At 47.4% G+C, this 137,430-nt stretch overlaps 10 protein-coding genes across 14 annotated transcripts; 5 read left to right on the top strand and 5 right to left on the bottom strand.

The window, feature by feature from the left end:
* Positions 1 to 30,229: 30,229 nt before the first annotated feature.
* On the top strand, positions 30,230 to 37,374 carry MAT2A (methionine adenosyltransferase 2A). The gene is made up of 9 exons (XM_032880663.1): positions 30,230 to 30,466; positions 32,800 to 32,877; positions 32,979 to 33,101; positions 33,603 to 33,715; positions 33,800 to 33,943; positions 34,112 to 34,330; positions 34,603 to 34,785; positions 34,938 to 35,071; positions 35,735 to 37,374. Exons 1-9 carry the CDS (start codon positions 30,376 to 30,378, stop codon positions 35,835 to 35,837), a joined length of 1,188 nt encoding a protein of 395 aa, XP_032736554.1. The 5' UTR covers positions 30,230 to 30,375; the 3' UTR covers positions 35,838 to 37,374.
* A 2,186-nt stretch (positions 37,375 to 39,560) lies between these two features.
* On the bottom strand, positions 39,561 to 50,473 carry GGCX (gamma-glutamyl carboxylase). Of its 4 annotated transcripts, XM_032880659.1 has the most exons (15): positions 50,355 to 50,473; positions 49,781 to 49,951; positions 48,246 to 48,404; positions 47,495 to 47,660; positions 45,913 to 45,991; positions 45,361 to 45,467; positions 44,410 to 44,573; positions 43,822 to 44,087; positions 43,542 to 43,673; positions 43,010 to 43,161; positions 42,408 to 42,577; positions 42,062 to 42,192; positions 41,621 to 41,768; positions 41,266 to 41,461; positions 39,561 to 40,824 (listed from the first exon to the last, which is right to left on the bottom strand). In XM_032880659.1, the coding sequence occupies exons 1-15, from the start codon at positions 50,395 to 50,397 to the stop codon at positions 40,632 to 40,634; spliced, it is 2,277 nt and encodes a 758-aa protein (XP_032736550.1). In that variant the 5' UTR covers positions 50,398 to 50,473; the 3' UTR covers positions 39,561 to 40,631. The 4 variants fall into 4 exon arrangements, with proteins under 4 accessions (XP_032736550.1, XP_032736553.1, XP_032736552.1 ...); XM_032880662.1 differs by lacking the exons at positions 49,781 to 49,951; positions 50,355 to 50,473 and having other exon boundaries at positions 47,495 to 47,728; positions 48,246 to 48,335; XM_032880661.1 differs by lacking the exons at positions 48,246 to 48,404; positions 49,781 to 49,951; positions 50,355 to 50,473 and adding an exon at positions 47,010 to 47,241 and having other exon boundaries at positions 47,495 to 47,615.
* An 8,638-nt stretch (positions 50,474 to 59,111) lies between these two features.
* Positions 59,112 to 60,360, bottom strand: LOC116881113 (S-methyl-5'-thioadenosine phosphorylase). Its single transcript, XM_032880657.1, has one exon. It carries the CDS (start codon positions 60,294 to 60,296, stop codon positions 59,445 to 59,447), a length of 852 nt encoding a protein of 283 aa, XP_032736548.1. The 5' UTR covers positions 60,297 to 60,360; the 3' UTR covers positions 59,112 to 59,444.
* A 907-nt stretch (positions 60,361 to 61,267) lies between these two features.
* Positions 61,268 to 64,656, top strand: VAMP8 (vesicle associated membrane protein 8). The gene is made up of 3 exons (XM_032880656.1): positions 61,268 to 61,424; positions 62,767 to 62,925; positions 64,214 to 64,656. The coding sequence occupies exons 1-3, from the start codon at positions 61,422 to 61,424 to the stop codon at positions 64,355 to 64,357; spliced, it is 306 nt and encodes a 101-aa protein (XP_032736547.1). The 5' UTR covers positions 61,268 to 61,421; the 3' UTR covers positions 64,358 to 64,656.
* A 1,968-nt stretch (positions 64,657 to 66,624) lies between these two features.
* VAMP5 (vesicle associated membrane protein 5) lies at positions 66,625 to 74,007 on the top strand. The gene is made up of 3 exons (XM_032880655.1): positions 66,625 to 66,675; positions 72,977 to 73,114; positions 73,576 to 74,007. Exons 1-3 carry the CDS (start codon positions 66,673 to 66,675, stop codon positions 73,783 to 73,785), a joined length of 351 nt encoding a protein of 116 aa, XP_032736546.1. The 5' UTR covers positions 66,625 to 66,672; the 3' UTR covers positions 73,786 to 74,007.
* A 2,492-nt stretch (positions 74,008 to 76,499) lies between these two features.
* On the top strand, positions 76,500 to 78,374 carry RNF181 (ring finger protein 181). Its single transcript, XM_032880654.1, has 5 exons — positions 76,500 to 76,637; positions 77,278 to 77,408; positions 77,588 to 77,697; positions 77,880 to 77,954; positions 78,232 to 78,374. Exons 1-5 carry the CDS (start codon positions 76,552 to 76,554, stop codon positions 78,289 to 78,291), a joined length of 462 nt encoding a protein of 153 aa, XP_032736545.1. The 5' UTR covers positions 76,500 to 76,551; the 3' UTR covers positions 78,292 to 78,374.
* Positions 78,375 to 79,025: 651 nt separating this feature from the next.
* TMEM150A (transmembrane protein 150A) lies at positions 79,026 to 83,235 on the bottom strand. 2 transcript variants are annotated; one of them, XM_032880652.1, is made up of 8 exons: positions 83,181 to 83,235; positions 82,502 to 82,682; positions 81,999 to 82,046; positions 81,570 to 81,656; positions 80,918 to 80,985; positions 80,467 to 80,594; positions 80,083 to 80,260; positions 79,026 to 79,805 (listed from the first exon to the last, which is right to left on the bottom strand). In XM_032880652.1, exons 2-8 carry the CDS (start codon positions 82,564 to 82,566, stop codon positions 79,564 to 79,566), a joined length of 816 nt encoding a protein of 271 aa, XP_032736543.1. In that variant the 5' UTR covers positions 82,567 to 82,682; positions 83,181 to 83,235; the 3' UTR covers positions 79,026 to 79,563. The 2 variants fall into 2 exon arrangements, with proteins under 2 accessions (XP_032736543.1, XP_032736544.1); XM_032880653.1 differs by lacking the exons at positions 80,918 to 80,985; positions 83,181 to 83,235 and having other exon boundaries at positions 81,858 to 82,046; positions 82,502 to 82,578.
* A 5,561-nt stretch (positions 83,236 to 88,796) lies between these two features.
* CUNH2orf68 (chromosome unknown C2orf68 homolog) lies at positions 88,797 to 90,833 on the bottom strand. Its single transcript, XM_032880651.1, has 4 exons — positions 90,644 to 90,833; positions 90,450 to 90,568; positions 89,404 to 89,555; positions 88,797 to 89,037 (listed from the first exon to the last, which is right to left on the bottom strand). The coding sequence occupies exons 1-4, from the start codon at positions 90,748 to 90,750 to the stop codon at positions 88,915 to 88,917; spliced, it is 501 nt and encodes a 166-aa protein (XP_032736542.1). The 5' UTR covers positions 90,751 to 90,833; the 3' UTR covers positions 88,797 to 88,914.
* Positions 90,834 to 92,487: 1,654 nt separating this feature from the next.
* USP39 (ubiquitin specific peptidase 39) lies at positions 92,488 to 120,313 on the top strand. The gene is made up of 13 exons (XM_032880650.1): positions 92,488 to 92,790; positions 94,726 to 94,795; positions 96,246 to 96,340; positions 97,727 to 97,863; positions 99,062 to 99,214; positions 103,871 to 104,096; positions 105,587 to 105,664; positions 106,827 to 106,894; positions 107,414 to 107,602; positions 112,892 to 113,034; positions 117,151 to 117,286; positions 118,451 to 118,537; positions 119,795 to 120,313. Exons 1-13 carry the CDS (start codon positions 92,523 to 92,525, stop codon positions 119,840 to 119,842), a joined length of 1,698 nt encoding a protein of 565 aa, XP_032736541.1. The 5' UTR covers positions 92,488 to 92,522; the 3' UTR covers positions 119,843 to 120,313.
* An 8,262-nt stretch (positions 120,314 to 128,575) lies between these two features.
* On the bottom strand, positions 128,576 to 136,454 carry SFTPB (surfactant protein B). The gene is made up of 11 exons (XM_032880649.1): positions 136,376 to 136,454; positions 135,911 to 136,038; positions 135,544 to 135,615; positions 135,053 to 135,178; positions 134,359 to 134,487; positions 134,002 to 134,091; positions 132,471 to 132,648; positions 132,116 to 132,276; positions 131,240 to 131,320; positions 130,658 to 130,738; positions 128,576 to 129,661 (listed from the first exon to the last, which is right to left on the bottom strand). Exons 1-10 carry the CDS (start codon positions 136,437 to 136,439, stop codon positions 130,676 to 130,678), a joined length of 1,092 nt encoding a protein of 363 aa, XP_032736540.1. The 5' UTR covers positions 136,440 to 136,454; the 3' UTR covers positions 128,576 to 129,661; positions 130,658 to 130,675.
* Positions 136,455 to 137,430: the final 976 nt, after the last annotated feature.

Below are 137,430 nucleotides of genomic sequence, written 5' to 3'. Positions count from 1 at the left end.
CTGCATTTGTCTCTAATACCATTCAGGGCTTTGTTCTCTCCCCTCTAAAGTTCCCTTGCCTAGAAGGTCCTTGTCCTTCTTTTTCATCGGCACCATGGCTCAGTGGTCATTCCCATCCCCAGACTTCTGAACCAATCATCTCGCACTGTCCTTGTCCAGCGACCTTGGCTGTGGTTCTTCTCTGTGGGTGTGTGTGCTATCTTCTCCACCAGATGAGCCCCAGGGGCAGCTGGTTGCTTGAATTTAAACCCTGACTCTGCCTCACTAGCTTAGTTTACACTTATTCATTGGAACAAAAAATTACATAGTAGCGTGTGCTTCTTGGAGAAAAAAGAATAAGGACATGCATAAGGGAAAAAGAGCCTCTTCCTCTTGCTTGCTTCCTTCCACTCCCAGGGCCGGGGGTGGGGGGCAGGGCTAACCGCAGTGGCTGCTTGTCAGGTGTCCTTCCAGATCTTTTCGTACACATATACATGTGCAAGCTTCTTTTAATTTTTCTATTTGTTATAAAGATAAGACCATATCCTACCTATGTCCTAGAACAGGCAGGATCTTCCCACCTTTGTGAGGTGGTATCTTGTGCCTTGAACTGGGTGACTTGGGACAAAACCAATTCACTCTAACTCCGGCTTCTTCCCACTAATATCCCAGGTTGCCTCCCACGAGCACATGTGAGTTCATGTGCACACACATGAACGCCTGCACCCCACACTTACAATAGATTCAGTGTCTCTGCAGGGAACATTCATTCCTTGTCAATCTTAGTATTCGCCGCAGGAGATAAAGTGCCTGGCAGCTAGGAATTAATAAGAGATTGTGAAATTGACTTGATCTGGACTCTGGAACCGGATTGTCCTGGGGGAGAGAGAGAAGGCACATGGATGAAGATCCCGGCCAGAGCCAGAGTTCAAGACCAGACTGACTGAACTCTGACAATAGTCTGGCCCACCATCCAGGCTCTGCCCACACCCTCTCAGAGCAGAAGGGCCGGGTCACCGGGAGAAGCTGAGATTCCCCAGGGGAAATGGATCTGCCCACCTGGCTCTGCCCCAGGACATGTAACAGTTCCTTCTGGGGGGTGGGAGCCCCTGCAGGCAAGAGCAACAGTGTAAACAACAGTGCTGTAAACAACAGTGCTCATTGCCTACCTGCTTCAGCTGCCCACCCAGGACCCGGCATCCATGGTGATGCCTGCGAAACCAGTCTGAGCAGAGGCCTCATGCATGTGGGCACAGAGAGCTGGCAGGGAGCATAGGACATTAGGAATTAGAATGAAATGGATCACCATTAGGACATCACTGTTTTGCCAGGCACTGCTGTATAAATGTACTTGCTTCTACTCTTCGCACAGCCATGCACAGTACTGCTGGCCTTGGACTCAGCCCTTTGCTCTTGCTTCAGCTATGAACTTGCTCCCCTGTGACATTTTGCAGATTCTACGTACTAGATTAATTTGGCTTAACTTTGCATCTGTGCTCTCTCTCTTGACCATGAAATGGGAGGCCACATTGCCCTCTCAGCCTGAAGGACTCCTGGAGCAGGGGCATGGGGGTGGGCCCAGCACAGGTGGCCCAGGCTGCTGCCCACACCACAGCTATGTGCTTTCAAGAATCCTGTTGGCTGCCCTATTCTGCCTTCTGCCCACAGAAGTCTCAGCACCCTTGAGAATCAACAGGAAAAGGCAGGATCATGAATTCAACAATGAGCAGTGTGTGGGAAGAAAAAAAGCCAAAGGCCTCCCACGGTGCACTCTGAGACCTCGCACAGCCTCTACCCCTCGGATCTCTCAGGGTTCGTTTCCTCTTGCTCTCGTCTCACATCACTCTTCACTGTTCCTACAACATGCCAGGGTCACTCCTGCCACAGGACCTTTGCACCACTTTTCACCCAGATAGTCTAGTGCTCCCTCCTGCTTTCTGCTCAGGCCATTGTTTCAATGTCACTTTCTCCCCGAGACCTTCCCTGACCACACTCTCTACCACTGTAAACCCCTATCACATTCCATTCCCCACCCCTCTGCTTTTTCCTTGGCACTTCTTACTGCCCACCTTGCTTATCTCAATGATTGGTCCCCTGCCTCAGCAGTTTTGTCTGTATCTCCAGCAGTGAAAATGTGCCAGACATTGATTCCTACGTGAATGAAGCTAGACTGTGAGCTACTGTTGGGCAGTATGTGGTTCAGGTCAGTCCCCCTCCCTCCCAGCCTGACTGCATTCATTTGGCTGATGACGTGGCGAGGGGACACGTGCTTCTGTGCAAGCTGCCTTCCCGTGGTAATAATTGATGAGTCCAGACAATATCCTCTTACCACCCCAGAAGGCCCAAAGCGAAGTCACCCAGGGAAGGGCGACAGGAAGCAGCTGCCAGGATGACTAACTAGGATCTCAAGTGGCAATCCTTCCAGGCCTCAGCGAGGCTCCGGACGGCTAGCTGTTGAGGCTCACATGGCGTCCTGGCCTGACCTGGCCCTAAATGACCAGGAGGCAGACTTGAAAAAATAGGCCTATCTGAGGGAGTTGACACTGAGGCCTGCAAAAGGAAGAGAGATTTGTTGAACTCTGTACAGAAATTTTGCCAAAGTAAACTTGGTTCAGTCCTTATGAGGACTCCTTCTGTGCTGGGCACTGTTCTAGGCAAGAATGGAGCAGAGAACCAGAGGGGCAAGCCCTGGCTTGCCCTGGGTGTTTACTTGTGAGTTCTGGTATGTCATCCTTTCCCAAGGCCTGGGCCCTTCTTCCCTTCGACCTTCTGCCCTCTAGTACCGTAACTCTCCCCTGATCTACCGGCTACGTCTAGATGGATAGATTTTCTTCACCTCCAGAACAGAACATCGGTGACAACACACAGCACCTAGCCCCCGCTGGGCCAATGGGACTACAGTGCTGGTCTCACCATGTCCCCTCCTCATCCCAGTCATATCAGCTTTATACTTCTGTCCAGCTTTCGGGGGAACTCCAAATCCCTCTCTCATGACCACCTGCCTATGTGCGGTGGCACCATTCCCTCACACATCCGCCTTCTACAGTTGTTGGGCTAAGTGCCTCAGCATCTCCCAAATGGATTATATGGCCCCATGTTCAACACATTCATGTCCTCCTCCAGTTTTCCCCAACGGAACCGCCTCTTCCCTCCCTTCCTTCTGTCTCTGTTGCTCATCATGGATAAATCAACTCTCTCATCTTCAAGGAGAGGCGGACTTCCCCCTGATCAACTCCCTACTGCCTAGAATGCCTGCTTACCATTTGTGCATCACCACTGGCCTCACACAATTTCCCATTAATCAGGACTCTCCGAGGGGCACGTGGGTGGCTCAGTGGGTTAAAGCCTTTGCCTTCGGCTCAGGTCATGATCCCAGGGTCCTGGGATCGAGCCCCGCATCGGGCTCTCTGCTCAGCGGGGAGCCTGCTTCCCCCTCTCTCTCTGCCTATTTGTGATCTCTGTCTGTCAAATAAATAAATAAACTCATAAAAAAATCAGGACTCTCCAAGAGTGTTCGATGAATGTGTGTACCATCTCTCCCAAAGGATGGAAACTCCTGGAGGGCAGACACAACTTTTATCTTTCTGTAGCCTCTATAGCCCAGCACCCACTCACTGGGCACTTAATCCATGGTAGATTTGACGCAGATTTATGGATATTTTTTAAAAAGATACATCTGGAGAAATGTGTGATTTCTTTATAGATGTTACAAGGAAAACATAGAATCCAAGGTTGTATTATGGTCCAGATACTACAGTTTAAACTATGTAATCAAATGGGTAAACCTGAAAGGTAATTGGTAAAAATTTAAAAAAGAATTGTGTGTTAGGGTTGTTAGGTCATGAGTGATTTGTTCAAATAGTCTGTGAATGTTGTTAGTGCATGGTTTATGCATTTGAAAAGATTTTAAAAATATATAGGGGGCTTTAAGTGTCCCTGAAACATTTCACTCTTGGGTACAAACTCATTAAGTCTTTCTTAGGAAACAAGTGGGAAGGGGACTGGGGTAGGCAGGATTGGTCGTCCTTTGGAGACTTTGCTCAAGTCATATTTATACACGAATAGCTGAGCAAAGGCAAGTACATTTTTGCCTGCAAATGTTCATTCCCTGGGGATGGGACAGAAAAATAAACAGTTTAAAATAACCCAATGAAATCACGTGAGCTATAAAGATTTTTTTCCTTCTCTCAACAAGAATGGAAAGGTCATGCATTCCTCTTGAGTTTCCTGACGTTTTGGGCCCTGAAGCTCTAGCAGTGGGGGAAGGCATTGGGAGAGGGCCCGTACACCTGTCCTTCCAGGCGAGGACTGCTCTGGGCACCAGCTTTCTCTGCGTCTTTAAGTTTTCTCATATGTTTATTTTCTCCATCTCAGACCATGTGCTCTCAGAGATGCAGACTGAAGTCTTCCTGCCAAAGGAGTGGCCCTGCAGCACACCTAAATATCTAAGAGGAACCTGAGGAATCAGTGTTCCAACCTCTTCATCAGACCCAGGAGAACCAGGTCAGAGAATGAGACATGTGCCGAGGCCACACAGCCAACGGTTTACTGGGGGACTCTTTCTAGAGAGCTCTGGAGCACCTCAAGCCCAGCCCCTATAGGGTCGCTCCTCAGCTTGGGTAACTAGAACTTTCCTCTGCTAAGTGTGTGTTGAGAACATATTCTCTAGGCCAGGAAGCTGGCAAAAGGCCAAGAACAAACAAACTGTGCTCCCTAACCTTGAGGAGCTCTGCTCCAGATTTAGCGAGAGAGATGGGGCGAGTTCCCAGATGACCAGAAAGTAAAGTGGAAAGGAGGAAGAATCAAAAGGAAGGAGCCCTCTGATGAAGTGGGCTAAGGGAGGCACCCTGGGCATCAAGCTGGCTTGAAGGGGTTGGCCTTGCAAATGAACTCAGAGGCACTGAATTTGTTGCATCCATTTAACAAATACTGATCTCTGGGATGCCGGGGTGGCTCAATTGGTTAAGCATCTGCCTTCTGCATGGGTCATGATCCCAGAGTCCTGGGATCGAGTTCCGCATCAGGCTCCTTGCTCAGCTCCCTCTGCCTGCCACTCTCCCTCTCTCTCTGGCAAATAAGTAAATCTTAAAAAAAAACAAAAACAAAAACAAAAAAAAACGGACCGCCAACTACCACATGCCAAGCAAGGTTCTGGGCACTTGGGAAGCAAGTCTCTCCCCTCGTGGAGCTTACGTTCAAGTAAGAGTAGGGACAGACACTACACAAGATATGTAAGTGCAAGTAGGTGAGGCGGGTTGGTGAGGGTGTGATATTGTGCAGCCACTGCAGCAAACAGTATACGGTGGGTTCTCAGGAAATGAAATAGAGCATTACCATTGGATTCAGCAATTCCACTTCGGGGTATATACTCACCCCAGGCTGAAATCTAGAGTAATCCAAACAGAGGGATTAGCAAGTACAAAAGGCCCAAGGCAGAAACAGCAAGGAGATTGCAGAGCCATTGCCATGAGATTCCATTGGTTTAACTCTGTGCCTTTTTGGTCAATTGCAATGGTACCAGGGAAACTGCTTAATAGAGGAGCTGGGAAAGACCTCCCCTGGGGAGGTGGGCAGTGTATGTGCGCGTGTGTGTACGTGTGTGTGGTGGAGGGGATACACAGTGCATAAGGTCTAATTTGGATGAGGAGTTGGGGGAGTGACTTGGCTGTATAGACTCTGAGCAAAGTCACTATAGACGCAGCTGTTACCTTTCGTGGGGGAATGTGATCACTCAGGGCATAAGAGTTGCATGTGACCACAACTTCATTTCTCTGGAAACTATTCTGCTAGGACAGGAACTGAAAATTCTTTCTCTATGGCCTCTTGGTGTTCTAGGAAAACACTGGTTTGCATTTCTCATTACACTGTTCTCACAGCTCCCGGGAGTGGAAGAGGCCATGGTCAGACTCTTTCATGACTTTCACTCCCAACCAGCCAAGGACAAAGGTGAATAAAGAGCTCACCCAAGTGAGCAGAACACTCTCAATGCCCAGGATGATTCCTTTTCATAAAACCCAAAGTTTCACGCCAGGGGCATTACATAAAAATAAAGCCACAGTAGCCAAGTGCAAATTATATCATTATAGACAATGCTGTGAAATGAAGTCTTTCTCTCAAGATATTTTAATTGTCAGATGCAAAAGATAGTAGGATCTTCTCTTATTGAAACTTCACCATCCTTGCGGCTAATGCCCACTGCAGCTGCATTAAAGACCCTGGGACATCACTAGCAAGAGGTGAAGGCCAAGAACCAGTGATGACTTCAGAATGAGCTCTCTGCACCTGCCAGGCCCACCAGCTTGACCTGGTCTGCGTACCAGCTGCGTGACTCAATCTCATTCACAGCTCCCATTGGACTGGTAGTCTGTCCTCATGTAGAGGCTAATACTCACATATAAGGTTTTAGAGAACTAGCTTGAAGCATAATGATGAGAGATGCTGTGGGCCTAAGGGTGGTCTCTGGAGGGATCTTCTCTGGAATTCTCTGCCAGATCCCAGTGTGTAGAGGCCACAGCATTATGGAAAGTGCATAGGAGGAACAGGAGACGGGAAGTCTGAGGGTTAGCCACTGTTCACCAGTGTGCTGGTTATCTTTTGTTTGCTTAATCCACCCTGGAGGCACTCCCTGCTCTTCTCCGCCCACTCTTATGCTCCAGGAGGCTGGCCTCCGCAGACTTAGACAGGCTCCCTTGCCCTCTGGCTTTATGGCGCAGCCAATGAGGGGCTCCCAGCAGGAGAGACAGGTTGGGTGTTAGTTCCCCTGACTTCTCCCTAGGTCTCTGCAGCCTGGGGCCCGCTCCCCCTACCCTGGGTCTCCCTCCTGCTTCTGCTAACAGTGCCATCCTCTCTCCTCAGCACCAGGTAGCTCCCCCAAACACTGGGCTGTCCCTTGCGGCTTCCCTACGCTCTGCCCCCACTTTTGTAAGGAGTCCTGAATTCTGCTGAAATCACCCAGTTAGAGTGTATCCTTGGTTTCCTGCCAGGACCCTGACTGCTGCAGCCACTAATGAGCTGGGCAACCCTGGTCACAACCACTTAGGCACTCTGGCTTTGGTTTCCTCGTCTTTTTTTTTTTTTTTTTTTTTTAAGATTTTATTTATTTGAGAAAGAGAGAGCAAGAGAGCGAGCATACGCGGGGGTGGGGGGAGAGCTGGGGAAAGGAGGTCAGAGGGAGAAGCAGACTCCCCACTGAACAGGGAGCCATGTGGGGCTGGATCCCAGGACCCTGGGATCATGACCTGAGCCGAAGGCAGAGGTTTTAACCCACTGAGCCACCCAGGCGCCCCCAAAATGCCAATTCTTATACACTTGTTCCACAGAGTAGTCCTGGGGTTTAAAATGAATACAAAGCGCGAAATAAACATGTCTTCAAAATAAATACGCTTTCTGAATTTCACAATTCCAGGAATGCTTGAAAGTCACTTGCTGTCTTTTCTATGGCATGATAGTGCTACCAATAAGCAGGCACTTGAAATAGTCTTTGTAAACTGTACATGGGTTTTTGTTGAGTACCCAAAGGCTAAGTGGATTTCACTGGGATGCACCCCAACACGCTAGGTGGCTAATAATTCTTTAATCCTAAAATCAATCTCAAATTCAGGAAGACCGATACAGCAAAACCATTTTTAATATTTTGCGCCCATCAGGGTAGTAATGATTAGCATTTTACTAGAACAACGTCTAAGCATAAATATTAACATAGTTTTCATTTTGGATAAATAAAACTAGCTTTGTTATCACTATTGGCTGTGAGGCAACGTGATGTAGGAAAAAGGATATTGCCAGACTTAAGAGATGGGTCCTAAGTGCCAGTTCTGACATACCCTTTACGCAAAGCCTTTAGCCCTGTAACGTTTTTATCAGATCTGTAAACCAGAGGGTGAGAGCTGCCTCCCTTACTTATAAATGAGATAACAGTCAAAGTCCTTCGTAAATGAAGCTGGGCTATTTGCGATTGCTCCCCCCGGGCTTCCTCAAATACGTCATCTCTCCCATTATTCTCATCTGATTAAGATAAGTGGGGACAACGGAAGGCTGCTCTGATTTAAGACTTGGGGAGATGGCGTAGATCTTGGGGAAGACAGCGGGGGACAAAGCAAAAAGAGGGCCAGATGTCCTGATTAGCCCAACAATGAAGAGATTTTAGCCACCCAAGACTGGCTGCAGTCCAGATTCAGAAATGAGTTCAGCGGCAAATAAGACCAGTCCTTGCCCACGAGGACTTTATCCTTTAGCCAGAGAGCTAAGTGTAACCCACACAAAATCGTTTAACAGCGGGTTATAATTGCCCAAGTGTGCGGCTCACAGGATGCTCCAAGCTCACGGGACACTGGAGTACCTCTGTCAGGCTGGGAGGAAGAGTGGGCCTCCAGGGGAGTCTGGGGACAGGGGTGGGGCATGGGCATCAGGCACCCAGTAGTGGGGAGGCTGGCTGTGGGGAGGGGAAGCGACCTTAGGAAGGTAAAAAGGGCCTGGATTTCTAGGGCCTCTAGGGCCGCAGAGCCAGCCTTGATAACATTTATATTGTACACATGAGGAAACAGAAAACCACTGCACATTTTTGAGCAGAGAGTCCTGAGGTGAGGCTGGAGTTTTAGGAAGATGGGTTTGGGGGCGCTTGGGTGGCTCAGTCCTTAAGCTTATCTGCCTTCTGCTTTGGTCATGATCCTGGGATTGAGCCCCGGCATTGGGCTCCTTGCTCAACAGGGAGTGTTTCTCCCTCTTCCTCTGCCAGCTGCTCTGCCTACTTGTGCTCTCTCTGTCAAATAAATAAGTTAAAAAAAAAAAAAAAAAAAAGGAAGATGGGTTTTGTAGAGATGAGCCGGATAAAGTGATGGAAAGACCACAGGAAAAAAGACATTTTTTTTTTCTCTTTTAAAGAAACCTAAGTATTTGCACTATAACCTGTGAATTAGGATAGGTGGTTCTGCTTCCTGCCAAAGACAAGGCTTTCAGAGGATATTTGTTTTCTGTTTTATTTTTTTTTCCTAAGTAGGGTCTGGGCCCAGTGTGGGGCTCACACCCCAGAGAGCCAGAGTCGCCTGCCCTGTGGACTGGGCCAGCCAAGGTTTCCTGTTTTCCCTTTACAGAAGTTTCTTTACCTTTCAAAACAAGAAGTTTACTCTACTTTGAGGGGACTGGCATGGCCCTGCAGGTCCTAAGTCAGTTGGGGTCTCTCTGCTCAAGGCTTTGCAGATTTACAAACACAGATTGGTCATGATGGTGTGTGGGCATTAAAAAAAAAATGGGGGTCTTCACAATATTAACCTATTGGTATTTCAGAGATGACCACTGAGGGTCCACTCAGCACCTTTTATTTTTGGTAATCAGCTTTCCTTTATTATCAGTCTTGGCCCAGCAGCTGTGGGGCCCAGGTTGGCTCTCAGAAGCACCTGGTTTGCCTCCCTCAGCGGCCAATGACCTTTTGTCTCAGGTCCAAGTTGTTTATTTATCTTTCCTGGGCTATTTGGGTCATTAAAAGAAATGTATTAGTTTGCTTTTTCAATTCTCTATTCCCTAGAATTTTACTTCCTTATTTTACATATGACAGGACAAAGGAGTCAGGCCCAGCATTTTCTTTTGTCGTCTTTTTTTTTTTAAAGCAGATTTTGAGGAAGGAGGAAGCCGGTGGGCCTACTATGACATAGATAAAGAGGGAATTACTCTTTCATTTGTTTTTTTTAGATTTAATTTTCTCCCTCTCACTATCACAATCACCATCATGTTGTAAAATGCAATGTATGTTGGCACAGAACATATAGGAGGCCCTGCCCTACACGAACGTCAAGGTTCCTGTCCTCTGGGGTCTATAATTCAGGTGGACAGTTTATCTGGAATAAGCTATACATCCTGAGTCAGGAAGGCAAGCTGGAGGAGGGCAAGGTTTAAAGGTTAAGGGAGGCAGGGAAGGGATAGAGGAGGTGAAAACTCTGCTGGGGGCATGTGGGCCCAGGGGAGTGCCAAGCAATGCTGCTCAGGAGGTCAATGCAGGCCGGTGGCACCTGAAGGAGTGGCTGGTGGCGGCGCACCAGAGAAGAGGTGTGGGTATTGTGAGGGGGGGGTGATAATTCTGAGAAGCCAGGCCCATGTCCCAGGGCCGGGGCCTGGAACTCCCCCTCTGTGGCTGGCTTCAGGGGTCCTGAGTCCTGAAAACAGGGCTGACAACGGGGGGAGCTTGTGCTGGCTTCTGCTGAGATGGCCACGGAGGTCCGAGGAGCTGGGGGAGAGCTCGGCATGCCGTGCCTTGGTTCTGGATTTTATTCTGCGGAAGCCATTGAGTTTGGGGGCCAGAAAGAGGGGTATGGTGGGGCAAACAGTCCTGCGTCAGGGTCTTTGTGGTTGCTGCTGTTTGGTTTTTACGGTTTAAAGATTAATCCAGCAGCGATGGGTTAGAATGAGGAGAAACTCAAGCAGGGAGATGCTTTCAGGCCCTTGTGGCTCAGGCAGCTAGTGAAAAAGGCCCAAACACGATGATGGGATGGGCAGGAGAAATATTATAAAAGATGAATTAGCAAGCGTTGGAGATTGTGTGTGATGGGCGAAGGAAATATAGCCGTGCGTCAAAGTGACTGGGGCCTCAGCCAGGCCCAGCGGTAACTAGGTTTATGCACAGCCCTGGCTTATGTCTATAACTTATTGCTTTTAGCAGCAGACTTTGCTTACAGACTGTCCCACTTACAGTTGCAGGAGGAGCATTTTCTTTTTTTTTTTAATTTTTAAATTTTGTTTTATTAACATATAATGTATTATTAACCCCAGGGGTACAGGTCTGTGAATCACTAGGTTTACACACTTCACAGCACTCACCATAGCACATACCCTCCCCAATGCCCATAACCCCACCACCCTCTCCCTACCCCCTCCTCCCGGCAAACCTCAGAGAGGAGCATTTTCTTGAAGCATCAGTGGGTCTTCTCAAAAGGGTGTATGAGTGACCAAGAAGCTTTGGGCTCCTTCATAGCCTGAGAAGCTGGTTCAGGAGACCCTATTGAGCTGACGGTGAGCAAATATGTAAGGGTTTCCAGAAGGAAGTCACAACAGGCCTTAGGGATCCATTAGGTTTCCCTGGTCCAGTTTTCTTTTAAATTATTTTTATATGAGCAACATAAAACCATAGAAGAGAACAGAGAAAACAGGAGAAAGGATTTCCATTTTTGGCTCTGGCCTATAGATCCTTGAGTAATCCTACTAAATGCCCAAAAACAAAAGTCAGTATTTATTGAAAGCCTACTACAATCAAGGCTCTTTGGGATTTAAATACAATGAGTGCAAGGGCAAGGTATTTACAACAAGGAAATGAATGTTTTTTTAATATCACTTTCACTGAGTTGAAGAAATAGTAAAACTTTTATTATCTTGAAAAGAAAAGAAATGGGTCAGAATGCTGTTTCCAGATATCTGTTTGATTTTCACTGGGCTTCTGGCTTTGGGTCAACAGAGTTCTCTCCTGGCTGGGGCCGCAGTGGTGCACGTGAGCTGGAGAGAAGCCACTTGGGCCACAAGGGAGATGGTCTAAATCTCCCAGGCCATGCTGTTGCCTCTTGTGTCCAAAGTGGGAGGCAGGGCACTGTGAACGTACTGGTTTCTCTATGGTCCTGCCTCAAAGCCTCTTTCCAACAGGTCTGATAGAAGCAGAAGAAGAACGTCATGGGGATGAGGCTTGGGACCAGGTGGGAAGCTGGGAACCCTTGGGGAATACAAGTCAGTGTTATCTAGAGTCACCTGCAGGAATGTTCCCAGTGGCACTGTCCACAAGAGCAAAAAATGCCAAAGAACCCAAACATCTGTTGAGAGGAGAATGGAGAAGAAAATGGCAGAGTAGTCACATATAGGAGGTAATACAGCTGCATGCCACAGCAAGGACAAATGTCACCAACAGCACGTTGAGTGGCGAGAAAAGCAGATCAAAGCATACATACTGTATGATTTACTTCATATAAAGTTCAAAAGCATGCAAACCCAGCATGTTGTTCAGGGAAGGGTATTTTTTTAGGGTAAAATGATGAAGAAAGGTATAGAAACAATCAACATGAATTTAGGAGGGTGCCGGGAGGGGGCTGGTGCAGAGGAGAGGTACACAGTGGGGCTTTGGTGGCGTGGGCTGTAGCCTCTGTCTAAGCCAGGCTATAGGTAGTCGGATGTTTGTTTTTTATATTCTGCTCATGTGATTTATTCTTTTGTATGCATTTAATATTTAGTTCGATTTTGAAAACCTAGATGGGGCGGAAGTCTCCTGCCAAAGATGTGATTACAAAGCCTAATCCTTATAATCCTGGAACTCGAAACTCATCAATCCTGTCTTTGTTTAACCATCACACAAATACAACGAAAAGGCCAAGTATATATATGGAGCAAATGTAGATGGCAGAGCATGACCCAAGGGCCCTGAGTTTCTCGCCCTTTCTGGGTCGCATTTGCCTTTGACATTTCTTCTTTTTTCTATCTCATTCATGATTACACTCAAAAACTTTTTTTGAGTAACTCCTGAGTGAGGCATGCTCTATGCTGTGAGGAAGGGACAGTGGAGAGCAAGACAGACATAGGTTCCTGCCCTCATGCAGAAGACAGAAAATTAAGCATTACAGATACGTGAGGACAGGTGATGCCCAGAAGGACAGGTAGCCGGGGGGAGCACAGGGTGGCCGCTGACCCCCGAGCCACTGACCACCAGCGTACTTTAGAGTAACAAGAGATGCTTATTGCGTGTCAGGCCATGTCCTAAGTGCTTTACGTATTCTGTACATGATATAGTAATGCGCTGAATCCTCACAACAACCCTAACGAGACAGGTGCTATCATTATCCCCCTTTTACAGCTGAGGAAACTGAAGCCCAGGGGAGCTGAGTGACTGGCCCAAGTTCACACAGCTAGGAGGTGCTGAGCCAGGATTTCAAACTGGGCACACTGGTGTTCTTAAGCACCGTGCTCTCCTGCCCCTCCTGCTTCCCTAAGAAAGTGGCATTCTGGCTGAGACCAGAGAGATGAAGAGCAGTCAGGCCAGTAGAGAGGAGGACAATGGGAGTTCCAGGCAGAGGGCCCGTGTATGTATCGCTTGAAGGTGTTACAAGGAGCTAAAATAAATATTTAACCACAAAAAAATGTGAAAGAGCCATCCAGCTGAGAACAGTTTTCCTTTTCTCTTCTCTTCTCTTCTCTTCTCTTCTCTGTCTCTCTTTCTCTTTCTCTTTCTCTTTCTCTTTCTCTTTCTCTTTCTCTTTCCAGACTTGGCCTAGAAGCAATGCAGGGATGAGGTGTGGTCCGGGGGAGGTGGTTCGAGCTCTGGGCAAGACGCAGACCCTGGTGCCAGGGCTCCGAGGGTTTCTAAAGGCCCATGGCAACAACTGCCAGGGCTCCTGGGAAAATCCCCAGGCATCCAGGATCCTGTGGCTTTGGCAGTCCCTCTGTCCCCTCTTGGCCTCGTTTCCCAAATGGACCCAACATCAATCAAGGACAAGAACCTAAGGCACGACCTAGCAAACAGCTGGCAAACTATTTTTAAAATCCAATTTAAAGTTGTGTATGTGTAAGCCCCAGTGTGTTTCTCTGGGGGATTCTATCTTTCAAGTGGAAATTTTTTTTTTAAAGTCAAATAAGGTAATCTCTATTTTGATTCCCATCAAGCCCTCACGCAGGGCCCCGCAAGCCTACGGTAAGTGCTAATCCACTTTAAGCACAGGCAAGGCAGAGCTTGGGAGTCAGGGCGACTCCAGGACCCACAGACAAAGGTCAGGACTGCTGATATTTATCGTGTTAACACTGTTAGTGTGTGTTGGGCTTTGTCCAGCAGAAGACAAGAAAGAGAGGACATTAACTGTGGCTGCGGGAGGGTGGGGAGGGCGAGGCTTCTGGGATCTGCCCCTCTGCTGGCCAGCTTCCTAAATCTAGGACTCCCTCTGACGCTTCCAGAACAAAAAAATATTAAAGCCCTGAGAAGAAACAAGAGTGAGGTGACAGCAGGGATTGAGGCAGGGAATGGAGCCGAGAAAGTGAGAGGGAGGGCTGACCTGGGTGGGGACACAGTCCGCCAGCACTTCACAACGCCTGCTTGTCTCACTCAAGCTAGTGTTTTTCTGGTGGTTCTGCAGCCGCCAGGCCTTGGCTTCAGGCGCCAGTGGCAAGATAAAGCATCTTGTCCCAGGGCCAGCAGCACAGCGTAGCCTGTGAGGACGACAGCATTTTGCTCCTTCTAACAAATGCCTTTTGCATTCAGCAACCCAGATTTATTTGTCTGGGCTTTTCTTCTTTCTGAGGCCTACACTGGATAGATACATCTAGGGAAGGATTTCTCCAGCTTTCCCTCCCCCCCCACCCCCCACCAGGCACTTGCTAACTTTCCCATTTTTTTCCTCAAACAAACTCTAGGATAACCCAAAGGACCCTTGGCTCCCTGAAGAGTCAAGCCTGCAGTGGCCACAAACTCAGTCAGAGTCCCCGTCCAACATCCTTGAAGGTGAATTTTTTTTAGTCACGGGAAGGAGAGGACAGGGCTGGATAGACATCTTGGGGTAGGGAAGAGAGGGTCCTAGCCAGGAGAGAAAGGACCCCCGGGCAGAAGGAAGCTCCTGGCAGAAACACTTTATACCTTGCTTACTGTGATGGGACCCAGGGAGGCGCTGAAGGGGCCTGCTCTCGGGCAGGAAGGCAGTTCTATCAGAAGGGGAGCCGGACAGGGAGCCAAGTCAGAGGAAGGCTTTTGAGACAAACCATGAGCCACTTCCCAGGGCTTGTAGTCACCAGTCTCTGCAGCCGTGAAGGGATTGATCACAGTTTCACCAGGCAGCTCATATTCAAGCCTCAATCATTAAAAAGTCACTCTTGTATTGAATTAATGTACAGCAAGCCCTAAGCGGCACGTCAGGGGCTGGTGTGTGGCTAAGTGCTCTCTAAATATGAGCCAATATCATCAGTATTATCGAGCAGAAAGCTGCCTCCCCCAAATAGTGACCCATTGGCCCAGTGCTCTCTTCTAAAGCAATCTGGCCCGTGTCTGATCCCCTCTGTTTTCATTTCTGTAATAAACATCTTTAGTGTTTTTCAGTCCTGCACAGCTTCCAGACACAGGACCATTGTTGCCCTCTATAGATAATTCAAGTTATCAATCGCCCTTTTGGAACATTTTAATCACGGGACCCAGGATTGAATCTAAGATTGCAGGTATCATCAAATCATCTAAGAATACAGTGGAAAAGCACTCCTTGAGTTCTCTCACCTATTGATGCACAAACCATTATGCAGACAGGTGGGAAAGGCTGGAGATAGGAAGATGAATACAGCATAGTGGCTGCTATTTATAATCCGTCATATCTGGATGGGTCAGTGCATCGCGGTCCGTTCGCACCATGGACTATTATAGGGCAATGGAAATGCACCAGGACTACACACGACAATGTGGGTGACTCACAAACATGATGTCAATGAAAAGCCAGACACAGAAGAGTACACACCGTATGGGGCTTTTTTTTTTTTTTAATTTATAAAAACAGCCAAAACTAATCAAATGCTTTTGAAAGACTCCATAGTGGTTGCCTTGGGGAGGGGAAATAGAGGGTGTAAGAGAGCACGAGGAGGGCCCTGGGGGCGCTGTAAAGCTTGGTTTCTTCCTCTGGGTGCTGACTGCATGACTCTGTTTAGTTGGTGAAAATTCTGCGAGTTACACATCTACAACAGGTGCCTTTATCTGCTTGGATGTCGTATTATCAATAAGAAGTTAAGGGGGGGATATGCGTAGGATCAAGGTAATTGGAGGAGACACGGAGATAACTTCAGTGCAGATGCCATGAAGAGGAAGATAGAATGTGTGATACAGTGATACAGACGGAAGAAGGACCAATAGCTAAGGCTCGGGGATGGGGGGCGGTCAGTGAGGCTTCCTTGAGGGGCCCTAACACTAAACGGGAGCTGAACCTCATCCTTGGAGGCTGAATACTTGCGAAAGAAGGTGAATGTTGTTTTAGATATATTTACAGAGAGAAAGCTGAGATGTTCCAGGCACTCATTCTGAGGGCCTTGCTTGTTCCTTGAAGTAAGAAGACAAAAAAGGGTCACAAAGATGAGTGAAAGTAAGATGTGAGAAGTGAACATGATGCTGATTTAGAATAACAGGGATGAGAGCCAGAGCCAACCCAGGGTAAGTAAAAATAAATCGATGGGTGGCAGAGAGAAAGCCGAACAGAGGTATAAACCATGAACTTGGAGTGGGGCCATTCTCACTGGGTAGGTGGCCCTTTTCCAGAGTGAAACCAGAAAATCCAGGGTTGGGATTTTACTGGGCAGGTGTGGCAAAAGAAGGGCAATTTTCACTGGTGACAGAGTAGCTTAAAACATCAGCCAGTGTCCTGCCAGGAGCAGGGAATGGTCATCTGTGACCCCAGTCCCTCCTGTTCCCCTCACAGCTCTGATCACTCCCTCCTCAGCCTCACTCTAGGTCTTCTTCTCTACTCAACACTCAAAAATGGGTATCTGTAGAGTGCCACCTTGAACTGGGCCCTTTTTTTTTTCTTATCACACAACTTCCTTATACCCCATTTCCATTCCCACCTGATCTCATGTGTTCTGCCTCCAACTCAGAATCTGCTGAGCTCCAGACTTCTACGTCTGTTCACCATACTCAGGTTTGATGTTTTCCTCAACTCAGTGCGCTCAGAACTGAACTCATTATTTTCTTCCCCATCCTCTTCTGGTCTCTAACCTTCTCCTTCCTTCCTTCGCCACCCACTCAGCTGCCCAAGGCAGATGGCTGGGCCTCCTCATCCAATCAGGCACCATGGCTGTCAGTTGTCCTTTTTAATAACTCTCCTAGCTGAGGCATTCTCTACCCCCACTATCACCAACTAAAATTGAGCCCCACTCTGTTGCAAAGACCTCTGATCAGTTGCCCCGACTTTATTCTCACATCTCCTCTCGATCCTCTAGGCTGCTGCCCTGGTGGTCTTCCCAAAACCCTAATGATCTGGTCACAATGCTTTTATTAATGCAGCTATAATAAGCTGGTCCTGTGTCAGGACAAACCATAGTTTCCCGCCAAAGAGATCCTTCTTCTTACTCTTTCTTTACTCTTTCTTATCCCTCCATGTTTCTTACCTGCTTTTAAAACATTTATTTTATTTATTTATTTTTTAAAGATTTTATCCATTTATTGGAGAGATACAGAGAGAGAGAGAGCTAGAGAGCACAAGTCGGGGAGAAGAAGAAGCAGGCTCCCCACAGAGCAGGGAGCCCAATGCAGGGCTTGAGCCCAGGACCCTGGGATCACGACCCCAGCCAAAGGCAGAAGCCCAATGAACTGCCCCACCCAGGCGCCCCTAAAATATTTATTTTAAGAAAAATCTTACATTCACATGGTATAAATAAATCAGATATTATATAAAAGCATCAAATAAAAAGCCAAAATCATTTTTTCGTCCCTCCAGCCCCCCAGAGCCATTCTCCAAAGGTTACCAATACTTCTTATGTATCCTTCCTGAAAAAAAAGTCTGCAGCTACCTGTATATATTTTAAAACTTAACACGAATGAGATAGTATTGCTATGCACATTGTTGTTATTGTTGTTGTTGTTGTTTTTTAAGAACACATTTAGAGGATCTTTCCATGTTCTACCTCATGTTTTAATGATTGCATACTTTTATATTACATGGCTGTATTTAACTGGTCCCCTGCTGTTGGATGTCTAAGTGCTCTACAGGTTTTTGTTATTACAAGCTATGTTGCAGTGAACGTGATTTTGCCCATGATTTTGGCATAATTTTGCCAGTCTATCCCTAGGGCAAATTCCTAGTGGTAGAATTGCTGTGTCAATGAGAACAAGCATTCAGAATGTTGACAGACATTGCTAAATTGCCCTCCAGAAGAGTTAAATCTGTTTACACTCCCAGGAATGGTATATGAGGGTGCCTATTGTCCCATAATCTTGTGAACACTGGACATTACCAAACTTTAATATGTTTGCTGAGTTTATTGATGACAAATGGAATCTCAATGTTTTGTGATGCATTTTTCTTGAGCTATGAGAGAGATCAAACACTTTTCATATATCTATTAGCTATTCGTGTTTCTTGTAGACTGTTCATATCCTCTGCCTGCTTGGTAGTTAAGTTTATGAGTCTGGGTATTTGAACCATTGTTTAGTCTTCCAGGGAAGTTAATAGATTGGTAGAACTCCATGAATTTTACCTTTGCCCATGTATGAGCCTCAAGCAATCAGAGGATTGAGTGGCGCCTGAAAGTTCATATAAGGGCTTTTTCTGGAGCTTTCTGTCTACTGATGGTTGGCCCAACCAGCTGACCACTCCCTACTTCTTGTGCAACCATTGCACCCAAAAGAAACCCCATACTCATTAGCAATCACTCTCTATTCCCTTTTCTTCTCAGTTCCTGGCCACTGCTAATCTCATTTCTGGCTGTAGATTTGTCTACTCCAGACACTTCATGTAAATGGATATCCTAATTCCTTGTGACTGGGTTCTTTCACTTATCATAGTACTTTCAATGTTCATCCATGTTGTCGTATATATCTGTACTTCGTTCCTTTAAAAAAATATATTTTATTTATTTATTTGACAGAGAGATCACAAGTAGGCAGAGCACCAGGCAGAGAGAGAGGAGGAAGCAGGCTCCCTGATGAGCAGAGAGCCCAATCCAGGGCTCAATCCCAGGACCCTGGGATCATGACCTGAGCCAAAGACAGAGGCTTAACCCACTGAGCCACCCAGGTGCCCCTGGACTTCATTCTTTTTTATGGCCAAATAATATTCCATTGTGTGGCCGTGCCACATTATTGTTTATCTAATCATCTGTTGATTGACATTCAGTTTGTTTTCACCTTTTGACTATCACGAAAAAACTGCTATGAACATTTGTGTACAAGTTTTTGTGTGAATATGTTTCAGCTCTCTCGGACGTATACCTAGGAGTAGAATTGCGGGGTCATATGGTAACTGTTTAACTTTACGAGAAACTACCAAACAGTTTTCCATTTTCCATTTCCAGCAGCAATGCATCAGTGTTCTAATTTCTCCATATCTTTGCCAATACTTTTTATTATCTTTTTTATTATGGCCATGCTAGCAGCTATGAGGTGATATCTTATTGTGAGTTTGATGCATTTCTCTAATGACTAATGATATGAGCATCTTTTCATGTGCTTATTGGACATTTGTGTATCTTCTTTGGAGAAATGTCTATTCAAATCCTTTGCCCATTTAAAAGTTATATTTCTTATCTCCTTATTGTTGAGTTGTAAGAGTTTTTTTATACATTCTAGATACTAGACCCTTACCAGATATATGATTTGTAAATATTTTCTCCATTCTGTGGGTCACCTTTCATTTTGTTGATAGTTTTCTTTAATACAGAAAAGTCTTTAATTTTGAGAAAGTCCAATTTATTTATTTTTACTTTGGTTGCTTATACTTTTGGTGTCATACCCAAGAAACCATTTTCTAGTTCAAGATCATAAAGAAATACTCCTACATTTTCTTCTAGTTGTATAGTTTTAGCTCTTACATTTCAATTTTTATCTATTCTAATTTTTGTATATGGTGTGAAGTAAGGACCTAGTTTCATTCTTTTGCATGTGGCCATCCAGTTGTTCCAACACCATTTGTGGAAAAGACTATTCTTTCCCCCACTCAATGGTCTTGACACCTTGGGTATATTTCTGGACTCTCAATCCAATTCCATCAAACTTTCTTTAATATGCTTTCATTCATATATACATATATATATATTTTAATAAATTTAAAGAAATAACTGTAAGAAGGAAGGGATATCTGTATTCATTGTCTAGTTCCCAAGAAGAAAACCTACATGGAATCCATTTATTATTAAAAATTATCTTTGGTGATGTGATTGCTTAGAATAAGAGCAAAAAATTGAGTGTGCTGCAAGAGTTTTCAACACTCACTCTCTTCACTTCAAGTGCTTCCAAGTGTATCTGAGGGAACTTTAGGATGGAAGCACGGCAGGAGGCCAAGGGAAGAGGGTTAGAGTCTGTCAGTGTCACTGGTGGCAGCTGGTGGCCTGGGCATGGGCAAGAGTCCAAGAGAACAGATTCTGTACATATCAAACCACACCTACAAGGGCTATCCATAGGGTAGTTTGTGAAAGATGGTTCTCAGGGCCCAGCCAGAGTTCAGACACCACGAATGTGGTCCAGTCTCCAAGTAAAATTCTCATTCCAAAGGAATGACTAAGGCAGTATCTCTGGAATAGATAGATACCACCACTGAGCCACAGGGAGATGGCACTTCTCTGTGGCTCTGGACCACCAGTAGTGAATTTACAGGTCTTGAGCAATTTTTCTAAAATAGGTACTTGTCCAGCAAGGGCCAGGTCACACTTACTGTTCAAGTCCAAGACCCCTTGCAAGGAGAGCAGATAGTGGCATTTACTAGTATGTTTTGCCCCTAGAGGAGTAAAAGTGAGGCACCACGTGTGCATCTGTGTGGTGCCTCACTTCTATCCCAGGGCTCAGTATGTGTGGTCGCTGGTGTTCTTTGTTCCCAGATTGGGAGGCATCTCCACACTGCCTCTAGTTTCCCTCCAGGCAGTGAGGGCAGTTGCCAGCCTCTGTCTACTTCACAACTCCTCTTTGCCCATGTTGCTCCCACATCCAATGTCCATAAGCCCTGCCAAGTGAGACTATTCCTTGTCAGAGCCAGAGACTCAACTCTGTAGCAGTCCACAGAGAGGGCCTTAGACTCAGTGGGGCTGTGGGCTTCATTAAGTATGACTTTTAGGGACTTATAGTTTCATCCCAATCCCCAAAGGGAATGAAGGCGAGGCTGACTTCCAGACATGGTACAAATAAGTTGGACCCTAATTTTTGAACTCCAGCATTAACAGCAAACCTTCAATGTTTCCAATAGCTCACTGGTTCTTAAATGGGGAGCCCATTATCAGTTGTCACAGCTTGGGGGGTAGGTAGATGCTACTGGCATCCAATGGGTAGAGGCCAGGGATGCAGCTACCTATCCTATAATGCATGGATAGCTCTCCATAACACAGAATTATCCAGTACAAAATGTCAGTACTGCGAATGTTGGAGAAACCCCGCAAAATATCTGATTAATATAACATCTGTGTACTATTTTGGACTACGGAGTGATCACACTTTTACTAATATTTCTGTGTGCTACTGGGATCTGGCTCCCAAGAAGTTTCTGCCTGGACCATCCTGAGTTGTTTCTTTTATAATCTCTTCAACATAAGCTCTAATTGATTTGAGGCTCAATTTTTGGACTATTCTCTCCTCTCAAATGGGTCTAGGTAGATAGTCTTTCAATTTTTGTGGCTTTTTAACTCCAAAGTAATGTTTAAGAAGTATATGCTACCAGCATTTTTTTTTTTTACAAGATTGATGTTATTTATTTATTTATTTAAGGGAGGAAAAGGTAGAAGGGGAGGGAGAATGACAAACAGACTCTGCAGTGCTGGGCTCGGCTTGATCCCAGGACACTGAGATCATGCCCTAAGCCAAAACCAAGATTCAGATGCTCAGCTCACTGAGCCTCCCAGACCCTCCTACTACCAGCATATTTTTAAGTAGATATCTGAAGTTTTTCATCACAAGTACATTTGAAAAGTTGTAACTTTCAGCATATTATAAATATTGACATTTAAAACACAATAAACCACTACTCTTAAATATGCCCAATGGAATCTAAATACCATAGAGTTAATACTCACCATCATTCATTTTTAAAAATACATGAACAAAAGGTAATCATAAGTAAAAACTAAAATACATGAGCAAATTCCTCTTTAATAGGGAAAAATTCTGTATTGTTCCTTTTTTCTCTGTGAACTCCTATCTATTTCCCCCTACAGAATTTTTTACTTATGTAATATATTTTATATTTTATCTTGAAAGTCTTTTATTGATCGCCCTATCACCTACTCTGTTCCAAAATATCCATATAAATTGAAATATATTAGAAAATGTTCATTATAAGTTTTTGAGAATTAGCCAAATTTCCTGTGGCTTGACTTAGCAATATAATAATAGGTACACAATTCATCAAAATCATAAATGTATTATAATCTTTTATAATTATCAATCAAAAAAGGAAAAGTATATAAGCATGTGCATGTGTGTGTGTGTGTGTGATGAAGTGGATGGGTTTTTTCTCCCTTAATTAGTTTAAATTCCATGGAAGAATATTACATATTGCTAGAAAGAGACAGGGTTCATTATTGATTTTAATCCTATTTTTCATTTTTACAGGTATAAACACTAAGGACTTTGTTCATATAAATAGTTTTGTTAGAGCAATTTTACCAAATGTTTTTGATTTTTTCTAAATGCCAAAAAAAACCCCAAACAAAACCATATAATGATCTGTTATCCAAAATTATATGTAATGGCCTGTTAGCTAATAATGTCATTAAGTTATCCAGTGGTATAGAAAACAAAATATTAAATAAGACTTAATTTGCAAAAAGATTTGTTGGTTATCAGAATCATTCATTTTCTTAATACCTCCATCAGTATCTTAGTAGTGTGTTCCCTTGTTTAGCACTCCAGCATGGGACTTGGTTGGGTGAGAGGTCTTCTTTTCTTTAATGCACCTAAGAAAGAGGCCTTTGCGAAAGGGGACATGGGAGATGGGAACCCAGTCTTTCGTCTCAGGTCTACTCTCTGGCAGATCAGGGACACCAGAGTGGCTCAGATGGTAAGCATCAGATTCTTGGTTTCCACTCCAGTCATGATCTCTCAGTCACGATCTCTTAGTCATGAGTTTGGGCTCTGAGCTCAGCTCGGAGTCTGCTTCAGATTCTTTCGCCCTCTTCCTCTCCCTCTATCACTCCCTGCTTGTGTGCTCTCTCTCTTTAAAATAAACACACACACACACACACACACACACACACACACACACCAAAAAACCTTATTATCTGGCAGATCAGTCTTAGAAAATAGTTCATATGGAAGTTGGGGATCTGGAAATTGATCAATTAAAACTATCAATGTCTAGATAGACCTTGGAAAGTTTCATGTAATCTCAGGAGTACCCTATCTCAGTTGCAGACTGCCAGTCTGGATTCTTGTTACTCATTGTGCTTCATAATCCAGCAGGATCAGCATCCCCTGGAAGCTTGTTAGAAATGCAGAACCTTGGGTACTTGGATGGCTCATTTGTTGGGTGTCCACCTTCAGCTCAGGTCATGATCCCAGGGTCCCAGGATCATGCCCCACATCCGGCTCCCTGCTCAGCTGGGAACCTGCTTCTCCTTCTCCCTCTGCCTCCTGCTCCCCTTACTTGTGTGCTGGCTCTCTCTCTCTCTCTCTCTCTCTGTCAAATAAATAAATAAACTCTTAAAAAAATAAATGCAGAATCTTGCTAAAAGTTGTATTTTAGCAGGGGATATGTATGCACATTTAAGTCTGAGAACTCACTGCTTCTTCCCACAAAGTCGTCTGTGGTCCTGAAGAATAACATTTTCATTATATATATAATATGGATCCTGCAGGCCTCTTGAAGATGTAAGGTTATTATCATTGATGCAACCAACAATTGGCTAGTCCAATAATTGTCAACCGTGGTTGTTCATTAGAATCACCTTTTGCTTTAAAAACCTACCTGTTCCCTGTCCCAAGCCCAGAGATTCTGATTTAATAATCTAAGGGTCTAGGCATCTCTTGATTTAAAGTGCTCCAGTTTAGTCTAATGCATAGCCAGGGCTGAAATGGCAACACTGTTTCTTTGAATTATCTATTTGAGAAAGGTCGCCCATGACTCTGAATCCCAGCTGTTGCAGTTGCCAAAGGACTCCAAAACCAGATCTGCTAGTTCTAATCTGCATATAACCTAATCCATGACAGTTGGGTTGATGTCTTCCAGCTGGAAGCCTGGAAGAAAGGTACTAAGAACCTTTACAGAGGAAAGCATCATTCCAGCAGAACACACTGGATGATCACTCTGCCAGACCATCTTCCTTGTAATAAGGGCCATGAACCTTCTGAGACTGTAGGTAAAGGGTAACATCACTCCAGACTGTGTTTGGGGACCAAGATCAAAACTCTGCTCCCCAGCATCTGAGAAGATCTCAACCTCACAGATCCTGACCATGGCCTGGTTTGTACTCCCTGCCACTGCCAGGCTTTAATCACAGAATAGAGTTTAACCAAAGTCGCATTACATTTCTCCTTTGTGAATTGCCTTTTTCAGTTAACTGGGATTTGTAAGAACATCAACTATTCAGGCTTCCTAGAGAACTGGGTACCCTGGAAGGCAGAAAATTTATCAAAGTATGGCAAAAACCTCAGCAAGCGTGTAAGGTCTCTGTGAATTGTGAAGGCAACACCACTGAAGACAGGGCTGAGTGCTCCCAGTTACCTCATCATACCAGCATTCTCTGTCCCAGGGGCAGTTGTGTCCTCCCACAGTGCAGAGTTGGGCACAAAGGATACAAGAGTTCCTTCCTACCTCTACCTCAATATCCTTAGTTCTCCAAGGGAATGGGGCAGGTCCTTCCTTTGGGTGCCTGTGGAGGCAGTTCACAAGGGAAGGACCCTGAGGCCATCAGTTAGTGGAAGGTCAAGCCAAAAACACTATGCCCCCCATAAAAAACGTGGGGGGAAAAGAGATGAAAAGGCAAGTCAAGGAAGCCCAGGTACCAAGCAAACAAAGCTGGAAGCAAAAGCAAGTAGGTTATGAATAGGGCAAAGTTGCCATTCATCCAGGGGCCCATTTGGCCCTGAATTCAAGGCAAGTCTAAACTAGGACCAGTCTCAAGAGATGGGTATGTGCCCTCCTGAAGTGTGGGGTAAGGTCCAAAGAGGTAAATCCCTAAGTGATACCCTGTCTGTGGGAAACGGCATTAGCTTTCAGAGAAAAGCTGAGGATGGCCAGTGGTATATCTACACGATAGCGAAAACATCTCAGTCTGCCCCAATAAAGATACTGATGAGTCAAGCGGACATCACTGTAGACAAGAGGCCAGTGGCTGGGCTAAGCTGCAACAGAAATGGTGAGAATAAATCCTTACAGGAGTCCCAGATTGATGAGCTATAGCCTTTGGCAGCAGGTAGACTTGGCTCAATCCTGAGAACCCCATCCATATTTGGGTGGGAGAGAGATTTGAATCCTAGTGCTTGGACCCTGTACACTCCCATGAATGGCACCATTCTGGAAAGCATCATCAGAATCATGAAATCTTCACCAGGGGTCAAAATAATAGGGGAGCTAAAGACTGAACATCCAATCATTTAGATTCCGCCTGATCTTCCCTCCTCCGTGTGCCTTGTTTTTCTCAAACTCACCATACAAATCAATTAATTCATTTACCTATCAGTGAGGTTGAGAATCTTTTCACATTTATTCACAATTTGCATTTCCTCCTTGATAAATTACATTCTTTTTTATAGGTTTCATGGGGCTGTTGTCATTTTCTTATCATTTGGTACTAACCCTTTGTCATACATATTGCAAATGTTTTCTCCTATTGTCTTTGTATTTTACTGATAGTAACTTTTCATTCTTAATGTAGTTAAGTCTTTCAACCTTGTCCTTTGTGGCTTTGGGATATTCTACCTTTCTTGCAAAAGTCTCCAAAGGGTATTAAAATATTCTCCACATTTTTCCTTTGTCATACTGAAAAAATTAAAAAGAGTGATAACACTCAGCATTGGCGGGAGACATGGGAAATGATATTGTCATTGAATTGACTTGACATTCAATTGAATTGACATTCATTGACTGCTGGTAGGAATATGAGTTTTGACAGCCATTGGAAAGTAATCCAGCTCTAACTAAAAACATGTAAAAATGCACATTTCCTTTGTTTCAGCAATCCCACTTTTGGACATCTTTTCCACAAAAATGAAAACATTGGTTCACAAAAGTGTATGTAAAAATATGTTCAGTTCATCAGCATTGCGTATGGGGCAAAAATGAGAAACAACTCGAATGCCAACCAGTGAGGGAACAGCTGCATGAATTGGATGGCAGAGTCAAACTATAGTATATTTTACTGTTAAGAGAATGCCACAGACTGTACACTTAAAAATGGTTAAATTATAAATATTATGTTTATTTTACTACAGTAGGAAAAAGAAAAAATAGAATTATTTACCTCGAGTGTCCTGGAGAAATGGCCATAAAAGTTTTTAAGAGAAAAATCCATGTTTCACGTAAAATGCGTGTGGGCATGCGTGTTAATAGAAAAATGTATGAAAGGATACAAACTAATTTTTTTTGGTAAAAATTTTATTATTTTAAAGTAATCTCTATACCCAAAATGGGGCTCAAATTCACAATCCTGAGATCAAGGTTCACATTTTCCACCGACAGAGCCAGCCAGGTGCCCTGGATACAAACTAAATATCATTAGTGATCTCAGGGAGCATGAAGTATTTATTCTTTGACTAATAACAGGGAACATGAATTTAGAGCTCAGACCTAGGCTCAAGTTCCAGCTCCACTACTGAATTGATGTGTGAGCTGGATGACTTATGTGATAGCGCCTTCATTTGTAAAACAGGAAGAGAACTAGTAACTTCTCTGTTAGAAGTGTCAGGAGGCATAGATATGAGAACAGTGACTGCCACAATAAATTATATTGTCATCATTATTGTCTCTTTTAGTGTCTTCATTATACCCTATCCATTCTTCCATCCCTCCTGACTTTTATTGGAACAGTCAAAAGATTTGATTAAGAATCAGGAGAGAAAAAGAGAAACAAAAACAAATTTCAAGAGCCTAGAAATGAGGGGATTTACACTGTATTTGTTTTAGACCCCACTAGAGCTAGCTTGAGTCTGAGGCCATCTGAGATGTCTGAGCTTTGGCCCTAAAGGACTGGAACCAATTTTGGAGACATGTCTAGATTTCCTTCTTTTTGGCCTATTATCATATCACATCACATCACATTACATCACATCACACCACATTTAAGGTACTCTTAAGATTCACAGACTAGCAGCTTTCTTCTCAACAACTCCACAACTTCTCTATTGCTCTTTGACATACCTACTGTTATCTTCCTCTTTTCTCCTGCCCAATCAACAACTTCTTGCATGGTAAATGTTTTCTCTTAGTTACTGGAACTCTCTTCTTCACTGGCAAACCGATAAGGCCTGGAGTTGTTATATTTGCTATGTGAGTCACAAACACTAGTTTATCCAATCCCAACCTTGCCACTTTCACAGACTACTAACATTAATATTCTTTGTGTTGAGAAATCTGGAGCCTTTAGGCAGCGATTAGACTTTTTTTCTTGTGCTTTACAGTATTTCACATTCAACAAATCTCATTAAGATGTGAAATAAACCAATAACTTCTCCTGGTTTATTTTACCTTTAATGTATGGAAACAGAAATCTCTTCTCAGACCAGGATGGCATTGAACTTCTCTGGTAGTAAAGGGCCCTCAATTTTATTATAATGCTTGCAACTAAAACAAAACTGTAGCTCTTTTCATTGATCCCCAGGATTTCTTATTTCCCTATTTCCTTCTGCTAGCTTTTATATTTAATCCTTCTTTATGTTTCCTTCCTTTTCTCCTGCTCTTCTCTCTCCCTCTCCTCAGACATTCCTAATCAGCTTGTGTGTGTCAGACACATGGTAACAAAGCTTGATCAAAACAGACCACCTTCTCATTGTCAGAGAACTTACAAATTACACCAATAAATGCTGCAATTTCAAAGAGCACCTAGTAGGAAACACAGGACCCTGTGAGAAATCAGTGTAGGTGAAAGCTTCATCCAGGAAGTGGCAGCTGAGCTGGGGTGGAAGGATGAGGAGGAGTTAGCTAGGCATCTCCTCCCATTTAGAGCTGGGGAGTAGGGGGTTGAGCAGAGACCAGGACTGTCATAGCACCAGTCCCCAGGGCTGGTTGCCAGAAGTGCTCATAAATATTTGTGGGAGTAAGGGACAATGAGAGAAATATAAAATCAATGAAAATGTGTCCACTTTGTTTTGAAATAAATTAAGAACGTAACTGTTACTAATTCAAAGATATCCGAAATTTAAAAAAAAAACATGAGAAAGTGGCACAAGATGAACAGTCAAATCATATTCGGATATGGAGGGATTTTATTCTCTATCTGAACAGCCATTAGAAGCCACGGAAGGGTTATTTTTTACAGCTGATGTTTAAAAAAATGCCTATTATGTTCTAAAGCTAAAAACTACTTGCATGATTTCATTTAATCCTTGAAACAACCCTATGATAGTAGTATTAGTATGCCAATTTTACAGACTGAGGACACTGAAATGTAGAGGCTGTTTGCTCAACACTGTTAATAAGTGGCAGAGGCTTGACTCCAAAACCCCTTATTCTTAACCACTATATTACACATACTATGAGCAAGAAAGAGAAGTAGGTAAGCAAGTATGAACAGCTGATGCTAATCTCCTTGGCAGGAACAGCCCCACTGTGGAGTTTGGTAGCATAGGGGTATCCGGGTTTAATGAGCTAATCATTAAATTTAACTAATCCCCTTGTTCTGACTCCATATTAACCAAATAACCTTCTAATTATATTCTGGCTTCCCATATAGATTTTTCTGCTGGGAGATAATGCACTGACCAGCCTACACACGCAATTTGTTCCAGCTGGCAATTTTATTACTCATTGTGAGTTAATAAATCGGCATTCTGCTTTAAAAAAAAATGAAATACACTAAAACAAGAAAAATTATGAAATAGTCTTATACAGTTGTTTTTCTGTGGTTAGTTTTAAAAATAAAAACATACATGTTGTCTCTTCCGTGATTTAACCTTGCTGCATGCTTTGAGCCACCATGGATGTGGTCAGAAAAGTCTAAGAGATCATGAGTCCTTCCCTAACCTCCTTTGTTAAAGCTTCTAGCACAGCCCAAGGGCTTTCATTGTTTCCCAATGGCAAACTCCCACCTTTCTCCAGTGCTGACAGGACTGTTCTTCAGAATTTAGCTGATTCTCTGAGCGTTAAAGCAGCTGGAGGCTGTTCCAAGGGGTCTCCTCCATCTTCCCAGGGAAACGTGCATCCTATCCTAGGAGCAGGCCTTTCCCTAAAAACATCACTAAACCCGATGTTAATGCATGCGGGACAACCAGGACCACAGCCCCCGCCAGACCCCCACGGCGTCTCAGCCCCCCCGGACGATAGGAAGTGACACCTGCCCTCCTTTCCACTTGTGGGCTTCTTCCAAACGCGGACTCCATGAAATCCGTTCCCGACTTCCTACTCCTTGTTGGCTCAAGTTTTGTTTTGTTCTTTTCTTCTTCTCTCCCTGTATTCCCTTCATGGGCAAAACTGGGACAAACGCAGGTGGATCTTTTAAAGTGAAAGCTTCATGAAATGGACCACTTCATCTTACTAAGAGATCTGCTTAATCACATACAAAGGCTAAAACAGGGCTTTCCCCCCCAAGAAAAATATTCAACAGTCTCTTGAACAGAGGACTGAAAAGACACTCTGAACAGTGATTATTTTCCCGTCAGAGACATAGGAAAGTCAGCAAGTGCCAGGTCAGCCTTGTGAGGGGCCTCCTTTCTTGGACGGAGAAAAGGTCTGAGCCGAAGAAGGGGCTGGAGTACGGCCCTCACTGCAGGAGCAACAAAGGGAAAGGGCCTCCCTCAGAAACTTTAGAGCTGTGGTGGAAGTAAGACGGCAATCGATGACAGAACTCCCGTTATTCTGCTTTTCGGCCATTTTCTCCACCGAGGCATTAACCAAGAAATTACTAGCAACCCCCAGGATTTCCAGCCCCCAGCTGCGCGCCGGGTGGGGATGAATAAGGCCGTGCGAAGAACAGTGCGCTGACCAGCCAAGATGGCCACTTTCACATGGCCGAGGGCCACTGGCTCCCCGTCCCCAGGGTATCTAAAGGCGGGGCCGGCCGGAAAGACCCTCCGGCAGAGCCTGAGGACAAAACCTCGGCCGATTCTCTTCGTCACCGCTGGGGGACGCGACCTCGCGGACAGACAGCTCGGTCAACGGTCGGAAGGGAAGTGCCATGTCACAGCAAGGGGAAGACGCCCATAAAGTCTTCGTCGCTTTTCCTTTCACTTCGAGCACGGAAGGGTGCAAGGACCGCAAATGCTCGCACTTCCACTTGGCCCTTGTTAGAAGTGATTAATATAACTAAATATTCGCAGGAAGGGCGCGTTAGCTCCGCTCGCTCCCCCTACCCCGCGGAGTGGTTCAGCCCGGGCTCCCCTTCCGCGCACCTCCCCTTCGGCCTACCCCCGCGCGAGTGGCGCATTGGCGCGCGGTGCCGAGGGGCGGGGCCCGTATCGGGCGCGCGCGGGCGCTGTGTATAAATACTGGGCCGCATCGCCCGCCGCCTCGTTCGCTCCGCGCCGCCAGCCCGAGCTGAGTAGAACGCAGTCTTCTTCTTGTGCATTTCGCAGTTGTCGCCTCGCCGCTCCCTTTTCCCTCAACGCCACTTACACTTACCGCTACGAACACCAACATGAACGGGCAGCTCAACGGCTTTCACGAGGCGTTCATCGAGGAGGGCACGTTCCTCTTCACCTCGGAGTCTGTGGGGGAAGGCCACCCAGGTGAGGTGACGGGCCCTGGAGCGAAGTGAGGGGCGGGGCGTGGGCAGGGCCGGCAGAGACCCGCCAGCGGCGGTGCCCACGCTGGTTGCCTTCGCCGGGCGGGGGGTAAGAAGAGCGGCGGCCGCGCGCCTTCCTCGTGGCGCCGCCGGTGCCGAGCGCGTGGCCGCCACTCCCCTCCCCCTTCCTCTCCTCTCCTCTCCTCCCATCCGGCCGCGCGCTTTGGCATGCGGAAGATTCCAGAAAACGAGAAGGGCGGGGGCCGGGGCAGCTGTGCTCCACTCGGGGAGGGCACTATTTCCTCATCTCCGCCCCGCCGTCTGAAAGCCCTCGAGTGGGCGACCGGCCCTGAGTGCTCGCGGCCGGTCCTCGGGAGCGCGCGCCCCGCATTGCAGCCGCAACCACGTGTTTGCCGCATGTGGCATCTGGGCGAGGGGGAGCCGTCTGGCTCCCGGCGCGCTCGGCTGTGCGGAGTGGGGGGCCCGGACTTCGGGACGTGTGCCGTCTCTGTTAATTCCTTGCCTTGGGCTGTTACGGCCCCCAGAAGACGACGGACGTGCCCTTCGGCAATATATGGCCTTGCCTTCAAGGTGACAGTCTCCAACTAAATATAGCGCAGGTTGGGGGAGGCCTTCCTTATCTGGACCACGTTTGAAAAGGATAGGAAACACGAATTAAGTGTAAGCTGCAATTGCGTTGGATTTCCCTTTAAAGTCTTGGGTGCTTTACCGTTAGGTAAGGTTTTGCCGAACATTTCCTTTTCTGGGCTTTGTCCACTAGTCCGCCATTATGGAGATCAATTTACACGTGAACGAATGAAGCTGTATCAAGGAACTTTCAATCTCAGCCTGAAAACATCACCTAGTGGACATAACTGTTTCTTGGGATGACCACAGTGACATAGTTATCTAAAGTCTTAATGGTCTTAATCCATTTCTGTTTAGTAAGTCCGCTGTGCCTCTGATGAAATCCACAAGCAACCTGCTGGTGTGGGAGAGGACAGACGCCAAGATCCTGATGAGGGAAGGTCATGTGTTCTGGTGTGGGTTACCCACCTTCCCTCAAGTGTTGAGAATTTCATATGTATTTGATTCATCTTTTATTAATTTAGTCACTTAAGGTATAGGCGCATATAGCAGGTTGTAAATTAAGTCTTGAGCTTCTGACTTGACTGCCATACACATTCTGCTTTAATAGTTCCGGATAATTGTAGAAAATTCAATTCCCCTGGAATCTCTAGGGGAGGTATTTCTGTTTTCCCACTTAATAGATGGCAATGAAGTGGGGAAGAAACAAGGATTTGGAATACATTTGGACATTTTCCAGCCTGTTCAGCTCATTTTCCTGGATTACACTTTGGCAGATTCAGATATTTTATTCTTTCTGTTCATGAGCGTGATTTTACTAACTCTTTGATATTTTCTGTTGCTCTGATTAGTGTTCCTTATGATCAGGGAGAAATTGATAACAAGGGAAGAAAACAGTTCACTTTTCTCATTGGTTAGATTTATAATGAAGACTTTAAATTTGGGGGATAAAATGTCAGTATAATTGTCCTTGGGAAATAATACGGTAAAGCAAAATGTTTCCCAGCTTTGCCTTTCAGTTTGAAGATAAACTTTCTGCCTTGATTAATTCCAATTATCTGGCTCTTCTGTTTAACAGTGGAAATTGTTTTGCCTGGGAACTTAATTTTTCAAAATGTCTGAAATACTTCAGAGATGGGATGAAATCCTTCTAAGGTGTAAATTGCATGTATCACAGTGAATTTAAATGTATTAAATGTGCTGGGCATTCTGCTGGCTGATCTGAATTGGGGAGCTTGTGGTGCAGCTATATTAAGACTGGTGTCGTTTTCAAGTAATATGCAGCATTATATCCATCATTTGGCAAATGGTTTCTGGTAAAGCAGTACTTATAATTAGACAGCAATTAAGATCTCCATATTTGAAATTCCACTGAATTCCATGCTTGTAAATGGTTAAATGGTAAGTTTTATGTTCTGTAGGTTTTACCACAATTTTTATTATTGTTACTACTTTTTAAAGACTTTACTTATTTGACAAAGAGAGACACAAGTGGCAGGGGAGTGGGAGAGGGAGAAGCAGGCTTCCCAGTGAGCAGGGAGTCTGATGTGGGGCTCTGTCCCAGGATCCTGGGGCTACAACCCTCGCCGGAGGCAGCTGCTTAACGACTGAGCCATTCAGGTGCCCATTCACCAGATTTTAAAAGAAAGGTCTCCCAAAGATCTGTATAGCAGTACTTATAAGGAGGAACAACATAATTCCATTGACCATAAGAGAAAGAGATTGAGCCGGGATTCTTTTTTCCCGCAGATAAGATTTGTGACCAGATCAGCGATGCTGTGCTTGATGCCCACCTTCAGCAGGACCCTGATGCCAAAGTGGCTTGTGGTAGGTTCTAAACATTGCTTGCTTACCAACTGATGAAAAGGTAACACTGTGAAAATTACTTCATAAGAGTGACATTTGAGTGTGAATTTATCTTTTATTAGAAACTGTTGCAAAAACTGGAATGATCCTTCTTGCTGGGGAAATTACATCCAGAGCTGCTGTTGACTACCAGAAAGTGGTTCGTGAAACCATTAAACACATTGGATATGATGATTCTTCCAAAGGTGTGTTTTAATGAGTTGGCATTTCTAAGCTCATTTTTCCACGTTTTCAGCTCTCTAGTTCTGTCTTTAGAGTGTTCTTGCTAAACCATTAATCCCAGTTGTACAGTTTTACTATCTGTGTTGTTCCAGCCCTGTTTAATTCTCTTAAAGTTCCAAGTTTTAGGTATACAAGTTTCCCCCTGCTATCCAAAAATGGGACATTCCTGTGCAACCTGGAAGCCAAAATGAGGCAAAGGCTTCATTTTTACAGTAGACCTACATTAGTACGTAGCTTTTTTGGTAAAAGCAGAAATTCTCTGCAGATTTTTTTCAGTCAATGAAAACAAGTACTGGTATAGGTCTTTGTTAAAGGTGTGAAACACTTCAGAAAAGGGGGGGGGGATACCTGTATTTGATATAGCAGTATTTAAAATTCCAGATACTTGTTGTAAATAGAAGGCATTGGTATTTCTTTGTGCCCCCCCCCCTTTTTTTTTCCTTAAGGCATTGTTTTGTTTGTAGGGTTTGACTACAAGACTTGTAATGTGCTGGTAGCCTTGGAGCAACAGTCACCAGATATTGCTCAAGGTGTTCATCTTGACCGGAACGAGGAAGACATTGGTGCAGGGGACCAGGTACCTTGGTGTAGACTATCTGCATCTCTTCTAACATTAAATTCCAAAGCTTGGATTGATGACATTGACTTTTTCCTTTTTTAGGGTTTGATGTTTGGTTATGCCACTGATGAAACTGAGGAATGTATGCCTTTAACTATTGTCTTAGCACACAAGCTCAATGCAAAACTGGCTGAACTACGCCGCAATGGCACTTTGCCTTGGTTACGTCCAGATTCTAAAACTCAAGTAAGTGATGATTATAAAGCTGGATTACACATACTTCACAGAACATCAGTAAACTTGTTTAAAGCTAACTGGAAAAAGACTAGTATTTATCCTTTGTATTATAATTTAGGTTTGTCTTGGCTCTGTATCTAGTAAACTGATGCTCTGATCATCTGCTTTGTCTTCAAGGTGACTGTGCAGTACATGCAGGATCGAGGTGCTGTACTTCCCATCAGAGTCCACACAATTGTTATATCTGTTCAGCACGATGAAGAGGTTTGCCTTGATGAGATGAGGGATGCCCTAAAGGAGAAAGTCATCAAAGCAGTTGTACCTGCAAAATATCTTGATGAGGATACAATCTATCATCTACAGCCAAGTGGCAGATTTGTTATTGGTGGGCCTCAGGTAAGGCCTTATATACAATTCAACTTTTTTGAATTTTCTGTTATGTTGACTTGCAAATTTGACTATTGTCACCTTTTTTGGGGGGGGGTGGTTAGAAAACAGCCAGATGCTTTCACATTTTATTAGCTACAGTATAGTTTTTGGTTTTTTTTGCATTTGATTCTTCTGAGGATATTTGCTGAGTGATACAGAATAGGTGTTTAACAAACCTGATACAGAACCGTTTATTGGAAAGCACTAAGTATAAAGTGACTTAAATCCTGTAATTTCAGGGTGATGCTGGTTTGACTGGCCGTAAGATCATTGTGGACACTTATGGCGGTTGGGGAGCTCATGGAGGAGGTGCCTTTTCAGGAAAAGATTATACCAAGGTGGACCGTTCAGCTGCTTATGCTGCTCGTTGGGTGGCAAAATCCCTTGTTAAAGGAGGTCTGTGCAGAAGGGTTCTTGTTCAGGTATATATTTTTTTGTGTAACTGGAGTGATTAGAAGGCATGCAAGTGGGAGGGCATTTAGCATAGTATTTGTCTTTTTTTAAAATACCAGCGTATTACATAAGTGTGTGGGTCTTTTAAACACTGACTCTTATGACATTTGAATCCTTTTAGGTCTCTTATGCTATTGGAGTTTCTCATCCATTGTCTATCTCCATTTTCCATTATGGCACCTCTCAGAAGAGTGAGAGAGAGCTATTAGAGATTGTGAAGAAGAATTTTGACCTCCGCCCTGGGGTCATTGTCAGGTAAAGATGGTAAAGCCTATTGCTAGTTAAAAATGAGGGTGTGGGTGTATGTACATATATTTGAGATATATTCAAATCAAGGTGAAGGTCTGAAGATTCCTCAAGTGGGGAAATGTTTTAAGTCCTAGAACTGTTGATGTTATCTTTAAATTGCCTTTAGTAAAGGCTTATGTTAAGAACAATCTAAAACTACAGTGCTCCATGGCTTAGACTAACCATCCTAGAAAGTCTTCCACATTTGATAATGGGGATTTGTGCTTGTGTTATCTAAGGATGTTTATTTTACTTAAAAGAAATTAGTACAAATAAGTGGGATATTCAAGGCTGCTATAAAGGAAATAAACAGGGTGTGGGCATGGGACCTTGGTAAGTATGCCATGATCTCAGAAGAGCTTTTGATACTTGCAATTTCTCAGAATAATGACAAGTTTTCATATTTGTTGAGCCAAGGATGGAAAAACAAGAACTGTAGTTACTAATAAGGACTGTGCGAGGAGTTTGGACACCAGAGAAGTAACAAACACTTCTGCCACAAACTTTTTTCCTAGCAAACCCCAGAGAACTGAACTCATTTGCCAGAACTCTTGAAAATGAGTCTTGCTGATTGTTTTGCTTTATTTTAATTGAATGCTACATATTAAGTTACGGACTTGTATATTCCAGGGATCTGGATCTGAAGAAGCCAATTTATCAGAGGACTGCAGCCTATGGCCACTTTGGTAGGGACAGCTTCCCATGGGAAGTGCCCAAAAAGCTTAAATATTGAAAGTGTTAGCCTTTTTTCCCCAGACTTGTTGGCGTAGGCTACAGAGAAGCCTTCAAGCTCTGAGGGAAAGGGCCCTTCTTCCTAAATTTTCCTGTCCTCTTTCAGCTCCTGATCAGTTGCAGTCACTCCTAGTCAATGACATGAATTTTAGCTTGTGTGGGGGACTGTAAGTTGGGCTTGCTATTCTGTCCCTAGGTGTTTTGTTCACCATTATAATGAATTTAGTGAGCATAGGTGATCCATGTAACTGCCTAGAAAAAAACCAACAACACTGTAGTAAATAATGCTTTTTGAAATTGAACCTTTGTGCCCTATCACCCAACCTTCTAAAATCCTAATTGCATTGACTTTCCCACCAAATGCTGAAAATGTCCTGTAATGTGCACGTAAAGTACTTGTAGTTCCATTATAGCCTCTGTCTGGCAATGCCATAGCCCTGTCAGCATGAATTTGTAATGTCTTGAGCTCTATTATGAATGTGAAGCCTTCCCTTATCTTCCTATAACTTGATCCATTTCTAATTATGTAGCTCTTTGTCAGGGAGTGTTCCCTATCCAATCACTCTTGCATGTAACGCAAGTTCCAGTTGGAGCTCTAGCCTGACAAAAAAAAAAAAAAAAAAGGCAGTTACCATTAAACCATCTCCCTGGTGCTTATGCTCTTAATTGCCATCTCTTAAATAGCACCAAATCAAAATCTCTCCACTTTTCAGCTGTCTTTTGGAGGACGTACGTAATAAGGTTTTTATTTAGTAAACCAACCCTATGCATGGTTTCAGCACTAGCCAAACCACCAACTCCTAGCTCTAGAAAAACAGGCACTTGGCACCCTTGTGATGTCATACAGAGAAGTCACAGGGCAGTACCTGAGGGTCTGTAGGTTGCACACTTTGGTACCAGATAACTTTTTTTTTTCTTTATAAGAAAGACTGAGTACTCCACACTGCACAATAATTCCTCCCAGGGTTTTAACTTTGTTTTATTTTCAAAACCAGGTCCAATGAGCTTTCTGAACAGCTGGTGTAGCTACAGAGAAACCAGCTTCCTTCAGAGAGCAGTGCTTTTGGCGGGGAGGAGGAAATCCCTTCATACTTGAACATTTTCTAATTGCTTATTTATTGTATTCTGGGGTATGGCGTAAGTACAGAGAAGCCATCACCTCAGATGGCAGCTTTTAAAAGATTTTTTTTTTTTTTTTTTTTTTTTTTTCCTCAACACCATGATTCCTTTAACAACATGTTTCCAGCATTCCCAGGTAGGCCAAGGTGTCCTACAGAAAAACCTTGGGTTAGACCTACAGGGGGTCTGGCTGGTGTTAACAGAAGGGAGGGCAGAGCTGGTGCGGCTGGCCATGGAGAAAGCGGACTTGGCTGGTGTGGTACAGAGAAGCCAGCTTGTTTACATGCTTATTCCATGACTGCTTGCCCTAAGCAGAAAGTGCCTTTCAGGATCTATTTTTGGAGGTTTATTACGTATGTCTGGTTCTCAATTCCAACAGTTTAATGAAGATCTAAATAAAATGCTAGGTTCTACCTTAACTGTGTCCATTATTCTTTAAAAGTGTTTTGGTATGAATATGATCTGAGAATATATTCTTTATCCCTGAATAATTGTAAACCTTCTCATGGTTCAGGGAAATCACCTCACACCTCTTCAACCATGACTGCAAGCATTTCAATAGGTTTGTAAAGCCGATCCCTAGCATGAAGAAAAATACTCAAGATTTGATCTGTTTGTCCAGCACTACCTTTTTGGCTGATACAATGGCCAAGATCCATGTGTCCTTACTGTAGCAGCCACTCAACCACCAGGAATGTTTTAAAATTGTCCAAGATCAAGGACAAAACATGGAATGGTAATGTTTACTCTTAAGCTTAAACCCATTATTTAGCTTTCTACTGTGAAAGAGTCTTAAATATGCTTTAAGTATTAATCCCTTTATTATAAACAGATGTTAAAGGCTGCAAGTTATGTTCAGTACATGACACAGTTGGCCAAATTTTTGAACAGTGGTGAGGGGGCCAGGTTCTAATTCATTTTATAAGCTAGCTAAAGTGAAAATTTTAACAATTATAGTGAAGATGCTGTAAGTTTCTAAAACTATTCTGAGTTTGTGTACAGAGTGGTCTACACAAGAACTACAACCATCCCTTTTTAAGCCTAGGAGCTAAAAGTACAGACAGCTACTTGGCATGTTTACACGAGCATGTATGAAAATCAAATGGTTCAACTTTTTACTGCTGACCTATAAATGTAAGTGAGACCCAAGAAATGCTTAATTATACCTCTTTGGAGGCTTAAAAATTTATGTTAGGAGGGGAGCCAAAGTTAAATCTGTTTAAAAAGTTTCAAAAAGCTTTTTTAAGAGAATGAACAACACATTGCTGTCAAAACAACTATGCTGGTCCGATAAGGGGAATGATTCGGGAAGAGTTGGGTGCCTATAGGCTGGTGGGACAGCGCCAGGGAAATTAAGGTTAGGTTCAGTACTTGCTAAGAAGATAAACTGGACCTTAAGGAGCTTGGGGAAGGATATTTGTAAAGGACCTGTCTTCTGCCTAATGGGGAAAAAGTTTCTAAAGGTGAAGAAAAATAAGCAGCCCAGGGAGAAGAGAACCAAAGATGTCAACTGGGGTGATAATGCAGGCCATGTATGGAAGGAAAGGTCAAATGTGTGGGTTAGAAGGAAATCGACTTTCTACAAAGTTTTGAAGGGATGACCTGGGGGTCAAGGGACAAAAGATCCAAATGCTGGGAGTAGAATAAAATGGAATACTTTTAAAGCCTGGCTAAAAGGACATTGACAGCCCATTCCTATAACGGCTGCACAGGGCCTGATTTCCTCCTGAAATCTGAACTGAAGATTTATTCCATTGAACAGCTTTCCTCATAAACAGTATTAAGATGACTACCGTTCCACTCCGTCCCACCCCAACATTTTCACTGGGAAAAAGGTGGTATACTAACAGTTTCAGGATAGCATCCTTGCCTATATTAAAACTACTCTTTAAGAGTCCCTTCCCCAAAAGAACTATTCTTACCCATCAAATAATAGGCATGGGGAGGACGGGCAGGTAGTGCAGGGGAACAAGATAGCAAAGGACATTGCCACAGTATACTGTGTCATTGAGATCTGCAAAACTATTGAAAACCAGTGTTTCCCCACACTATTCTTACCAGAGTGATCAAGATACCCTGTGGAACAGCTACTGCTAGCTTAACGCACACAATATCTTGTAGGAATCAGGCTTCAGTGGGATGCCCTTAATTCAGGCCCAACCTGCACAACTGCACCTACTCTAGTCTAAGGGTGAAAGAATATAGGAAGTACTAGAGATGAACAGACTGAAGAAGAGGTAGAACTGATACAACTTAGAATTTGAGAAATGAGAAAAAAGGAAGACTCAGGATTTAGATGGCTTGGCCAAAAAAAAAAAAAAAAAAAAACAACTGCCACTCATAAAGGAGAAGCAGGTCTGAGCTGGGGATGAATGTAAAGTTATGTTTAGGACAGAGTTTGAAAGCTTTGTTGGATACCCAGGTGGAGTGAATTAGATGTATAGGTGAAGAGCACAGGAAAAAAAGCTAATAAGCAGCATCACTGGAAACCATGAGGTGGACACAATCATCCCAAGTGTGTACAGTGAGAAGGCAGCTGCAGAGGAAAGAACCACTGACTGAGGAGGCGGGGGTGGGGTGGGGCATGGGAAGAGAAGCCTGAAAATAGAGATGTCATCCTTTATTGAAGTTGCTGGGACTGCTAATTCACTGCTGGTCTTTGCTATGAGACCAAGAGCATCCAGAGCAGGCGCTTGCTTTCCCCCACCTTTTTTCTCTGTGCATTCTTACTTCCTAGCCCAGTGCCAGGTTTTTGAGTTTTTAAGGAATTGAGGTGCTTCCTCAATCACCCTGTACATCCAGATCTACAGAATAACTGCAAACATACCCTAATCCATAACCAAGTTTGGTTAATTCCTACTTTACATCACTCTCTTTTCACTAAAGGCTAGAATAATGCTAAATACACTGAGCTCAAGGGACCTACTACCAATCTTCTAAATTTCCTTATTAGTTTGACTTTGTCCTATTCTAACTATTCTCATAGCTGCTAGGGAAAAAACTACTGGCTGTATACATAATAGTAACAATGAAGAAATCACAACTGTAGAGAAGAAAAAATTACCCTGCGCATTTAGAACTTGATCACTATCCTAATCTTGCCTGTAACTAAGAAGACAAATTTGAAGCTGCATTATTTCATTATTATTGTCAGTGATTCTAGAAATTACAAGAGGCAGGGTATGGGACCTTAAGTAAAATAGATGAGAGTAAAACCATCTATACATCTCTTACTAAGTGTTGTCTTTGAGCAAATTAATACTGTCTCTGAGCCTCACTTTCTCCAACTGTAAAATAGGGCTAATGGCTAGTGAGAACTAAATATAGTAACACAGGCACAATACTTCACACAGCGCCTAGCATATATATAACAAGTACTTGAAAAAAGGTCATCATGGTACATTAAATCTTTTTCCCCAAGAAGCCAGTCGTTAAACCTTTTACCCCTTTATCCTAGAAGGGCATTTTCACATTGCTTTTAAACCCCTCTTAGCCCCTTAACCTTGATATGATAAAGTTTATCCTTGATTCACTCCCTTGGTTCCTCTAAGGTATCCTCTCTGAATTTAAAAGAACTACAGACAAAGGAAAAAATGTGTAAAATATCAATTTCTTCACATTCCCACTACACAGGTTAATGGTCCTATGACTGGTTGTTCCCACATCTGTACCCAAGTCAGAACTCTGAGTGGACATGGTCAGAATTTGGCTCAGGAGGATTAGAATTTGAAGAATCTGTGTTTGAATGACTCAACTCTCCCACTGGCTCAAAGGGTCGCAAGTTTGCGTAAGTCACCTCTTGGGCCAGCTGCTCCAGGGAAGGGCGGCCTAGTACCAGATTTCGAAGCGAGATACAAGTCATCAGGAAGCTGAAAAAGAGGAAAAAGTTCACCCAGTCTAAAGTGTTTCTACATAGGAATTCCTGCCAAAGCCCTTAGGGCGAGCTGGTCCTACCTTCTCTCATTCAGGCATAAGTGAAAATACCCCCCAGTGACCCACCCATCCCAGCTGGAAGGGCACCCCACTCTTTATATGGTCTGGTAAAGGATTCCAGAATCTGGTAGGAATAACCCACAAGAGTCTGGTGATAAGTTGAGGCAGAACAAGACAGCAGGCCACCAGACACAGGTCACTGACTCTTCCATTAAGTCAGGGAAAGAATGGAGAAAGAAAAAGATACTTAGCACTAGACTGTCCTTTCCTGGGAAAGTACCACCCTCCACAAACACCCTGCCATTACCTTCCCCAGAGAAGTTACCCAACTCACAACCATCTGATGACATTGACCAGTACTGTTGTGGAAAACTCACCTGCGGCGAAAGATATAGAGCTTCCGCAGCAAGAAGCGGAAGAACCGCTCGTGGAAAGGGGTATTTCTCCGGCGTTCAAGTTCTTGGAGCCTTCGCTGGCGTCTAAGAAAGGTCTGAACCAGTGGTGTTGGCTCAGGGCCCCCTTGTACTTCCCCTTCTAGCAGAGGCTGCAGCTCTGGAGGCAGAGGCCCCGTTTCTGCCGAGAAGATGGCAAAAAGAGAAATCACTGAGATTATTCCTTTAGAACTCTCACCAGTCAGAAGCTTCAAGTTCATTCTTTAATGGCTATATCCTCATTCACAGCCCTGATTTCTCATAACCAGGTGCTTTCTCAGCCAAATCTTCATATACTCACCAGTTCCATTCTCTACCTTCTCCTTTAATTCTTGCAGATACGCCAGGTCTTGCTCCAATGCCAGCTCTGTAGTATTGACGTAGATGTACATGTAGCAGGAAGGACTGGATGATATCGTATAAACCTTATGGTACTCACCAGCAGGCAACTGACAAGGGGGAGGAAATGGATTATTTCACTCCCTAACCTTTTTCCCTCAGCAGCCTATGTGCCTTGTGCATTCCCCACTGTACCCCAATCCACCCTGGTCCCTTACCCAGGCACTTTCTTCTCATTGCATTTTGGAGTCCAAAGGAACTGACTTCTAGAATCCTGGTGAGGCTATTCACAGCCTCATCAAAAGCAAAGGAGGCTTTTTTTGGGAGCCCGCACTTTTGAGTCTCTGATAAATTAACTCCACTCGTCTAAACTTTTCTGCCATTGTTAATTCCAGCAAAATACCTGCATTTTTTCTCCCTCCTGAAGAGTCTGATTCTTCTGTTCTGCCACCAGCTCGACAGTCACCTCCCCCTGCAGCAGCTGAATGCTAGTGTTGCCCAGGTCTTCACTCACAAAATTCTCCAGGTGCAGCCCTGCCAGGGGCAACAGAGTTCCCCATCCCATCCTATGGAAGATGAAATCACTCCCAGCCAGAACAGAGACATCACACCTTTACCGCTACCACCCCTCAGGTTTCAAGAATATTCCTCCCAGCAAGAATGCTCCTCCCTCCTCTACCACATGCAGTGTCCCCGGCCAAGAAAGCCACAGGGAAAGACAGCAAAGCTTTCTTTGCTTTCCTCCTTACCTGGGAAATCTGCAATGAAGACCACCTCAGTGTGGTTGTCCAGGCTGCTCTTGATTTCCTGTAACTTGGTCCTCCAGGGAGACAGGTCCATCAACAGTGGCTGCAGCCAAGGTGTACGTTGGAAGGGGGACCAGGCGGCCTGCACGATGTCCACACGAGGGTCAAAAATCCTTAGGAAAGAAAACCACGTTCTAAGGAGACCACAGCCCCCAACCCACCAGAATTTCTGGTTCTGTTCCTTTCATCACTGTTCCCAAATAGAAAAAATGGCTTATGTCAGCACGTTAGTGCCATTGTGGGGCACAGAGAGAAGAGGCAAGAGATTCTGGAGCAAGGGGGAGGAATAAGGGGTTAGTGGCCACCTGAGGAGAATTGCGTTAACAGCTTCTTTAAAAAAAAAAAAAAAAAAAAAAAAAGTTACCTTTTCTTCTGGTTGATGGTGCCCCCTGCTGGAAGCAATCAGCTATGCCCACAACCAGGTGAACAGGTACATGCACCAGAGGACAGCCTTTCAAGCAAGCCAACACTGGGGAACATGGGCTATTCATCTTGGCAAAAGGAGTGAAACTTCATTTTTCCCCTTCTCTGTTCCCCTTGCCCACCTCTGCTGGAAGCGGTCATTGATGGAGACCCAAATATCAAAGTAGATCTGGGGATCAGTGACATTGTACTTGGGAAGCAGGTGGCTCAGGCAAGTGGCATATTGCTTCAGCATGTCTGCGTGATCCTTCCATCGCCGGCTCTGTGTGAATACCTGCCCCAAACCCCCACATTAGTCCCACCTCGTTGTTATCAACCTCCCAGACAGCTCATGCCCCGCCAACAGCACAAGAGATCTCTGCCTGTTACCTGTTTCGACCAGGGGGAAAAAAACCTGAACTTGTCTTTGGGGGAGAATTTTTCGTTGCTGGGCTTTTTACTACTTACCTTTCCTAAACCTTATTTCAATTCAAAGAAGTGAATGGCACTACCCTATTTTAATTTCAACAAAAGAAGGGTCAACCTGGCTCCTGAGAAAAGGGCTGAATGGACCCAGATTATGTTTTACTTTACAATTATGTTTAGGACCAAATCAGACCCTGATGGTCCAGGGAGCTCTGACGAACTGGAGGTCATCAACATCAGGTGTCTCACCCCAGGGTTAAGGTAGCCCAGCTCGCCGGTGCGGCCGTCACGGTAGGTGATCTTCACGTGCTGGTGGGAGCGTGAGTGGACCATCATGTCCCAGGAGTAGCCATACAGCCCATTTGTCCAGTTGTTATAGCCCTGAGAAGGCAGGGCAGAGGCGATCAGCCCAGCTGTCCGCCTATTAACCCCATCCTCAACCAACATAGGGGCTGCAAAACCAGCCCCACACTTTCCCTAATGCCACGCCCCCTGCCACCTCCCTAGCTAACCCCCAGGTCACACATACCTGGGTGAGGAAATGGGAGTAGGGCAGGAAAAGCTGCTCCAGGAGGTAGAACAGCGTGAAGGCAGCACCCAGCCGATGGCGCAGCCCTGGCTTTTGGCCACCTTTGGCCCGGCTCCTCTTATACATGCAGGACACACTGGGTTGAGGGGTAGCCTTGAGGGGCAGTAGTTCCTGCAGCCTTTTGGGGAAGCGAGATACGAGCTTCCGGGGCCACTCAGGGGAGCAGAAGAGAGGGCTGCTGGCCAGCATGACGTAGGGGAACATACCTAGAAAAGGAGGGAGGCAATAAGTGTTTCAGGAGTTTGGCTGGGGGGAACATGGGTAAACCCCTCAAGCCCTCTCCTTTCGGAAGCCTCTCCCCGGTACTCCACCTGTGATGAAAGCAGCTCGTAACTCAAGCGGTCTTATTTCCCCGAGATGCCTTACTCTGCAACATACAAGCTGAGCCCAGAGGCCCCAGTCCTTTCCTCCCGTTTACTGCCATGTCAGTGACTGCATCTGACTCAGTGTAGCTCCCGTGGCCATCGCCGTCTCCTGCTCCCCGCACACCGGTGGCTTCCCACCTCCTACCAGACCAGAGGTACTGACCAATGCTGAAAAGCTGGGAATTCATGCAGTGGAAGTAGGACACGAAGAGGAGGCCGATGGACCTTGAGGCATCAAAAAAGAGCAGGAAACCAGCTGAGAGGTCGAGCAGCAGTCCGCACCAGTGCACTACCAGTAGACTGGTCATCTCCTCGGACAAGACTAGTCTGCAGACACCGGAGACAGAGGTCAGCCACCAGTGCACTGGAGAAGCCAGCGTTTACGGCACATTCACAGCAAATGTGCCTCTGCTCACCCTGTCCTTGCCAAAGGAAGTACCCTAGCAGGTGGGTAGAACTCTACATAAAGACACCCTGTGGTAGAGCCTCCAACCCCCTTTTATTTCCATACCCTTTAGGTGTTCAAATTTTTTTCAATGTACCCTATGTGCTAACCAAGGGCAGATTTCCTGGGGGTGGTAGATTCTCCACAGAGGATATAAAGGAGAAGAAACTATAAAGGTGAATGACCAACTAACATAATAAAATCAAACGTCTGAAACTGGGAAATAATAGGCAAGAGGAAAAAGAACAGAGTAAAAAGCGAGGAAAGAAAAAACGGGAGTAAGGGAGAAATCGAGAGTTTTCTAAGAGGTGGCAACAATGGTTTTGTCAGGGCAGGGACTGTCCATCTGCTAAGTCCACTGGCCGAGGAGTCCTGGTGAGCTGGGAGCTCGGACTCATGCACCAGGTCACCTTATTCTGATTCTTTCCGGTTTTAGTTTTTTCCTTTCGTTCTGCCCCTCCCATACGTCTCCAAGGGGCAGGTAAGACCTAGATGTTTTGGTATCACTGACTTTGCCTTCTGCTGAAGAGAAAGATGAGCGGACAGAGGAAAGCACATGGCAAATTCAGGCAAAGCAGGAACAGCAGCCATTCCTGCAGCCCTGAGGGAGGCGAGTCACCCGCTGTGCACCACTGCCGCAAGGAGACGCCTGCTCTGCCTGCCACTCACTTGAAGGGACTGAAGAGCCAGTGCCGGGACAGATATTCCATGGAGTAGCCTTCCACCCAGTCTGCGTCCAGCTTTTTCACACCCGCGATGAAGTACACAATGAAGATCTGCAAACACAAAATGCAAAGCGAAGGTTCAAATAAAAAAGAACCTGATTTTCTGCAGGTCTAAAATGACCTAAGTTCTGATCTGAGCTCAGGCCCTAAAGAAGGTTACATTCACTCCATCTACTATCTGGGATCTTCACGCGTATGGACATTCTACCAATGCCAGGGACGGTATTGGGTCCCAAGGGGAGTCATGAAGCCTAGATCTCTCGTAAGGACGCTCAGCTAGCAGGGGCAAAGCTCTGTGCTTTCCACGACGAGGTAAGAGAACCCAGAGACTAGGGGACTGGAAACTCAAGAGTCAGCCTTGCTTTCCAGCCAAAGGGAAAAAAAAAAAGGGAAGCTCCAGGGAGGCAGAGTACAGCATAGCCTGGCAGCAAAATGGTCATGCTGACAATGGCTGTGGAAGAACACCCCCCCCCCCCGCTTTCCTAAAATCCTATACCTGGCCACGCAGCACAGCATAGTTCCAAAGGGGCACGTGGGCATTCCGCTTACGGGCATTCAGCAGGCCGTCCACAGACCTACACCAAGGGTAGTAAGGTTAAGGAGAGCTTCTTAATCCCACACATTTCCACTTTTCTTTTTAAGTGTAATTATCTATCCCAGGCCATTTCCCCTATCCTCTCTGGTCCTCTGGGATCTTCTGAGGCTCTTTAGAAGTATAGGAGCAAATTTAACAGTGATTATTTTCAGTCATAATAGCAATACTACTAGTGCATTAGAACACATGGTTCAGTGGTTACCATTAATTAGTGAGTCAACTAGTCTGTCTTAACGGACCAAATCAGGAAAAGGATTACAATGCTTCATAATATGACTGAATTTGAAAAAGAATGAATTTGAGGGAGTGTTTGAAAAGTTAAAGGTGTATGTAACTATATAGTACATTTAAGAAAAAAAAAATCTCAATATCCAAACCAAACTGACATCTCAGAGACCTAGATGTCAGGAACTAGTGCTGGAGGGTAACTTGGGAGAGAAGCAATAAACACAAGATATTAAAACGAGATGTATTCTGGGGAGACAGAAGCAAAGCAGGTTTCAAGAAGACAATGAATGAGCAGAGAGGTTGGGAAGGGGCAGCTTGTGCTTAAAAGCACAACTGTGCTTTTAACTTGTGGTTAAAAGCCTCATGGCACTGTAATGAGGAAAAATGTAAAGTGTTTAGTACAGTGCCTGGCCATGGGGAAAGCCCTGAGTAAGGGATAAGTATTTTTCAAACTGCGTAAAATTATAAAAATGGAACTTTTCATGAACATTCTGTCAAAACTGTCTCTTAATTTTATATGATCAGACCTGTGCATCTGAATGAGCTTAAAGGTTTACAAAGGGGTATGTCTAGGTATAATTAATGGCTGATAAGTCACTAACAAAGGCATCGTCTGAGATTTTTTTCCCGATACCCATCTTACTGGCATCTCCTATTTGCTTAATGGGGAGAATCCCTAGAGGTCATCTACCCTGCCACCCTGTCTCCAAATCCCTTCACCACTTCCCCTGAGAGATGGTCACCTAAGCCAGAGGTGGGGGGAGGGTTACCTCCTCCCAGGACAGCATTGCTGAGCAGCCCTGGTGGGCCCTCTCCTTCTGATATGACTCTGCCTCACAGCAACTTCTACTCTTGGCTCTAACTCTGCCCCTCTGGGCTCACACAGAGAAAGTCTGCTCCCTCTTCCACATGACCACCCTTGAAGTATCTGAAAACATCTATGTCTGGCTTTAGTCTTCTCTTCTTCTAAGTGGATTACAGGAAGTGGATAGATCAAGGCACCTGGGGAGATATGGAAAGAGTGAAGGGGTAGGAATGGAGCCATTTTGCTTTTTGTCATCCCACGTGCCCCAACCTCACTGACTCCTCCCCTTCCCAAATTCATCTGGACCAAAGTGTGACCCTATAACCACACTTTGCAAAGCATGGTTGAAAATACGCTTGCTGGGGCAAATTCTAGGATCTCACCGGACCCCTACCACTGGTAACCATCCTGACCCAGCCAACCCTTTTCCCCTTTCCCCTAGAATCATACCAGTAGCGATTTGCATCCACGAATGTCAGCTGAAAGGCCAACAAACCATACAGATAGGAGTGGTTGTTCCATGACGTCTTGTCCAGGAGAAACACATACCAGTATGGCAGCAGGAATAACACACAGCTTATCCGGTAGCACAGGCCCAGCATCATGCCCAGTGCCCCTGGGATTTGTGGGGGAGAGGATCAAGAGGTCAAAGGGTCACCAGAGGCCCAGTTCCCCCAGGACAGGCTGTGGGTGGGATTAAGAAAAGTCATTGGACATTTTATAATCACAAAGCCAAATGAAAAATCAAATGTTATTTTAGCATTTTAAAAAGACTCATGAGGGACGCCTGGGTGGCTCAGTTGGTTGAGCAGCTGCCTTCGGCTCGGGTCGTGATCCCAGAGTCCTGGGATCAAGTCCCATATCGGGCTCCTTGCTCGGCGGGGAGCCTGCTTCTCCCTCTGCCTGCCTCTCTGCCTACTTGTGATCTCTGTCTGTCAAATAAATAAATAAAATCTTAAAAAAAAAAAAAAGACTCATGGGGTAACAGCTCAGATGACACACAGGGAGCGGGATGATATTAGGAGTCACAGCAGTGGGGCGCCTGGGTGGCTCAGTGGTTAAAGCCTCTGCCTTCAGCTCAGGAGTCACAGCAGAAGTGAAATAATGAACCCAAGACTTTGGTCATTCACCGGCATGCTTTGTATTTCTGTGGTTTAGGGAGGCTAGTCAATACTCCCATCTCTCCCATACTTTCCCTCACCCAGAAACATGATGGTATAGACAAGATACATCCAGTCAAGTGGTAGTGGCTGCAGGGCGTCCAGCAAAGGGAAGCGGCACACGTCCAGCCCATCCAGGTATCTTCGGTCCAGAGAGCTGAGCCCCCGCTCTTGGGGAATGTCCAACACCATCATCAGCCCTGGGAAGGCAGTCGAGGAGGCACCCTTAGGCCTCAGCAAAGGAAACAGTGGAACACAGCACCCAGCTCCAGGGTCAGACTTTTTACCTAACCCTGGCTCTGCCATTTATTCATTCATTCAACAAATGAATTCATTCATTCATTTATTCATTATTCAACAATAATTACTGAGTGTCTGCTCTGTGCTAGGCATTATGCCAGCTATGTGATCTCAGATAGTCACTGCACCTCCCTGAGCCAATTCCTCCTTCCCTATTTGAGAAAGGGACTCAATAGTATCTTACAGGGTTACAGGAGGTGCCTGGATGGCTCAGCTGGTTAAGTGTCTGCCTTTGGCTCAGGTCATGATCCAAGAGTCCTGGGATGGAGCCCTGCATCAGGCTCTCTGCTCAGCAGGAAACCTGCTTCTCCCTCTCCCTCGGCCCCTCCCCCTGCTTGTGTGCGCTGTCTCTTTCGGTATCTCTCTCAAATAAATAAAAATCCTTAAAATGAATTTTAGAGGGTTACAATGAGGATTAAATAAGAGAAGTGTACAAAATCCTATAAAGGCTGTTCAGGTAACCTTGAATTATTAACTTCTGTCCTCCGAGGCCATAAAAAGTGCTCTAGGATGGTGCGTCTTAACTTTTCACTTCTTAGCACACCCAGAAAACAGTATTTGGTTTACCACACTAGAGCAAACAGAAGGGGCTACTCAGGTCAGGAGGCCAGTTCCAGTTAAGGCAGGGTTTCTCAACCTCAGGACTGCTCACATTTTGGGCTGGTTAATTATTTGCTGGGAGGGGTTATCCTGTGCACCATTGGTCACTCAACAGCATCCCTGGCTCCTAAGTAAATACCAGTAGCTACCTATTCCCCTTCCCCCAAGTTGTGACAAATAAAAATGTCTACAGTCATTGCCAAATGTCCGCCAGAGAGCAAAATTGCCACCAGTTGAGACTGGGCTAAAAGAATTAATATCTTAGCACATTTGTAACCCATTCCAAGCATACATGCTGTGGCCTATGAGTAAGGAAACTCTGGATTAGGGAGTCACAGCCAAAATGTCAGCCCTGTCACCCTGCTATTTCTCTGAGGTCTGGTCCTGAGTATAGTTACTGGGCAACTTCATGCCACAAGCAAGATGGGTCTCTGGTCATCTGCCTCTGTATTTCCTATGGCCTCAGATCAAAGCATTTCTGCCCTCCAATCCCTAATCAGAGGAGACAAAGGCGGATTTGATCCTAAACTCCACAAAGATCTCTTCCAGGAAATCAGTATCTTCAGCTCTGAAGAAAAGGGAGGCAAGTCACTAGTAAGTAACCAAGAATTGCGCAAGGGATGATGGTTATTCTCCCACCCATCATCACACTAGTCGCTCCAGAAACCCCATTTACCAAAGAGAAAACGGAAGACAGCCAGGCTGGCAGGATCCGTTGGTCGATTCAGCAGGGTCACCAGCCTTCCCCAGCTGGAAACATCTGTGCACTCAAACCCCAAGAGTTTCCCCATTCCGCTGCCCTGGCTCGGCCCTGAAGACTGTCCAGCCTTGTCTTTCTGTACTTTATCTGCAAGCAAACAGAAAAGTGTATCTGCAGGTGTGGGGGCGGAAGTGCTTTAAAATCGGCTCCTCCCCAAAACACAGAAACCACAGCCCCTACAGCCCCAGGATTTCTCCCTATCAGGGTTCTCCCATTTATTTCTGACTACTAGAAACATCCTCGCTGTGCCAGATCCTTCTGGATGGATCTCCCAGTGTGCCAGAACCTCTCTCAGACTATAGCCCCCTAACCGCAAAGTGCCCCGAGTGTGTCACCATCACCCCAAAGCCGCATACTGCAACCTCTCTCTACAAGCCCCTTCCAAACAGAAACCCCTTTCCCGGGGTCCCTCAGGGCAGTCCTACCACCCCCACCCCTCTGAGACAGAGCCCCTCTCTCCCTCCGCCGCAAGGGAGGACTCTGAGCCTACGTGAGTCCGGCTGGACCCGCGCGGAACGGGCAGACACCGCCATGGCTCCGCGGAGGCAAGACGGCCAAAGCGGTGATAGACTAGCAGGTAGCGACGGGAGGACTCACTTCCCTAAGCCCCGCCTCACCGACACATCAGCACGCGGGCGGCCGGCCGGAAAGCGCTAGATAGGACTGTCGTGAACAGCTCTCGCCGGCGTCGCTTACTCCCTGCTTGGCGGCAAAGGGCGGAGCGAGGAACCTTGCGGTGGGGGGAGAGGGAGCTACGGCTGGTATCGCCGGACGGGGTGACGGAGGAGGAGCCAGGATTCCCCCAGACGCCCATCTTCAGCTGCTAGACCAGTCTTAGCATGAAGCGTCCCAAAGCCCTTGGCGCTTTCAGTCCTAACAAGTCTCAGAGTCCTGACAACTTCCCTGACCCAACCACCCCCGCCCCCATTAGGTCTCTCCAGGTTGTGGGGTTCCTGCGTGCTCCCTGACGTGAGCATGCGGGTGCAAATGTCACTTTTTCCCCCAAGACGTTGACCTCCGAGTTGAGGACGCACCTGAAGGGCTGTCCCGGCGTAGGGAGAGGGTGCGAGTTGCTTTATTCTCTCTTCCAGTACCTGCCAAGAACCAGAGGTTTGAAATGAGCTGGGGAAACCTGAACGACACAGCTGCAGATGTAGATGTAGATGTAGCTTTAGAAGATGTAGAATAGGGGCAGCGCGTAGAGTGTGGTCGATCAGGGAGGATCCCTAGAGGTGAGTCTTGAACCGCACTTACAGTATGTAATTTTCTGCCATGGGATTGGCCAGCAGGATCACAGAAAGGCATCATAGAAAAGCAGTACTCGCATTTTCTTGTGTCAGGACACTTTTACACTGCTACACATTACTGAGAGCCCTAAAGAGCATTTATTTATGTGGGTTATATTTTCCACATTTACCGTACTGGAAATTTATACTGAGAAATGTTTAAAATACGTATTGAGTCACTTAAAAAAAAAAAAGTAATAAGCCATGTTTACAAATAAAACGTTTACATAAATAACTTATATGGAAAAAGTTTGTTTTCCACAAAAAAAATTGCACAAGTAGTACTATATTGTTTCATATGCAAATCTAATGTCTGGGTTAACTGGAAACAGCTGGATTCTCATATCTGCTTCTGCATTTGATCTGGTGCTGATTGAAGTATGTGAAGGAAATCTGGCCTCACAGATACTTAGTTGGAAAAAGGAAAATCATTTTATTTTATTTTTTTAAAAGATTTTATTTATTAATTTTTGACAGAGACACAGTGAGAGAGGGAATACAAGCAGAGGCAGTGGGAGAGGGAGAAGCAGGCTTCCTGCCAAGCAGGGACTCTGGGATTCCAGGACTCTGGGATCCTGACCTGAACAGAAGGCAGCTGCTTAACAACTGTGCCACCCAGGCGCCCCTGGAAGAAGCATTTTAATAACGTTTTTAGGTAACGTTTAGGTAATTGTGGGTATCCTTGTTTGATAACACACCTAAACTTAAAAGTGGTAGTTTTTTACAGGTTAGTCAAATGTAGAATCTGAGGGGCACCTGGGTGGCTCAGTGGGTTAAACCTGTGCCTTCAGCTCAGGTCATGATCTCAGGGTCCTGGGATCGAGCCCCACATCGGGCTCTCTGCTCAGTGGGGAGCCTGCTTCCCCCTCTCTCTGCCTGCCTCTCTACCTACTTGTGATCTCTCTCTCTCTCTCTCTGTTAAATAAATAAATAAAATATTTTAAAAGTGTAGAATCTGAAATCATCTCAATGAACTGCATGCTCTGTCACATTGAAATCACTGGTACATCTCCCACTTTGGACCTTTTACAAAATCATGCATATAGTCGTTTGGAAAACATTGGTTTGGTGAGTTATACTGCTCTTCTAAATGCAGAGTCTCTTAAATGTTGGGAAGCTGCCAAGCTCACAGTGGCAGATACAAGTTTTCCAAAATTCTAATTTTCATTTGAAAGTTCAAATTTATTCATTGGCAACAAATACTGTCTATTGTTTCCCTTCGAGGAACAGCCACACTTCTTTCATTTTGGAAAAAAAAAAAAAAAAGATACCTGCCAAATGTGCCAGTTTGAATAACCATAGTTTGTCCAATGTCCACAAGTAAAATGATGTTTCATTTTTTAAAAAGATAGGAAGAAACAAAGATACTCAACATCTTATTTTATTAGGGAGTTACAAATTAGAACAACAATAAGTTAGCTGTTAGAGTGGTTGGAGCAACAGGAACTCTACTTCATTGTTGGTAGGAATGCAAAATGGTACACTCACTTTGGAAAACAGTCTGGCAGTTTCTTCCAAAACTAAACATGCTTTTACCATATGATCCAGCAATTGTGCTCCTTGGTAAAGACCCAAAGAGGTGAAAAATTATGCCCACACAAATATATAGCAGCATTATTCACAATTGCCCAAAGTTGGAGGCAACCAAGAGGTCCTTCAATAGGTGAATGGATAAACAAACAGATACATCCATACAGTGGAATATGAAGTGATAAAGCAAAACAACTATTAAGCTGCAAAAGGATGTGGGGGAACCTTAAACTCATATTCCTAAGTGAAAGAAACCAATCTGGAAAGCTTACACACTTAACCAAACTGATATCCTGAAAAAGGCAAAACTGTGGTTTTAAGGTGAAAGATCAGTGTTTGCCAGGAACTGGAGGGAAGAGGGGAAGGTGGGAGGGACGAATGGGATTTTTAGAGAGATAAAACTATCCTGTATGATACTGTAATGGTATCATGATGCATACATGTAATTATACATTTTCCAAAACCCATTGAATATGAACCCTAATGTAAACTATGGACTTTGTTAATAATAACACATCAACTGTAGCTCATCAGTTGTAAAGCAAATATGCCATACCAGTGCAAGCTGTTAATAATGGGAGAAAAATGGGAGAGTGCTAAGGGATATGTGGGAATGGTCTGTAGTACTCAAACAAATAAATTCTGTTAATTTTAAAACATTACTTCAGCTCACAGTTTAACTACACAAGTGCTTTTTCTCGGAACAACTGGGAGACGGCCATCATACTTGGGTATGCAAAGTGCTGTGTGTATTTCCCATAAAATAGTTAAGGGTGGGGGTGCCTGAGTGGCTTAGTGGGTTAAAGCCTCTGCCTTTGGCTCAGGTCATGATCCCAGGGTCCTGGGATCGAGCCCCGCATCTAGCCCTGCATCAAGCTTTCTGCTCAGCAGGGAGCCTGCTTCCCCCTCTCTCTGCCCGCCTCTCTGCCTACTTGTAATCTCTGTCTGTCAAATAAATAAATAAAATCTTTAAAAAAATAGTTAAGGGTGTGTACTTCAGTGTCAAGAATTAACAAAATTAATAATTCGTACTGCTTCATTAGGGATGTTGAAAATGGCATTCTTTGAAAATGCAAGTGTGCAGCCAGGAGGAATACAAGGACTATTACTGTGATTTGGTGCCACTGTCTCATTCCTGCTAACTTGCCAATAATTTTATTACCCACAGTTGCTTTTGTATCATCAGTGCAAATGACAACATAGTTAAAAAGACGAATAACGTATCAGTTTTATTATAGAAATAGTTTTGTTCTTGAAGTCCCCAGGGGTTCGTGGACCATGTGCTGAGAACCACTATCCTAAAGGAAAAGAATGTCTGGAGTAGATGTAAAAGTAGGGATTTCTAGGGACAGATGTGTTTGGCAGGTAGAATCGTGGGGTTAACAGTGTTCCTGCTACTGAGGGTCTGGCCCACTTCTAGGTTATCCTAACAGGCAAGGTAGGCCTAGTCATTTTAGAAGCCATAGATCTATTTAGGGGATGAATGTCTTAATCTGCTGTCAAACCCCAGTCCAAATGAATCCAATATGGGTTGGAAACTTTGGGCTAGCTCTTCTAAGACCATTCAAAATTAGATGGTTTCATTAAATTCAGCGTTTATGGGGTGCCTGGGTGGCTTAGTCATTAAGTGTCTGCTTTCGGTTCAGGTCATGATCCCAGGGTCCTGGGATGGAGGCCAGCATAGGTCTCCCTGCTCAGTGGGAAGCCTGCTTCTCCCTTTCCCACTCCCCCTGCTTGTCCTCCCCCTCTCACTGTCTATCTCTGTCAAATAAATAAATAAAAACTTTAAAAAGTATATAAAAAATAAATTAAGCATTTATAGTCTGTTATGTGCCAGAACTGGACAGGTTATAGAGAAACAAATTATTAAGCTGTCGCCTCTGTCCTATAGGAGTTAAAGGATAAGGAAACATAATAATAAAAGAATATGGAAATAATAGAATGATAATAATAGAATGTACAAAATCCTAAGTATTAAATGAGATTCAAAGTGCTGTGGGAGCACTGAAGAGGAAATGAATCACGACTGGAGAATTCAGGAAAGTTTTCTGAAAACTTGGCACTGGGCTTTGAAGGATGAGTATCATTTTGAGAGGAGAGAGGGAAATCAAAAGTTCTTAGTAGGGGCGCGTGGGTGGCTCAGTAGATAAGCGTCTGCCTTTGGCTCAGGTGGGTCATGATCCCGGGGTCCTGGGATTGGGCCCACGCATCAGGCTGCCTGTTCAGCGGGAAGCCTACTTCTCCCTCTCCCGCTCCCCCTGCTTGTGTTCCCTCTCTCGCTGTGTCTCTCTCTGTCAAGTAAATAAATAAAATCTTAAAAAAAAGTTATTAATATAGTCTTGGGTGACCAGAGAGCATTCTGGGTAAGAGAAGTACAGCTGGTAAAAATGAACTGTGCTAACTCAGCACCTCTTCACCCCATGACTTAATTTGTTTTTGTTGAGGAGGTTGATTTCCAGTTTATCCTTTCAGGACCAGTATAAAAAGACCCACACTACTTAGTATTTAATTATCCATAAAATGGTCTAATATTTAGGAAAGAGATTTCTTCATAGGTCCTTTCATTTTATTTTTTTAAAGATTTTATTTATTTATTTGAGAGAGAGCATGAGTGGGGGTGAGGGGCAGGGAGAGAGGAAGAAGGAGAAGCAGACTCCCCACTGAATGGGGTACCCAATGTGGGGCTCGATCCCAGGACCCTGAGATTATGACTTGAGCCAAAGGAAGATACTCAAACCACTGAGCCAAAAAGGTGCCCCTTTTTTGGCATGGGTCTTTCCTAAAAAAGAAAAATTATCAGGGTGCCTGGGTGGCTCAGTGGGTTAAAAGCCTCTGCCTTCAGCTCAGGTCATGATCCCAGGGTCCTGGGATCGAGCCCCACATCGGGCTCTCTGCTCATCAGGGAGCCTGTTGAGCTGCTCTCTCTCTGCCTGCTTCTCTCCTACTTGTGATCTCTGTCTGCCAAATAAATAAATAAATAAATAAAAATTATATTTTTATCTGCACTGCAGAGAAAAAAGCCCTCTTTCAGATCTCTCAGTTCAATACCTCAAACATTTAGTGAATGAGTACTGTGAGCCTGGTGTATGTCATGTCCAACAAGGGGTGCCAAGATAAAGACATAGCCCCTGCCTTCACAGAAGTTAGAGTCTCGAAGGTGTCAATGTGTATGCAGCTAATGGCAAAGCATATTACACATTCTATAACAGATAAAATGTGCTTAGGGATTCCTAGCTTGGGAAACTGGTGGAACGGGAGTACTACTCAGCAGGAGGAACATGGGGAAAAGATAAAGGGTTTGGTTTGGCTGTTGGTGGCATCTGTGTAGAGCGCACTGGAGAGGCAAATGAGAACAAGGTCAGGGCTGGAGACACAGATTTGAGACTCATCCATAAACAGCTGCTGAAACCATCATGCATTGCTCTTCCCTAGGAGACCAGGGTTTCAACCTCGGCATTATGGATATTTTGGTCTGCATAATTCTTTGTTTGGGGAGGGCTGCCATTGCATGTAGGAAATTTAGCACCCTTGGCCTCTACCCACTGGATGGCAGGAGCACATCCCCCTAGCTGTGACAACCCAAAATGCCTCCACATGTTGTCACATGTCCCTTGGAGGGCAAAATCAGCCTCACCTCAGAGAGGACTATTGGTCTAGGAGAGGGGAGCGTCCAAAGGGAAGATGGCCACGGGTGGAAACTTCTGGCTCTAAGAGCACAGTCAGAAAGGGAAAGAGACATTGGGAGTGATAGGGGGGATTGCCACAGATGGCCAGCCATGTAACAGCCTATAAAGGAGTTTGGAGACAAAAGAGGCCTTGGCAGTGGTGAGAGCTTTATGATCCTTCAGGGAACAATGCCAGTTACACCTCCTGAATGTGCCTTTTCCTTGTTTTCCAGACTTTCCCCAGAGAGGTACAGGTGAAAACTGCCACTTGGGCCATAAATAAGAAGATTGGGATAGATGTCAGTGCACCCCCGAGTTTGCCTTGTTGCTTTGCAGGCTGCTAATGTTCCTCTTTCACTATTTTCTCTTTCTGTTTCCTCTATTAGTCTCCCTTTTCTTTTGTAAAGTGCTTTAACAGAAATACAGAAATATATATCCAGATTATTTAATCCCAATAATGACCCCACAAAGCAGCTTTCATACTTCTTCCCATTTTGCAGATGAGGAAACTAGAGCTCCAAGAGAGAAGTGGCTTGCCCAAGACTACATAGCTAGGGAGTAGTAGAGCTGAGACCCAAACCTTCTGATCACATCGGGACCGAGAACACTCTTCATTCACACCATGACTGCTTCTTTGGCTACAATGCCGACCACCTAGCATTTTCCTTTGCAAAGTGACCTACATTCCATTTCTCCTGGAATAGAGCTTTCCCTCTCTGTAAAGGAATCAATGACTTGTTTCTCATCTTGCACCCTGCCCATAGTACCTTCTCTTTCCTTTCCTTTTCTTTTAAAGTAAGCTCTAAACCCAACATAGCTTGAACTCATGACCCCAAGATCAAGAGTTGCATGCTCCTCTGACTGAGGCAGCCAGGCACCACTCCCCACACCTCCCGGCCATATTACCATTTCTGCTCATTGTGCACTGTTTGGTGCCTTACTGAATGGCTCATCTTTGTGAGGGTGCTAGCAAGGTGGTCTTTTGACAAAGGGAAGCATTGTGATGTGTACAGGTGAGGCCAAGCCTGCAGGGATTCCACACAGTAAAGAGGGTGAGCAGGCTGCATTCCCAACTGTGGGTGCTGGAGAGTCTCCCTAATGGGTGCTGGGTTTAGGCCAAGGGTCAGCTCCCTCAGGGACACCAATGTATGTCCCAGGCTGGCAGTGGCGTTCTAGACCCCGATAATTCCTCAACGGCTGTAACCCTGATTTCCACCCTGGAAATTCTCCTCCATGTGTTTCTGCTCTCCTTGTCCATCTGACTCTGGTCCTTTGTTTCTTGGCACCTTTCATGTTTCCCTACCCACTGCCGCATATTAGCATCTGGAATTCTTAATCATAGTAATTATAATAGCCACCATGTACCGCGGCTTGTTTCAGCACCAGGAGCAGACAGTGAGATAACTGAGGGTCACAGATGTCCCATCAGTCTGTCCAGGGTCACACAAATATTAAGGTATAGAACAGTGTGTCTAATAGAAATATAAATTGAGCCACATTTGTAATTTTAAATTTTCTACTGGCCAAATTAAAAGAAGAAATGGGTGAAATTGATATTACTTAATGTTACCAACTTTTAAAATTTAACTCAATATACCTACAGCATTATTTCAGCAGTCATTGGTATGTAAAATTACTGATGAGATATTTGCATTCTTCTTTGTGTAGTAAGTCTTTGAAGTACTTGGGGCACCTGGGTGGCTCAGTCAGTTGAGTGTCCTACTCTTTATTTTGGCTCAGGTCCTGATCTCAGGGTTGGGAGGGAGACTGAGCCCCTGGGCGTAGGTCTCTGCACTCACAGGGTGCTTGAGATTATCTCTCCCTCTTCCCCTCCCCTCCTCAGGTGTACACTCTCTTACTTTCTCTCTCAAATATATAAATCCTAAGGAAAAAAAAGAAATACGGTGTGTACTCTTACATCACTTCTCAATTCAGACTAGCCACAGTTCAAGTGCTCACCAGCCACATGTGGTCAGTGGCTACTGTACTGGACAGTGCAAGGACAGATCAAGGATTCTGACCTACCTCTAAGGATAGTGAGAAGTGGGACAGCCACATTCTCTGTGAAAGCAGCCTGGTACTGTCCGTCAAATTTCAGATTTGCAAAATACAATAATCTCATCTAATTGGAGATAAGATTTCATTATAAAGTAGAATAATGCATCTCAAAACAGAGGTCCAAAACTTGTTAATTACTTTTTTTTTTTTATTTTTTTTTATTTTTAAGACAACTTTATTATTTGGTTATATTCATTGTAGAAAAATGTGAAGACACAGAAAAATATAAAGAAAATTAAAATGATTCAGTGTCCCAACCCCAAATACAGTAACAAAAGATTATATACCCATTTCTGGTATTTTTCTGCATTAATATAGAACTTTAAAGCGAAATTAGCAATGCAAAATGTGTGCACATATCCTTTTTTCATTTCGTATTATAGAGCAACCATTTCTTCAGGACATTAAATATTATGTGAAACATGATCTTCAGTTGGCTGCTTCACAACACAATTAGAGCTATGCTGTAATTTACTTCCAACTGTTGGATATTCAGATTGTTCTGAATATTTACGATTCTAACTAATGGTACATTAGACGTCCTTCCCTATACATAATTCTTTGTATCTCTGATAATTTTTTAAAGATAAATTCCTAGAGTAACCACCACAAAGGGTCTAAGTATTTTTAAGCCTTTCGATACATTTTAGCAAACTGCCCTCCAAAAAGACTACAAATTTATAGTAACACCAATAAATAGCCCAAGAATTCCCATTTCTTCCTCGTATTTCCTTGGTAACATAGGAACTGGATATTACCTCCCAACCTTATTCTTACAAATTTACTGGGGGAAGGGTAGGTGGGGTCTTATCTTTTTTTCTGAAGTGTCAGAATTTTTCCACATTTACCGGTCATTTCTGAAGCAGTCTAAGCCTTCGAGAAGGCTTCTCTGATACATGCATGTCTTCTTATCATGTTCTTCCTTAGCAGGCAAGGGCATGAGGGCTGCATGCCTTTTCCATGTTTTTTCCAAGTTAAGCCGAAATTTCTCAAATGACTAGAATTAGGAAGTCTTCCTGTCACCTAGGCAGCCATGTTGGTTTAATGTCTTGGTAATAAAACAGAAAACTGGGCCATATTCTTCAGGTTATGGAGGGTTTCTGACCATTCCATGGACCCTATCTGAGGTATGGTAGTGAGGAGCAGACTTTTGGCTTTATTGGCATTTTCTTTCAGGGTCTTTAGGACCCGGTCCACCGAAACCGCTTCCTCGTGCTCCTTCCAGCAGTCATAATCTGTCGCCATGGCGATACTTGCATAGCAAATCCCAGCCTCCTTAGCGAGAACCACCTCTGGAACTGTGGTCATGTTGATAACATCTGCCCCCCAGGTGCGGAACATGAAGCTTTCTGCCCGGGAGCTAAAACGAGGTCCCTCAATTGTGACCATTGTTCCTTTTGAGTGGCATCGGAGTCCTAACTTTTTAGCAGTCTCTATGAGGACCTCTCTCGTTTTAGGGCAGAACGGCTCAGCCATGGGAATATGGCACACTCCTCTGGTACAGGAATGACTTCCATCATAGAAGGTCTGAGGCCTTTTAGTGGTCCTGTCGATGAACTGATCAATAATGACGATATCACCGGGCTGAATCTCTTCCCTCAAGGAGCCACAGGCCGTGGTCACTACGATGTGTGTACAGCCCTCCTCCTTCAGAGCCCAGATGTTTGCCTGGTAGTTGACTTTTGAAGGCATAATGGTATGCTGTCTCCCATGCCTTGCAAGGAGGACGCAATCAACATTCTTGATCTTCCCCAAAATTAAGGCATCAGAAGGCTTGCCAAAGGGTGTATCCACGTATTTTTCAGTTCTTCCTTCTAAGATTTCTGGATCATCCAGGCCTGTTCCACCAATTATTCCAATCTTCACTGCCGTGGGGGTGGCACCCGAGGCCATGTCTGCGTGGGGTGGCGGCTGCGGTGGCGGATTCGTGGGGCCCAGCAGCGGATGAGGTCGGAGCGGCAGCCTTGTTAATTACTTTTAAAAAGCATGTGTTAGAGAAGCTGAAATTTCGCTCTCAGAACCCACACTGATACTTCTGGGATGGGACAGGAATGTTTGTTCCCTCTTGCATGTCCCTGTTATTGTTCTCTCTTGATAAACACCATCCAGGAAGACTAGATTTTCTGTGGCCTGGAGCCAGGTGGTGGAAAAATCCTTTGCCCTGGGGCCCTACTCTGTCCATAGGGCAGGACTCTGACCATTTCTGATGGGACTCACCAACCCCTCTTTGTGGCTCCTGAAGGGACTGTTGCACTCTGGAAAGAAAGAAGGGATTGGTAAGCTAGCATTTCCTGGTTCTCACAGTGGACAGGTCTTCCTTCTGGACACCGTGCGGGGCACACTGTCTATGCTGTCCTTTTACACCTCCCCACCATCCTCTGAGGTCAGCATTAGCACCTGCAAACTCCAGAGAGGTGAAAAGAGTCACTCAGGGTCACACAGCTAGTAACCCAGAGCTTTCTGACACCATAGCCCAGGATCACAGCAGTCCAGACTTGGGGGGTTTTAATACTCTCTGCCCACCCACCAACATTGGAACAGTGGTTGCCAGGAAGAAATTTTCATTTCTGTGTTCTGTTTCCATGTGAATTACCCCTGGCGGGCTACTTACAGTTGACTTCAGTCTCTAAGATTTGGGATCAGATATTCAGGACATTAAAAAAAGAAAGAAAGAAGAAGGAGACAGCCTCCTTATCTAGACCAGGAGGCCAGCCTCAAGAAATCTAGGAGGGCTGCTTGATCTTTCTTCTCTTGCTCCTGACGGGTTAGACAGTCTCTGGTGCCCAGGAGCCCTGTGGCTTTAAGCCTGAGCCCTGGTTTGGGAGGAGACTGGGAGGGCGACGGAGGGTGCCCGCCTACCTGGGGGAACCTGCTCGAGGTGAGGCTGGCGCGTCTCGGGATGCGAAGCGGGCGGGGGCAGGCTGAAAGTTGGAGCAAGCAGGAAGTGAAGCGAGGGCCGCCCGGGAGGAAACAGACTAGGCGAGTCCCGTCGCGGACAGGCCCGAGCCGCTGGGAGACATGGTGAGCGCGCTGGGAACCAGAAAGGGGCTGATTCAAAGAGGAGCCAGTGTGGCCTGGGGGTGGAGTGGAGGGCCCGGGGATCGGGGGAGCTGGTGGCGAAGGCAGAGCGCCGGGCCAGCGCTGGATGCGGCCGCTCTTCTTTGACAACTTGGCTGCGGAAAGCTCGCAGCCGCCTGGCGGGTATTCCTGCTCCTTGTCCACTCCCTCCCTGCCCTGACCTCGCTGCTGGCCTGGAGCAGGGTTTCGGTGGGGGTTGGGGGGGGTCCGAATTCCAGGCGGGGAGTTGCTGAGAGGCCCTGCATCTCCTCCTCCAGCCCGCCCGCCAGCCGGGGGTTGTGACAGCCCCCGGCGGCACCTCCGAAGTTCTCGGGGTTAGATTCCAGCCCCGCGGCGGGAGCTCTGCCCGGCTGCCTTTCACCTTATCCCCATATAGAAACTCCAAGAATCTGTCTCCCCGCGGAGTCTAAGTAATCGGCGGCCCCCTCTCTCTAAACATGAGGAAGAAAGCTAAGGGTTTCTAAAGGAACCAGAAGTTGGTTCTCTGTGATAATCCGTTTAGCTTGGACCCCCGCTTCCCGGCCTGTTTCAGAGGCTGAGTGGGTCAGGGAGGGAGGAGCCTAATACTGGTTTTTCCCTCCCTGTTCACAAAACCTTATCATCAGCCTGGGAGGACTTGCCCTCCATTTCCCTCAACACCCAGGCTGCTGTTTTTATTTAATATCTGCTTAAACAGGCGGTGGTGGCTTGGGTGTCTGCACTTGGTGCTATGCGGTGGGCAAAGCAGAAGTTCATGGCGCAATGGCTGTCCCTCGGGCGGCCTGGTGGGGGCCTTGGAGCCTGGTTGCTCTTGCTCTTGGTCCTGGCAAGGAGGCTGCAGGACGGCCTGGAGCCCGAACCCCTCTTCAGCTACTGTCTTGCAGTGAGAGGGGGTTTGTGCCCCCTGATGGTGTTCTGCCGGCCAGCACACATATTTTTTAATGAGGACCCTTTGATAAATAGTGGTGGGTTTCCCCTGTCATGAGATGCCAGGTCCTCTGACCGCATCAGAAGAGCAAGGCAACCATGGAGTGGGATTTAGGGCTGTGTTTCTTTTCGTCAGGGGCCTCGAGAACCTGAAAAGAAACTCGATCTAGTCTATCTAGCATCAGCGCTCACCTTCTGGGGCTTCAAAATGCATTTGTTTTTGATTACATGAGTAATACATGAAAACGTTCTCTTTGTAAACAGTTGAGGCATTAAAAAAAGCTAAAGTCCATCTCAGGCCTTCCCCTCCCCTGGCCTCTGAGGCTGACTCTCAGTTCCTCCACCACTTGGTCTAATTAACCCCTGTGCTGCTGCCCAGGAGGAGGCCAGTGGAGGTGGGGGACATGATCACGTGCGGAACCTGCAGAGTGAGGTGGAGGGCGTCAAGAATATTATGACCCAGAATGTGGAGCGGATCCTGGCCCGAGGAGAAAACCTGGAACATCTCCGCAACAAGACAGAGGATCTGGAAGCCACAGTGAGATAGGGAACCCGCCCAGGGAGGGGGTGGGGGGAGGGGAAGGTAGAGGAAGAGAGGGAGGGAGGATTGCTGGGCTTGGGGGGTTGGTGGTGTTGGAGGCAAAATGAATACGAGGGAAGTCTGCCTTTTCACTTGTTTGGGGGAACTGACAAGCAAGTCCCCAATTCTGACTCTGATCTACTCCACTGATTGGTACTGGGGTCCATGGAATGCCTCCAGGGACTTGGCAGTGGTGGGGGGAATGGGTAGAGCTGACTCTTGGAGGCATTTTCTGAGACAGATAAGATGGCCCAGTCAGCCCTCGCATTCTTAGGCTTCTCTCCCTTGAAACTGATTTTTCCCTTTGAAGGCTGCGCTTGACAATCATTTGGGCCTGACCTTCCCAGGGCAAAAATATTGGCTCTTGAAAATTCCTCCCAGGGCCTTTGGCCTTCTCTAGGAGTTACTAGGCAGGGGGCGGAAAACTGCTAGGGTTTTGCTGAGTCTGCTTTAAAAGGAAGCTGGGAAGAGCAGTGAAATTCTTTGATCCAAGGGTCCTCTGCTAGCTGAAGGCTAGAATAATATCTCCCACACATCTTGCTAGACCTCATTCCTCTCTCTGTCTCTTTCTCTAGCCAGGGGCTGAAGCCAGCTGCTCAGGGAGGGAGTAACTAACAAAATACTGCAACAAAGGTTGGAGACTAAGGTTCCATGTCCACAGGGAGAGACTGGCTGTGGCTTTCCAAGTCCAGAATGTAGTCTTGGGTCTAGTCTCCCCGGACTCAGTATTTCTTCCCACGGCCTAGTCTGGGGAGCATGGCCCAGGGAAATGTAATTTCTGTAGCTCGTGCTGAGGAGGAAGAACAGTTTCTCTCACCTCCAAGCTCCCTGCTGCCCTGGCCCTGTCCTCCAGCTTCAGCAGTTCCCATGGGGCAAGGAGTTGTTTAGCCTCCTGGAGCTAGCGCCCCTCAGCCCGTGTGCCCTCCCAAGGGCAGATTGTACAGACAGTGTCGCATCCCTGGGTGTGAGCATATGTAAAAGACTCCTCCATGTGTGTGACAGTGTAGGGGTAAGGAGAGAAGGGGGGTGGCAGGGGTCAAGGGGAGCCCAAGAATTCTAAATTTGAGCCTGGCCCATCAGAGTGTCATGAAGGTATATCTGTCAAGGTAGGAGGACTGCACTTTTTTTGTGTAACAGTCTGTTCCATCAACTGCTCATGTAAATATTTAGATGGCTAGCCTGTGGGCCTCTGTCCTTTTGTTCTGGTGGAAGGAGGCCCTGGTTCACTCTGCCTTGTCCCCAACAGTCGGAGCACTTCAAGACCACATCGCAGAAGGTGGCTCGGAAGTTCTGGTGGAAAAACGTGAAGATGATTGTCCTCATCTGCGTGATTGTTTTTATCATCATCCTCTTCATCGTGCTTTTTGCCACCCATGCCATCCCAACTTAGGGAGCCCCTCGCCCCTGCCCTCCTCTTCGGGGCCACCCTCCACAGCGGGTGCCAAGAAGGGTCCTCTCTCCCATCCTTGCCCGCAGGGAGTGCTGCTGCGTCCTCCCGCCCCTCACTCAGGGGCCCCTCTACCACACTGTCTGCCCCAGGCTCCTTGGCCCCCCAGAAGGAGAAAGCCGGACTGTGCCTGTGTTTCATGGGCCCCCAGAGTTGGTTGGAGACACACCCAGAAAGCCCAGCCTGTGGCTGGGAAACGGATGGTGGCCGGTGAGCAATAAAGACCTTTTGGTATCCCTACACATGTGAGGTAATCTCTCCCCTTCCGTTTTGCCTTTGGCTCTTCTATTTCTTTTCTCTCTGGGGACACCCTCTGCCTGAGATTCACCTATTTGAGGCCCCATGGTTGGAGGGGTAGACAGTGTATGTTTGGAGAAGAAAGATGGAGTCTTCTCATCTTTCTCTTATTTCCATTCTTGGTCAGAGGTCTCAAGAACCAGAATTTTCTGAGGCTCTTCACATGTGGAAAATTCAAAACCATTTTAGGGCGGTATGCAAGACTCCTAAGTGTGTCCCCCTGGGGTCTTGCCATGTCCCTTTTATTACTTCTTTGCTGGAAGTGTTAGCCGAGATAGGCGAGGGCCTCCTTCTATCTCTTATGTGGCCCTATTGCAGTCTAGAGTAAGGGATTGGAGGAACTGGGCCACTTTTCCTTCTTTTTGGTTCTGCAAAGTTGTTTTTGTTTGCTTGTTTGTTTTTGTTCTTTTTAATTTAAGTAATCTCTAAACCCAACATGGACCTTGAACTCACAACCCTGAAATCAAGAGTCAGGTGCTCATCCGACTGAGCCAGCCAGGCGCCCCTCGTTCTGTGAAGTTCTATTTGTCTTCTGTCTGCCCCTGCCCTTTGGGGACTTAGCAGGGCCTCCGGGTCTCAGCTGAGGGGGCGAGCATCTCTCCCCATGTCTCGTGGCCAGACCCAGTCAGTGTCACAGGACAGGGCCTATGGCCCTCCTTCCCCTCCATGTACAATGGGCCTCTTTGTCTTTGGCCTTCCCTCCTCCCCGCCAGGTTCCACCTCATTGTCACTCTTTCCTCTGTCTTGGTTTGGGGAAAGGGTTCTTGCCGTCTCTGTCCCTGTTTCTCCCATGGACTTTACAACTTAACAGTATTGAAAACAACCTGTTTTGGGGAGGGAATGTAGAAGGGTCAGGGTTGGGAGACAGGATTTGGGACTCCTCCTGCCAAATCAGCTTCTGGAATCGTACTCTGGAAACCAGGGAGGGGAAAAAAAGCACAGAAAGGCCCTCAGGACAGTCTTTGTCCTCCTATGATAGACCTGGCCATCCTCTCTCCTCAGGTCATTCCTGGACTCAGAGTCCACAGAACTGGGGTGAAACCTCTTCCTTGGGATCTAGATTGCCCAGGGTGGGAATGTGGGCTGTACTCACGCAGGCTCAACCCCCTTCCTCAAGAGGGGCCACAGCTGAGAGACTGGAGGTGGCTGGGGTGGGCTGGAGAGCAGGCTCTCTGACGGCCCCCTGCAGCTTTGAAAGGAGAGAAGGAGAAAGAGTAGATTCAGCTCAGGAAGGCTCTGGAGGGGTGGCTTTGCCCATCCTCCCTCCCACTGAGGAGCAGGGTCACATGAGGGCAGGGCGGCAGCTGCCCTTGTGGTGAAGAGGGAAATACAGAAAAGCCAGAACTAGCACCTTCTCCCTGGGAGTCTGTTTTCTTTTTGAATTGAGGAGAAATCCGCACAACATGCGTTGTGTAAGTGTGCATACAGTTGTAACAGACAGCGGTAGCGTTCTGAAATACACAGTTCAGCCGCAGGTAGTGCATTCACAATGTTGATTGTGAATAAAGTTTCTTTCGTTTTAAAACTTTTCCGGGAGTCAGGTTTTGGTTACTGGCGAACGCATTCACCGAAGGTGGCAGAGACCCGGCCCGGCTGGCTGTTCGAGGCGTCTCTAGCGCCGTGCCCAGCCTTGGCACGGACACAGATGCTTGTGCAACGAGCGCTACCCCGGCTCCAGAGCCCACTCCACTGTGCCCGTGTCACAGCTTGGGACCCCGACGTGTAGCCAGCGTGCAGCGCGAGCACCAGGCTGCTCAGGCGCGAGGCCCCCAGTTCCGGAGGGTGGGCCGGGTGCCGGCAGCTTTCGCTTTCCCGCGGTCCGGGTCCGGGTTCCGGGCAGGCGCGCCCCCCGCTCCTCCGGCCGCGGCCCCGCCCCTCCGCTTCCTCCCGGGTATCTGGCACCGCGGCCGCGGCCGCCAGGCGACAGAGGAGCCCGAGCTGGCGAGGCGGCGGCAGCAGCTATGGTGAGGGGCCGGGCGGGGAGGAGCCGGCCGGCCGGGGGACAGAGGGCGACGTGGGGGTGCGCGGCCGGAGGTCCGAGGGCGGGGGTGTCGTCCGGGACCCGCGCCGGTCCCCCCCCACCTCAGTGAGGTAGCCGCGGCCAGGAGCCGGCTGGGGGCCAGCGCCTCCACTGGGGGCGCGCAGGCTGGGGAGGGAAAGTTTGGTCGCTGGCGCGCAGGGTGCAGGACTCCAGCTTCCCTCCTCCCAGAGCCAAGGGGTTATGAGCCCAGGCTTCGGGCTTCGGAGTCAGACTCCGGGCTGAGATCCTGGTGGTGGCCACTTGCTGTCTCCGTGACCCCGGGCTAGTCACTTAACCTTCCCGAGCTTTCTTTTCCGCATCTGTGAAGTGGGGTCAGCAATGCCTGCCTTACGGGGTCTTTGCGAGTTGAAGGGAGATGCAGTGCCAGAGCCGCGCGTGGCGCTCAGAACCGGCTCCTGAGGAGTGGTAGGTAATGCGATGACCTCTTCAGCCCTTCCTGGAGCTGTGAGAAGCCAAGTGTGGCCTGGGAGTTGGAAACCTGAGCAGATGGGGTGGGGGAGGGCTTGCCAGCCCCATGGCAGGGTACTGGAGGGCACACTCCTTCCTCTGCCGAAAGATAAAGGGAGATGTTTACCCTAAAGTTTCCCCTGAAGTTATCAGACTGTGGCACAGTCCTGGCTCTCTCCTAACCTCTACCCAGGGACACATTCTTGAAATGAGTCATCCCTCACTCCTGCTGCAGACTCTGGCCTGTGTCCCCACTTGCTGTCTCTAAGGCAAAGGTGTCAGGAACAGGTGGTGCCAATAACTTTCCTCCATTCCCTGGACTCCTGGGAAGATGGGCTGGTCAGGAAGCTGGCCAGGGACTTTAAGCTTCTGCCCTGGTGAAGCTAGCAGAGGTGTGAGGGATGTGGCCTGGCTGGGGGTCGCGAGATGTCTGGATGGCCTCATCTCTAGGGAACCAGAGGCAGGAAGAGGAAGCGGTGCAGGAAGGTTGCACTGAGCTCTAAGGCCACGCCAGGAAACTGAGGGAGGCTCCAAGAATGGGACAAAGCTTGGAGCCCACTTCCCAGCATGCAGGGCAAGGGATCAGGCAGGGCTGGGGTGGGCTTCCAGTCGGCCTTGAGCACTTGTGGAGAAGAGGAAACTCCTGAAATGAAGGCTGAGGCCAGGATAATTTATTGGAGGGGGGGGTGTTACTGGAAAACTCTGGCGCTCTCACAGGTTCAGCTGAGGCCAACAGTGGATCAGAGCCTGGCGGTGTGTGTGTGTGGGGGGCGCATACCTTGATCTTTCTCCCCTCCCAGCTCCTAGCCCCATCCCTCTGTATCTTTCACACCTTTCCCTTTCTCTGGCCACAGGTCTTTGGCTTTCTTCTTCCCACCCCTTTCCCTGACTGGTCTTTCTTCCTTGTCCTCTCCTCTGATTCATTCAGTCAACAAGCATTTCTTGGGCATTTCCTCAGTGCCATATGTGGTGACAGGTATAGGGGACGGAATAGAACAGTGATGGGAAAGATGAAACCTGAATGGGTAAGGGCTTGAATTCATTCATCCTACAGATGATCCTCTCTCATGCACGGTCCAGTGAATGTGGGTTTTGAGCCACGGGCTTCCCTCATAGGCACACAGGTTGACCTGGCCGCATTAAGAAGTCTGGGGAGTCTTTGGCCAGCTAGCTAAAGTATTTGAGCCCCTGCTTTACCTGCAGGGTAGGCACCTGGTTAAAAATGTGATTCTTGGAGTCTACAGGGGTTCCACTCCCGGATCATCTATTTACTGGCTGTATGACCTTGGACAGAGGACTCCACCCCTCTGAGCCTCAGTTTCTTACAAAACTGGGATAATAGCGTGCCTTCATTGGATTGTGGCGGGGATTAAATGAGATCAGGTGAGAAAAGTGCGTATTAGCTCAGAATACGTGCCTGTTGAACAGTGGCTGTTTTCACCGTCAAGACATAAAACCTTCTCAATGGCCTACAGGGCCTGGTGGAAATGAACTCCATGCAGGTTAGTGAAGACCCAGGTGATGTTCTGTATTTAGTTACGAGACAAGTAAGTGCACACGTTTGCAACAAGGAAGAGCTTGCTTGGCTTTGTATTTTGTAAAATTATTTAAGAGGTTTTATTGACCGCAGGTATTGTAGAGTTCTTGAGATCTGACTGCTTAAAAAAAAAATCAGCGAGGCTCTGTCCATAATAATAGCTATTATTTATTGAGCATTCAGAATGTTTCAAGTATTGTGATAAGCACTTTGTAACATGTCACATGCGTTAGGTGCCATGGTAGATACCATTCTTGTCGCCACTTTATAGATGAGGAAGTGGAGGGTTGGCAAGTTTGCACAGTGGGTGAGGGGCAAAGGCAGGATTTGAGGGAACCCAGGGCTGCGATGCAGAGCCCTGGCCCTTAGCTCTGAGCTCAGGGGGATGCTGACCTAGGAAGATGCTACTACAGCCCTTCATTGCCCCTGTCCTCTGACAAGGACAGTGGTGACAGCCGAGAGAGAAGGGAGATAGGAGAGTTAGAGAGGTTTGGAAAGCTTTGCTTTCAGAGGAACCAAGGGTATTTGGCCTTGAAACACCTGAGATATTTGAGGGTTCTAGGCAGGATATTCTGTACAGAGGGTAACGGTTTGTGGAGGACATTTCCTGTGTAACTACCACACCCCTGTCTGCCAACCACGCGGCTGCTCCCCACTCCAAGGCACGCCCTCAGCCTTGTAGACCCCGGCAGGGCTGGGAAGCATGCCTCTCACCCACCCTTCCTCTCTACACTCTCTGGTCCCCATGAGCCTGGCGACCCTTCACACTCTTGCTGGTGGCATGTTTCCACCCCTTCTGTCTGGCCCCCCAGCCCGGAGTTTTCCCACTGCCATCCATACCAGTCTACCATGAATGCAGAAATTCCAATTCTTCTCCTTCTTCTTCTCCTTCTCCTTCTCCTTCTTCTTCTGCTTCTTCTTCTTCTAAATATTGTTTTTTTTTTTAAGGTTTTTAAAATTTATTTGAGGGAGAGATCACAAGTAGGCAGAGAGAGAGGGGAGGAAGCAGGCTCTCTACTGAGCAGAGAGCCCAATGCGGGGCCTGATCCCAGGACCTTGAGATCATGACCTGAGCCGAAGGCAGAGGTTTAACCCACTGAGCCAACCAGACGCCCCATTCTTATTCTTATTCTTATTCTTATTCTTATTCTTATTCTCATTCTCATTCTTCTTCTTCTTCTTATTCTTATTCTTATTCTTCCTCCTCCTCCTCTTCTTCTTTTTCTTCTTCTTTTTCTCCTCCTCCTTCTTCTTCTTCTTCTTCTTCTTCTTTTTCTCCTCCTCCTTCTTCTTCTTCTTCTTCTTCTTCTTCTTCTCCTCCTCCTCCTCCTCCTCCTCCTCCTCCTCCTCCTTCTCTTCCTCTTCCTCTCCTCCTTCTTCTCCTCCTTCCCCTCCTTCTTCCTCTTCTTTCTCCTCCTCCTCCTCCTCCTCCTCCTCCTTCTTCTTCTTCTTTGTTTATTTATTTATTTGACAGAGAGAGAGAGAGAGAGGGAGCATGGGCAGGGGGAGAAGCAGAGGGAGAGAGAAGCAGACTCCCCACTGAGCAGGAAGCTAGACTCAGGCTTGATCCCAGGATGCTGGGATCATGACCTGAGTCAAAGGCAGATGCCTAACCGACTGAGGCACACAAGAGCCCCTAGAGAAATTACTCTGACACCTCCCTCCCCCTTGGCTCAGAAGTCTACACTAGGTCTGGTTCCAGTCTTCCCTCTAAGTGAGTGTCCTCTTCTGGACTTTCACTCTGTGTCTTCTCTGGCCCCACCCTGCCCCTCACCCTTACCCTCTGCCTGGTCTGTGTCTGCCCGAATGCCCCAGCTCCACCCCATCTTGCAAGGGCTTGTCCACCTGGGCTGTCTCAGTACGTAGGAGTCCACTCTCTGAGGGGGGCTCCAGCACTTAGTGTTTGTACCTCACAGCACAACCCTCCCCTCTTCCCTAAGGGGGTCACATATGACTCTTTCCCCCAGCACATAGTGAGCTTCTTAAGAACAGGCACAATTCATTCGGAAATGTTTTTTCCCCGTGTCTGCTGTGTGTGTTCCTGGCACTATGCTGAGTTCACCATGGCTGGAGGGAGCGTGGCCCTGTCCCCTGGTCCCTTACCTCCGTCCACATCCTGTACTTCTTTATTTCTCCCCATGCCAGCAGGGGAGACCTGTGCATACAGTCCTTTTTCCTCTGGTTCAGGGAGGGCCAAGGAGGGCCAGGAAGTTAAGCCTGAGGCCTCTGTGTTCCCTGGAGCAAATGTGTTCATTTCGGCCTGGTTCCACCTTGGCCCGGACAGACTTGGCTTTGCAGTGGGAACCACAGCCCACTCTCTTGGAGAACGTGACCCAATGTCATCCTGTTTTGGAACATCAGAGAACAACAGCTGTAGTTTTCATAGCGGAAAACATAATATGCAGCAGGCCACCAACCTCTAGCTGTGACTGTCATTTTGAATCTTTGCCCATTCTCAGGTTTTGGCCTTGGACTGTTAGGAAGGTGGGGATGCCTGGGACTGTGTGAACACGGGCTGTGTGAGCTTGTTGACTACCATGGTAGGAAGAATAGTGGCGATGATGGCTGATGGAGGAAGAGGTATAGATGTGGGCAGCCGCCCTGCTGCCTGCATTATTGCTCCTTGTTCCCCAGTCACTGCTCCCCATGCCTGTGAGTGCACACCTCTGGCATGGTTTGCCTGCCCTCTCTCCAAGCAGGCTGCTTTTCTAGCTCATGGGTAAATATTGACCTACTTGGGTTTCAGATGCCTGCCCCTCTAAACTCCTGCTGGGCTGGATAAACACACTAGGATAACATCCTTTAAAAAATAAGAGTTGCTTTTGGAGAGGCTATAATGTGATCACTCTGAGTCTTCGTAATGGTCAGCGCTGTGCTGGCCTCCTGGGCCATCGGGATGGAAGCAGACAAAGGTAGTCCCTTCTTCTGTGGCTCGTGGTCCAGTTGGGAAGATAGGACTCATATACTGGGAATGCTTGGAGGCCATGTGCAAGGCAGCTGCAAGGATCCTGAATGTGAATTCTTGCCTGAATAGGAGTGGCCCTCTGTGACCACCAGATACTTCTCCTTTCTTTGGTTTTAAGTGGAATTCAGTCAAGTGCCAAAATGTCAGTTGCAGACAATGGGCAATGTGGTCTGGCAGGAAAGGGAGCTTGGCCAGTGTTCTGTGGAGAGGAGATGAGAACAGGGATGGGCTGTTGGGGACTAGACTGGCGGGAGGGAGCTGCTGTGGTTTGTGAATCTGCTGAGATTCAGCTCCCTGACACATCCCTGGACATGTTCTTCCTGGGTCTTACTGGGGCCTCCTACCCTGGGTCTCTCTTGGTCACATGTGTCCAAAGCCCAGCCCCTTTCTTGCTTGTGACGCACTCTCTCTTCTCTCCCCTGTTCTCTCAGCACTCCCTGCACTCCCACGTTTGGGCTCTGCACCTCCCTGCTTAGTCCTCTGAAATGAGCTGGGTTCTTTTGTCAGGTGTGGTTGCTGCTTAAGCTGAGAGGTCTAAGAGTTGGTTTTGTGTCTGTGAGTTGGACCCCAGTGAAGATCCCAGGTAGCTGGAAGGCTGAGGCCAGAGGCCAAGGAGGCTGAGGTTTCCAGGCAGACAGGGAATCAGTTCTGAGCACTGATGCAGGAGTAGGATCATGCCAGGAGGCAGAAATGGCCTAGTCAGTCAGAGAGAGGTCTGATCTTTTCAGTTTGTCTCTGTGTGTGTGTGTCTGTGGGGTTAGGTAGAGGTTATGATGTGTGGTGGTCCAAAATTACCTTTCTAGTTCTACGGGGTGGATCTCCTCCCTGTCTGCTTCTAGCTATGTAGCTTGGTTCCCTGCTCTTCACTGCTTCTTTAGGCCAGTAGGAAGCCCCAGGGCCCATGTCCCCTGTGTGCATATTGGGTAGAGGCCATCCAAGAGCAGGTGAGCACAGTGTCTGCTTTGTGAGAGGGTGAGGTCCTGGGAAGTTTCCATCCTGGGGCATCTCAGAGGAAGCTGAGATGCTGTAGCCAAGGCTGACCTCGGACCTGCCTTGATGGGCATGGAGAGGAGCCTGTGAGATCCGAGGCAAGCCAGACACACTCAGGAGACCAGTCTTTCTCTCTATACATGTCATCCCCTTACCTGAAAGCTGCTATTCCCCCTACCCACCCACGCCCCCCCACAGTGGGGGCAAGGAGGCCGCTAGTTCTCAGGATCAGAGGAGGGCCAGCTGGGGGCCTCATGCAGTTCTGATCTTGGGCTTGGTGCCCAGGCAGGGACAGCGTTGGAACGGTGCCAGCGGCAGGCAGATGAGGTGACAGAGATCATGCTCAACAACTTCGACAAGGTCCTGGAGCGTGATGGGAAGCTGGCGGAGCTGGAGCAGCGTTCGGACCAACTCCTGGACATGGTGTGAGGCCTGGGGAAGCGGGGGTGGGGCTGGGAGAAGCCACGGGGCATCCTCTGAGAGAGTCCTCAGGCTGTGCTCAGGGTCTCCAGGCCTTTCCTGGGGCCTGAGGGCCAGTGTGGGGCCTATAGGTTTATAGCCTAGATAAGCTCCAGGCAGGCCTCATGAAGCAAGAAGTCCTTGGTTTGAAGCTGCGGACCTTCCTAAAGGCTGAGGGTTGGTATTGTTAGCCGGGCGTGAGCCCATAGGGGTGTGAGTCAAAGGCTACACCAGCGTCTGTGACCAAGAATCCAGCCAGGAGGGTCCCAGGGCAGGCTGTGTAGAGAAGGGGAGCAGACAGGCTGGGAAGATGGAGGAGATTAGGTCTTGCTGGGGGGCAGGGAGGGAAGGAGGATTGGGAGAATCTGGCCCTGGGGCTCCAGGGAAACTACTAACTCCCACCCTGTGTCTGGGGATGTCCACAGAGCTCTGCCTTCAGCAAGACAACCAAGACCCTGGCCCAGCAGAAGCGCTGGGACAACGTGCGTTGCCGGATCTACTTAGGGCTGGTGTTGGGCGGTTGCCTGCTCATCCTCCTGATCGTGCTGCTGGTCATCTTTCCCCCACAGAGCAGTGGGGGCAGCAGTGCCGCACAGGCCCAGGACACAAGCGCCGCCTTGGGGCATGGGGACTGACCCAGCTGGGCCTGGAGGAGAGGCCAAGTCCTGGTCTCCAGAAAACCCCAGCATTTGCTCACATCTGAGCCACTCAACTGAGCGCCGAAGAGCAACCTTGATGTGTGCACCTTTGTATCTCCTATCACCCCACAGACTGGCCCTTGAGGGCAGCCTGCTGCACTGGCCATGACCGGCCAGCCCCACCTGGAGCTCAGTAAAAGCTGCTGTTTGGTTAAAACCCAGTGTGTGTGTCCACAAAGTTCTTCAAGTTGGTTCATCCTTTTCTGCCTCCACTCCTGGGGTTATTTAAAGAGTCAGTGGAAGGACTTCAGCCCTGGAAGGTGGCCCCTTTCCTCTTCTCCTCCTCTTCCTCCCCCTCCTTCTACTTTTTTTTTTTTTTTAAAGATTTTACTTATTTATTTATTTGAGAGAGAGAGAGAGAACAAGCAGGGGAATTGGCAGGTAGAGGGAGAAGCAGGCTCCCCACTGAGCAGGGGGCGTGACGTGAGGCTTAATCCCAGGAGTCTGGGATCATGACCTAAGCCGAAGGCAGACGCTTAACTGACTGAGCCACCCAGGCATCACTCCTCTTCCTTCTGTACTTGATCCAAACCTACCTAGACCGATCCTTCTGGGGTACAGGTGCAAAGACAGAGTGGCTCCCAAACCAGACCCTTCAACCAGGGCCTTCTGAGCCCGTTTCTCTCAGAATGAAATCTATTCTTTTTCTGATATCTTGAGAATGCTCAGAATAGGACTCCAGAAGAGGAAAGCACCTCAAAGGTTTTTAATCTCATAAGGCTCTTACTTTTTTCTCTTTTTTTAAAATTTATTTGAGGGAGAGCAAAAGAGAGAGAGATCAAGCACAAGCAGGGGGAAGGGGCAAAGGGAGAGGGAGAAGCAGGGAGCCCAATGAGGGCTCTATCCCAGGACCCTGGGATAATGACCTGAGCTGAAGGCAGATACATAACTATGATTGAGCCACCCAGGTGTCCCAAGGGTTTCATTTTATTTTAAGGCTCTCATTTTTGAATAGACTTTTCCCTCTCTGTATACTCTGTCCTCAATTTCTCTCCTACATTCTTCCTCAAGCTTTACACCTGATTACAGATGAGGCAGATAGCAGTGAAAATGGGAAGGGCTTCTCTGGTCCTGTAATGCACCATCACAAAGGATAGCCTAGAGCTTGCCCTGTAGGAAAGAATTTGGCCTTTTCAAAGCTCCAGGGCCACACAGGGCTAAGCTGGCAGGGCTTCAGGGTCACAGGAAAGATGACTGGGTAAAGGCCATGGAAGAAGGAAAGAAAGCCCTACCAGGACTGCAGGATCTGGGTAGTCTCTGCCTGGGCTACTTGACTGCACCTCAAACTCAAGTGTGGGTGGAGAGGAATTCAGGGTCAAGTGTGTAACAGAAGCAGCTCCTTGTTAGGTAAAGTGAGGGCTACTGACAGAGAAACAAGAAAGAAACTAAGAGTTGTGTGGAGCTTTACCTCTCACAGCTTGTTACTTCCAGTGGGCTTATGACCGTCTTCATTTTGGAAAGACGGAGAAAAACACTTGGCGCCTACTTGGTCAGCAACATCATTTAGAGGCCGTGCGAATTTGGGCAAGCCACTTCTAAGGCTTGGGTTTCACATATGTAAAAAGGGACATACTTAACTCCCAGAACAATTGTGAGGATTATTTATATTGTGTGTAAAACATCCATGATGTAATGGTTCTAGATGCCAAATAAATGGTAGCTATCACCCAAATCATTTACTGCAGTAGTCCTCAACCCTGCCTTAAGTTAGAATTACCAGTAGAACTTCTAAAAATACCAGCCACAGGCCTAGATCAGTGAGTACCAAAGCTAAGATTTAAATCCAATTCTGCAGGATGCCTGGGCACCACACATTAACCTACATAAGCCTACACAACTGCCTTATGGGACCTAGATCAGTTAAATCAAACTCTCTGAGGGTACTTAACTGATGCAGGGTTATTTCCCCCTGCTGCAACTTCTCGTTCTCTCTCCAGGATAGTCATGGGTAGTCAGGGTTGCAAACTTTTTGAATTCAAGCCACTAATTTCACAGAAGCTAGGGGAAGAGGCTGTGCAATGGGCTGAAGGTCACACACAGAGTTCCCTGTGCGGGTAAGGCCCCAGATTCCCCAGCAGGGATCTTCCCTCTCTCGGTGGGGGAGTTTTGCCCCACTCTTTATTGTTCCTAACACAGAAGAGATAAGGACATTTTTGTTTTGTGGGTCAGAGGGGAATCAAGAGCGGACTCCTGAACCACCCAGAATGCAGCAGGTGCAGAAGTACTCGGCGGGCATCAGGCAGAGCAGCGAGAACGGCTGTGATTCCGGGTTCTTAGTACCCTGAGCCCCTGAGCCAGCGCCTCGCTCTCCGGAGGGCCTCTAGCACCTTCACGTCCTAGGCCCTCTGAGCCGCAGAACGGACTGAAGACTCCTAAAGCCCCGACACTTGGCTTTCCAGGACGCTGTGGACGAGAATCGCACGTCGCTCCCACCTCGCTTACCCTGGGTTCGGAGTCCAAAACAGATGTTTTCTGACCAGCCTCATCTCCTGCCATTGGCTTTAGCGTTTGGTCACCTGATTCATTTGAGCCAACGAGAAGCAGCAGAAATAATACTTCCGCTTTCGGTCCCTAACGAGTCTCTGTGCCCGCCTTTCGGATGTTCTGATTGGTCTTCCTCTCTCAAGCCTGCAGCTTATTGGCCAGCGCCGCGGGGCCGCAGTCCATCAGGGTGTGAGGGCTGTGTCAGACACCCCGGCTGCCATGGCGTCCTATTTTGATGAACACGACTGCGAGCCGTTGGATTCCGAGCAGGAGGCCAGAACCAATATGCTGCTGGAGCTCGCAAGGTGGGTGCGCGGTGCTAGGAGGTGGGGGCCCAGGTGGCCGGTTTCTGGGCTGGGGCTGGCTGGAGAAGGCGGATTACATGGGGCAGAGAGTCTGGAGAGGACGGATGAATAATCTGCTGGAGTTAGTCCGGGGATGAGATTCGACGAAGGTCGATCATTTGGGTCATCCGTGGTTGGGCCGGGCAAGGGGATTGTAGGAAAGACTAGAGCTGGTGAACAGCGGGGAGTCGGGAGCAGGAGGGCAGCCGGTTCTAGTATGTACGGCAGAAGACGGGTCATGGGGCCAGTGGAGGGGCCTTGTGGGTGTGAGTAGGTGCGTTCGTTAGGAGCAGGCAGGGAAGTCAACACTGCCACTTGGAATTTGGCTTTACCAGGTGATTTCTGCATGGCCCGAGTAACTTCTCTGAGTTTTTTTTTTACCTCATGTGTAAAAATGGGACTAAACAGCTTGCATGCTTGGAGTTGTCTTATAGCAACTGGAAGCCATTTCTCACTGTGCTTTTTATCTACCGAGCAATTTGCTGGGTAGCTGTTATTAGTAGCTCTTCAGGGTATATTTATCTGTTAATGCTTAGTGGATTGTGGGGGCAAAGGGAAAGTATGGTTTTCTTTGGTTCTGAACATGCGTTGTTCTTCCCAGGTCACTTTTCAATAGGATGGACTTTGAAGACTTGGGGTTGGTAGTAGATTGGGATCACCACCTGCCTCCACCCGCTGCCAAGACTGTGGTTGAGAACCTTCCCAGGACAGTCATCAGGGGCTCCCAGGCTGGTAAGAACATTAATTCTTGCTGCTGTTTGGGGCAGGCTTTCCAGACCCACCCTCTCCCAAGCTAGACTGGTCTAGCCCTTCAGTTTTCCAGGTCAGGTTGGGGCAAGAATGTCCTTCAGGAGTGGGAGCCGGGAGGTAAGGCCTGTAGCAGCTCTCCTGATCAGCACTCCCTTCTAAAGAGCTCAAGTGCCCCGTGTGTCTTTTGGAATTTGAGGAGGAGGAGACTGCCATTGAGATGCCTTGCCATCACATCTTCCATTCCAACTGCATTCTACCATGGCTAAGCAAGGTACTGCTTCCTTTCTCTCACCCCTCACCCTGCCCTGAGCCCAGTTCTCAAGCCTCTTCCTGTTTATGGACTTTTAGGGGATCAGGGAAGGGACAGGGGTAGGGGTGGGAACTGGGAGCAGGGGATAGGTGTTAGCTTATGAAGACCATACCTGGGCTGAAACACTGCCCTCCTTTTCTCAGACAAATTCCTGCCCCCTGTGCCGCCATGAGCTGCCCACTGATGATGACACTTATGAGGAACACAGACGAGATAAGGTAGGGGCTGGTGGTAAGTGGAGAGGTTGGGTGATAATGGGGACCCCTCAGGCCCTGTCCTTAGTGTTTTCATTCCCTACCTTAGCAGGCCTGGGTAAGCCTCAGGGCCGCTGGCTCTGGTGGCCTTCTTGGTGACTTTGGCAAGGAACAAGAGCCTTGTCAATGTACCTGCTAGGGACCTGAAAACAGTGATAGGCAGCCCCATGATAGTTGTCCCATCGCGCCGCCCACAGGCCTTCAGGTATGGCCCATGCCCAGTGTGCCCTCTTTCCTTCAGGCTCGCAAGCAGCAGCAAAAGCACCGACTTGAGAACCTTCACGGAGCCATGTATACATGAGCTGCCTGGGGCTGACCACCCATCCTTCACATCTTCCTCTTGTACCTTGAATCCTCATTAAAGATTTCTTTACCCACCCTGCACTGCATTGCTCAGAGGCCTGGGTAGGGGCTCTGTACCCCTAAATGCTGTTGGAGAAGATGGGCCTGAACCACAGAAAGCACTAGGCTATGTGTCCCTTCCTGCCAGCCCACTGGCCTGAGAACAGTGGAGCCTGGATTAAGACCCTGGCCACTGGACCAGCCAGTGCTTGGGCCTATGAGCTCATTGTTGGAAAGAAATCATGTCAGGGTCTGGCATCCACTGGCTACTTACAGATGGTAAAGAAAAATTAGCCTACATCTCTCTTCCCTGCAACTTTTAGTCAACCTTGGAATCCCACAGGCTTTCTTTAGCTTCATTGTGAAAATTGCTTCTACCATTTTAAAGTTGTTCTATGGGTGACCTCCCCCACCCCCCATATCCCTTACTAAGGAAGCAAACTTCAAACCACACTTTGAGTGGGGGAAGGATCATGTCAATTCTTCAGACTGTTTAAAGGTCTGGAAAGGGTTTCAAGCCCTTGAGGGGTATTTGGATGGCACCAGGCATCCTTTTTTCTTGGCAGCCCAGCTCTCAAAAGAGCAGTGGGCATCCAGGACTCCCTGAGGGCAGGTGTTTCCTCCTATCCTTTGCCTAGGGAAAGCTGTCCTGGCTTAGGCCCTTGCTTGATTCTATTGAACAGACTACAAACATGCAAATTAGAATTCTTTTAATAGATTAAAAAAAAAAAAAAAAGTACTAAAATACCCATGTGGTTCTGCTGTATTATTTGCCCAAAAGAAAGTAAAGGGCAGAGTGAAGAATCCCAGTGCAGCTCAGTGGGCCCCAAAGAGGGCCTTCCCACAGACTAAGTAGTGCTCCCCCCTCCACTCCCTGACTTCTATCCCTCTTGCTGTTCCCAGCCCCCAATTCCTGCAGCAGGAAACCCCAGTGGTGTGGCCTCAGCACTGGGGAGTAGAAGGCACCTGAAGGGCTGGCTGGGTGAGTGAGGCTATGTGACCTTTCATAAAAACAACACTGCAGAGTCAGGGAGTAGCTTGTGTGCAGCCCATGCAGCTGCCTGGCCCGCTCTGCTGTGGCACAGGTGGGTGTGGGATGGTGGTTCCTTCAGCAGCAAGGTACCCTATATCCCAGCAGAATACTTTCTCAAAATCGTTTTTGGTACAAAATAAATGCAAAGTTAATGAGGTGGAGAGCTGCAGAGGCTGGGCCAGCCACCCTCCCCAGACCTCAGATCATGGCGATGCTTTCAGGAGCACAGTTGAGGCGAGTGGAGGTGCTGCTGCTCCCAGAGGACTTGTAGGCCCGGCCAGGGGCAGGCTGCAGGGCCGCCACCAGCGTCTCTGAGGACACTGCCCCGAACTCATAGCTGAAGGTGCCATAGAAAATCAGGATGTCAATCACAAATACCCACTCGCACAGGGCTGCCCCATGTTGCAGCTGAGAGCTCTCGTGCATAAAGAAGACACCGCCTGGAATGGGGCTAAGGAAGTGTGCGGTAGGACACGTGGGAGCTGGTGACACTCCTATCTTCCCAGCGAGCTAAGCTGGGGCAAAGAGCCACCTCTCACGACCTGGGAGGGGAAGGAGGAAACCGCACTGGGCAGTATTTTCTGGCTATATGTATGCCGACCTCTTCCCCCACCTCTCACCCCTCCCTCCACCCCCACCCCCTGGGGCTTGTGTGTGGGGTGGGGGGGGGGGAAGGCTGGGTTAGAGGAGGAGTTCCCGGCTGTCCTGGAAGGATACTGAGGATTAGGGTGACAAAGGCGATGGCTGCCAACACAATCCGCAGGTAGGCCATAGCCAGGTCCTGGGGGGCAGTGGCCCCATGGTAGGAGAGGGCACAGTGCAGGCAGACGAAGAGAAGCCCGGCGGGGAAGGCCACACCAGTTCCGATGTAGTGCAGAGACTTCGCGTGATCCACCTGGGCCCAGAGAGAGGGGCTGGTCTGTGAAGCAGCCCCACCTCCAGCACCCTTCTTACCCCCTTCCGCCCTCCAGCCCCTCTCTCCCCACCCTCAGCTTCGAAGGGTTAGCTCTGCCACTGGTGCCAGTCTTCAGGGGACTGAGGGCAGCTGCAGACAGCCAGGCCCCGCTAGTGAAAGTTCAAGAGTCAGGCAGGTGGGCACACCTGGAAGTTGCCAACCACCACGAGGCCCGCAGCATTGGTGCAGCCTGTGATGAGTGTCGTGGTGTTGACCCAGGAATGACGACTCTGTTCCAGGAGCTGCCCATACAGCAGCAGACAGATCAGGACCACTGGGGGAAGAAAGCACAGGTGGGGCCAGCACTGGTGCCCTCCTCCCACCAACTTACCCCCCCCCCCCGCCCCCCAGATACTCTTGAGGGCTGAAAGGGAATAAAGGGCGGGTAGTGAACTGGGTTTCCTCAGGCTTTGGCCAGCAGGGTGGCTGTGTGGGAGACTTTGGCCCTTGTTAAAGGAAAGGGAGACAAATGGTGTCTCTTGCTTTCACCCTTGGTGGGGTGGGCTACACTGAACAAGAGTTTCATGGGCCTTTCTGGGGTGGGGGTGGGGAAGTGGGTTGGACTGGGCTGGCTTGGGGGCTGAGGGCACAACTCACCCATGAAAGCACCCATGTTGCCAATGAGGCTGAAGAGGCAGCTCTCTGGGGGATATGTGCCACACTTGCTGGGGGTGGGGGGCAAGGACAGAGTGAGAGAGGGGCAGGAGCACTAGCACCCCCATTCTGGCCCATCTGTCTCTTGCTTTATCTGTGCCTGTTCCTTAGCAGGCAAGCCACTGATTTATGAGATGGGCCGGTTGTGTATCACGCACAGCTGCCCCCAGGCTAGGCCCTCCCCCAAAGCAGAGCTCATTTGTGCAATGGGTGAGAGAATGCCTGAGACTCCTTGGACTCCCTGAGATTGTCAAGGCTTGCAGCCAGTCTGGCTTCCCTTGAGCCAGAACTGCGGCTGCGCAATTGGAGCGCTTGAGCTTCAGTCCAGGTGCCTCCACTTCCCAGCTGTGTGACCGGGACGGGGACACGCCTCAGTCTGTTCTCTTGCCTACAAGACGGAGGAACGGTAGCTGCCCCGATGCGGGCAGGACTAAATGGCACTGCGCACGAAGTGCGTTCCGCACCGCGCCTGACACACAGTGACCGCACGGAGGGCTGTTACAAGTAATCTCAATCCTCTCCTTATTGCTGAGACTGCGGTACAGGTCTTGCCCGAGGGCCTGGGTCCCCCTGACCTGCCGGTTTCCGGCTCTACCTGATGAGCGGGATGTCATCCAAGGTGCAGCAGGTCTTGGGGCCCCCGTGTTCGGCGGGGTCAGGAGAGCAGGATTCGTTGTAGGACCTGGCAGGCAGGAAAGAGGGTAGCCTGGGGAAAGGGGGCTCTTCCAGATTCTCGGCCCGCAGCCTCGGGCCCTCTTGGAGACCGCCCTCCCAGACTACTGCTGGCAGGGACAGAAGAGCCCACCCCCCAGAACCGGCCTGAGGCAGAAGCCAAAGGGGTGAAGGGACAGTGGGAAACGGGGAGACAAGCGTGGAGCCATGCCTGGGGAGGGGCAGGCGTTGCCAGTGTCAGTTAAGAGCAGTGAGGCCCAGGGTCTCCGTCTGGCTTGTAGCTGCCCTGACCCGAGAAGGAACAGAGATGAAGGGAGCTTTAGAGGGAGGCTGTCTGCAGAGTGCGCCATACCAGTTCTCCACAGGGCACGCGTGGCGGTTCATCACGGCCATGGCATACCTGCAGGAGCAGAGCTGTCACCTCACACCCATGGCCCTCCTGGCCCAGCTTTCCGCCACAGACTCTACTCCCCATTCTGGCCCCATTCAGCCTTTGTCCTGGCTGGGGACTCAAGTTGAGGCGGCCCTGAGGCTTCATACCACACGAGAACCCACAGCATGGCCCAAACTCGAGGACCTCTGGAAGTGGCCCTGGCTAGAAGGTCTGTCAGAGTCACACTACTGGACAGCAGTGGTGCCAGCTTGTCCAGAGGGGCTGTGTGCCCAGGCACCAGGCCAGGCTCTGGAGACAGCTAGAGTGATCCTGGAGACCACCCTGGAGCCCACAGCAGGACAAGGGACTCTGTGTGTGCCGTTGAGCTCCTGCTGGGTCCTGGCTGGACCCCAGCCCCCCTCGGCCTCGGCCCATTTTGTCCCTTAGTTGTTCTCTCCCTTCCCCTCCCCCTCTTTACTCACACAGTCCATAGGCCCGTGATGGAGAATGCTGACAAGCTGACAGGAAGGAGGATCCAGGCGGTCATGAGGGAGGGGAGCCAGGGTGGTGGTGGTGTGGGGGTAAGGACAAGAGGTAGGTGGGAAAGAGGGGGCCGGCCCAGCTGCCTTAAGATACTTCACCAAAACCATCAGCGGCCCAGGCCTGGTGGAGAGAGATAGGTCAAAGTCCAGGGTCCAGTGTCTGGCTGCGGCCGGTGTGGGGAGAAGGTGGCCAGCACCGGATTCACAGCGCCCACCTTTGGGTCTGAGCCCGCGCCAGAACGTGGACACCTTGTGGCCTCCGCCGTGGGTGTCCACGTTCCACCCTCATGCCATCGGTGCGCCCAGACTCTCAGGCCGGGCTGTAACGTCTGGGGAGGGTGTCCCGTTCCCAAGCCGGAGGGACGGGGCCGGAGGAGGGACTGCAGTCAAGGCAGTCCCGGCGGGTCGCGCCAGGGAGAGCCTGCGGGCGGGTGCGGGCCCCGGCGGAGCGGCGGCCGCGCGCAGACAACCACCTGACCGCCGGCGGCCGCGGGGGAGAGGCGGGTTAGCGCAGGAACCCCAGCCCGGCGGGGCGCACGGGGGCCCCCCGAGAGCTGGGGACGGGAGCCTCCCCAGCGGACCCCCAAGGGCCGGGTACACGAAGCGGCCCAGTACGCACCTCCCCGGAGCGCCCCGCCGTCGCCGCCGCTGCGCCCCGTTCGGCCCCTCGTGGCGCCGTCTCTGGCTGCGGCCCTCGGAGCGGCCCTGGAAGGTTTAAAGGGCCGAGCGGCCCCGCCCCTAGCGCCCCAGCCGCGCCGCGCCGCCCGCCGGGACGTGGAGTCCGCTCTGCCCCGGCCCCCGCGCCCGCGCCGGGCAGGAGACTACAACTCCCGAGCCCCCGCGCCAGAGGGCGGTGGAAGCGTGGGCGGCGCCCGGAGCTCTGGGGTCCTGAGCGCTGTGGGGTGGGACTCGGGCGAAGGCTCCGATTCCGAGGTGCCCAGAGTCCTCCTACCTTGTTTCTGAGGTGGGAGCTTCGGGGGAGCGGGAAGCTCTGGGGCTGCGCCGCTGTGATTGGCATCGCGCACAAGCCTGGAGGAAGCCTCCCTTCGCCGCTGGGCACATTTTTGCAGCCCTGACTGGCCGACAGTGAGACTTGGGGGAACCTCGCTCAACGCGGCTCCCCGTGTCTGACTGTCCCAGGCGAGGCGGGTCCGCAAAGGAGGGAGGACAAAGCCTTGGCTGTTAAAATTCAAGCGCCCTGGATTTGGCTTATGTTTCCCTAGGCTCGGCAAACTCTGGAGGAGGGCTACTTTCGTCAGATACTTATTTTCAAGTGTCCAAGGACACAGAATACTGTCCAGAAGTCAGTGTCCAGAACATGTTTCTTGGCTGATGAACACTTACTTCAAGGCCACAGAGACCAATGGATACCCATGGTCACACATGGTCAGGTATTGGTAAGCAAGAGAGGAGAGGCAGATTGGAGACCCTGAGCAATTTGGGAAGAGGAAACAAAATAGTGTGGGAATAAATTACCACCGACTTCACCAAAATGTACATGCCACGGGTGCCTCCTTGGGCATTGATGAAAAGGGTGGGAATAGTTTTCACATACTGAAAGTGTGTCTGGCACTATAAGAAGCCCAGCAGGTGCTGGCACCCCTGTCAGACAACACCTGGGCTGACAGATGGTTATCTGAAGGGAACATGGACCCAGGCAGCCAGGAGCAGGGGAGGCTTAGGTCTGGCAGCATTGGAGAGTCAGAGGTAATGTGCAGAAACAGGGGGCCATGTATTGTGAGGAATAAATGGAGCAGATAAACTGTACAAGGGCTTAAAGGAGCAACCTTTTTTGGACCCAATGGAAAGTAAAAATGGAAACCAAAAATCTGTTGGAGAACACTTTCCTCAATCACTTCAGGACAAATAGATAAAGCAGGGGAAGTATGGCTGAGCAGGGGCTCCAGGGGGGCTCAGTTGGTTAAATAAGTGTCTGCCTTCAGCCGAGGTCATGATCCCAGGGTTCTGGGATTGAGTCCTGTGTAGGGCTCCTTGCTCAGTGGGGCGCCTGCTTCTCCCTCTCCTTGACCCCCCCCAACTTGTGCCCTCAATTTCTGTCAAATAAAATCTTAAAAAAAAAAAAAAAAGATGATTGTGCAGAGTGATCACTGTACAATACCTGCTGAAGGATCAGTGGGGTATAAAATCCGGTCCACTTTTTGCCAGCCATGCTCTGTGTCCCAGGACATAGAGGTGTCGCTTTCTAATTCACAGAGAAGCACCATCTTTCTGCCCAGGTGTTCCCATTTGGAGCAGGCACCTTTTCCTCACCTGCCCAATGGTGCTGTGAACCCTCAGCACTTCCTCTCTCATTGGAAGCTTTGTAGTCTTAGTCAGCACTTAGTATATCCTGCTGAACTAGGTTTGGGTTCCTGTCCCAATGTTACCATGAGGAAGACCTGAGAAGCTACTTAGGTCCGAAACCAGCTATTCTAACATAAAGTGAGGGTAAGATGGGCACTCTAGAGTTAAGAGGCAAATTTGGCTTAGTAGGATAATCTCAGCAGTCCCTAAAGTAGAATTACCCCAGGATAAAACTCCCTAATATGGAAGGACTCTTCATGGTACTTGGTAGGGTGCAGTCACTTATCAGATGAGTGGGAGCAGACATCTTTAATAGTCCCTTCCAGCTCTAATGCTATGTGAGTCTAGTTGTTATGCTCCAACCAGGACGGTTCTTAAAATAGTCAAGGCAAAGCAAGAGATGAGATTTCAAGTGCTGATTTTGTGGTGCTGAATGACTTTAGGGCAGGCATTTAATCTTCACTTTTCTTATGTACACAAGTGATTTCAAAACCCTTGGCAAAAACAGTGCTGTAAAAATAGTTTATTGCTTAAAAAGAATACTGTTTTCGAAAAGTACCCCCTTCCAATATTTTCAAATAATTTGCACAGTTCATTCACACAGCAGAAACATTGGAAATGAAAAAACAGTAAGAATATATGGCTTGTTATACATTTAACACAACTTAACCAGTGCAATCAACCTCTCATCCTGGAGGCTCTGGGAAGGCAAAGGAGCCATGTACTCAAGGTTGTAACTACTGGAGATATCTGGGGTGGGTGCCTACGGCTTCTTGACCATCTGAGTCCTCAGGGATAGAATAGGAAATTCAATGAGGGAGCTGAAAATTGTCCAAATAATTGTTAACATTCCATGCTGATTCTCCCCAAAGGCTTGAAGGTAGGAAAAAAAAATCTGTCCTCATCCCTCTTTCTATATGCAAAGGTCTCGTGCTCGTGAGCCAGCTGGGGATCCACTATCCTACTACCCATGCATCCTGGCAAATGCACAGCAGGCTGGAGATTCACCAGCCCAGAGGGTTTTCTTCCAGCCCTATGGGCTAATCTCTAGTTGGCAGCACCCCTCAGAGTGGACGGTGGAGGTGAAGTGCCCCTTTCAGAGCCTCATCCACAGGGCGAAGCATTTGTTACTGCCCACATTGGCCCTATTGGCTGGCCATGCACCACAGACTCCTACCCTCAGTAGAAAAAGCTTTACATTCTTCTTTCTCCTTGCATTACATTCTTCAAAGATTTCTAGGCTTGTGAACTGCAAGAGTTCAAGCTTCAGTGTTTACATAGCCCAAAGCCACTAAAAACCCCAGATTCCTTCTATTTATAGTATCACCCATGGAGGACCAGGCAACTGAAAGTCTAAAAATCCAAGGCCTTCTCTCAGTAAGTGAAGAACATTCATGGGCATGAGATAGGTCTATGAGACTACCAGAATTTTTTTTCTTTTCTTTTCTTTCTTTTTTTTTTTTTTGACCACCAAGAATAGATCTAGTCAAATGAGTGTTGGTTCTGAAGCAGCCTGCCTGAAGGCTCCACGGTACCCAACAGCATGGGGCAGTCCTCTGTGACATGTCCAGAGCCTGTGGGGAATGCTCTGTAATATGCTCCTTGATGGCAAAGCACTGAGTTTTGAAAAGAGCTGGAAGATGTCTGGAGGCAAGTCTGGTGAATAAACTGGACAGTAGCAGTACCATCATGGACCCCAGAGGAGGGGTGGCCATGAGCAGTGAGCCTGAGCTCTAAGGCTGTCAGCTGGCCAAGGGCCACCACCAGAGCATTTCAGCTACATCTGGAGTAGTGGCAGCAAAACCACCAACAGGCCTCCCCAGAAGGACAACCTCTCATTTAAGTACCAGGCCTAGTGCTTTCTATAGTCCTACTGCTTAAATGAGCTAAGAATGAGGATGCTTTCCTGGGTGGAAAATATTTTAAATGCGCTTGGTAAGCAAAATACCTCAAGAAAAAAAGTTCACCAATAAGGAGTTTCTATCAGTCTCTTACCTGAGTGTGAGGGTTACAACGGACAGAAAAGGTTGTATTAGGTACACACTTTCCTTCTCACAAAAAGGAATGGAGGCTAAGATTTCAGGTGCCATGCCCCCAACCTCCTCTTCTGGTCTTGTTTCTAATCCTGTAATAAGTCCACGAAATAGGCCATCCAGTTGTGAGAAGACAGACCCAAAAAAGTATTTCCAGACTAGGAAGCCTAAGAGTTCCAGTGAAATCCTATGTCCAAGTCAGAAGAGCGGTTGAAGAGCTGGAAAAGTAAAATTCCCAGTCCTCTGAGCTGCCAGAAGATTGGGGAGAGAGTATGGCACAGCATCCTTGACCTGGAGACTCTGGAGGGTAGTTAACATTGTAAGTCAAAAGGCACTTCTAGCCTGGCTGAGTAAGTGGAGGGCAGACTTTCTCCTCTGAAAGTAGAAATGAGCCCAGGACTGGCAAATTTAAGGCATTTAACCTTGGGCCAGCTCTGTGGGTCAGGAACACTCTGGTCCCTGGCTCCCTTCACCACCAGGCCCATCTCACTTATCTGCCTCACTCACTTTCCCAGAATTCCTCTGGCACTGCAAACTGTGGCTTAATGGATTCTAATGATGTAGTTGAAGTAGCTGCCTTGCACCATTTCTGAGGTGGTAGATTTTCAGGGGTGTAGGGCACAAACCAACAGTGCCCTCAGGTGTCCTTTAAGAGAAAAGCCACTGAGATGGAACAGTCAGACTGATCTTGAGACCCTGATGTAGAAAAACCCCTGGGGCAGAGGGACTTTGGTTTCAAGAAGTCTTAGTGTTCATGGGCTCATTTAAACCCCATACTTAAAGCCACTGAGGTTAGGTCAATTGCTGGAAATCTGCAGGGGGTTGGAACTGCGGAGCATAGGATGTCTTGTGGATGTCTCAGACCTTAGCCTGGCCCTGCATTAGGGAAACAGGTCACTGAGTTGAAGACGGTGATATTCCTAGGATCTATATACTCTTGGGAGATAGGAAAGGAGAAAGAATGGGGCAGGGGCAGAGCAGATGAGAGAGGCCCATTTCGCAGCCCATTATATGGGCATTTTTTCTTTCTTTTTTTTCCCCCAAGTAGGGCTCCAAATAGGCAATTATTGCTCATGTTGAATTTCCCTTTGTATGTATATTTGAGACTGTTAAATCACATTTGGAGAGTCAGTTTCAAGCTTGTTTTGATAATTCCCCTTTAACCTGAGCAAAGGATGGTCTGTTCAGAGCTAGGAATGAGGTTGAAAACTGGAATCCTGTAGCCCTAACCAAGGGAGGTTTTGCTGCAAGAAATCCTTGCAGTTGAGTTCTAGGTCTAGGTCTCTTTATCTAGACAGTGCAAAGCAGAGCAATGTGAGAGAAACTTGCAAAAGCCATGGAAGGATAGGGAGACATGCTTGCAAGACAGTCTCAAAAATGAAAATCTCCCATGTTACTGGTATCGGAATTACTGGGAGAGCTTGTCAGAAAGGTAGATCCCCCAGAACTCCCCACCTCCAAAGTCCTGAGCAGTTGGGAGGTCCACAGTCACCTTGGGAGGTGGGGTGGAACTGACAGGTTCTGAGACAAAGATGAGGGAATGGAAAGAACAAAGAAACAGCTGAAAAAAAGGTCTAGGAAAATATGGATGGAAGTGAGCAGAAGCAAGGAACAAAGGAACTGTAAAACTACAAACGCGGTTCATTAAGTTGGGTGGAGCAGCAGCGGGTAGGTGTCCCACGGCATATGACCTCAATAAGAAAGCAGCATGCTGGCATAAGGTTTCATAAACCTCAGCTCTCCCTGGAATCTCTGCTTCTAGAACACCAAGTTAGCCAAACAAAATTCTCAAATTCCAGAATACTAAGCTGGTCAAATGGGCCAACATACAAGAAAGAATGGCCTGCAAAGCAGGTTTGTCCTTGTAATAATCGGTTCCTATGAATGTTGAGCTTGGGGTGTGTGTGTGTGTGTGTGTGTGTGTGCAGATCAGCTCAGACCGGTCCTGACACCCTCAAACTAGGAGTGAGCTCCCTGGGCAGTGAATCCAGCCTGGTGAGAATGCCTTCAGCCTGGTCAGTGTTGGCTCTGGCGCTTTGTGATCTCCTCCTGGACGCGCAACTTGAGGGCCTCTCGCATTGGTGGATCCAGAGGCGTGTGTGCGGACACCTCCTCACTCACCCTTCCTGGATCATCATCCTACGTGGAGGAAGAGTCAAGAAGCTCAGGGCTGGGCGTCTTCTGGAAAGGCGACCTGCCCTATCCCTAGACAACACTCTTACAGAACTCCATTTGATTCACAGCTTCTTGCCAGTGCCTGCCATTTCCCAGGTGTCCCCTGTGATAGTGATTTTCAGCTGGGGGCCACATGCCCTCCCAGGGGCCTGCTGAGGATCACTGTGTGACAGGGTTGAGTTGTGCTCAAAACCATCGCCCAGCAGTCTACGCTCCTATGTGGAGCCGACACTTCCCACTGGCCCTGAGGGAAACAGTGGTTCAGGCTCTGGCAGTGATTTCTAGCATGGCCCAGGACCTTCAGGCTGCAGCTGTTTCCATGAGGCATACCTGATACACGATAACTGAAGTGACCTCTCCGCTGTCTGCCTCATATTCTAAACAGAAGAGCTGATGGCCAGAAGGTTCTGGCTCGGAGCTGCCACTACTGCTGCTTTCACTGGACTCCTCACAGTCTGGGTTGCTTAGGTGGGTCGAGCCATCTGGAAGGATGAATCACAGTGAGAGGGAAGAGGGGAAGGCTGCTGGAGCCCCTGCCCACACGGAGGACACACGAAAACATACCATAAAGAAAGTCCCAATCTTCTCACGGGCTCTGTGCGTGTGTGTTATGTGTTAAGTGCGCACCCAATCAATAGTTTCATTTACCTTTTTATCCCTGCTCTGGGGCCAGCACAATCCTATCATGTGATAGATACACAATACACCTTCATCTAGTGAATAAGCTTGCAAGGTAGTGGAGAGGTGGCCAGAGTCCTACCTGGGTTCAAATCCAGGCTCTGTCATTTATTAGTTATGAGAGACCTTGGGCAAGTTAGCCTCTCTGCTCCTGTTTTCTATGAAACAAGTGACAGGAGTTTCCGTCTTATGGGATCCAATGAAACGTAAATGAATTAATATACCCAAGATCTAAAAATACTTTTAAGTAACACCAAACAAGTTTAGTGCCACCCTAGTTATTGTGATCTCTAGGTCCCTGGGAAGCTGGAGAAAAGGCCATTTTAAATACTGAGTTTGAGTTTCATTCTACACCTATGTCCTGGTCAGCTATAGCTGTGCCAAGCTCTCCGTCAGCTAGTGAGAACCCTAAAGCACAGGATGGTGGGCAAACCAGTAGACAAACCACTACTTGCCGGCTCCCAGGTATTTCCTGTTAATAATGATGCTTAACTGGGGGCCACGAGCCTTCTCTGTTCTCAGAATCAGTGAGCGAATGAGGAGCGTCGAGGTAGGGGTTCCGGGAAGGAACGACATGAACTGAGCCTTGGGGGTTAATAAGTGGCTTTTTCCACGTAGAGAAAGGAGCGCGTAGAGAGAGAGCTGGGGGCTGAAAGAGCGCGAGGGATGGAGGAGGCAGGCGGGGTGGGCGGCCTCACCTCGGTGTCGGGGCAGGTACACCTGCCGGTCGGGCTTTCGGGGCCGCGTCGGCGCGGGCGTGTGCCGCCTCCTTGCCTTCTCCTTGGCCGCCTGCTTCACCTTCTTGTCATAGTCGTCCCTGCGGGGAGCCGAGCGGGAGTCAGGGACCGCCGGGCCAAGCTAGGCTGGGGGCGGCGGCGGGGAGGGGCGGTACCGGGCGAGCTGGTTCCGTCTGATGTGGTGCACAAAGCCGTGGCTCATGTCCAGCCGCCCGCCAGGCTTGCAGCAGAGCCCCGGCCCGGAATCTGGCGCCGCTTCCATCTGGAGCCTTGCGCTGGGAGCCTCCGCCAACTCAGCGGCCCCAACGGCCGCCCTCCAGCCGGGCGAGTACTGCACCGCCCCTCGTCCGACTTCCGGCCTAACGTCCCGCCCCGAAAGAGCCTGCCGGGCCGAGCGTCGCGGCGCCCGGAGTTCCCGACGCCGGTGCTGGGATGGGGCATGCGCGGCTTTCACTCCCCGTCGGGGCTTTTCTTTGTCACGTTAGCACTGGAAACAGGACTTAGGCTTACTGCTGATACATCAGAAAATTCAGAAAAACACAAAGCACCCATTACACCACTCAGTGATCGGTGTGGAGTCTTCCTTCCCTTTTTGCGGTGAGAAAATGTTGTAGAACTCCCATCCCCGGTTGTGTGACCTCGGCTGACCATTGAAGCCCGCGGAGCCTCAGTGTCCTCATCGGTAAACGAGGCCATTGAGCACATTTACCTCAAAAGAGGTTGTGAGGAGGCGAGTGCTCGGGCAAGGCACACAGCGGCACCCTGGCCTCACAGCCCTGCGAAGGCTGCTGGCGACTGGGGCGCCCCTTCTAGCCCGTCCAGAGCCCGAGCCCACACGATCCACATCTCAACTGTCCCCTCGGGAGGACCCAGCGCTTTTCAGAATCTGAGTGTGTAGTTTGGGAGTCCTCTTTGAAAAAATGACAAAATTAGAAATTTGTGGTTAGTACATCGACATTCTGGTATATCCACACGATGGAATACCGCTGAGCAATCAAAAGGAACAAGTTGTTAATAGACGCAAGCGCGTGGATGAATCTCAAAATAAATTCTCCTAGCCAAAGGCACCAGGCAAAAAAGAGGACATGCCGTGGGCTTCCATTTATATAAAACTGCTTTGTAGTAAGAGAAGGCAGATGTTGGGGGAAGGACAATTTTGAAGCTGGTGGGTAAGTTTTTTATCTTGATTGTGGTGATGGCTTCAGAGGGTATACACCCATCCGTCAGTATTTAGCAAATTGCACTTTTTATTTTATTTTTTTAAAGATTTTTATTTATTTATTTGAGGGACAGAGATCACAAGTAGGCAGAGCGGCAGGCAGAGAGAGAGGGGGAAGCAGGCTCCCTGCTGAGCAGAGAGCCTGATGCAGGGCTGGATCCCAGCACCCTGAGATCATGACCTGAGCCGAAGGCAGAGGCAACCCACTGAGCCACCCAGGCGCCCCAAATTGTACACTTTAAGCATGCATTTGATTGCATGTCAATTTCATCTAGGTAAAATTATACAAATAATCTAGTTCAGGGCCGTGGACAGGGTCGTGAAGGTCACAGGCCCCGAAGTCTGAGCTTTATTAGCGTCAAGGTTGTCTCTGCCTGACGTTTGCATTTTCCTGTGATGCCAAGAACAATTCTCTAAATGTGGAAGAGAGTAGCCAGGTCGCTCCATGGTGGGATGGTTTGGGGATGTAGCCTAGTTCTCTGGTGCCCAGTGACTGTGGAGACGACCTCCCGATTCTGTTTCCCGGGCACAAAGTATGTCGAAGAAATCCAGGGCCCAGAGACAACTTTCTTTTAATCCAGAAAATTATGGGTAAGGTGGCAGTAGGCCCGCAGTCTTTTCCCAGGTGTGCACGCAGACGCTAAGAGGCCACAGGCGGCGCAGTACTTCCCAGAAGTTTCTCGCGGCCTAATATGTCCTCCACGGCGACTCGTAGAGAGCCCAGCTTTCCATAACAGCTCCGTTCCTGATTGGCTATCTGCCGCGCGCTCCTGCGTGCCTGGAGCCTGCGCAGAGCGACTCGGCCCGTAGTGGCGATGTCCGGCCGGTCCAAGCGTGAATCTCGTGGTTCTACCCGCGGGAAGCGCGAGTCCGAGTCGCGGGGCAGCTCGGGTCGCGTTAAGCGGGAGCGAGACCGGGAGCGGGAGGCCGAGGCGCCGAGCTCCCGGGGCAGCCCAGTGCGTGTGAAGCGGGAGGTCGAGCCGGTGAGCGCGCGGGAGGTCCCGGCGCCCGTAGTCCCGGCTGTGCGGGTGAAGCGGGAGCGCGAGGCTGACGAGGACTCTGAGCCTGAGCGGGAGGTGCGAGGTGCGCGGGGCTGGCCCGGGCCGGGGCCGGGCCGGGGCGGGCTTGAGCTCCACTCTCACGTTCTCCTTTTTTTTCAGCTTTCCCTGGGAGTGGAGGTGGGCGTGGGGTTGGGGGATTCACACTCCTAGTGTCCGCGATCAGACTCGACTGCATTGCAGTGAGGACAGTACTAATTTTCTGAGGCTTTATAATTTTGTTTCTGGTCCTGGTTATCTGTGTATGATTTTACTTTAATATTAAATTTTCTTGCTTAGGGTCCTCTGGCATATTTTTATATTACAGTCCAGGATAGCACTTTGGTCATAGAAAGTGTTTGATAAATATTCTTTGAATAATTGATAATTTCAGGGTATTCTTTGTTTTTTTAAGTACCTTGTCGGGTTCAGGTTTCCCCTTCTTTGGAAAAGAAGTTGTTTCTTAGGTATCTTGCGTAATTGTGATAAGGACGTTTTTCCTCTGAGACACTAGGATCCCACTTGCTGTTCTGGCTTGTCTTTTGTTTTGTTTGTTTGTTTGTTTGTTTTTTCCCTTTCATTTTTATGATGAAATAGATCACAGGAACTAAGATGGACTGAATATACTGCACAAGTATAGTTTAAAGAAGAGTGGAAATACACAACTTGTTAAGAACTGTGAAGGGTTTAAGATTTTATTTGCAAGCTGCCTAGTTAGCCTGCCAGTTTTCTGGATGCTGATGAAGACAGGACAAGTTCCTGTAGCATCATTTTCCACAGTGCAGTTTGAAGAGAACTTATACTTACAGTGGGTGGCCTTCCAGGAGAGGAACTCTGGGCTTAAAGAATGTGGATCTTTTTTGTGGTCTGTGAACTTGACTCCCCTTTGCTCTGTAGGGAGGACCCCCCCCCCCACCCCCGCCCAACCCCATTGCTGTTTACTATACAAATATCCTTGTCAAGGTAGTCTGGAGGCAGACAGTGTCTCTGGTCACAATACGGGCAGAGACATGAGACACCCACGGAGGATTGTCTCCTAATGTTTCAACATTAGAAATGGCACATAACCAGTACCTTAGAAGCTCCCGTAGACCCCTTCCCAGTTGTATCTACTTTCCTTCCTTGCTTAAGAATTCACTATTTTGAATTTTTTTTCTAACCAGGTCTATTTTTATTTTTAGTTTTACCTCATATATGTATCCCTAAGTAGTACTGTTTTACTTTGTGTTTGATATAAATGGAATCATACTATATATAACCTTTTGATTTGTCTGTTGGTTGTTTAGTTTAGTTTTGTTTTTTTTTTTTGCTAGCCGTATTTTTGAGGTTCATCCAAATAGATGTTTATGGCTCTGTAGTGTTGTATTGATGATATACCCGAATGTTGTTTATCCATTTATTTGTGGTGGATATTTGTTTCCATGTTGGCCCTTTTAAATATCGCTGCTATAAATATCTTTAGTAAAGCACTCCCAGTGTACCTGTGCAGAAGTTTCTCTCTGGTTTATAAGTAGATTGCTGGGTCAGAGGTCTGCATATTTTCAGCTTTGATCTTGCTGTACTATTTTCCAGAAGATTGTAACAGTTTACACTCCCACCAGCAGTACATGAGCATTTCCATTGCTCTCTGTATTTGTCAGCACTTGGAATTTTCTGGTTTTATTTTTTCCTGTGGTAGGTGTGAAGTGGTATCTTGTTGTGCAAGGAAATCGGCATTTTCTTGAATGTTGATGAGGGTTATAGTCCTCATTTTCTGTTGGGTTGTTTGTCTTTTTCTTATCGCTTCACCAGATTTATGTAATCTGCAAATGAATCGTTTGTTGGTTATATGTGTTTCAAATATGTTCTCCCAGTTTGGTGTATTTCTGGCCACTGGTGGAGGGGCCCATCCTGTTGGGCTTTTCTCATTTGTTTGTTTGTACTAGTAGTTGACCTTGAGTATGTTTCCCAGTTTCACAGCCTGTGATGATTTTCCTTTCAGCAAAGAATGGCCGTGTGGATTCCGAGGACCGGAGGAGTCGCCATTGCCCCTACCTGGATACCATTAACAGGTTAGTAGAACAGGGATGCTGAGGGCAGAAAACACAATGGAATCTATGCAGAAAATTCTTTGAACTGTACATTGACAGGTTCATAAACTTTATCCCTTTTAAAGCTTTCTGCAAGAAAATTGTATTTCTTGTCATATTTATTAATCTTTGCTTTTTAATATAAAGTGTCAGAGGGCATTTTTTTTTAGGGTGGGCATGTGCATAAAGAGCTTTTAGTTTATCTTGAATTTCCTTGATGGTATAACAGGGTACATGGTGTTCTTAAATAGTAGCAAATTTAAGTATCTTTTGAGTATTCATTTTGTGCTAGATACTACTTAATGTGGCCAGAATTCAACAGAGAAAGGAGAAACAGATAAACATATGTCCTAAAGCAGAAGTAGCTACCTCATCCTTGTTTCTTTTCCCTGGTCCCCGTTGGCATGTTTGGATGCTTTTCAACTTACACTCTAAGATACTGTCCAATCTATAGATTAGATACAGAACTTCTCTCAGTAGTGGAATTACTCCTTATATAGGCTATCCATTGTACAGGTCCAAGCCATTTATGGCTAGAGAGGACTTGAAACATGGCTTGAGGAACCCAGTTTCACATTTTAATTATTTTAAATTTAAATGTCAGTATCCACTTGTAGCTGTTGTGTCCTTTAATGGACATTGCATTTTTATTGGGACCATTACCAATTAATTATAGTTAATATTTGAGGAAAAATCTCTTTGTCACTTGTGGATTCAGTGGAAGTAAAGTTTTTTGTCCCATAACCTGCCCGCTACTCAAATAACATTACTTTGCAGTGAATAAGTAATCTATTTGTAGGTATTCTCCTAATATTCAGACTTTCCATTTATTTTTATGGACGAAAATAGATTTTTCTCTTATAAGAGGGTTTGTTCATTCTTTTGATTTCCTTCCATTACCTGTCTTGTTTTTCCTAGAGAGGGGGAGAGTCTTGAGCAGGTTCCACGCCCAGCACAGAGCCTGATATGGGGTTAGATCTCACAACCCTGAGATCATGACCTGAGCTAAAATCAAGAATTGGACACTTAACTGACTGAGCCAACCAGGTGCCCTCATCCCCAGTCTTTTAATCTGGAATGCCATTTGGGTCCTGTTACATTAGTCTTGCTTTTAGCTTTTTCTCCAGAGAAAGCAACTGCAGTGAAAGGTTTTCTGTTGGTTGTAAATTTTAAAAAGAGAGGGACATAGTGTTGTGTGTCTGGTAGAGATACCTTGACACTGCTTTAGTGCTTGGTGGGTAAGGGTGCTATATTAAATGTTTAGGGAAGGAATAGTTAATGTCCCCCACAGTTTATATATGTATGGTCGTTGAACTATCTCTGAAGGATGCTGTGTGACGTTGTGGGATGTGGAGCCAGTGCTGCTTCACTTGGGCGCTTTCCGAGGCATCTCTCCCTATTAATTGTTTTTTCTTTTGTTTGGTTCTTTTAGGAGTGTGCTGGACTTTGACTTTGAGAAACTGTGTTCCATCTCCCTCTCACATATCAATGCATATGCCTGTCTTGTGTGTGGCAAATACTTTCAGGGTAAGTAAATGTTGTGTATTATAAACTTGCTAAGTTTCAGTGTCAGCTACAGGTCTGCTCCAGAAGGTTTTTTTGTGGTTTTTCTTTTTTTTCTTTTCTTTTCTTTTCTTTTTTTTTTCTCTTTTAAAAAAAGTAAGTGGCTGTCAGGAGTCACATCTGAGAATCCCTCTCTCTGTTCCCAGGAAATTGGGATACTCTTAAGAAATCAATAGGAGATTCTCTGGTTATAGCCTGTGTACATATGAAAGGGAGAAAGAACTAGTTGAGGCTATTATGTAGGAGACCTCAAAGTCTGTGGGTTTTTGAATCTCTGATGTTTTCTGTACTCATGTCTTTTTTTTTTTTTTTTTTTTAAGATTTTGTTTATTTTTTGACACAGAGACAGACAGCAAGAGAGGGAGCACAAGCAGGGGAGGTGGAAGAGAGAGAAGCAGGCTTCCCACCAAGCAGGGAGCCTGCTGTGGGGTTTGATCCCAGGACCTTGGGATCATGACCTGAGCCGAAGGCAGACACTTAGCAATGGAGCCACCCAGGTGTCCTTCATGTGTTTTTTTTTGAAAATCCTTTTGCTCTGAGGGCTTTTTCATTTTGTTCTCCTCTGGAAATTTATTAATTCATTCAGACCAAGCAAATGCTGTGTACACAGTGTACTAGAGGATTGAAAAGAAATGTAAACTACATTCATTGCACTTAAAAAGAGCTCATAGTCAAGGTTAACACATAAAACAGCAGACTCTAGAAGATTGTAGGGATTACTGCTGGATTATGTGGCAGTGAGTATGGATAAAGACTATGGGAATTGAAATATGCGAAGATCAATGTTAGCTGGAGTGTTTGCGTTCCATTCACAGAGGAGGTCAGGTGGGACTTGAACTGGCAGGACATAGAGGGTTTGAACTAGTTAAGGGTGAGAGATTCTAGAAAGGAGTGGCAATGTGACCAAAGGTGTGTAGGTGCAGGATTGTCTTGAATGTGGGTGTTTGGAAATTCAGTACTGATTGGTGGTGGACTGTCATAAGATATTCATATGTGTATATGTGCATATCTGTGTATGTGTTATATATGGTGTGTGCATAGATAATTTTAGATAATGTGGAACTAACTCATACACCACATGCACATGCACATTTCGTATTTATGTGTATGAGATTTTTTTTCCGTAACCAATGTTTTATGCCATCCAGTGAATAAAGTACTAATGTGCTATTCTTCCTTGCTTATTTTTGTGATAAGAAGAGTCCATGTAAGAGACTCATTGCACAGATGGCATAGCACTTTGTTTTTGCTGGTATTGACATGTCCCAGTACAAAATTTTGACAGGAAAATCAAATCTGGTTTGTGCCTCTCTAGCATCTACTCTTACAGCCTTTCATCCTTCCCTACAGGCCGGGGTTTGAAGTCTCATGCCTACATTCATAGCGTCCAGTTTAGCCACCATGTCTTCCTCAACCTCCACACCCTCAAGTTCTACTGCCTTCCAGACAACTACGAGATCATCGATTCCTCACTGGAGGATATCACAGTATGTGTCCAGGAGGGCTGGTTTGGAACTAGTTCTTTTGGGAGCCATCCCGGGTCTCCTGGGGACCTGCCTCATACGAGGTTAGGGAAGAATTTTGGTCCTTTAGGCATGGAGAGGCTGCTTCTCCTTTGGGAGGAACCAGGGAGACGTGAGTAAGCAGGTCAGGATTCGTAATTGTGGTCTGTGGTCTGCAGCCTAGCTGTTATTTCTGCTTTTAATGTTGAGAGTTAGGACTAAAGAAATAGGGGTGAAAGCATTTTTGTGAAATATATTCTCTTGCACACTCTGGAGTAGGGATGTGAACTGGGCCTGGTGTAGGACCGTGGATGCCAGGCTGGATACTAGCTCCTGGCTGCATTTGTTGTGATGTGGCCAGAGTGGCCTGTGCATCCCAGCTGCGTTCTCTGGTGTATGATCTGTGCCCAGAGTCACGGTACTTCAGTGGAGAGCATGAAAAGTCTTGGGTTTCATTAATGTTGGAACTGTTGATTATTATTTTCCTTCTTAGCAAGTGTTTATATATTCATGCTGAATGCTCTGTTCATTCTTAAGGAAAATTTGGTGTTCCAAGTGTTTGAAACATTTATGTTGCTTTTTTAAGTTTTATAGACCTATGGATAGTTGAGGTTAAAGTATTTATAGTATTTGGAGAGAGAAACTGAAGTAAAAGCAAGGTTTCAAAGTGAGTTGTTAGAGACCTGTGTTCAACCCTTTATGTGATGACCCTTGCAGGTCTAGGACCGGGGAAAATTCTGTTCCTGCCCCTCCAGCCACAGGGAGTTTGTGAGATCTCCGGTTTGCAGAGCTGGGGAGATGTTCCTGCGCCCGCGCTGGGTCTGTGCTGGCTCTGTGTGAGGTCCCACCTGAGACTCAGACTCCTGCTGCCTGCAGAGACTTGAGTGTCTTCCAGTTTCTGTCGGTCCTTTATCATGGAGCTGGCCAGACCTACGGTCTGAGGAAAGACCTGGGATTCAGTGATTTTGGGTTAAACACAGAGATCCTCTTCTGGATCAGTAACGTGGACTGGGCCTATTTGTTATCTCAGCCTTTATACCTATTGTTGGGAGCCCTTTAGGTGTGTGGTGAGACATTCATGAGTGAACTGTTTTTGTTTTTGGCAGAAATTGCTATTTCAGATATATCTTGTGAACTCTGTAGACAGACCTACAACAGTTTGGAATTTTCTTTTGTTTTACAGTATGTGTTGAAACCCACTTTCACAAAGCAGCAGATTGCAAACTTGGACAAGCAAGCCAAGTTGTCCCGGGCGTATGATGGTACCACTTACCTGCCAGGCATCGTGGGCCTCAATAACATAAAGGCCAACGACTATGCCAACGCTGTCCTTCAGGTAGGATCAGGATGGGAATAGCGGGGGAGGAGGTAATCTGGGAACACTACGAAGGTGAGCTAAGAAATAGCTCCCTTCTGGTATAGTCAGTGGTTCTTGGAAACACCAAGTCTTGCTGAGAACTGTATTTGACTTTTTTTTTTTTTTTAAGGTTTTATTTATTAGAGGGGATTTATTTAATGGGGCAGAGGGAGAGGGAGAAGCAGACTCCCCACTGAGCAGGGAGCCTGACATGGGGCTCTATTCCAGGCCCCTGAGATCCTGAGCTGAGCTGAAGGCAGATGCTTAACCAACTCAGCCGCCCAGGCAGCTTTGTACTTGACTGTTCACCAAATGACATTCCTGTATCTGCTCAAGGACTGCTGCCAAATAGTGAGGCCTTTCCTAGCCTCCGGGCTCGTGGCCTCTGGAGTTTTTAGGGAATGAAGGATAGAACGTGTGTGTGGCCTGGTAGTACCAAATAAGAAACACATGTGCTAGATGATGCTTATTTACTTATTTACTTGACAGAGAGTGTGCATGCACAAGCAGGCAGAGTAGTAGAGAGAGGGTAAGGGAGAAGCAGGCTCCCCACTGAGCAAGGAGCCCGATGTGGGGGTCCCCAGGATCATGACCTGAGCTGAAAGTAGTTGCTTAACCAGCTGAGCCACCCAGGGGCCTCTTTTTTTTTTTTTTTTTAAATAGTGCAGATGTTCTTTGTGCTGGTTTTCTCATGTCTTGATCCTGCTCTTGTGTGTAAGCCCCAAAGTGGGGATTGCAGAAAGCCAGAGTTGTCCTATTTGCAAGTAAGTTTTTTTTTTAAACATTAGTAATACATACACATTGTAGAAAAAGTAGAAAATGTTGGTAAACACAATTAAGAAAATTAATAATCTTGCTTTATTGCCCCCCCCCAAATTAGAAAGATTTATAAACATAAATACTTATGGGGTAGTTGGGAGATGTAGAAAGTATAAACAGAAGGGTTCATTCTCTCCTTTCTCTAGTCCTCTGTCCTGGGCTGGCTTTAGAGCATATTATGAACGGGGCACCTGGATAGCTCAGCTTGGTTGGTTGAGCGTCCAAATCTCAATTTTGGATCAGGTCATGATCTTAAGGTTGTGAGATTGAGCCCTGCCTCAGGCTGGCTGCTCAGTGCAGAGTCAGCTTGGGATTCTCTCTCTCCCTCTTCCCCCGACCCCTGCCCCCTGCCCCACTCACATGCTCTCTTCATGCTCTCTTTTTCTCCCTCTAAAATAAATAAAATCTTACAAAAAAAGGTATATTATGAAATCAATATAGGCATACTTCATTTTATTGTGCTCTACTTTATTGTACCTCCCAGATACTGCGCTTTTTACAGTTGAAGGTTTGTGGCAACCCTGTGTTGAAGAAGTCCTTCAGCACCAATTTCCGATCACTTCATGGTTATCACATTTTGATAATTCTCCCAATTTATTATTATATTTGAATAGCTTCAATCTAAAATGTTAGTGAACGAGGAGTTGCTTCTTATGGATGAGCCAAGAAAGTGGTTTCTTGAGATGGGAGGGTGAAGATGCTGTGAGGATCCGGGGCGCTGGGGCGGCTCCGTTGGTTAAGCACCTGCCCTTGGCTCAGGGCATGATGCCAGGGTCCTGGGATGGTGCCCCACATCGGCTCCTTGCCCGGCGGGGAGCCTGCTTCTCCCTCTCCCTCTGCCTGCCACTCTCCCTGCTTGTGCTCGCTCTCTCTGTCAAATAAATAAAACCTTAAAAAAAAAAAAGATGCTGTGAGGACCGTAGAAATGACAACAAAGGATTTGGTATATTACATAAACTTAGTTGATGAAGAATTAGCAAGGTTGTAGAGGGTTGACTCCAATTTTAAAAGTTGTGCTGTGGGTAAAATGCTGTCAAACAGCATCACATGCCACAGAGAAATTGTTCATAAAAGGAAGAATCAATTGATACAGCAAACTTCATTGTTGTCTTATTTTAATAAACTGCCACAGGCACTGCAACCTTCAACAGCAGATCTGTCAGTAACCATCAGTATGGAGACAAGACCCTCCACCAGCAAAAAGATAGTCTCATTGAAAGCTTAAATAATGGTTAACATTTTTTAGCAATAAAGTATTTTTAAATTAAGGTCTGTACATTTTTTTTTAGACATAAGCTATTGTATACTTAGTAGACTGCAGTATAGTGTAAACATAACCTTTATGAATGCATTGGGAAACCCCAAAAATTCATTTGACTCTCTGTTTTGCTGCATTAGCTTTATTGTGGTGGTTTGAATCTGAACCCATAATACCTCTGAAATAGGCCTGTATCTGTTCTTGTGCAGCATCTTTAATGGTTACATGTTAATCCATTCTGTGGATGAATTACAGTTTAATCATTACCTCTTGTATTAATGTATCTAGGCTCTAGATTCTAGGCTGAAGGGTGTAGCAACTCACAAATCCATCAACAAAACAAAAGAGGGTTCTTCACTTTGCACTATCACTGTTACACTATTATTTTTCCCCCATTTTGATATGTTTGATGTACCTTTTTTTATTCACTTCTAAAGTTGATTACTTAGATTTTTTTCATGCAGTGTTGGGCTGTCTGTGCTCATTTTTCTATTGGTGCTTTATTTCACTGAGCTCTAAGAGATACATACTAGCCTTCTCTTGGTATATGTTGTAAATATTTTCTTCTAGTTAGTTCCCATAAGAAGTTTTTATTTTTAAAATAAGTAGATGAACAAACCCTCTGTGATATTATTGCCACTAGAATGGGATTGAATGGATGAAGTACTCTATCTGGAGACTAATTTCTCTCTCATACTTTTTGTATTGTTCCTAAGGCCCGAGAGCAGCTGCCTTCCACAGCTTGGATGACTGAGAACCAGGAGGAACTTCATCCATACTCCTTTCCTTTAGATAGTAACTCTTTTTTTTTTTTTTTTTTTTAAGATTTTATTTATTTATTTGGCAGACATAGCGAGAGAGGGAACACAGCAGGGGGAGTGGGAGAGGGAGAAGCAGGCTTCCTCCTGAGCAAGGAGCCTGATGTGGGGCTCGATCCTAGCACCCTGGGATCATGACATGAGCCGAAGGCAGACGCTTAACAACTGAGCCACCCAGGTGCCCCAGTAACTCAGTTTTTAAATAATTATTCTCTAAACATGAAGTCCTTGTTTGTTTAGCTGAGCTAAACTTGTAGGAGCTTTCCCTGCATGTCTGTTGTTATGGTGGTCCCTGTGTCCTGAGTTGTCTTCCTTGAAGATGCTTGGGTTTATTGTGTTTAGCAGAAACCTCACTCCTCTTTTCTAAGTGGATTACCTCACCAGAGAAAGTGGTGCTTCTGGTAAGCACAGTGTTGGTAAGGATTCACAAACCCATCAGGAGGGGCCTTCGGGGAAACTGCATTTATTTAGGGTCTGTTCTGTGGTCAGAATAGTTTCTGCCAGTTTTGTAGCTCGCACTAATGAGCACATATTTCTTCCTGAACTGACATGGCTAGACTATCTTTTTGCTTAATGAGGTAAAATGTATTTTTGTTTTCCTAAATCTTTTGACCACTTCAACCCTAACAGAATTGTTTTTTAAGATTTATTTATTTGAGAGAGAGAGAGAGCAAGATGGAGCAAGCATCTAGCTGGGGGGAGGAGTAGAGGGAGAGGGTGAAGCTGGCTCCCCACTGAGCAGGGAGCCCAATGTGGGGCTCAGCACCAGGACCCAGGGATCATGACCTGAGCTGAAGGCAGATGCTTAACTGACTGAGACACCCAAGCACCCTTCAATCCTAATAGAATTAATCATTTTTAAATATGTATTCATTTTGTGTCATTTATATATATAATTCCTTTTTCTTTCATTTTGTTTGTATTTATTACCATTCTCTCAGTAAATACCACATTTGGGGAAAACACCAAATTTTAAGATGATTTTAAACATAGTCGCAGGCCTAATTAGAGTGAATAAAAGATATTATTTTTTAAAAAGTTGGTCAGTGTGGGCACCTGGGTGGCTCAGTTGATTAAGAGTCTGGGAATTAAAATCTAAAAAAAAAAAAAAAGTTGATCAGTGGATAGGGACTTGAATACTTAAAAAAAAAAAAATTTTTTTTTTTTTTTTTTTTTTTTTTTTTTTTTTTTTATTAAACTTCCTTGGGGCACCTTGCTGGCTTAGTCGGTGGAGCATGGGATCCTGGATCTTGGGATTGTGAGTTTGAGCTCCATGTTGGGGGTTGAGATTGCTTAAAAAAAAGTAAAATCTTGAGATTTGTGGGTGTCTCAGTCAGTTGAGTATCTGCCTTTGGATCAGGTCATGATCCCAGGGTTCTGGGATCCAGTCCTACACCAGGCTTCTTGATCACTGGGGAGTCTCTTTCTCCCTCTGCCTGCCACTCCTGCTGCTTGTGTGCTCCCCCACCTTTCTGACAAATAAAAAATAAAATCTTAAAAAATAAAAGGTCAGATTTAAAAAAAAAACTTAAAAGTTCGTCATGTCTACGTCAGTACAGTGTCTGTAGAACTAGACTTTATGTGAAACTTAGTACAGAGGATGTTTCTATAACATGAACTTTAATCCTGAGCATTTCCGTCTGTCTCCTGAAGGCCATTACAGGCCCAGTTCTAGTAGAAGAGCTTGTCTCCAGGGTTAGGCCCAGGGGCTCTGGATTAATTGGAGTGTTTGACTTCCAGGCTTTGTCTAATGTTCCTCCTCTCCGGAACTACTTCCTGGAAGAAGACAATTATAAGAACATAAAGCGTCCTCCGGGGGATATCATGTTCCTGTTGGTCCAGCGTTTTGGAGAACTGATGAGAAAGCTCTGGAACCCTCGAAATTTCAAGGCACATGTCTCTCCCCATGAGATGCTGCAGGCTGTTGTCCTTTGCAGCAAGAAGACCTTCCAGATCACCAAGCAGGGTAACGAATGAGTCATTTATCTTTTTTTCTTTTCTTTTTTCTTTTTTTTTTTTAAGTTTTTATTTATTTATGACCAATCGTGAGAGAGGGAAAACAAGCATGGGGGAGCTGGAGAGGGAGAAGCAGACACCCCGCTGAGTGGGGATCCTGATATGGGGCTCAGCCCCAGTAAGCTGGGATCATGACTTGAGCCAAAGGCAGACACTTAATGACTGAGCCACCCAGGTGCCCCCATTCATCTTTTCTGCTGGTAGGGCAACAAAACTAGTTTAATGAACAAATTTACTTGTGCTTACAGTGAACCTTATACTAACTGGATGAGTGTTTAGTTGATAGTGTGATTCAGTTCCTCACTCCTCTTTCATCAGCCTCCCCTGCTCAGAATTCTGAGACCTCAGCTAGATAGAAAGGCTGTCTTACTTGGTAAACTAAACCGTATGGTTCCAGGGAAAACTAGGAGGCTGGGAAAGGCACTAATCCTGAAGGGCTTGTCACCTTTGCTTCTCATTTTGTCATGTTGCAGACCAGATATTCTGATGACTTATTCTGACTCTTTTCATCTCTCTCAGTCCCACTCACTAGTCACTGCCATGTGAGTAGAGTGGACACCCTGGAGCTCTTAGCACCTGGATCTCAGAGAGTGTCCTCTTGCCTCCTGTCCGTGTATTCACCATGGCTTCCTGCTGCTCTAGTAGGTTTTAGAGCTACGGGGATAAGCAGCCAGGTGTTTTCTTCCAGAAGCTCCCATTCTAGTGGGGAAGATCATTGTGTAAAAAGGCGACTGCAGGGTGTGAGTGCTATGGTAGAGGAAGTGAAGTATGCTCTGGGAGGGAGCGTGGAACAAGGAGCCCCCTCTGAGCACACCGGTGGTCGGCTGGGGTCAGGGCAGAGGAAGAGCTAGCTGAGTTTCAGGCACCATGGAGATTGGTTGGGGCTGGGCACTCCAGGTAGAGAGGATACTGCCAGCAGCACGGACGTCCCTGGAACAGACGGAAGACTGCCAGTAGCCAGGCGCTTGGGAGTCCAGGGGACAGTGTGAGGGCGGAGTGGGAGGGACTGGATCACCGGGTTTATGCCACTAGAAGGAGCTTGGGTTATATCCTGACAGCAGTGGGGAGTCAGTGAAGGCTTTTAAGCCAAGATGTGACATCAGACTCAAGTTTTGAAAACATGATTCTAGCCGAGGAGTGATTTAGAGAGGACATTCAATACTGGCTTTTGGTGGATGGTGAGAGGCTTGAAGTGAGCTGATAATCAAATGTCCTGGTTGGGTCAGAGAGACCAGGGAGAAAGTAAAGATTGGAAGATTAAGAGCTTGACCATGAGGAGTGCTAGCATTTAAAGGCCAAATAGAGGATGCCCAGGGGACCAGATGGTATGGCCTGAAAGGAAGGAGGAAAACCAGGAGTGTGGTGTCATGCCAACCAGGGCACGGTTTGGGTGAAACTGATTTCCAGCTTTGACATGCTCCACCCTTCCTTCTTTTCCAGGGGATGGAGTTGACTTTCTGTCCTGGTTTCTGAATGCTCTACACTCAGCGCTGGGGGGCACAAAGAAGAAAAAGAAAAGTATGTCATGTTCTTCTATAAAAGAGAGCTCTTTTTTTGTTTCCTTTTACAGGCACTCTGCAACTTCCCGTCCTTAACTGTTGATTTTTTTGTGTGTTAGGGTAGTGTTTGTGTACACATGAACTAAATTCTATTCCTGAATAGATTCTTCCCCGTTAAAAATCCAGTTAAAAATCCCGTTAAAAATCCAGTGACACGCTTAATACATGGAAATGGATGGAGTTGTGCTCTGCAAACCCTGACCCAGTTCCACACTGGGACTGCGCAGCATGTTATCAGCTGCTGGTCTGGTAGTGCAGGAGCTCACTGAGTGTTCACCTGGCTTCTCAGTTAATTGGTTGAGCAGAGTGAAAGCTAGTTTGTTCCCCTGGGCCTATACTTGGGGAATTGAGGCTGGGTCCATACAGGTTCTCAGGTTCAAGTCCTGTGTCCCTTAACATCCATGTCTGCATATCAGTAGTTGGTTTCCTCGAATGCCAGAAAAAACTCTCAGCTTAGAGACTGCTGAGCTAGATGAATGATTTTGGAGACCAAATGCAGTTTTTTTTCTTGTCCTTTTTCTCCGTTCTGCTGGTGTTGGTGTTTAATCCTGTGGAATTGTGGGCTGGTGCTGCCCTCCACCAGATGTCTTCAACCTGTGCACAGCCTCTGAGTTCTGTAACTCATGTCCTCTCAGGATTCTAGAACCCTGTTGTGCTTTCTCTCTTTCCTTTGGTTCTCTTTGGCTCCGTCCCTTAATCTGCTTTTTTTCTTTCATGTCTAGCGCAAGGTGGACTCTCTCTTCCTTTGCACACAGCATATGGTTATGGGAAATTCTTTGGACTTGTCTTATTTGTGAATTCTTTGTGATTCATAAGTCTCTAGGCTTTATAAATCATTCATTCATTTCAGGCACACTTAATTTTTCTCTTATGGGCCAGGCCCTGTGCTGGAGGGTCAGAGGGCATCTTCTGGAGAAGATAGACATAAAATAATTATTTACACAAGTAATAATGAAGATACTGTGGCAGTGTATGTTATAAAAGTATTTCTGTGTTTAGTGAGACCTTTGGGTCTTATGCTGGAAGATGCTGGTTTATTTCAGAAATTTAGAAGTTAGAACTGTATTTTGGAAACACTTTTCCAAACCTGACAATTTACATTTTGATCTCTGTTTGTACAGCTATTGTGACTGATGTTTTCCAGGGGTCCATGAGGATCTTCACTAAAAAGCTTCCTCATCCTGATCTGGTGAGTGGGTCGAACCCGACTCTCGGACAGAGAGAGGCTTAGAGATCTATCATGGCCTCTGCCCCAGGATGAGGTGCTATGAAGCACTGACCAAGGGACAGTTCCTTAGGCTCCTGTCATGCCAGTGTGCGAAGTGTGGGAGTTACGGGAGGGTGTAGTCCTCTGGTTACGTGGCCTGGCCACGGGGTGGTGCTGGCCTGATTTTTCAGAAAACTCAGGTGAGCTTTCTAGGTCATCTGAAAATGTTTTAAATAGTGTGGTATTTAAGTAAATCTCTCTGAAGATGGAAGCCCATCAGTTTTTGCATTACCCTGACCAGGTGATGTTGCTGCCCATGAAATGCCCAGTCTCTTGGGCCCCCTTTTCATTCAGTTCAAAACAAAATGAAGTAAATATTACAAAAACATGGTTTCTTTCCGTGCGTGCGTGCGTGCATGTGTGTGTGTGTGAGTGTGTGTGTATGGTAGTCTCTGTACTGCTCACAGTCCTTCTCTCCTTTCTCCTCTCCCTCATCTCTAGCCAGCAGAAGAAAAAGAGCAGCTGCTGCATAATGACGAGTACCAGGAGACAATGGTGGAGTCCACCTTCATGTACCTGACGCTGGATCTCCCTACTGCTCCCCTCTACAAGGACGAGAAGGAGCAGCTCATCATCCCTCAGGTGCCGCTCTTCAATATCCTGGCCAAGTTCAACGGCATCACGGAGAAGGTAGCCCATTTGCACAGCTCCCCGGCTGATGCTTCTTTCTCTCTTTCTCAGTTTCTTTTTATACTTCGAAGTCATCACATGTGTGGAATGCATTTACCATAGAGCATATTGTCTGTCGTGAGCCTCCCAGACTCTATGGTTGCTTCTAGCTGGTCACCCCAACTCTTAACTTGATTTGCTCTTCCCTCTCTTGTACTTCTCTGTGCTCCTTTAAACCATCTGCCTCTGGGTAGGTTGGAGAAAGGAGGGGGTATTTAGGACAGTAGAAACTCAGAAAAGTAGGAAAAACTCCCATCTTTTAAAAAATGTAGTGTTGGGGTGCCTGGGTGGCTCAGTGGGTTAAGCCTCTGCCTTCAGCTCAAGCCATGATCTCAGGGTCCTGGGATCGAGCCCGACATTGGGCTCTCTGCTCAGTAGGGAGCCTGCTTCACCCTTTCCCTCTGCCTGCCTCTCTGCCTACTTTTGATCTGTCAAATAAATAAAATCTTTTAAAAAAATGTAGTGTCAGTATTAAAATGGAAAAAATAGAGCTAAAATATAAATAAAACGAAATCATTTGTTCTTACTATCACATTACCTTTTTTTATTTTTTTTTTAAATTAATTAATTAATTATTTTTCTAAGATTTTATTTATTTATTTGACAGACAGAGATCACAAGTAGGCAGAGGGGCAGGCAGAGAGACAGTGGGGGTGGGGTGGGGAAGCAGGCTCCCTGCTGAGCAGAGAGCCCGATGTGGGGCTTGATCCCAGGACCCTGGGATCACGACCTAAGCCAAAGACAGAGGCTTTAACCCACTGAGCCACCCAGGCGCCCCTCACATTACTTTTCATTTTTAAGATTGACTTATTTATTTGAGAGAGAGAGAGAGAGAGAGCGCACATGCGCACATGTATGTGCGGGCCTGCAAGCTGGGTGAGGGGTGGGGAGGAGCAGAGGGAACAGTGGTTCCTGGAGACAGTAAGTCTTGTTGAGAACTGTACATGACTCTTTTTTTTTGAACGTTATATTTATTTATTAGAGCATGAGCAGGTTGGGGGAGTGGCAGAGGGAGAGGGAGAAGCAGACTGCTCTCTGAGTGTGGACCCAGTGCAGGGCTCAATCCTAGGACCCTGAGATCGTGACCTGAGCCAAAATCAAGACCCGGTCACTTAACTGACTGACCACCCAGGCGCCCCTGTAATATTACTTCTTATGAAGTTAAAAGTGTCTTTTTATCTACTGAATTAACTGTTTCTTGGTTTAATTCCTTTCTTCATGCTACACAAATTTTAATCCTTTTGGTTTTTTACTGGGAGAATTTTTTTTAACTTAATGTCTCCTTCCAAACCCTTTCTGTCTTTTTTCTTCATTAGCTAAGAGTCTTTTGTTTTCAGATACTAAATACCAACGGAAAGCTCATTAAAAGAGAAACTTTATTTGTAGGCATCTCCTTAGGATCTTAGGGAGACTTGAACTGAGCAGGACTTGGGAAGGACGGAATGAGAGCGAGGGGCTTGTCAGAAGTGGCGGCCTGTTGATTATCTCTTGTACAGACTGCTGTTACCTTATCTCCAAGGCCCAACGTCTGCCACGCTGCTCTAGGTTCCCCGAAGGGAGTCGAAAGGCCCTCTTGAATCAGGTTTCCTTTCTGTTCAGGGACCCAGTGAACAGGGTCTTTTCCTTGAAAAGGCTGAATTGTGAACTAGGCAGCTACTCCAGCACTCTAAAACATGCTTTCCCTGACCTCCATCACTGTTTCCGTCCAATGTCCAAGTCCATTGTCAGGTACTGTAAGCAAGCTTATTATGCACAAGCCCTGGATATCCATGGACAGTGGCAGCTGCCTGTCTCTCTCTCTCACTCACACACATGCACAGAGATTGGTAACAGTGATACCTAAGATGTCTAATCTATTTAGACTTGTTTCATTTTAGGGAGGTGAAAGAGAGACCTTAGGGTTCATGTAGCTCATTTCTTTATTTTATGGTTTAAAGTGACAGAGCTGAGAATTTAATCTCTGATTTTTCTTTTTTCTTTTTTTCTTTTTTAATCTCTGATTTTTCATCTGGCTCTTTCGGTCCTGCCATTCTTGGTGCCTGTTATCTCTTTGTTCAAACTTAAGTAATATTAAGATTCCCTTGAGTCATCAGTATTGATTTGCATTTATTTTTACTGTAATAATACTTGAATTAGTATAAATATAAACTTTGGTATAAGCTCATTATATCTATAGCTTTTAAGCAAGTATGAAATTATAACACATTTCTAAGTTATGCAAGCAAAACTTTAAAACCAATGAAGTTGATCAGCAGTGCTGTTACAATGTGATGTGTAGTTAAATTGTTCCTTGCTGTCTGATTGTGGTACTGCTGTCCATGGTGAAATTCTTCCCCTACGTTTTCTGGAGCTTCTGAGGAAACTTTGTATGTTAGGCTGTGATATCATTTATTCATTAAATCCTTCCATACTCTGAGATGATTAAAATGAATGCTTCTTGTGTCCCCTTGTTTACAGATTCAGATGTAGGCAGTGAAATTTCTTAGCGTTTACCTGATTAAAAAATAAAAACATTTTCAGGGGGAGGCCGAGGTGGAGGGAGGGTGCCTGGCTGGTTCAGTCAGGGGAACATGCAACTCTTGATCTCGGGGTTGTGAGTGTGAGCCCCACGTTTGGTGTAGAGCTTACTTAAAAACCGTTAGGGGCATCTGTGTGGCTCAGTCGGTTAAGCGTCTGCTTTCTGCTCAGGTTGTGATCTCAGGGTCCTGGGATTGAGCCCTGAGTTGGACTCCCTGCTCAGTGCGGAGTCCGCTTTTCTCTCTGACAGCCCCCACCCCGCTCATGCTCTTGCTCACTCTTTCATGCTCTCTCTCAAATGAATAAATTAAAAAAAATAAATAAATAAAACCTTAAGGAAATTTTTTTTTGCTTTCAGTACAGTATGTTATTTCAGCCACACTGAAGTTACTTGATCCAACAAAAAGATACTTTTTCCAGTAGTGCTTATACCTATAGATGATCAAAAATTTACCAGAAAGGTGTTCCTATGATGTGTGCAGTAGAGATGGAAAGCTTATTTCTCCAGCGTTCTCAGGTTTCTCATCATGTGACAGGGGAACTTGAAAAAAAGATAATAACCACTTTATTGTGATAAAACTCACATAGGATACAGTGAACCATTTAAAGTTTATAACTGGATGGTTTTTACTCTGTCCACAGAGTCAGTTTTAGAACACTTTCATCATTCGTGTTTTCATCGCCCTTTAGTTACCTTCTCAGCCCCATCTCCCCCAGCTGTAGGCAGCTTCTAATCTACTTTCTGTCTTTCAGGATTTACCTATTCTGGACGTTTCATCTAAGTGGAAGCTTGTAATGTGTAGTCTTCCGTGATTTGCTTCTTTCACTTAGTGTATATGTTTCCAGCGTTCATTCGTGTTGTAGCATGTGTCACTCCTTCATTCCTTTTTGTGGCCGAATAATACCCCATTGTGTGGTCACACCATATTTTGTTTATCCAGTCATCAGTTGATGGACATTTGGGATTGTTGCTGCCTTTTGGCTTCTGTGAATCATGCTGCCATAGATAGTAGTCTGCAGGCTGTTGTGTGAACGCGTTTTCATTTGTCTTGGGTGGTAATTATGAAGCGGAATTACTGAGCTGTGGTCAGTCTTCCGTTTAGCCAAGTGAGGAGCTGCTGGGCTGTTTTCCGAGGCAGCTGTACCGTGTTGTGTCCCCATCAGCAGTGTATGCGTGTTCCACTTTGTCTGCGTCTTCACCGACACTCAGTACTGTTCGTGTTCTGGGTGAGAGGCGTCCTAATCCGTGTGCCGTAGTAGCATAGTGTGGTTTTGAGCTATATTTCCCTGGTGACTAATGCTGTTAACTATCTTTTCATGTGCTTGTTGGACCTTTGGAGAACTGTTCAGGTCCTTTGGATATATTTTAACTGGGTTATCTTTTTATTATTGAGTTGTAGGAGTGCTTTATATAATCTAGATTCCAGTCCTTTATCAGATATCTGATTTTGCAAACTCTCCTCTTCTGTAGACTGCGTCTTCACTCTCTTGATGGTATCGTTTGAAGCACAGAAGTTTTAAGTTTGGTGAATTACTGTCTAGGTGTTCTTTTGAAGTGTGTGCTTTTGTTTTCATATGTAAGAATCCGTTGTGAAATCCCAGGTCGTGACAATTTACCGTTATGTTTTCTTCTAAGACTTCTTTAGTTTTATCTCTTACATCTGCTGGGGTACCCTCAGTAGTGCAGGGTCCCTCACTGCTTCAGAAGTACTCATTCTGGGGCGCCTGGGTGGTTCAGTGAGTTAAGCCTCTGCTTCCGGCTCAGGTCATGGTCTCAGGGTCCTGGGATCGAGTCCCATATCGGGCTCTCTGCTCAGCAGGGAGCCTGCTTCCCCCTCTCTCTGCCGGTCTCTCTGCCTACTTGTGATCTCTCTCTGTCAAATAAATAAATAAAATCTTAAAAAAAAAAAAAAGAATTACTTTTTCTGTGGGTGTGTACCTCTCGTGGTCAGGAGGGCCTTCCCTATTTTGAATTCAGTGAGACTTTTGTGGTTTTATTTTATTTTAATTTAATTTTTTGAAAAGATTTTCTTGATATATTTGAGAGAGAGATGGAGTGACAGAGAACATGCGTTGGGGAAGGGACACAGGGGGAGGGAGAAGCAGAGTCCACCCAGAGCAGGGAGCCCGATGTTGGGGAGCATGACCTGAGCTGAAGGCAGACACTTAGCCAACTGGGCCACCCGGGCACCCCAAGAGTTTCTTGGTTTTAATTCTGCAGTTTTTAACCTCGTTTTCATCTGACATTTTTGTTTTCCCTATAGAAACAGATACCCACATTGCTGTAGGTGGAGTTCAGCAGTGTGCTCACGTGTTGGCATAAACACGGCCTGCAGGTTGTCTTTTAGGCAGTGTTAATGGCTGTCCCTAAGCCTTCACATTGCTTCTGGGATCAGGTGTCTTCTGAATTTTTTTTTTTTTTAAGATTATTTATTTATTTGAGAGAGGGAGAGTGAGAGCAAGAGAGAGTACAGGAGCAGCAGGGAATGGCAGAGGGGGAGGCAGACTCCCTGCTGAGCTGGAAGCCCGAGAGGGGATCAATCACGGGACCCCGGGACCATGACCCAAGCTGAAGGCAGACACGCTTAACCATCTGAGCCACCCAGGCGCCCCGTCTTCTGAATTCTTAAGTGCAAGGCCGAATTATATTTAAAAATCCAACCAAAACAAAACTCACACCCCTACCTCAATACTCCAGCACTAATTTGATAATTTCCTTCTCACTTTGTCTAGGAATATAAGACCTACAAGGAGAACTTTCTCAAACGCTTCCAGCTTACCAAGCTGCCTCCATATCTCATCTTTTGTATTAAGAGATTCACTAAAAACAATTTCTTTGTGGAGAAGAATCCAACTATTGTCAACTTCCCCATTACGTGAGTATTAACCTGCTTCACTTCATCTTAGGAGGAGTGAGCCTGAATCTCTTTTCATATTTTTGTATTGTTAATCATTTGGGACTGTCTTAGAGGTTGGTGGGAGCAGAGCCTACCTATACTATGTAAGTTAAGGGTTGTTGGAAGGATACAAATATTTCAGGGACTTCAAAGTTAGATGTTTACCTCGAGGCAGTCCTTTTACCTTCTCTCCTGTTGCTTGCTGGGCAGTGTAGTCTTTCACTGTAGGAAAAACAGTTGATGGAAGTAGGGCAGGATAGGTGGGATTCTGCCTGGCTTCAAAGGTGATCCCGAGCAGTTAGGGTCTTTTCGACTGTTTGCCGGTCTTTGCATCTGTAGTTAGGCATAGACAATGGGGAGGTTCCACATTTGTCTTACCACCTTTGTCTTGCCTGTTGGTGAGAAAGATAAATTTTGATATATGGCCTTATTTTTAGTTTATCATGCAGTTGTCTTTTTATGAATTTTAATGTAAATTTGGAGGAGTTGTACCAGATGCTTTCATTTTACTCAGCTCCTGTTTTTGGGGGTAGACAGTTGGTTTTCAGTTCTTAGGAGACATGGTTTTTCATGCTCTGAAGATGTCTCTGAGAACATGAAGAAACCTGATGATAGGACTGGCAGGAGGAGTGATGGTCTCTTTGCTGGCGTTTAGGTGAGAGTGGAGCCCCAAGGCAGCTTTTTGTCGAGAAGGATTTGGGTGGATCTATGATGGGATTAACTTGATATTTAGCTCAGTAAGATTTTTTGTTTTTTTTTGTTTTTTCCCCCAAACCCTCACAGAGTAGTTTGGAAGCTGTAATGTGTAAATGCTCATCCCCTCCTTCCCCTCTCTCTCCATCCCTCTCCATTTCTCAGTTGCCCAAACCACACCAGCACTGCCAGTTTTCTCCTTTGAATGTTTCCAGTTCTTAATTCTGGGTAGTGTTGAAGAGGGTAGTATCTGAAAGTAAAGAGGCCTGAGAGCTGTGTTATTCTAGCTTTGGGCAGGTTGTTGGCATATCTTCTAGAGTTATTCTGACATGGATAAAATGAGAGGCTTGGACTAGTGAACCCTCGGGGTCCTTCCAAGATTAACATTTTATTTTCCCTGTTACCATGATCATCAGGAATCTGAGAACAGTTGAGGGGGTGAGGAGAGGACACCTTTGTAGTTAGCATTACAGGAGAATCTCTTCCTTGCTTTTCCCACACTTTGCTTCCTGTTCTTCACTAGTATCTTTTCTGTGGAACAGAGTGAAATTAAGGGACATGAAAGCTGGCTCTGTGCTACCTTGAGTGAGACCACAGAGAACCTTTCTTTGGAAGTCCATGTAGTGGGGTTCTCTTTCAGAACTGGACTCTTGTGAATTGCCACAGTCACCAGTGTGTTCCTGGGAGGAGGGAGTGCTCTCGACTGGAGGGCAGTTCCGGAGGAAGGAGGACTATGCGTCAATGATAGTTCCTGCTCAGTCACCACAGAAATGGCCTCTCTTGTTGGTTTCTTTTATGTCGCACCTGGAGTATGTTTATTTGGCTACTTGTTGCATTTAGGTTTGATAACTGACTTCATTAGTTTGTTCTTTGGAAAGCTGACTTTGGAGAAGTTGAGAAAAAGTTTAATTCTTAGCTGGTCATCCTTTTAGAGACTAATTCCAGAAACCTGCATTTTAAATGCTTAGTGCACTATAATTACTTTTGGAGTAATATGGTTCTAGATTAGCTAAAGTCATCACTCTTTTTTTTTTTTTTTTTTTTTTTTAGATTTATTTATTTTAGAGAGAGGGTATATAGGCGAGAAAGAGCGATTGAGCAAGCACACGTGTGAGTGGGGGAAAGGAACAGAGGGGGAGGGAGAGGAAGAGGGAAAGAATCCCAAGCAGATTCTACACTGAGCAAGGAGCCTGATGCGGGGTTCGATCTCATGACCCATGAGACCATGAGCCAAAACGAAGAGTGAGATGCTCCACCGACTGAGCCACCCAGGCACCCCTGAAGTCTCCACTTTTCCCCAAAAGGAAGCTTTTCCTACCTCCTTTTTCTTCTGAGAGACTGATCACACTTGTGGTGATTAGGTGCCCTTTGCTCATCCGGGGGTAGGGTTTCTGGAGCACAGGATTAGAGCTGCACTTCCAGCTAGTTAGGTGTTCTCTGAATTGGACTGTTCTGACTGGGAGAAGAGTGTAGTGGGAGCCTTTGGCTGTTTTCGAAAACAAAATGATTTAACATGTACTCATTCCCTTTTATCACTAAACGGTTTTGGTTTAGTCATGAAAACATGAGTATTAATACTCCTGAAGATTCTCTAGGACTTTCCGGACAGCTGTTGTTAAAGCAGAGGAGAGGCAGCTGGAGAAGACCACTCTTAGCAGCCAGCAGGTCTTCTGGCACTCTGGAACTCACATGGATTTCCTTCAGCTACTATCCAGATTATCTTTAACCCACTGAGCCACCCAGGTGCCCCTATATCCAGATTATCTTTAATAATAAATGTTGCCTTGCAGTCTATATGGTACTCTGTTAAGCTGCAGAAATAAATAGCTATCACTAACACGTAGAAATCTCCCTGATGTAATTGGAACAAAGTTACATGTTCGTTTATTACTACATGGTTTACATAGAAGAGTTTTTGTATTTTTGGACAGGCAATGTATTCACAGTCTATAATTCAGAGGGAGATATCCATCTGAAAGTGACCATGGCCGTGACTGCTGTTAGCATTTCTTGTGAATCCTTCATGGATGACATTATTGGAGTTCATGTCTTGAGTGGTAGTACGTGAGACGGCATGTCCGTTCTAGAGAGATTAGAAATATGATACACGGGGCGCCTGGGTGGCTCAGTGGGTTAAGCCGCTGCCTTCGGCTCAGGTCATGATCTCAGGGTCCTGGGATCGAGTCCCGCATCGGGCTCCCTGCTCAGCAGGGAGTCTGCTTCCCTCTCTCTCTCTGCCTGCTTCTCTGTCTACTTGTGATCTCTCTCTGTCAAATAAATAAATAAAATCTTTAAAAAAAAAAAAAAGAAAAGAAATATGATACACTCTCTTATGCATGTTCACGGTCACTCTGTTTCTGTTGTATAGTTTTAACTATAGGAAATTTCATCACAATTGTCTTTGTCCCATTTCCATAGTTGACATTTACTATAGCACTTGGCTTTGCAGTAACTGGTATGTACATTTATGCTTCAACTGATGGTTAGAATCCAACACATAAAACAGGAAGGAGATTTATTCCAGATTCAAGAGTGCTTCTCTGTATTTGAAAGGGAATGTTAAGGTATTCAAAATAAAATAGATATTTTGCAGTCCCAGTTGCAGGAACGTAGTCAGTAGTTTCTTTTGGCAACCAGAACTGAAAAATTGGGAAGCTATAGAGTAGCCAGGGTGGGTCACCTAAAGAAGAGAAAGCGGGGCTGCCAAAAGAGGGGGAAAAACAAAATCAGTGTCAGAAACAGAAAAGAGGTCATGCAGGTCCCTTGGATCTTGCTGCTTCTCCAGGGCCTGGTTCTAGCTGCTTTTCTTTTTTACCTTGAGTAAATTCCCCTTCCGTGCTGAAGCTACTTGTTTGCCCATTTTGCCATGTTGAAATTGTGAAAATGATTGTATGCAGTGGTAACTCACAGAATCGTGCGGTCAGACCTTCCATAGCCAGAGGCTAGGGACTCAGCATCGAATGAACACTGCGGCTATGGTATTCCAAGAGAGGGCAGTGTGTTAGTCATGTCTCCCTTAATCCTCACCATCTTAGAGGAGATGGTGACACTCTTTTCATATCCTCAAAGAGCCTTAGGCTTTGTAACCTGCTCAGATTCCCATGTATCTCTGAAGCGGCAGAAGCTCTCATTCCAGTTCTAATCTGAATGACGTGAGGCCCCGCATCTTTGATGGCCAGACCTCCTTTTTTAGTGTGCTTTCCCCGTAGAGCCAGTCTTTCTAGTTTGTCTCATGCTTGTGGTAAATGATGTGAATTTCCACCAGCCTGGGCTTTTAAGGACTACCTAGATCTGGGTTCCTAAAATAGGGTTCAGTAGCTCTGTGGTCCATTGATGTAGGACTGTTTCCTTGACCTCCATAGCTTTTGTCTGATCTTGTGGCTTTATTGTCATCATCACTAGAAATGTGGATCTGAGAGAGTACCTGTCTGAGGAAGTACAAGCGGTGCACAAGAATACCACGTACGACCTCATTGCCAACATTGTCCATGACGGCAAGCCCTCGGAGGGCTCCTACCGGATCCATGTGCTTCATCACGTGAGTGGCAGAAATGGTGCTTGTCGCTTTGGCATTTCAGTGGCAGCTCTCTTCAGTTTGCCTGGTCTTGGCCTTGACTTTGCTGTTCTTCAAGTAATAGAGCTGTCAGTCGTCAGTGGTTAGTTTCAGGCAGTGGTTCTCAATTTCAGCCGCACGTTGTACTCACCTGGGGAGATTTTTAAATCCTGACACCTGGGCCATTCCAGGCCAGTTAGGTTAGAACAGTGTAATTTGTGCCTGTTGGGTTTCACCTAGAATAGAGGCTGGGGCTGCTGCTAAATATCCTATAGTGCCCAGGCAGCCCCATAATGAAGAATTATCTGGATCAAGGTGTCAATCAGACTTGAGAGATTGCATTAGATTATCTGGAGGTGGGAAGCAGGCAGCATGGTATTAAATTATCCAGGAGATTCCACTGTGCAGCTAAGGTTGAGCACCTCTGTCCCAGGCTAGAGCCTTACCACCTGAAGTGGCATTCTCCAGCTAGCAGCATTGACATAGAGGAGAACTTGCTAGGAATGCAGAATCTTAGGCCCCACCCAAACCTCCTAAATAAGAATCTACGTTTTAAACAAGACCCTCCGTTATGTAATTAAAGTTTATGAAGCACTGCTCTAAAGGTTTCTTTTAGCTAAAAACACTTCTGAATTTGTCTCAAGCTAAAAATGGATGAAACATGTACTTAAGTTATATTTGGTATCACACAGATTATTAGCACAGATTGTTTGAATTTGACTAGTCTTCTGGGACTGTGTAATAACTAGCTCTGTTTATCCAGCATTTCACTGTGCGCTAGAAAGTATGCCAACTGCTTAATGTGTGTTCAGCTCACTTGTATCTTTTTTAAGAAAATGTATTTATTTGAGAGATGGGGAGGGGTGCAGAGAGAATCCTAAACAGACTAAGTGCTAAGTGCAGAGCCCAACACAGGGCTTGATCTCATCATCGGGAGATCATGACCTGAGCAGAAACCAAGAGTCAGCACCCCACAATCTCTTTAAATCAAATAATGCCAAGCAGAAGCCATGCACCCTCTTAATTTATGACTCTTGCCGAGTGGTGGTCTAATGGCTGTTCTGATTTTTCTCACTTTTTGCTGCAGTCCTCTCCTACACCTTTTGGTTTTAGGGAGCACACTAACCCATCCCTTCATACTTTTTGCAGGGGACGGGCAAATGGTATGAATTACAAGACCTACAGGTGACTGACATCCTTCCCCAGATGATCACGCTCTCAGAGGCTTACATTCAGGTGGGTTAGCCACGAACTTGTTGTGCGCTGAACAGAGAGGGTATGGGGCCAGTGAGAGGAATGATGTGGGTGAAGGCAGGAAGTGGGATGGAGTTAAACCCTTGGTTAGACTGGGTACCTGTTGGGATGCTCGGAGGAGTGAGATGGGGCCAGATTATATGGCCCTGAGAGCCCAGGGGTGATTGCTAGAAAAGAGAAGGGCTGGGAAGCGTGGAAGGTTTATGAATGAGCAAGGAGGTTATATGTGTGGCCAGGTTAGTTTTGCAGAGGTTTCAAGGAGGGAGAGCCCAGAATTATCAGGACCCTAACTAGGAGTTGGCTCTGAAGCTTTCCCCAGCATCCCAGGCCAAGTTAGCACTCTTTGTGACCTCAGAGTGCTTTTTGCATGCTCGTGGAGCAGAGTATCTCTGTTTCTCTTTGTAACTGCCCTGGTACCTGGCAAAGAAGGAAGACAGAGACTAAGAAAAACCTATAGCTTTGTTTTGTCTTGTCACACCATAAGTTTACTTAAAAACACACTGAGTATGTTGAATTCAAGAATTTGATCCATTTTTCAAAGAGGAGAATTCTCTTTAAAATGCTCCCTTTGATATCTGCTTAGTGGGTTAAATAAAACATACTCATTAAGCATTTGGTATCTTACTATAAAAAAAGATGCAGCAAATCCAAAGTACAGTCATCATAATTAGTAACTGCCACTTGTGTTCCACTGAAAATAGCAGTTGTATCCCTGGGTCCTCTTTACAGGGGCTCCTCTGGGGCACAGAGCTCACGCACCTTGGGCTGCTCTGTCCCAACCAAGGGCTGTTGGAAGTTCTGCAAAAAGCGCAGAGATTCAAGACGGTAGAAAAGGCAGCGCCACACCGCGTCCTGCTCTTTTCATGACCTTGTTCCCTGGTGTCAAAAAGCTATAGCTTCGTAAAAACGAATGGAGACACTTCCCATTCTAGAGATAACTCTTTAGTGACTTCGTCTGTGGCCTATGACTTTGTCTATTTGTCTATGTCTAGTCTTAACTAGAAGTTCTTTTTTAGAAAGCTAGTTTAGCATAGAAGGTAAGGAGAGGGGGATGGGTAGAAAGATAAAAATCAAACAAAGGGGTATTTTCTGAAGGAGGATGGGGTTCGTTTCAGGGGACAGCCAAAATATGGATGTGGAGTGAGGGGCTGTCCCTCGCGTAGGGTAGAACAGATACGTGGTAAATGCCTGTGGATTGAGTGCCAGCTCCTACATGTCTGTTGTATTCATTTCTTACAGATTTGGAAGAGGCGAGATAATGATGAAACCAACCAGCAGGGGGCTTGAAGGAGGAGTTTTGGGTTTTGCTCCCCAGGGCTTTGGCTGAAGGTGTAATAATACCAAAACTGTAGCTGACCACGGGCCGACTGGCACATTCCCTGAGCTAACCCGTTTTGTGGGTTCAGGTTCACCCCAGGGCATCAGAGGGGCCCACACACCTGGGGTGGCTCTGCACCGTCACCCAGCTATTCTCTGATCAGTTGATTATAGATTAATGATCCTTTTTCCTTCCTGTCTAGCTCCCCTCTAGCTTCAGCAGGCCAGAGCTCTGTAACAGATGTGTGTAATTTCTTTCTGGGCTTCTGGGAGTATCTGAAGGACAAGATAATGTCTTCTCCATATCAGAGCCTCAGGGTTCTAGGAATAAGAACATGAAGCCAGTAATGTCCTTCTTCCATCATAGGTGATTTTCCTGTGGTTCACTTCATTTCCTGATGTGTATTGGAATGGATTAAATGTTTTCCTGTTTTTAAACCAGCCTCTTATTTTATATCCTTCCCTTAGGCTATTGTCAGCCTGTGGGTGGTGTGTCATTTGGGATGCATTTTGTCTCCAGGTAACAAAATATCTGACTAAAGCAATAAGTTCCTGTGCTTAACTAGAAGTGTGGAGGTGGGCGGCTTCAGGCTGAGTGCATGCAAGGCCCTGTGAGGGAAGGAGGAGGGAAGGCAGGCAGGAGGGATCTCGGACTGCAGCACAGTTCTGAGAGTCTCAGCCAGGCCAGTGGGGGGTGCAGAGCAAAGCTTGCTAATGAGAAGAATCAAGCAGAAAAGGCTTTCTTCGAGCTCAGCTGTTGATGAGGACCAGCCTGGAGAAAGTGTGGCCTCAGCCCAAGCACTGTGGCAGAGCTGAAAATGTGGGTGATGTAAAGACACAACTGCTAGTGGCAGTCACCCACAGCGAGGTCTCTTAAAGGGAGGTAGGAGCCCTGCATGTCTGTGGCTGCCACCCTTGACTTCTGGAAGTCAGCGCTGTCGCTGTTTGCTTTTACCTCTTTGACAGCTTCAGGATGTCCTTTGCTGACTCCTCTTCCTCTCTCTGGCTGTTAAAAGTTGAGATTCCTCAGGACTCAGTGCTAGGCCCGTGTCCTCTGAGGTCAGATCTCTGCCTCCAGAATAGATGTCATCCGCCTGCACCACGTAGCTGGCCAGTGCTCACAAGGAATAGTGCCATACTGGGCACTCACTGTTCATTCCTGCTGTTGGCAGATCAGCTGTTCGGCAGAAGTACTGCTCAGGTCAGGGTATGGGGAAGTCCAGGTTGTTGAGCCCATGTGGAGCCTCTCTTGCTGCCACGGTGGCTCACGAGCTCACTGGGCAAGCACCGGAGAAAGGCTGTTGGCTGGCATTCCACAGGTCATGTCACTCGTGTAAACCTCATTATTAAGGGTCTCCTCTGCAGCAGATGCCTTTTGGAGCCATTTGGATGCAAAACAAGTACTTGCATAGTATGTTTATTATGTTACTATAGTAATACATGTAGCATATATATGGTATATAGTATATATAGTGTAGTGTAGTAGATCTATATAGTATATTCAAGGAGTCTGTCCTTACACCTCTTCCCCAGACTTCCTTTTCACCAGTTTTATAATCCTGCTCATTCTGAATCCCTGACCATCCAACTCAGCCGTTGACAACTGCCCATGAATTAGTTGAGGCCTGAACTTCTGGCTGTCTCACTCTCCAAACATAGTAAGCAACCCAGTATACTGTTTGCAGTTAAGCCTGCTAGAGGATTTCCCTTCACCACTGTCCTTCACTGTCACCCTGAGTGGGGACGAAGTACTGCAGCTGTCCACTTGCAGCCTGGACCAGCATTTTGTACAAATCCATCTGTACACCAGGCTTGAGTTTCGTCTTCCTTGGTCAGCTGGTCTTAAGGAACACCCAGGGAGGCAATGCAACAGGAGTTGGTCTTGAATGTGGGCCACCTGCTCATGTAACTTGTCCTTTTGGCCCTGCCTGAGGTTGGTTTAATAGACTACCTATTTAATGGTAGCTTGCAGCCGCACTTGGCCAACATAGGGCTTGTTGAGTCAGACCACAGCAGGTTCATGAGTGCAGGAGATGCAGTTTGCATGGTCACCTGTTAGCCCGTGTTTAGGTGCTCAGTCTGCTATGGCCCACTAGCTAGCCAGCAGCTGTTTCTCAGAAGGAGAATAGGTATCTGCAGAAGATGAGGGCATAGACTTGTCCCCAAATCCTGAAATTCTGCACTGTGATCCTCCTGGTGGTTCTTGCCGGAGGCTCCATTCAGCGTTCCCATTTGCCAAGGACACTTCAAAATGTCGGCCAGCCTGGATCCTTAGGTGCAAGGAGTAGAGCAGTCTATCTTACTGCTTGAGCTTTGGAAACTTCTTGTCCTGACCTCCCTTTGAAACTAGTAGCTCTACTTCAGTCGCTAGCTGAGTTAAAGTAGCACACCCTAACGTACTATATGTTATCTCCAAAAGCTAAAAAAGGCTACCATCCACTGTGCCCTTTTTCTTTGGACCTGCCCAAGCAGGTGGGGCAGGTGGTAAGTGTTAAGAGGTATAGCAGCTTGACTTTCACAAAGGAGGGGATACTTTGACATACTCTAGACCACACTGTAGATCCCCAGAAACTTCTAAGGTGGCAGGCCCCTGAATTGTTTCGGGGTTAAAACCCACCCTCTTGTTTGCTTATGTCTTACTAAGACATCTAAAGTACTTGTCATGGGGTGCCTGGGTGGCTGTTGACTGTCTGACTCTTGGTTTGGGTTCCAGGATCGAGCCCCACATCGGGGTCCACACTCAGCAAGGAGTCTGCTGTCCCTTTCCCTCCCACTCTGCTCTTCCCCCTCACTCACGCTAGCTCTCCTCTCTCTTGCTCTCAAATAAAATCTTTTTTTTTTTTTAAAGATTTTATTTATTTATTTGACAGAGAGAGATCACAAGTAGGCAGAGAGGCAGGCAGAGAGAGAGGAGGAAGCAGGCTCCCTGCTGAGCAGAGAGCCCGATTCGGGGCTTGATCCCAGGACCCTGAGATCATGACCTGAGCTGAAGGTAGAGGCTTAACCCACTGAGCCATCCAGGCACCCTCAAATAAAATCTTAAAAAAAAAAAAAAGTACTCGTCACTTCCTGCTCATTGGCTAGCATCATCATACTGTCATCAGCATAGCGGATAACTGTGATGTTTTGTGGAATGTCAGGATGACCAAGATACCCGAACAGTATGATGGTAGGGGGAGAATTGACATTGTCCTGAGACAACACTGTGAAGGTGTTCTGCCAGGTAAAAGCTAACTATTTCTTGTGATCTTTATAAATTGATATGGAGAAAAAAGAGCTAAAGCTGCAGGCCAAGGACTTAGGGCTGTGCTGTATCATCAGTAAAGACACTACATCTGGGACAACAGCTTCAGCTGGAGTCACCATCTGATTACGTTTACTGTAGTCTGACGCTGTTCTCCAGGATCCATGTGACAGACCCTCTCACAGGCCCTCTGCCACTCTCATCCTAGTTTAAGCTATCACTAACTTCCGTTTACAATGGTCTCCTAACAGGTCTCCGCCCCTTGTGTCCGCTTCTCCCTATTCATTCACACTTTGCCAGATCAATCCTTTAAAGCGCACGCCTAACCAAGTTATTTCTCCCGTATACCCTGATTTCCCACCGAAGACATTTTGTTGGCTCTTAGATGGAAATCCTTAGCCTCTCAGCCTCAGGACTTGGGAAGTTTCTCCTGGTCGTCAGTCCCAGGCTCCCTGTCTTTCCTTCCATTGCTCAGATGGGCCATAAGATGCAGGCCTTTCTGCCATCTGCTTCCTTTGCTAGGGATGCTCTCTCCCTTTTAACTTGCTCTTCCTTTGCCTCTCTGACCTCTCACACCTCCTCAGTACCATGTGTGTCTCTGAGTGGTAACACAAATCACACCTGAGGTGTTCCTTTTTTTTTCCTGCTGTGATTCTGTGATTAATGTCTGTCTTCCCAATTAGGCTCTAAGTTCCCAAAGGGCAGACAGGAACTGTTTTTTTGTGCCCAGCCCAACATAAATGCTTGGTGCTTAAAACTCAGCCGCTAACTTAACGTTCATGAGGCAAGTTATATAGTGCTAAGTCTGTGTTCTCTGTAGCTTTGTTTTGCACAAATGATTTTGTCTTTTTTTTTTTTTTTTTTTTAGATTATTTGAGAGAGTGGGGGAGCATGAGGTGGGGAGCATCAAAGGGAGAAGTAGGCTCCCTGCTGAGCAGGGTGCCCAAACAGGACTTTATCCTGGAACTCCAGGATCAGATTTTGTCTATTTTTTTTAAGATTTTATTTATTTATTCATCTATTTTTTTGAGAAGAAGAGAGAACATGAGTGAGGAAAGGGGCAGAGGGAGAAGCAAACTCCCTGTTGAGCACAGAGCCCAATGTGGAGCTTGATCCCAGGCCCCTGAGATCATTGACCTGAGCCAAAGGCAGACACTTAACTGAGCCATCCAGGTGCCCAGATTTTGTTGCTTTAAACCCACCCAAGATATTGACAATAGACACTGTTGCCTGAAATGTTTAGAACCACTGCTCAGAGCTGACTCTGTGTGCAGAAGCTTTAGGGCCTTTGTGGGTGTCATGTGCTTCCACCACTGCTGTCTGAACTGGGGTCACAGGCTTCTGGTTTGGAGACCTCAGGCTCTGGTCTGACCAGCACATGAGAGAGAAGTGGAATTTTTGTCTTCTTAGCCAGAAATCACAAAGGAAAAGACAGATACATGGAACACATAACCTAAAGGTAAAAGACATATGACAGGATGAGTTTTACAACTTATAGGACAGTAAAGAATATACCTAATATATTTTTACTGATAAGAAAGAGAATACTCCCGGGGCTCACAAGCAGGGTGACTCAGTCGGTTTTGCATCTGCCTTCGGCTCAGGTCATGATCCCAGGCTCCTGGGATGGAGCCCTGTGTGGTTGTGGTCAGGCTCCCTGCTCAGTGGGGAATCTGCTACCCACTCTCCCTCTGGCCCTCCCCACTGCTCATGCATACTCTATCTCAAATAAATAAAATCTTTAAAAAAAAGAAAAAAAGAATACTTCTGTGGAAAATTGAGCAAAAATCCCAATAGGCATTTCACAAAAGATAAAATATAAATGGCCAATAAATATGTAAAAAAGTGTTCACTTCGTAACCAAAGAAAGGGAAAATAGAACAAGCAGGGAGGTTGTTTTTACATTTTGGATTAGCAAAGATTTGAAAGATTGTTAATACTGAGGGTTGGTGGGAGTGGAGAAGAGGCCCGTGTTTGTTAGTGGGATAGAAGCCCAATGTGGCTGGCACAGAGGGGTAGGGTGTGATGCAACCTCTAGTAGAAGTAAAGATGTGCGTAGTTTTCATCCCCCAAATTTCACATCTTGCAATTGACTTGAAGGAAAAAGTCAATTATTTTTATTTTATTTTATTTATTTTTTAACATTTTTAAAAAGATTTTATTTATTTATTTGGCAGAGAGAGGTCACAAATAGGCAGAGAGGCAGGCAGAGAGCAGGGAGATGGGGAAGCAGGCTCCCTGCTGAGCAGAGAGCCCGATGCAGGGCTCGATCCCAGGACCCTGGGATCATGACCTGAGCCGAAGGCAGAGGCTTTAACCCACTGAGCCACCCAGGTGCCCCTAAGATTTTATTTTTAAATAATCTCTACACCCAACCTGGGGCTGAAGCTCATAACCCTGAGATCAAGAGTTGCAAGCTTCGGGGCGCCTGAGTGGCTCAGTTGGTTAAGTGGCTGCCTTCAACTCAGGTCTTGATTCCAGGGTTCTGGAATCAAGCCCCACATCAGGCTCCGTGCTTAGCAGAGAGCCTGCTTCTCTCTCTCCCTCTGCCTACTGCTCTGCTTACTTGTGCTCTCTCTCTGTCAAATAAATAAAATCTTAAAAAAAAAAAAGAGTTGTGAGCTTCACCAACTCAACCAGCCAGGAGTCCCTGGAAATATTCTTTCTATTATTTATTATTTTTTATTTTAATTTAAAAAAAGATCTATTTATTCATTTCAGAGAGAGAGGGGGAGGAAATCTTATGCAGACTCCCTGCTGAGCACAGAGAGGCGGGGCTTTATCCCCAAACCCCAAAGATCACCACCTGAGCTGAAACTAAGAGCCAGCCACTCAACGGACTAAGCCACCAGGTGCCCCCAGAAAGATTAATTTTAAATGAACAAAGCAGTTACTCAGTTTACAAAGCAGATGTAGAATGTTTCCATTTTTGTAGATCTGTTATATATAGGGGTGCCTGGGTGGCTTCGTCAGTTAAGCAGCTGCCTTTGGCTCGGGTCATATCCTGGGATTGGCCTAGAGTCAGGCTCCCTACTCAGCGGGGACTCTGCTTCTCTCTCTCCCTCTCTGCCTCTCTCTCTCTTGAATAAATAAATAAAGTCTAAAGAAAAAAAATCTGTTACATCTATTTTTGTATATGTGTAGAGAAAAGTTTGGAATGACCTGTGATACAATGTTATAATGATTATGTTATAGATTTTAAATCTCAGTCATTAATTAGGGGGACATGAGAGTAACTATCTTTATTGTTTTATAATTGAACTAATTTGGGCTCTTAAGCCCCCAAAATATAACATTTCCATTAGGAAGTGACTGAACCCCTTCTTATTTTTTTATTTATTAAAAAAATTAATTTATGAGAGACAGAGAATCCCAAGCAGGCCCCACACCCAGCACAGAGCCCCATACAGGGCTCAATCTCACAATCATGAGATAATGACCTGAGCTGAAATCAAGAGTCTGTTACTTAACTGACTGAGCCACCCATGTGCCCAGCCCTTTCTTTTTCTTTTTCTTTTTCTTTTTCTTTTTCTTTTTCTTTTCTTTTCTTTTTTTATTAACATATAATGATTATTTGTTGCAGGGGTACAGTTCTGTGATTCATCAGTCTTATACAATTCACAGCACTCACCATAGCACGTACCCTCCCCAGTGTCCATCACCCAGCCACCTCATCCCTCCCAATCCCCCTCCCCTCCAGCAACCCTCAGTTTATTTCCTAAGATTAAGAGTCTCTTATGATTTGTCTCGCTCTCTGGTTTTGTCTTGTTTCATTTTTCCCTCCCTTCCACTATGATACTCTGTCTCGTTTCTCAAATTTTTCATATCAGTGAGATCATATGATAATTGTCTTTCTCTGATTGACTTATTTCATTTAGCATAATACCCTCTAGTTCTATTCACGTCCTTGCAAATGGCAAGATTTCGGGTTTTTGATGGCTGCATAGTATTCCATTGTATATATATGCCACATCCTCTTTATCCATTCATCTGTTGATGGACATCTAGGCTCTTTCCATAGTTTGGCTGTTGTGGACATGCTGCTATCAACATTTGCAGCCCCTTCTTTTAATTCTCAGCCCCTTTTGGGTTACTAACGACTGGACCCTACTTCCATTCCCACTCTGGGAATGAGTGACAAAGTGCCATGTCATGAGGGGAGGTACTGGGGATGATACTCTCCTGATCCTCTCGGTTCCCCTGTCCTTGCACTGTGATGGGCTCTCATGTCTGTCTTCCGTTCCTCTCAAGGTGCACTACATCTGTCAGTGATTTGTCCCCAGTCATGGGCTCTTGAGGGCCCCTCATTTTGTCCCACGTGGATTCTGATGGCCTCTTGGGCACTGGGGGTGTGCTTGCTCTTCTGCACCATGGAGGGGGCACCCTCTGAGGCTGTCCTCAGGCCTATTTGCTAGGCCCCTCTTGAAGGCTGTATTTTGCACTCTTCCCGATGCCATGTTGGAGGCAGCCTTCTCCGAGGGACTTGTGTTCTCCTCACACCCTGGGAAGGGAAGAACAAGTCCTCTCTGCTCTTTGGCCCTCACACCTCCTGGGGCTTCTCCTTTCCCACCCTGCTGTGGGGGTGCAGGATGCTGAGCATGTCTCAGGGACCCCCCCAAGTCTCAGCTGCAGCCGCCTCCTGCAGTTCTCTCCTCCCGCGAGCTGGTCCTCTCCTGACCTTCCTGTTGCGGGAAAGCCTGTCTGCCATTCTCAGGAGCTCATCCCCGCCCTTGCCTCACCTCCAGGCTCTGTCTCATCATCCTCTTCCCAGCTGAGCTTTTAAAAAATTTTAAACATTCTTCTCTTGGAGATCTTGACCTTACGATCAGAATAATGGTATGCAAGACAGTAGTCTGCTATAGATTTACAAAAATCCACTTACAAGTTCAAATTCAGAGGCCAGGGGTTTGTGTACATCCTTACCCCAAGTGTATAGAAAGCTTTTCTCTGCAACTTAAATGGTCGTGATGTGGGGGAAATGGATTGGAAATGTCTATAGCTCAGTGCCAAAGTAACATATCCTGCTCTCGTCCTCTCCTGGGATTGTAGGATTGGGGTGATTTCCACTCCTTTGTCACCTGCAGTTTCTGAATTTTCTGAAGTAAACATGTATTTCTTTCATAATAGGACATATAATAACAAAAGTTCTTATATTATAAATAAAGGGACACTTCCAGGCACTTAGGTCTTTAAAGTTTAAGGTTTATTTAATTTTATTGCTGCTGTTGTATATTTTGATTTTTCGGGTGCTCTAACAACCTCCTCTTATCGCAGTGAGTAGATTCTTTGGGAGAGGGGAGTGTGAGAGGCAGGGGCGGGGTTGGAAGCAGTTACCAGAGGGAGAGGCACCGTGGGCTCCTACCTCTCCCTTAAGGATCAGAGTGATGTCGCTGCCCTGTCCAGCTGCCCTAGGCGTGAGGCTGTGGCTTCGGGGGCATTTTAAATGACTGTCTTTTTCCTTTTAGTGTGAAGCAATACGTTTTATTAGTATTGTTACAGGCATTGGGTTACATAGAACTGATTTTTAGCATGTGTCCCAACTGAGCTTTGAGGAGATAAATCATAGCAGAAATGGAATCACGCTGGAACTGCCACCAAAACTTGGAAGCTCACCTTACACAAAGATAAAAAGAAAACCCCTTTTTATATCCTAAAATGATAGCTCTTAAGCAGGAGAATATTTCAAATATGAAAGCTTGTCCAGTCACCTCCCCACCCTGCTTGAGCCCTGCTATGTCCATTCTTGACAAGTCAGAGATTTCCTGACTTTTAAAAAAAAAAAACTTTGACTTTCTATATCTATCTTTTATGGTACTTGATGTTCCCATTTTAAAAATTCTTCTGAATCTGAGTTTTGTGAAAGTATTAGCAAAATCACTGTAAGAGCCCGTATCTGATGCACATGGAGATGAAAGTGAGGTGGGTCCGGCTTCTACCTTGCTGTCCTCTTGGAGCCAGGGGAGGACTGTGTGGCTGACAAGTTCCGGGGGACCCAGCCCTGGGGTGCTGTGGAAGCTGGCTGGCTCCAGTGGGGTGTGAAGTCTGGCTGGAAGTTCGTGAACTAGGCCTGAAGCCCCCTCTTGCAGATCTCTGGAAGATGCCCCCCAGGCTGCTCCTCACACCCAGAGAGGAAGGGAGTGGCTCTGCTTTGGGCTGTGGTTAGAGACAAGAGAGGTAAGCCTGACAACAGGACTGAGGTTACAAGCTGTGGGCTCATGTCCCATCAGCTTAAAGGAGATGGGGAAGGTGACCATGGTGGTAAAAGACTTCTTCTCAGTGTGGGCAGAGGGCAGGGAGCCCGAGGAGGAGGCTTGTCACATGGGAGAGCTCAAGAATCCTAGAAACCACTTTATTCGATCCCCCCGTTACCACTGAGGAGAATGTGAGCCAGAGACGGGGCAACGTATCTTGGCTGGGGAACCCGTAGTTGGTTGATGGCAGAGTCGGGACCAGCGCCCAGGCTCCCTGGGCCAATCCATTGCTGTTCCTGTTCCAACAGGGTTGGAAGGCCTGGTTCTTCTGGTGCTGGAAGCCTTAGGATCTGGGGAAAAGAGACCACCCTGGTCTCCTGGGCAACTCCCTGGCCTCCAGGATCCCCCAGCTATCACCAGGGTGGAGGGGAAACATGAATTTGGTCCTTGTGGGATAGCTCTGAGTTGGGGCAGACACTTCTACCCCAGTGCCTCCCACAAGGGCTTGTGATTCTAGAGACATTGAGCAGCAGGCCTGGGCTGCCGCACTCAGACGGAAGAGTTGGACCCTGGGGCCTGAGCGCAAAGAGGGCATGGGGTTCATCATATTCCTCACAGTGTAGACCTTGCCCCTAAAACATGGCCTGGCCATAGGCTCCCACAACATTTAAAAAAAAAAAAAAGAACAGATGAATACATGAGCATTGTGTTAGGGGCTGGCTCCAAGCAGAATGGTGAAGTGAGCCAAGTTCTTTCTCAGGGACACTTTTAGCCCACAGTTGCTGTGTCTGTCCTTCTCAGAGTCATTCCCCTGCCCTGAGTGCCGGGGTCACAGGGGCTGCATCTGACTCACCCCTCCATCCTAAGATGCTACCTCTGACTTAGACAATGACAGGAAGAGAGAAATGTGTCTTGGGAAGAGGTTGTCAAATGATGGTGGGGTTCCTGGCTTCTAAGGGGACAACATCTTTGTGCGGCGAAGTGTGATTTCCCCTGAACTCCAGGAAAGATTGGCCTTGATATGTCAAATATGGAAGATCAGTGAGCACAGAGGGTGAAGTGCAGCTCCCCCTGAGGCCTGGGACAGGACGAGGGAGGTGGGAGCTGGGCCTAGCACCGGGGGTGGTGGGATTCTGAGGAGAGGGAGTGAGGGAGGCCATTCTTGAGATTGTGCTGTGAGGGGCACTCAGGAGCCTTGAGTTGTGGCCTATGAGGGGGAAGATGGGGCAACCAGCAGCAGCGACTAGCTCTTCCCGCTTGGGGAACACAGGGCCCCTGTCTGGATGGGTACAAGACCCACCTACCTCTTCCTCCCCTTCCTCCCCTCAGCTGGGAGCCCGGACTCACCTGCATGGCTTTGCGTTCTCGTCAGAAGTGAGGAATGTGGATACACTCGAGGGGACTGAATGTGGTCCTACATGCCCCCAGGGCCTGCCAAAGGGACAACGTTAGGCCCAGAGGCCTTGCACCCTGTTCCCATTTCCCAGCTCTGAGGGGGACGGGAAGCTCCTGCTGGAAGGGGCAGTTTTTACTTCGCCTGCCTCTGGTGGGTGCTCCTGGTGTGACCCTGTAGACCTCTCGAGCCACTCCTGAGCCACGGGCCTTCTAGGTTTGGAGCCTGAGGAGGTAGGATGCTTGGCCCAGAACACCCACTTTGCAGCCCCTGCCCCCACTGCTCACCGAACAATCCCCATCCCACAATGTGCATCAAACCACGCTTTTTAAAGCTGCCCCATCCTTTCCTCTATGTCTCCTTGTCCCTTCTCTTGCGGCTTTTCCTGGACCCCAGTTAAAATAGTGTCCTGGGCCTGCACTCCTGGGGTTGCCCTGGACCCTGAGGGCCCGAGCCTCTGCCGGTGATCAGGGGCCAGAGAGGGTGGGGGCCCTGGGAGCCGGGGAAGTCCCTGGCACCAGCTGGGAGGGAGCGAGCACCTGACAGGTGGTGTGGGCATCCCGGCCTCCGGACACTAGGGTCTGCAGCTGAGGTGCGTGCTGCTCCACAAACCGCTCACACTGAGGAAGGAGAAAGAAACAGGTGTCTGGGGAACCGGCCCGCTCAGGACTCTCCCCTTCTCTGCATCACTCCAGTGCTCCCTCCTGACTCTCTGGAGGTCCCGCCATCACCCCCACTGAAGAGTTCTGGCTGGGAACAGGCTGATGCCGGCTCAAATAGAGGGTTTCTGTTGGGAAAGCCGGAGACTCTGGAGAGGGAGGGTCTTGAAACTCAGACACAGGGAGACATCTTAGCTGCCACCTTCCCATCCCCCCAAATTTTGGTTCTAGAAATCTTAAAGCGCCTTTGGTCTTGGCAGCCTGGTGTTGGGGGTAGAAAGCTGCCCCCTGGGCAGGTTGTCAGTAGGTTGCCTCAGGACCTGACTTCGTGAAGGGAGTTCGCTGTAGGGACTCTGAGTCCTGGGACTCTAGGGCCTTCAAGCCCAGCTCTCTTCATGGATGCAGGTGTCCCTGGTGAGCAGAGAGATGGGGCGAGGACAGATGGGGACCCTGGAGACAAGGCCAGGCCCTCTGCTGCCCCCGTGGGCCTGCTCTTATTCGTGTCCTTACTCTTTGTCCACAAGGGAGGCCTGCAGGTCCTCTGGGGCCCATGCCCTTTGTCCAAGGGTGACCCCTGACCTTGGCAGGTTTTGCCCTGTGTTATTGTTCCAAGGTTTTGGGGCCATGTTCTGCCTGTTTGATCCCCTTCAGGGCAGGGCTAGACTGTGTGTGTCTCTGACTGGGAAGCCTTTCCCGGGCTCCCCCCTCCAGTGGGCAGGCCCGTTGTCCCAAGTCCCCCATGTGCCCATCCCTCACCTTTTGCCTGTCCAGCCAGGGGCTGAGGCAGGCCTGGCGTATTGCCTGCGGCACAGCCTGCTCGCTGCTGTTCCCAGCCTGCGTGGTCACGAACATGCAGACGTGGCACTCGGGCTCTTCAGGGGACCATTCTCCAGGCAGGGACTCCAGAGCTGGAAAGACTGGAGAGAAAACCATCAGGACTGCCCTGCAGAGGAGCTCAGTTCCAGTCCTGACCGGTGCAGTGCCAGGGGTAGTGGGGGTGGGGGAGGTTGGGAGGTAGAGGGTGAGGAACGGGAAGGGGGAGGGCGGTGCAAGGCCAGGGCTGGGAAAGAGGAGCATGGGCACTGGGGAGGGGCCGGGGCGGTAGGCTCACCGGCGCCGTCCTCGTTGGAGCAGCGGAGGACCAGACCGCAGACCAGCTGGGGCAGCACGCGGCCCAGCAGCGCATCGAGCAGCAGGACAGTGTAGCGCTCAGCCAGGCACTGGCAGATGCCACCCACCACCAGGGGTACGACGTGGCATACCTTGCCCACAGCCACAGCCAGCACGCCCTGGGGCGGGGGTAGACACAGGGCACGGTGGGACCTGCCCCAGCAAGGTCTACACTGTACCCGGCAGCCGCGGGCACTTTGTAGTTTGACCCTGCACCCTTCTGGGAGGGGGAATGCTTATGCCATTTACAGATAAGGACGCTGGGCCTCTGAGTGTGCAAGGGGCCCAGCCAGAGTCACCAAGTGAGTGCAGGAGCCAGGCCACCATCCTAGCTCGGAGTCTACAGGCTCTGGGAGCGCAGGAAGGAGAACGGCCAGCCTGGAGCGGCAGGCATCAGCCGAGCCACGTGGTGATCAGACCTGCGTCTTCTCCCTACAGACGCTGGGTTTGCCACATTTCCCTGCAGTGGGATCAGCTTTCATCTGTGGCTCCCGGAGCCCCTGGGGGAAGCAAGGATTTTCCCCAGCCCACCCTGATTCCAAACACCACCTCCTGGCTGAAAGGCAAGGAGAGAGGCCGAGGTGATGGACACTCTGGCTCATTCCTTCCCTCCTTTCTTCTTTCAGTCAACATGGGTCAAGAACCTGGACGCCCCGGGCTGGCCTTGGCTCTAGCTCTGCTTGTCCCTGTTGGTGGGAAGGTGGGGGCAGGCGCAGGACACTGAACTGTACGTCTCTCGGCTTCGCTACCTTCCAAACGGTTTCATTTCACCAAATGCTTGTGCATTTCAACTGCTTGTGTCAGAACCCACGCTTGTCTAACCTCCCTGCTTTGATGACAGAGGAACAGTTCTTGCTCTGCCCAAGCCTAGCCTGTTGACTCGTGCACTGGACCCCCACCCCCACCTTCTCCAGTACGTTACTGGCCCTGTCCTCAATCCCCACGTCACTGCTTCTCCCATCTGCTGGCCGGTCTCATCGGCACACGAGCATGCCAAGATGGCTTCCATCGCTAAAAACCTCACTTGGGGTGCCTGGGGGTGCTCAGTCGGTTGACTGTCCAACTCTTGATTTTGGCTCAGATCTTGATTTCAGGGTGGTGAGATGGAGCCCCGCGTTGGACTCCCTGCTGATCCTGGAACCTGCTTAAGATTCTCTCCTTGCCCTCCCCCCACCCTCATCATGTGCTCTCCCTAAGAAAAGAAAAAAACACTGGGATTCTTTGCCATCTGATGATGAGCTGCTGGTGGGCAAGACCCGGGTCTTGTTCACTTTTGTTCTTTGACACCTGGCACGAGGCCTGGCATATAATGGGGGGACTTTACAAGTGTTGAATGAACTCTAGTTCTTGCCCCCAAGGGGCCTGAGCTCTGGGGTCCTTTGTGTGGCCCCTGACAAGGGTTTGAGGAAGGGAAGGGGACGGTAGAGCTATGGAAGGCCCTGCCAAGCTCCTCGTATTCCTGGACGTCTCACCTTGGGAATCACAACCTGGATCCGCTTGATCAGAGTCCTGCACAGCCAGCAGTAGGGGATTGGGATGGGCAACCGCTGCTCGGACAGATCCTGGGGGGAAAGAATCAACCCCAGGTGATGCCAGGCTGGGCACTGGGAGGAGGCTTCCTCCAGGCTCTGCCTCCCCTGCCTCCTCTTCCGCTTTCCCCCTCTTGCCTTAGGCTTAGAGCTTCTTGTCGCCGTTCTGGCTCTGCCCTCTCCAGGGCAAGTGCTTATGGGCCTTGGCTGTGGCCTCGCTGTCTGGAAGCCCACCTATCTGTGTAAGGGGCCAGCAGTGTGGGGGACCTCTGTCACAATGGTATGAGGCCCAGCCCTCACCTGGAGGGCTTCCGGCAGCCCTGGGAGGATCAGCTTCTCCAGCATCAGGTCTGACAGCTCTGGCTCCTGCCCAGGCTCTGGATGCCCAAGTTTGCATAGGCCCAAGTGACTGCAGATGACCTTTGGGTTCTAAGGCACAGTGCAGGGGGAGGGAGTGGTCACTAAGACCCCTGGCTTTGGGCCTGGAATCGGGGGGCAGCAGGCTGGATGGGGGCTGTGGCCTAGGGCTCTGTGGCGAGGGTTGGGGGAGCCAAAAGGCAGAGGTGGGGCTGTGTGGGGTCTTCCGGCAGGGGCCTGGGGATGGGGGTGAACAAGCACATGCATGTATGTTTGTGAGAATGGATGAGTGCAAGCATGAGGGTGAGAGTGTGTTTGTGTGTGCAAGTATGTGATCATGTGGGTTCTGCGTGAGGCTGCACATGTGGTATGAGTGTGTGAACAAGTGTGAGTGTGAAGGGTGTGAGGATGTGGTAGGTGTTTGGTAAGCCCATTGTGTGGGCCCATCCCGCATAGGTGAGCCAGTAGGGCTGACCTGGGCCATCTGGGTGTGGGCCTCTATGTCTCCTGGACTGGTCACGGTGGGAGGGGCCGTGGGGGGGGTGTGGGCTGGGGTGTTGTGTGGGTAACTCTGGGCGTGGCTGGACATGGGAGCCATCGGGGAGGCAGGATGGAGGCGAGGTTGCTGCGCCCTCACAATCTGGCTCTGGAAGTAGTCGATGACCACTGGGAAGTAGGTATCCAGCAGGTGACGGCACTGGGGCACAAGCAGCTTCAAGGGGAGAACGTCACACTCTTGCTCCAGGAACTTGCGCACCGTGTCCTGGGAGGCAGTGAGGAGACAGGTTGTAGAGGGGACAGTCAGGCTGACCCCTCCGAGGTCTGTGCCTGCCTGAGTCCCTGGATGCAGGCCGGCCACCCTCTCCCGGGGCACCAGAGTTGAGAGAGTGCCGAGTTAAGTAGCTGGTTACAAGGACGATCCCCCCCCTTGGGAAAGACCACCTCTGGTTGTGCTGCTGAGATCACTCCCAGGACCCTCTCCTGGCCAGGAGGTTCCTGGAGTTCCCAGACAAACCCATGCCTCACTCTTGGCCTGGAGATGGTCTCTTTAGGGGGCTGACCTCTATGTCCTGTTCTGTCTCCCACCTCTTGGCCCCCAAGCTTCATCCAGGATCTGGAACTCATTACCTGAAAAATGGCCTCCTTCGTCATCTTGGTGAGGATCCGGACGATGTCCTCACATTCCTGACACAGGTCATCCTGGGGAGGGGGCCCCAAGGTGGAGCATTTGATGGGGGTGTGGTATGCTCCCAGCTCAGGTGCATGGGCTGAAAGAGTGCTCCAAAGCACAGGCAACTACCCACCCCTGTCCCGTCCCATCCCATCCAGTCCCATCCAGTCCCATCCCATCCCATCCTGTCTCATGGAATCCCATCTTATCATCCATCCCGTCCTACCCCTGGGGGGCCTTGAGTCCCCTCAGATGCACACAGAGGCTACCCAACACCCCCTATGCCAGGCCTCCAGTCCCCGCGCCTCTGAGGGAGGTACTCACAGCTCTTGCGTAGCCCCAGACTTCCTGTAGGCAGTGCCCCAGGGCTCTGCACTGCAGCGCGTTCTCCAGGCTCTGACACCAGAACTCGGGGCCCCGGGCACAAGCCAGGGATGAGGCAGTCCAGTCAGCTGCGATTTGGGGCCAGAGCAGCCGTGGAACTTAGGCCATGCCTAGCACTCTGACTTCACCCAACCTCCAAATCTAATTTTACCAGGAGCACTGGGGCCTTAGAGATGCTGGAGTCAGAAGGAGCAGGGCTCCACCTGCTCTAGTGCCCTCCCCCAGCCGCTGTGTATCCTCGGACAAGCCTGGGAACCTCTCTGAGCCTGAGCTGCCTCATCTTAAAATGAAGATAGTGAAGGAACTGGGGATAATGCCTGGCTCAGAGCCTGGAGATGGCCGGGAAGTCTTCTCCACACCTGACCCCAGGTGAGAGGGAGCTGAGGAGAGGCTGGGGAGACTCACCGGCACTGGGGCCACACAGCGTGGGGAGCAGCAGCAGCCACAGCAGCAAGTGTGACTGGGCCATGTCACCTCCACAGCCTGGATCCCTTGCTTAGGCGGGGGCCCTTATACCTGGCCGGGGGGAGGGGGGTAGGGCTCTGGGGGAGCAGCAGGGACCTTGGTGTTTGCTTTTGTCCTAGAGAGCCCTCCAGGTGCTTTGATCCCTGCCTCTTCTGTGCAGTGACACTCTACCACCACCTCCCCTCCACCATTTCCTTCCTCATGCTGGTTTCCAGTTCCCTCTGTCTTCCTGCACTAAGTCCCATGGGCCTGGACTCCTGGGTCCCTGCGATTGGGGACTTTTTTTTTTTTTTTAAGATTTTATTTATTTATTTGACAGACAGAGATCACAAGTAGGCAGAGAGGCAGGCAGAGAGAGAGAGGAAGGGAAGCAGGCTTCCTGCTGAGCAGAGAGCCCGATTCGGGGCTCCATCCCAGGACCCTGAGACCATGACCCGAGCCGAAGGCAGAGGCTTAACCCACTGAGCCACCCAGGCGCCCCAATTGGGGACTTTTGAGTGCCCACGTCTGGTACATCTCTCTGGGCTATGGTGGGGGAAACAGAGGGCTGGGATAGCCAGAATGAGCCCCGTTACTTCCCAGCCCCTCAGGCTTCCTCCACTCTTGAGCAATGCCCTCAAGAGCTTCCTGGCTGGCTCTCTCTTTTTAAGATTTTTTTATTTATATTAGAGAGAGAGAATGCAAAGGGGAGGGGTAGAGGGAAAGGGGGAGTGAAACCCAAACAGACTCTGTGCTGAGCATGGAACCCAACGCAGGGCTCGATCTCACAACCCTGAGAGCATGACCTGAACGGAAACCAAGAGTTGGACAGTTAACTGATTGTGCCGCCCAGGTGCCCCTCTGCCTGACTCTTGACCCAGGGCAAGCCCTGCAGGGACAAACCTAGGACCTTCCTGGGCCACCTACCTCCCAACCTCTCCTTACCCTTTTCCCAGAAACTCGTCTGGGTCTGTGGACACAGGATTGTCATTCCTCAGAAGAGCATTTACATGAAA

The sequence above is a fragment of the Lontra canadensis genome, unplaced genomic scaffold (assembly GCF_010015895.1).
Source record: "Lontra canadensis isolate GAN:19392208 unplaced genomic scaffold, GSC_riverotter_1.0 scaffold71, whole genome shotgun sequence".
Taxonomy (NCBI): domain Eukaryota; kingdom Metazoa; phylum Chordata; class Mammalia; order Carnivora; family Mustelidae; genus Lontra; species Lontra canadensis.
This window is presented reverse-complemented; position numbering and strand designations above follow the sequence as displayed.

Excerpts from the sequence above, each read along its gene's own strand:
- TMEM150A (XM_032880652.1), bottom strand. The coding sequence starts at position 82,566 with ATGACCGCCTGGATCCTCCTTCCTGTCAGCTTGTCAGCATTCTCCATC. Across the intron at positions 81,657-81,998 it reads GCGTGCCCTGTGGAGAACTG|GTCCTACAACGAATCCTGCT; the intron begins GTATGGCGCACT and ends CCTGCCTGCCAG. Across the intron at positions 80,261-80,466 it reads TGGTGGTTGGCAACTTCCAG|GTGGATCACGCGAAGTCTCT; the intron begins GTGTGCCCACCT and ends CTCTGGGCCCAG.
- USP39 (XM_032880650.1), top strand. The coding sequence starts at position 92,523 with ATGTCCGGCCGGTCCAAGCGTGAATCTCGTGGTTCTACCCGCGGGAAG. Across the intron at positions 94,796-96,245 it reads TACCTGGATACCATTAACAG|GAGTGTGCTGGACTTTGACT; the intron begins GTTAGTAGAACA and ends TGGTTCTTTTAG. Across the intron at positions 96,341-97,726 it reads GTGTGGCAAATACTTTCAGG|GCCGGGGTTTGAAGTCTCAT; the intron begins GTAAGTAAATGT and ends CCTTCCCTACAG.
- VAMP8 (XM_032880656.1), top strand. Across the intron at positions 62,926-64,213 it reads CAGAGGATCTGGAAGCCACA|TCGGAGCACTTCAAGACCAC; the intron begins GTGAGATAGGGA and ends TGTCCCCAACAG.
- SFTPB (XM_032880649.1), bottom strand. The coding sequence starts at position 136,439 with ATGGCCCAGTCACACTTGCTGCTGTGGCTGCTGCTGCTCCCCACGCTG. Across the intron at positions 136,039-136,375 it reads GCTGTGTGGCCCCAGTGCCG|CTGACTGGACTGCCTCATCC; the intron begins GTGAGTCTCCCC and ends CCCAAATCGCAG. Across the intron at positions 135,179-135,543 it reads CGAAGGAGGCCATTTTTCAG|GACACGGTGCGCAAGTTCCT; the intron begins GTAATGAGTTCC and ends ACTGCCTCCCAG.
- MAT2A (XM_032880663.1), top strand. The coding sequence starts at position 30,376 with ATGAACGGGCAGCTCAACGGCTTTCACGAGGCGTTCATCGAGGAGGGC. Across the intron at positions 34,331-34,602 it reads TTGTTATTGGTGGGCCTCAG|GGTGATGCTGGTTTGACTGG; the intron begins GTAAGGCCTTAT and ends CTGTAATTTCAG. Across the intron at positions 35,072-35,734 it reads CGCCCTGGGGTCATTGTCAG|GGATCTGGATCTGAAGAAGC; the intron begins GTAAAGATGGTA and ends TGTATATTCCAG.
- VAMP5 (XM_032880655.1), top strand. Across the intron at positions 73,115-73,575 it reads CGGACCAACTCCTGGACATG|AGCTCTGCCTTCAGCAAGAC; the intron begins GTGTGAGGCCTG and ends GGATGTCCACAG.
- GGCX (XM_032880659.1), bottom strand. The coding sequence starts at position 50,397 with ATGGCGGTGTCTGCCCGTTCCGCGCGGGTCCAGCCGGACTCAC. Across the intron at positions 43,674-43,821 it reads ACTCCCATTTCCTCACCCAG|GGCTATAACAACTGGACAAA; the intron begins GTATGTGTGACC and ends CTGCCTTCTCAG. Across the intron at positions 41,769-42,061 it reads AGGAGGGAGAAAAAATGCAG|TTGCCTGCTGGTGAGTACCA; the intron begins GTATTTTGCTGG and ends CCCCCTTGTCAG.
- CUNH2orf68 (XM_032880651.1), bottom strand. The coding sequence starts at position 90,750 with ATGGAAGCGGCGCCAGATTCCGGGCCGGGGCTCTGCTGCAAGCCTGGC. Across the intron at positions 90,569-90,643 it reads AGACGGAACCAGCTCGCCCG|GGACGACTATGACAAGAAGG; the intron begins GTACCGCCCCTC and ends GGCTCCCCGCAG. Across the intron at positions 89,556-90,449 it reads GTACCTGCCCCGACACCGAG|ATGGCTCGACCCACCTAAGC; the intron begins GTGAGGCCGCCC and ends TCATCCTTCCAG.
- RNF181 (XM_032880654.1), top strand. The coding sequence starts at position 76,552 with ATGGCGTCCTATTTTGATGAACACGACTGCGAGCCGTTGGATTCCGAG. Across the intron at positions 76,638-77,277 it reads ATGCTGCTGGAGCTCGCAAG|GTCACTTTTCAATAGGATGG; the intron begins GTGGGTGCGCGG and ends TGTTCTTCCCAG. Across the intron at positions 77,955-78,231 it reads AGGAACACAGACGAGATAAG|GCTCGCAAGCAGCAGCAAAA; the intron begins GTAGGGGCTGGT and ends TCTTTCCTTCAG.
- LOC116881113 (XM_032880657.1), bottom strand. The coding sequence starts at position 60,296 with ATGGCCTCGGGTGCCACCCCCACGGCAGTGAAGATTGGAATAATTGGT.